Raw genomic sequence first — 144,179 nt, forward strand, 5'->3', positions numbered from 1 at the left:
AGACAAATTAAGAAACTATGATTGGTTCCTGAGGTGTGACATGGAAGAGCCAATGAGTGGAGAAAAATGTTTATAAAGGTGAGCATGAAGGGTCTCTGATTTGCACTCACACTCTGGAGGCACTGGAATTTGGGCTTGAGTGCTGACTGAAGGAGCTCTCCCTTGGGCTGAGAATCCTTGCTGAAAGGACTCTCAGACTTGAATTTGAATTCCTGCATTGTCAAGTATGCTGAAGGGAGACATGCTTACTCTCAGAACTTTTGCTGAAGAAACTCTTGAACTCTTCTGACTGGAGATTGAGCTTTTTGTTAGGGGTGAGCTGGATTCCATCAGATCATCAGTTAGGGTAGGCTAGGCAACTCCTTACCTCTTTCCAATATTTGCTTCTTGTTACTATCTCTGCTATGATTAAACTAAATTGTTAAAGCTACTAACAGTCTCATAATTTTAATTGTAATTATTACAACTGATGACCATCCTTTTTAATTATTACATCCTATGAACATTTAAGCACAGAAATTATAGATTTGTAGAAAAAGAAAAATTGAAAGATTTCTTAAAATTATTTAAACAATTATTTCCCATCCAGAGAAGTAGAATCACAACTTTTGGACCCTAAGCAACCACTCAACTCTCTTAACAAGATATGCTATTTTCTGTTTAATTCTTAATTAACTAACAAATATTCTGCTACACAATGCCAACAAAAAGTTACCAAAAGAAAATCAATAACTATGAAACTGAATTCCTATTCTATTCTCTTATCTATGCAAAATAATTTTTCAGATCTTAAATTTTATTCCCTTCCATTGACCTATTTGATGTTTTTAGCCAATCTTCTGGCCCCATTAATTTTCCATTCATTGTTCTCCAAACCCAATATGTTTTCCTTCCTCTTCTTTTCCTACTGGTTTTCTTGTCATCCTTCAAGTTATATCTTAAATCCCATACTATTTGGCGTTTGTTTTCTATTCTTCTATATACCCTTTGGCAGCTAGGTGGTGCAATTAATTGAGTGTTAGTTCTGTAGTTAGGAAGATCAGCATTCAAATTCAGCCTCTTATACTTATTAGCTATGTGATACTGTGCATGTCACTGAACTTCTACCTAAAAAAATATCTTTACTGTAAAATAATCATAATAACAACATCTTTCCCACAGGATTTTTGTAATGATGAAAAGTCTTTGCAAAGCACTTAGCATAGTGCATGGAACAAAATAGCTACTTAATAATTGCTTGTTTCCTTACCTCCTCTGTCCCCCACCTTATTGCAAAGACTGCTTATGCTTTCCATCTGAGATAACCTTATTTTTGTACTTTATATATTTAGTTAACTGTATATTATTTTTCCCATTCAAATTTGAGCCCTCTGATGGCTTGGACTCTCTTTGTATTCTCTGTGCTCAGAACAGTGACTGACTTGCTTATTATAAAGTTGTTGACTGAAGAGAATAGAAATAAACTTATTTAGATTATTTAAAGCATAGCTGTCTAAATCATTGTTTTTTATGCTTAATGTTTCTCTTCAAATATATAGAAGATCCTCTAGAATTTGATTAAAGTTAACTTGTAAACTAATTCTGTTAAATGACACGTATAAATAAATGCATAAATGAGCAAGCTAATGCAAAATTCATTTTCCTGGTCATTCTTCAAAAAAAGAGAAAAGTCAAATAAGACGTAATATATTCTTAGGCATAATCTAAACAACTACTTGCCTAACAAATGCTTCCACAATAGGAAAACACATTTATTTCATTTTTAAAAATTGAATCAAACCATCTATTCACAACAGATGTAGTAAAAGGCCAACATAAAAATGAGATCCTATTATAAAATAGAATACACAGAAAAATATATACATACACATATATCAAATATGAATACAGAAAAGAATGTTTAGGTAAAAGTGTAGGTATTACATTCATGTCCTTAGCTAGAGAAGAGATATATTCTTCATAGTTCTATGAATGATCTTTTTGACTGAAACTGTTTCTTTACTCATTTCACATTATCAATTTGTTGATAAATGATGACTACTCTCTTTGGCTAGGAGAAGTTTTTTTTTGGTCATTAAAAACCATATGATTGACTGTCTTCAACACATGCTCAGTTCCAAGTGCCATGTTCCTTCTGTTTTTAATAGGTCATCTGGTATCATTTATCTCCTACTGGAGCTTTTCAGCTTTGACCTGCCACACCAGCTGTCTCCACTGTTGTTCTTGAGAGATTCAGTTCTATTTGTTGTTGCCAAGTTCCACGTTGTTGATGCTTGTTTTGCATGCTAGTCAGGCCAGATGGTACAGCATCTTGAAGGATCCACCCCTTCATGTCATCTGGCTATTTAAAGAGACTCTCAAAAGCAACAGATTGTGCTATCTGATAGATCTTTCACAGTAGAAAAAATCATAAATCCTATTCAAAATGACATTAATTAATTAGTCTGTCTAGAATTTATTTAGGTATTTAGGTAGCATAATCATTCCAACCTTGGTTTCCTCTCTCAAGATCCATAAGAGATCATAAAGATGTTCTTCTTTAGCTCTTTATACTGAAGTTCTAAGTTACCTCTTCATTAATTATCTACTGTGATCAGAACACTGCCTCTAGACACAAGGAAGGGAAATAGAATATGAAAAAAGTTAAATAAAAGTTTCTTCTCTCATGGAGCTCAGACTGAAATCTACCAGCATATTTTTAAATTTTTAACAGACCCTAACTCTAACCCTAACCCTCCCCAATCCATTAATTCTGACCACAAGCTGTCATCATTCAAATTCTGTTGTTTACATTCTTCAACACCTCCCTTTACCATTCAATCTTTATTCTGATTCTCCTCAATCATACCTTCCTTCCAATGTCCCAGTCTAAAAATACTCAATGCTTCAGCTACAGTCATTGAAATATCAAACTTATTTTCTTCTTAAAACTTTTCATTTTCCACTCTTTCTATTTTATGGATCTCACTAATGCCTGACTCCCACCTTATGACACAACCTCACTGATCTCTCTTTCAAATATTTGCTACATATTCATTCATTCCGTCTTACTCACTGGTTGAAGCAGGGAAGTTAGAATTGACCTTCTTTCTTGTTTCTACACCATCTATCTCTTTTGATCACCATAAGTAAATAACTTATTTCCCTTTGAGGTTCACTCAACTCATGACTACCATTCATTCAAAAATTCAGCTTTTGTATACAAACTTTCAAGATATTTTTTCTCCTTCTTGAATTCAATTCCTGGCTCACTGTCATCCTCTTCTACACAACTCCTGCCCTCATACTAGAGGACTTCAACATGTATACTAGAATTCCCTCAAACACTCTAATATGATATCTCCTCATTTATGAATTTCTTTTTTTGTCTATTTTTATTTATTTATTTATTTTTATTTAAATATTTTACAATGGTTACATGATTCATGATCCCACCACCAAACACCTCCCCACTCTTTGCTCTCCCAACTCAATTCTGACAAGCAGTTCCACTGGTTTATACATGTATCATGGTTCAAAGCCTATTTCCATGTTATTCATATCTGCAGTAGTGTGATGCTTTAACACCAAAACCCCAATTATATCCCTATCATATTATGTGATTGATTACACATTTTTCTAAAGAATTTCTGTTTCCATAGGTCTTTCTCTGTATGTGGACAGCATTTTTTTCACAAGTTCCTCTGAATTGTCCTGGACCATTGAATGACTGCTAGTCATTCTTGTCATGCTAGTCAATGACTGCTAGAAAAGTCCATTACTTTCAATTGTTCTATAATGTATCAGTGTCTCTTTACAACATTCTCCTGGTACTGCTCCTTTCAATCTGCATCAATTCCTGGAGGTCATTCCAGTTCACATGGAATTCCTCCAGTTCATTATTCTTTTGAGCACAATAGCATTCCATCATCAACAGATGACACAATTTGTTCATCCATTCCCAAATCAATAGACACCCCCCCATTTTCCATTTTTTTTTTGCAACCACAAAGAGCATGGCTATAAATTATTTTGTACAAATTGTTTTTACTTATTATCTCTTTGGGGAACAAACCCAGCAGTGGTATGTCATTCTTTAAAAAAGCCCTTTGATCATAGTTCCAAATTGTCCTCCAGAATGATTGGACCAATTCACAACTCCATCAGCAGTGTATTAGTGGTCCAAATTTGCTACATTCCCTCCAACAGTTAGCACTTTCTTTTGCTGCCCACTTTACTAATTTCATATGACCCAGTTCTCCATCCCACCTCAAGTATTAAAAAATATAGAAAGAGGGACTTCTGAGTAAGCATGGTGGCAATCTAGATGCTGGACACTTCTCATTTGCACCCACCAACTGATATAGACTACCTCAAAAGACAAAAAAAAAACAAATTCATGAGAACAAAGAGAGTCTACAGTAGGGCTCAGCATTGAAGGTACATGGGATTTGGGCAATTCCACAATATAGGGGGGTGAAAAAGCTCCCACCAAAATGTGAGCTGATCCACCCTCCCCCACCCCATGTGTGGAGCCAGAGTCAGAGCCAGCGAGCACAAGAATCAGCAAGGGAGTGAGGGGCACATCTAGGTCCTTTGTAGCTGACTAAGACCACCAAAGACCTACCTCTGAGAGTAGATACACCTGAAACCCTGACAGGCTGGGGAGCACAGACCATTGGCTCTCGCAGGAAGGTAGTGCAGAGAAGGGCAGTGAAGAGTGGAGGCTGTGGAGATACAAAAGCAGATTTTCCTCAGGCAAAATCTTTGCTCCTTAACTCCATACACACAGAGCCTGACCATCTAACCCAGATTTCCGACTAAAAAGGGAAGGAAAAACCTCCACAGTGATGGCAAATTGTGCACAGGAGCAACAAACACCCTGCAAGAAAAACAAAAAGAAGGCATTGACCTTCAAAAATTTTTATGGAGGAAAAACCCAGGCTACAGAGGAAATACTGGAGGAAATTCAAATAAACCCCAAACCTCCCCAAAATGGAAATTGTCCACAAACTCTGGAATAATTTTAATTGGAGCTTATCAAAAAGATGGAAGCCTTCTGGCAAGAAAAGTGGGAAATAGTTCAAAGAGAAAATCAAAAGATTATAGCAAAAAATAAAAAAAATTAAAACAAACAACCAAAAGATGATGATACAAAACCAGTCCTTAAGGACCAGAATTGGGCAACTGGAAACCAATGATCTTTCAAAAGATCAAGAATTAATAAAGCAAAGTCAAAAGACTGACAAAAAAGAAGAAAACATAAAATATCTCACTGACAAGATGACAGATCAGGAAAAGAGATCACAGAGAGACCATTTGAGAATCATTGGTCTACCTGAAAGGCCATAAATAAATAGAAATCTTGACTTCATACTACAAGAAGTCATCCAAGGAAATTTCCCTGATATTCTTGAACAAGGGGGCAAAATAGATATTGAAAGAGTTCATAGAACATCCTCTACGCTAAATGCTTAAAATACAACTCCCAGGAAGGTGACTGCCAAATTCCAGAGCTTTCAAGCTAAGGAGAAAATTCTACAAGAAGCCAAAAAAAGAAAATTCAGATACCAAGGATCACTAATCAGGATCACACAAGACCTGGCAGCTTCCACAATAAAAGACCACAAGGCCTGGAACATGATATTCAGAAAGGCAAAATAATTGAATCTTCAACCAAGAATCACCTATCCATCAAAACTGACTATATACTTCTAGGGGAAAGTATGGGTATTCAACAAAATAGAAGATTTCCAAATATTTGTAAAGTAGAAACCAGAGCTAAGTGGAAAGTTTGATATCCAAACACAAAGATCAAGAGAAACATGAAAAGGTAAATAAGAAAGAGAGGGGAAAGGGGAAAATGTTTTTTTATTCAAACTCTCGTCTTTATGGGGTACAATTAGATCAAATTATATATATATATATATATATATATATATATATATGTATATTATATACACATATATAAATATATGGGGGAAATGTTATTTGTAACTCTCAAAAATTATATTAATTATTATAGTAATTAGAAGAATCACTCACAGAAAGAGACTGGGGCATTAAGGGCTATAAGATGATATGCAAAAGAAGGAAAAAAAAAGAAAAAGCGTGGGGGGAATCAAGGATGGCACCAAGAGGTACTTGAAGAAATAAAATAAATAAGATAATCTTTATCACACAAAGATAGCATGGGAAGGGGAGAGGAAGAATGCTCTTATAAGGAGGAGAGGAAGAGAATGCTAATAGGTAATACTTAAACCTTACTCTCAGTGAAATCAATTCTGAGAGGGAAGAGCATCTATATCCATTGGGGTCTTGAATTCTATCTTATCCTACAGGGTGTGTGAGAAGGGAAAACTAAAGGAGGGTAGGGAGAGTGAGTACACAAAAGGAGGGAAAGAGGGGGAGGAACTGAATAGACTCTAAAAAAAACAAGAAGAGACTAAAAAAGGAGGGGCCAGACATGGAAACATATTAAGGGGGGTAATTAGGTGGATTGATTAAAAGTAAACCACTGGTTTAAAAGGATATAGCAAAAGAAAGGACAGAACTAGGAGAGGATATCAAAATGCTAGGGAATTCACAATTGACAATTATAACTTTGAACGTGAATGGGATAAACTTACCCATAAAATATAAACCAATAGGAGAGTGTATTAAAATCCCAAATCCTACCATATACTGTCTACAAGAAACACTCCTGAGGTGGGTAGATACTCACAATGTTAAAATTAAAGGTTGGAACTACACCTATTGGGCCTCAACTGATAGAAAGAAGGCAGGAGTTGCAATCATGATATCTGACAAAGCCAAAGTAAAAATAAATCTGATTAAAAGGGATAGGAAAAGTAAATACATCCTGATAAAAGGGAGTATAGACATTGAGGAAATATCAGTAATCAACATGTATGTGACAAATAGTATAGCATCGAAATCTCTAAAGGAGAAACTAGTGGAATTGAAGGAGGAAATAGATTGTAAAAAAAACACTGAACCTATCAGTATCAAATTTAGATAAATCAAGTCAAAAAATAAATAAGAAAGAGGAAAAAATGTAAATGAAATATTAGAAAAATTAGAGGTAATAGGTATATGGAGAAAAATAAATAGGGACAAAAAGGAATACACTTTCTTTTCAGCAGCACATGGTACATTCACAAAGATTGACCATATACTAGATCATAAAGTCATGGCAAACAAATGCAGAATAGAAGAAATAATAAATACAACCTTTTAAGATCACAATGCAATAAAAAATAATGATCAGTGAGGGTACATGGAGAACCAAATAAAAATTAATTGGAAATTAAATAATATGATCCTCCAAAATCGGTTAGAGAACAAATAATAGAAAAAAATAAGAATTTCATTGAAGACAATGACAAAGATGAGTCCATTAAAGAACTCCCTAAGAAAAAAATCACCAGAGCCTAATGGATTCACAAGTGAATTCTATCAAACATTTAAAGAACAGCTAATTTCAACACTATTCAAACTATTTGACATAATAAGCAGAGGGAGTTCTACCAAAATTCCTTTTATGACACAAATATGGTACTGATTCCAAAGCCAGACAGGTCAAAAACGGAGAAAGAAAACTACAGACCAATCTCCCTAATGAACATAGATGCAAAAATCTTAAATAGGATACTAGCAAAAATACTCCAGCAATACATCCTGAGGATTATTCACTATGATCAAGTAGGATTTATAGCAGGAATGCAAGGATGGTTCAATATTAGGAAAACCTTCCACATAATTGACTATATTTTTAAGCAAACCGACAAAAATACCTCACCTCTGTCCCAGGATATTGTGCTTGCACTAGCTATGCATCACTCTCTTGTCCATTTTGACCCCTTGCTGAACTTTTTCAACTCTACATTATTCTCTTCTGAGTTCCTTGCTCTCTTGTCCATTGCCAAAACTGTCCTTCCAAACCTCAGCCATGTATCATCCCCATCATCTTTCACTCCTTCAAAAATATTGCTTAATGAAGCTGTAGAAATCCATCATTAAGTGAAATTGTTTTTCTTTAAAATTATAAACATTCTCTTAATTGCAAAATCTAATAGTCTATTTTTAACCCACAACCATCTTGATCTCTCTGCAACCTGAAACTCAGCCATCTTCTCTTTTATACTCTCATGTCACTGGTTGCTTCTAGCTTTCCTATAATCTTACAGAATTCTCCTCATTTTCTTTTTCTAGATCATTCTAGAAGGTGTTACTTACTATCTAACCAAGATAGCTGTGTCCTAGGTCCTCTTCTCTACATATACTATTTCACATGATGTTCTCTTCAACTTCCATAGATTCAATGATTATCTCTAGGTTGATGATTCTGAAATCTAATGGCTAATCCTTAACCTCACTGCTGACATCCAGGCTCATATATTTAGATGATTTTTTAAGATCTCAAACTGTTTGTGTGATAGAAGGCTTAAATATATCATGTTGAAAACTGAATTTCCATAAAACTACTCATCCTATTCTTCCTATGTTCTCCTGGCTCTGCTCATATCACTTTGCATAAGTACATGTAGGTCCTTCCCAGGGCATCCTACTTGTCATTTTATTTAACAGAATATTGTTCCATTATCACCATATACCACAACTTGTTTGTCTACTCCCCTAATGATGGACATTACTACAATTTCCAATTTATTGATACCAAAATAGCTGCTATAAATATTTTTGTACCATGGAGTCCCTTCCCCTTCTTCTTTTTTTTTTAAACCCTTACCTTCCATCTTGGAGTCAATACTGTGTATTGGCTCCAAGGCAGAAGAGTGGTTAGGGCTAGGCAATGGGGGTCAAGTGACTTGCCCAGGGTCACACAGCTGGGAAGTGTCTGAGGCCAGATTTGAACCTAGGACCTCCCATCTCTAGAACTGGCTCCCCCTTCTTTTTATCTCTTCATAATACTAGTAGTGTTATTCTTTGATCAATATATATATATATAATTTTATATCCCTTTAGGCACGTTCCAAATTGTTCTTCAGAATGGTCGTTTTAGTTCACAACTCTACGAGAAGTACATTTGCATCCCAATTTCCCCACCTCTCCTTTAACATTTATAACTTTTCTTTTATATTCCTGTTATATTACCCAAACTTATTGGTATGAGATTATACTTCAGAGTTGCTTTACTTTTAATTTCTCTAATCAATATTATTTACAACATTTTATATGGCTATAAATAAATTTGATTTCTTCATCTAAAAATTGCCTAAAGATATTCTTTGATCTCTTTTCAATTGGGGAAGGCTTTATATTCTTATAATTTTGACTCAGTTCTCTACATATTTGAGAAATTAAGCCCTCATCAGATAAACTTGCTGTAAAAATTTCCCCAGCTTTCTGTTTCCCTTCTAATATTCATTTCATTATGGTGGTTTTGTACAAAATCTTTTGGATTTAAAACAAAGTTATCCATTTCATAACTTTTAATGATCTCTATCTCTTGTTTGCTCATAAATTCTTTTCTTATTCATAGGTCTGACAGGTAAATTTTTCCATGTTCCCCTAATATGTTTATAGTATCAACCTTTATGTCTAAATCATATAAGTATTTTGACCTTATCTTGATGGTGTAACATGTAAGTCTATATCTAGTATCTCCCATATTGTTTTCCAATTTTCCCAGTTTTTGTCAAATAGTTCTTGTCTCAACACTGAGATTTTTGGGTTATCAAATACAATATTACCATTGTTATTTATTATTGTCTATTTTTTACCTAATCTTTTCAATTGATCTACCTTTCTGTTTCTTAGTCAATGTCAGATTATTTGAATAACTATTACCTTATAATACAGTTTTGGAACTTCAAGCAGCGAAGACAGGGTGGGTAATTTACTATAAGATTGCAAAGAGACTCATTGTTTTGGCTTCACTATGGGCTAAATCTTCTTTCATTGCAGTGAAATAGACCTTTCCTGCTGACATTCCACACATCCTTTAGTTAGATGATTGCTTCATATTTCTTAGATTGTTCTGACACTCAAAAGTTAATTTTGAAACATTATTTTAATGATCTTTGGAGAGGATTTTTGGAGAAGTAAAAACTGCCCTGCCTCTACTCTGCCACCTTGACTCTGGGCATTTTGGCTGGGTTTTCCCAATGGCTAATATTCTCTCCCTTTTCATATCTACTTCATAACTTCCTTTATGTCCCTAATAAAATCTATCCTTTTAAATGTCCTTTTTATACTAGTGCCTTCCCTCTGTTGATTATTTCCTGTGCATTGTGTTTATAGCTTGTTGTACATTTTGCATATTGTCTCCTCTAGGCTATGAGATCCTTAAGAACAAGTTCTTTTTTTCACCTTTCTTTCTATCCTCAGTACTTAGCATGGTGAAATGTAGTAGGCATTTAATATATTTACCACATGACAGGGTAGTGGCAGAATTAAAATATGTTCACAAATAATTTTAACATGAAATAACATAATATAAATACTTAAAAAGATTCATTTAGAGTGCTTTCTCAGAATAAAGTCATGGAACATTATTTATTATATTAATTGGAGAAAACTTTATGGAATATTATTGCCATTCAATCTAGATATTTTAAAAAAAGGCCTTTGTACACAATACCAACAATACTGGACAATGATTTTCTGTAAAAATTTGGCTATTTTCAACAGTATAATAATCTGGGACAGTCCTGAATGATTTATGATGGGGAATGCTATCCACCTCTAGAGAAAGAATTGTTGGGGTCTTCTTTCACAACCATAGTATATCTTTGGCTTTATTTTGGGATTTTGGTTATATAATGATTATGCTCTTACAATTACCAATATGGAAGTGTGTATTGCATGACAATAAAAAATGATAAAAGGCCATATTTTAAAGGGGGAAAATAAGATTAGGATTTTAAGCAATAACAAATTTGTAAATAAACACACAAAAGGAGACATGAAACAATGTGAGTGATGATGAATATTTCAGTATGGTACACCATAATCCATATATCAGGTTAAAGTATGTGATGAGAATGAGAGAGTAATTCACAGATATCAGAGTTCCTCAAACGTCAGCCAATATTTTATATTTCACTTTGAAGTCCTTAGGAAACTATTGAAATGTTATAGTGAGAAAGGTAACACATTTATCCATCAGCAAACATTTATGGAGTGTCATGTATATGCCAGACATATATGCTGAGGATGGAATGAAACAATATCTACTGTCAGATAATTTATGTTCTAACAGAGGTCTAATCAATATATTATAAAAGTTAATATAGCAACAATATGATTAAAGTAGGAAAATAGTTAAGGCAAGTCACTCAGAACCAGGCCAATACTACCACCAAGAAAAAAGTCAGTAAGGTAGTACTGAGGGCTAATGCTAGAGTGAAGACCATGGGAATGCAGAGGAGGTGATATCTATGGCAGACAATAAAGAACTTTGAGATTTTAATTATTAAATGAGACAACTAATAGCCACAGAAAAGAATATTATAATACCTTGCTTGAAAACTAAGATAACTTGAGTTAATGGTACAATTTGTAACAATAGAAATATCAAAAAGCGAACTAGGTATTGAGGGAATGATTAGAAATTGTGTTTTAGATATACTAAGTTTGCTATATTTAGTTTCCATATGCTAAGTAAGGTGCTGGTACAGCACTCAAGTGGAAAAATCAACAACTAGAAAAGAAGTTATGGAGAATTAGGGATCAAAACCTGGAAGGTCCATGTATAAACAGAAATATATGCTCACATATAGTCACAAACAAAACCTGATGTGTCTATATGTACATATACATGTATAGCCATATATGTTTTATATATGTATATATATGTGCTTATGCATATATGCACCATCTTTTTAATTGATGTAGTAAGGAATGATGACTAAGGAAGAAAACATAGAAATAGAAATGAACATTTATTACAGAACATTTCTCTTTTGTTTTGAGTGTGTACTGAATTATCCCACTGGGGCTGAGAGTTCAGTAACAAATTATCTTTATATAAACTTTAATATACTCCATTTTTTTCTGACCAGGGAAGATTTGTCCCTCCTTAGGAAGTCTTAAACCCTTCTTGGTTTCTGAGGATTATTGTAGCTCGTAACTCTGGACATCAAGCAATTCCCTTGCCTCAGGTTCCCCCACCAGCAAGAATTATAAACATTTGTCACCATATTCATCTAATTATGGTAGAATACCAATGCTATTTTAAATGGAATAAAAAGATGGACCACTGATATAATTGTTAGAAAGGTAGGAGGAGAGGCAGGTGAGATAAGTGTTGAGCAATAAGAAAACTGTTCTCAAGTATTTCTTATATTATTTTAACATTCTGAATTATAATGTCAATTTGAAGGAAGGATTCATATTGCTTGTCTAGAGCCACATTTCATTTTGCTTTCCTAGACAGCCTCAGTGCCTTTATTCATTAAACTTTATTTAATGATGTAATTCTACAGTGTTAACACCTTTATTTGGACTTTTATAGTCCTTAAAATCCTGGTCAGCACTTAATTATTCTCTAAACATTTCATGTGTTTTTATAATGTTTATCATTTAGATCATCATTTTTTAAAAGGTAGGCATTATATATTTATGATTCTTATCTCCAATATAGTGCCTGGATTAGAATTAGATATGTGATATATTGACTTCAATAATTTTTAATTAATAAAGAGTGGGGAAAATGTTTGAAAAAATAAAGACTGCTGAGGAAACATTCAATTTCTAATATACAAAAAATACATTGATACAAAATTATCTCTTTTCCAAAATACACTCAAGGCCAAAATTTTTTGGTATGGAACTTTTTTATACATTAGGAAGCATTTCCTGACTATTTAGCATTTGGAACTGGAAATGAATGTTAAAGGAAATTGTGGAATTGAGAAAATATTAAAATTTCCTTGAGCTCATATATATATATATATTATTTATTAGAGTTGTTTGGAAAGAATAGATGATTTTGGAAGTTGCTTTTTTTCCCTTGTACAATAACTATGAATTCAATTACCTTTTTTCTGGGGGACAATTCTCATAAAGACAGAGTTTTCTTACAACCACTGTTATTTTTCCTATTCTAATATCATTATCAGTATTTACATCCTTTCTTGAAAACACAAAAATATAAATTGGCTCACAGTTATTAATAAAACTTAGATGAATATTCAAATGAAGAGAAGAAAGCAAGACAAAATTGCAACTTCTTGCATATGTAAAGAAAGCCTATATAACTTGTTCTTGTTTTGTATTCTGTTAGTGAAAAATTCTGAATTTAATCATTGTATTTTATTTTTATTTTTTAGTTCCAAATTATATCGCTCGTTCCATGTTTTTACATCTGACCTATTAAGAAGACAAGAGATAAAATACTCACTATAGATATGAAGTTATGAAACACATTTCACTTTACCCATGTTCTTAGGGGGAAAGCAAAAAGACTTAAAAAAGGAAATGTATGTATACACATTTCAGTTTGTGCTCCCTAATTCTCCATTGATTCAATCTGGTTGTTATTATGATACTATTAAATCTAATTATCTTGGTTTAAAAACTTGGTTTTATAATTCACTCTTTGGTCTCTATCATCTGTCACATGAAATCAAATATATGTAACAGAGAGAGCAACTATGGGGAAGGTATATTTATTGAACTGAGCAATACATGTGTATAAATGGGCTCTCATATTAAAAAATGCAGTATATGCTCCACCTGCAATATTCAGAATCATATAAAAAGTGTCATATAAAATAATGATAGTCTTTGATTTCTAGTGCCATAAATTTTTCTTCCTTAGTTGATCAACTATGGTAAGCCAAAGTCAAAAGGCCTCAGTGACAGACTGCAGTTGTAGCCCCTCATTCCATATGAAGTCTTTACATTACCCACATTTACTTTATTGTTGCCTCTAAATTGTTTTCAGGTGTGAAGATATTACCCACACATTTCTTTCATAAGATCTTGCTATCTCACTTCAGCTCCTGTTCAATAGGAATAGTTTCCTGTCTTTTGAAGGACAAAACTTTTCCTTCCTCCCAGTATCAATCCACAATAGAACATAAAACAAACTGGGCCATTTTAATTTCAATGTTCACTAGTGTTATGTCTGTGAAATTAAAAGGTATAATATTTCAAAGGGAGTTACAATTAGGGACCAAAGTCTAGATTCTTACCCCTTTTTACTAGCAGGCAATAGGAGATAAATTGCTTTTCTCCCTTCCAATCTCTCCTCCTTCCAAGCATATTGAAAGAGAAGTTAATTGTTCTATGATTCATCTGGTGATAGTTCCTAAAGTAGAACTAAATTCCTTTAGCGCAATGTAGGAAAGAAGCAAAGAGTCCATTCTGTCTCTAGAAGTTCAATATTGCCTAACACACTCAGCTGCCAATAGCATCTCCCTTATCCCCTTATATCCAGCTCTCCATCTTCAACAATTGTAATATACATAGAATTGTGGAAGAGTAGAATGCCCAGGGGCATAAAGTCGCAATCAGTTACTTAGAAAGTATTTACTAAATATCTACTATAGATCAATCAATATGGTAAATAGGTTGAACAGTGAATTAAGCAGCAGGCTTGGAGTCAGGAAGACTAATTTTCCTGAGTTAAATATGGCCTCAGAAACATAAGCTGAATGACTTGGGAAAGTCATTTAACCCTTATTTGCCTCATTTCTTCATCTGTAAAAAGGCAACACATTTCAGAAGGAAATGGAAAATCACTCCAGTATCTATACCGAGAAAACACCATGGACAAAATCCATTGGTTCACATAGAGTCAGACATGACTGAATAACTGAACAACAGCACTGTCAGCTCATCATTTTGCTCTCCTCCATTATTCAGCCAAGATGGCTCCTCTGCTTTTTACTTCTTCCCAACTTTCTTAAAATGTCTTTGGTATACTAATATAAGCTTAAAATTGGTACATGACTTAAAAATCAATTATTATATCATGAGCAAATTAGGGGAGCGTGGAAGAAATCAAAAGGATATGGACATTTTTATACTCAGATCATGACTAAGCAAGAAATAGAAGGTTCACAGGACAAAATGGATAATTTTGAGCAAATTAGATTAAGAAGATTTGTGCAAAGAAAACCAATGCACTAAAATATTAGAAGGAAAAAAAAAAGAAACTAGGGAATTCTAACAAGTTGCTTTGCTTAAAGTCCCATTTCTCAAATAAAAAGGAGGCTGAACCAAATTTAAAAAAGATAATTTCATAAAAAGAAATTTCCCTAAGAATACATTGCAGGAAGTATAGTTTAAAAAGCTTGGAAAGATGAGAGGGAGGCAGATTATAAAGAATTGTGAATGCCAAACAGTATTTTATATTTAGTCCATAAATCATATTGCTTTTAACACAGGGGTCAAGAAAGAATTCTGGATTCAGTAAGGAATGGATATTTTAGCAGAAAATGTGCAGTGTAAGTGCAATGGACAGTTCAATGCCTCTGGACTCAGAGGATTTGGGTTCAAATACCTCTGGCTATTATTATCTGTGGGACCTAAATCAAGTCACTAATTCCTTTGGCCTCAGAAACCTCATCTGTTAATTGAATGAGTTGAAAAGGGTGAACTCTGAGATACTTTCAAGCTCCAAATCTATGCTATTACATATGTCCAGCAGTTTGTAAAAATGTGAGACTCATGCTTGATGTGCGCAAATAAAAGTATCACCAACTGCTGTGACATATTTGCATAGTATAAAGACAAACAAATCTTTGAAATATGTCTGCGCTGATTTTTCATCTTTGGAAGGAGAAAATATTATATGATTTATACATCAATATATTGAGTTGTATCTTAGTAGTAATACCCTGTTATAAGCCTTCACATCATATCCGGCCTTTTTCAACAGCCTTCTGTTTGATCTCCATACCACATCTCTCTCTGTAGTAATCCTCTGCTCTGCTGACAAAGGGACTTTTCTAAATCACAGCTTTAAACATGCTTCTATTACCCTCACCCCACCCCCCTGGCCACTCCAGTGAGACCTAATGTCTATGACTTGTGGAACCCTGACATCTACACTCTTGTAATCCTTTTGGTCTTCTTCAAGTGAACCTGGAAACTTCTCCTACTGTTCTAGGTCCTTTTAGGTTAACTTTCTCCTTATATTGCCAAGAATCAAAACTTCTTGTCATTTTCTGGCCAGTTCCAAAACTGCTCCTGTACAGTTACCTCTTCCTTCCACCTACTTTCTAGCTCCCTTTTATGTGTTTTCTTCTTCCAAGAGAATATAAGATCAATGAGAGTAAAGACTATATTGCTCATTTTATTGTTATCCCTCACACATAGTGCAGGTATTTCCTTATAGTAATTGTTTAAATCATGATTTTTCATCTATTTATCCATCTTTCCATTCACCCACATATTCTGGGAAGCAACTACTACTTTCTATAACTATGTAAGGGATCAATAATTGCTTGGTACAGTATTCCTTTGAAAAATATTTTATCTATACACTAATGTCTTCAAATGAAAGGAAACTGAGTCTTTTGGAATTACTTCATTGAATATTAAAATAATTTCTTTCCTTTATTCATACATCTGTTTTCATTCGAAGACAAGAGAGACAAAAAAAAAGGATCGATTCAATTGTCCATAAATTTTTTCTGGCTTTCTATCTGGTGATAGTACCATGTTTTAAGGGGAGTTTCTACTTAATTGTTGCCCAAATCCCTGAGGGTGACAATAGACTTTTATCGTTTACTAGGTATCATCATACTTTTAATTTTAAATGGCCTAAATGACAGAGTGTCTGCATTCTCATTAGTTTTTCATAACTGGTAAGGGGTCCTGAATTCATAATAGCTGACTAAATCTGGCAAAATACATTTAATGCACTGATCACAATATGTAAGTGGATTTCATATCAGTCACATTTGGAAACTGGTTTTGTGAAGATTTTTTTTTTAATTTATGGTGACTCAAAACCAGTTTATGTGAGATGGTGGGGCTTACTGTCATTAATTCTTTTTGTGATAAATAAAACTGACTTTTGGCGATCATTACTGTCTTGGCCAAAAATATTTCTATTTAGTATGTAAAAGGTTTGCACAAATCTGAAAGGTCCAACTATGGCACATGTGTGAAAGTTGATGAAGTCTTTGAAAGTCTGTTCACGTTTGTCTGTCCATTAATGTCCAAATGGATTTGGAGGTTTTGGAGAAGCTTGACTTTACTTTACTTTCTTGCTCTCATTCTCTTAAACCATAAAGCTATTAATGATATTATCCAATGATTTAGCAACAGCAAGATAAGTATTTTGAAAATTTGTGATAATAACTGTCAAACTCTAGAGAAGTTTAATCCTAAAGATTTTTTTAATGTGGTCAATTCAGAAACACTTCTATCTTCTCTGGACTGTTGGTGATATACTATAAACATGGATTTGACAGAAGATCTGTAGTACTACCATATGAATAGCCAGTTTCAGATCAGCTTTCTCTAGCTGATCAAGCAATTTCAATTATCTTCTCATGTTCTGTAAGTATGTTTCCAAAGAAAAATTAAATCATCTAAATCCAACAAAACTTCCAATAATTTATATGTTAAACTTCTTTCTCTGCTGCCTATTAGAAAATGAGCAATGCATCCAAGTTGCTTTGGGACTTCAGCTAGAAAAGAAAAGCAGCATTCCATGTCTTCATTGATAAAATTAATATGCTTGCATCCCATGTGTGAATTCAATAATAAGAACCAGTTTGTCAAAAAGACAATCCAGGGGACCTTGAGCCATTGGTATAGTGAAGTATTCTGCCTGTTTTTTAAAAACCCTGGTAATCTAAATACATTAATGAATTTTAATTCTTCTGTACCATTACATTTAGAGATGGCATAGAAGAGGTACACCACTGATAGTGTTCATATACATAAATAATAATTGGTATGCATATATATACACATAAATTTTAATATATAATATATAAATATATAAAATTGACACCAATTCTCTGAGTTGTTCTGGCATATACCATATTCCACCAATGAAATACAAACACAATTTTACTCTTATTGAAATTCTGATCAACAAAAAATTCTATTCTCCTGGTACTAAAGATTCACTAAAGTAAAATTTCTTAGGTTCTACTTTTCAGTCTGAAAAAAACAGTAATTTCATAAAGATCAATGCTAGCATTTGTATACTTGACTTCTACTAAAATAATCCCATTTTCCCCCTTTTGAGATATAGTGTTATATTGAGAAGAAACATAATGTGGATCTATGAAATATCTCTGATATAAGACATTTTATTTCAGACTTTCTTATAGAGGAAGTATCATTTTTGGATTTACACATAACTTCATTTTTCCCACTTACTATGTTTAACCAATTCCTTTTCAATGCTATTGAATGGAAATTTCCTATTACTTTTCAATGTTTTAATACTGTCTCAAGTTATATTTTACATTTACTCCTGTAATACCAGGAGAATTCTATGAGTTTCAACACCTGCAACATAATAGTCCTTTCCAAACAACTAAGTTTTCCAGTGATTGTGCAATATTTATTTGTTCAGAAAACCAATTAAACAAAGAACTAAGCCCACTGATCTGGCAAAACTACTCTAGCCTAATAAAAAGGAAGGAAGATCATCTACAAAAAAGTGACAAATTAAAAAGTAAGTATTCAAAATACTAGCAATGCAAGAGGTAAAATCATCACATCAACAGAGAATCCTTAAAAAAAAAAAAGACTAAATGCCATCCAACAAATTAGGTTTTTTTAAATTCCACATTAAAAAAAAAACAAATAAAGCAAGCATTTCCATTTACAAAGAAAAAGATGATACATGAATAAAATAACAGATCTCATATATTTAGCTTACTTTTCTTTATATATATATATATATATATATATATGTATATATATATATATATATATATATATGCTAAATTCCAACCATAAGTGTCCCAACCCTTCCCACCTTCTTTGCATCACTGAATTATCATCCAGGAGACCTACTTCTTCATGGAAATAATGTGCTTCATGTTTTCCTTTGAATTCATTCTCTGGAGATAATATTCACAATTTATTTTGTGTATAATTTTCTCTTGATCTACTCATTTCACTGCTCATTATCACATGTACTTCTTTCTGAAGTTGTTGTTTTTTTACTTAAGATTATTCATTGCTTCATTACAATCATTATCACAATTTGTTAAGCTATTCACCATTTGATGAGTATTCACTCAGTTTCCATTTCTTTGCCACTTCAGACAGAGGTATTATAAATATTTTGGGAAAAGTTCTTTTTTTTCCCCTGATGTCCCTGGGAAGCAGACAAGCAATACTATTGCTGTTTCTAAGGCTATGTTAAGTTTTATAACTCTGGGCATAATTCCAAATTACTCTCCAAAGTAGTTAATTAGTTAACAACTCCACAACATCTATTCCAACTTTTGTAATTTTTCTTTTTTTCTCAGTTTAGCCAGTCTAATAGATATGAGATGATGTCTCAAAAGTGATTTAGAGTATTTTTTTAATCTACATGCATATATGTTTGATTTCTTCATCTGAAATTTTTTCAGATTTTTTTGCCCATTTATCAATTGGGGGAAGGATATTATTATTATAAATATGATGAAGTTCTCTATATATTTTAGACATGAGACCTTTATCTGAAAGGACATCTTTAATTTTTATGCAATTTTCTACTTTCCTTCTAATCTTGGCAACATTTGTTTTATTTGTATAACAATTTTTTTTTCCTTTTAGTATACTTAAAATTATCCATTTGATATTTCCAATGCTTTCCATCACTTAACTCATAAACATCTCTCCCATACATAAATCTGATATGTAATATATTCCCTGTTCTAATGTATTCATGATCTCTTTTTAGATCTTGTTCATGTGTCTATTTTGATCTTAAATTAATGAATGTTGTAATGCATTGGACTATAAGTTTCTGGTAAGCTAGCTTCCAGTTAATCCAGCAATTTTATCAAATAGGGATTTTTATCCCCAAAAGCTAGATGTATGCTTTTGTTAAAAATAAGGTAATTATAATTTTTTATTGCTATTTGTGGTATGTCTATTCTGTTCCACTAATTTGCCTCTCTATTTCTTAGCCAGTACCAGATTATATAAATAATTACTGTTTGATAACACAATTTAAAATCTGGTACTGGAATTCCTTTACATTAAAAAAAATAATTCTTTTGATATTCTTGATCTTTTCTTATTTCAAGAAAATTTTGTTTTTTTTTTTAGCTAACAATGAAAAAAACTTTTTTGTAATTTAATTTGGATTGATTGAATAAATAGATAAATTCAGGTAGAATTGTCATTTTAATTATATTGACTTCATCAATGAACAATTAATATTTTTCTAGTTATTTAGGTCTGACTTTATATAAAAAGTATTTTACAATCATATTCATGTATTTCAGGCCTTTGTTAGTAATATATTAAAATACTAATGATTTATGTTGGTTTATTTTGTATACTGCTAATTTGCTAAAATTATTGATAGCTTCAACTAACTTTTTATTTGAATCACAAAGATTTTGCATGTATACCATCATAACATTTGCCAACAGAGCTAGTTTTAATACCTCTGCTCATTTTGAATCTTTCAATTTCTTTTTCTTCTCTTATTAATATTACTAACACTTTAAATATTATGTTAAATAATATTGATGTCCTTGTTTCACTCCTAATAATATTGGGAAGACCTCTAGGTTCTTCCCATTACAAAAAATACCTGATGGTGGTTTTAAGCAGATGTTTCATATTATTTTAAGAAAAACAAATTCATACCTATGCTTTACAGTAACTTTATTTATTAATTTAGAATATTTTCCCTGGTTATATGATTCATGATTTTTTCCTTTTCTCCCAGAGCTGAAAAGCAATTCCACTGATTTATACACGTATCATTGTTCAAAACCTATTTCCATGTTATTCATATTTTCAAGAGAATAATCTTTTAAGATCAAAATCCTAAACATATCCCTATCAAACCATGTGATAAATCATGTTTTTCTTCTCTGTTTATGTTCCCACAGTTCTTTCTTTTGATTTGGACAGTGTTCTTTCTTATAAGTGTCTCTGGATTATCCTGGATCATTGCATTGCTGCTAGTACAAAAGTCTATTACATTTGAATGTGCTACAGTGTATCAATTTTGGTCTATAATGTTCTCCTGTTCTACTTATTTCTCTCTGCATTAATTCCTGGAGGTCTTTCCAGTTCACATAAAAATCTTCTAGTTCATTATTCCTTTCAGCACAATACTATTCCATCACCATAAGATACCACAATTTGTTCAGCCATTCCCCAATCTAGGGACAACCCTCATTTTCCATTTTTTTTGCCACTACAAAGAGTGTGGCTATAAATATTTTTCTACAAGTCTTTTTCCTTATTATCTCTTTGGGGTACAAACCCAACAGCACTGTGGCTAGATGAAGAGCAAACATTCTTACATTCTATCAAAGTCCTTTGTGCATAATTCCAAAAACTGCTGTCCAGAATGTTTGGACAACTCTACCAGCTGTGTATTAGTGTCCCAAATTTGCCACATCCCTGCCAACATTTATCACTTTCCTTTGCTACCATATTGGCCAGACTACAGGTATGAGGTGGTACCTCAGCATTGTTTTAATTTGCATTTCTGTAATCAGGAGGGATGTATAACACTTTTTCATGCTCTTATTGATATTTCTTCATGTGAAAACTGGCTGTGCATGTTCTTGACCATCTTCAGTTTGCGAATGACAATGTTTTGGAACCACTGGACTTGGATCCCAGACTTCTCCACAGGTTTGAAATTTCAAAGGATGTGGGTTGGCTTGTATCACTCTTTATCCAGGCAGAATCTTAGGATCTGAATGTTATCTTGAATTTATGTTCTGAACTTACAGCTTCTTGCTTGCTCTGCTCTCCTCTCATAACAAAACCCCAGATGTTCTTGATCTATCTTTTGGGTTTTTCTATTCTTGAAAGTTGTTTCACTCTGTCTCTTTATTGGTTCTTTCACTCCTGTATTAATTTTTGTAATGACATTTTAATCTTGGTTGAAGAGGAATCTCATGGTGGCATAAAGCTGCTCTGTATTACTCTGCCATCTTGGCTCCAACCCTAGAAGTTTCTTCGAGTTATTCTAATAAGATTGAGTGCTGTATTTTATCAAACCTTTTTTTGCATCTATTGATATAATCATATGATTATTCTTGTTTTTATCAAATACTATTAATTATGATGATATTTTGCCTTATATTAAACCATCCCTGGATTCTTGGTATAAAACCTGTGGGATCACAATATTTTAGTATTGTGTATTTAATATTGTATTTAATTTAATAATTTCAATAATTTAATTTAATAATTTCAATAATTTAATTTAATAATTTCAATATTTAAATCTAATAACAAATTTAATCATTTAAAACATATTTCTTTAAAAAACAAATTGTCAGGTTTTAGTTTTTGACCACTATGCTATCCAATTTCATTAAATGGATGAATTTATCTCATTCAAATTCAGAATCATAATAACTACTCATGTATTTCCCTCCATTCTCTTTTTCCCTCACTGTTTGTCCTTCTGTTCCTCATTTTGTGCTGTATCTCTCCTCAGTTATTCAATTTGTTCTGTCCATTAATTCTTGTATTTTTATTCCTTCTTAGAAAGGTTCTCTTAAAATTAAGGCAATCATTAAAAACTATGTTGCCCAATTATATGGCAATAAATATGGCAATCTAGGTAATATAGATTAATATTTACAAAAAATATAAGTTGCCCAGATTAACAGAAGAAGAAAGATAATATTTGAACAATCCCATATCAGAAAAAGAAATTGAACAAGGTATTAAAGAACTCCCTAAGAAAAAATTCCGAGGACCAGATGTATTCACAAGTGAATTCTGTTAAACATTCAAAAAACAACTAATCACAATATTATACAAACTATTTCAAAAAATTATCAAAGAAGGAGTTCTACAAAATTCCTTCTATGACACAAATATGATACTGATTCCAAAGCAAGCAGATCAAAGACAGAGGAAGAAAACTAGAGGCAAATCTCCTTAATGAACATAGATGCAAAAATCTTAAATAGAATACTAGCAAAAAGACTCCAGCAAGTGATCACAGGGTTATTCATTATGATCAGGTGGGATTTATACCAGTAATGCAAGGATGGTTCAATACTAGGAACACCATCCATATAATTGACCATATTAGCAAGAAAATCAGCTAAAATCACATGATCATCTCAATAGATTCTGAACAAACCTTTGACAAAATACAACACTAATTCCTATTGAAAACACTAGAAAGTATAGGAAAAGTATAGGCCTTTCCTAAAAATAATAAACAGTATATATTTAAAACCATCAGTAAACATAATCGGCAATGGGAATGAATTAGAAGCCTTCCCAATAAGATCAAGAGTGAAAAAAGGATGCCCATTATCACCTTTATTATTGAATATGGCACTAAAAACACTAGCAAGTAGAGAAGAAAAAGAAATTCAAGGTATTAAAATAGGCAATGAGGAGACCGAATTATTACTCTTTGTAGATGATATGATGATCTACTTAAAGAATCCTAGAGAATCAACTAAAAAGCTAGTGGTAATAATCAACAACTTTAACAAAGTAGCCAGATACAAAATAAACCCACATAAATTATCAGCAATTTTATATATTTCCCACACATCACAGCAGCAAGAGTTAGAAAGAGAAATTCTATTTAAAATCACCCTAGATAATATAAAATACTTAGGAATCTACTTGCCAAGACAAACATAGGAATTATGTGAATACAAATACAAAACACTTTCCACAGGATTAACACTAGATGTAAACAATTGGAAAGATATTAATTGCTCATGGGCATGATGAGCTAACATAATAAAAATGACAATCCTACTTAAATTAATTTACTTATTTAGTGCCATACCCATCAAACTACTAAGAAACTTTTTTACTGAATTTGAAAAAAAAACCCAATAACAAACTTTATTTGGGAAGAACAAAAGATTCAGAATATCAAGGGAAATAATGAAAAATAAAAGGTGAAGGAGTAGATCCTTGCAGTACCAGATATTTAACTGTACTATAAATACATGATCATCAAAACAATATGGTACAGGTTAAGTGCCAGATGGGAGGATCAGTGGAATAGATTTGGGGTAAATTACTTCAGCAAGGCAATCTATAATGAACACAAAGAATCCAGATTTTGGAACAAAAATGCACTATTTGACAAAAACTGCTGGGAAAATTGGAAAACAGTATAGGATATATTAGGTTTAGATCAACATCTCACATCGTACCCCAAGATAAACTCAGAATAGATGAATGACTTGAATATAAAAAAGGAAACTATAAACAAATTAGGTGAACACAGAATAGTATACATTTTAGATCATTGGAAAAATAAAGACTTTAAAACCAAGCAAGAGCTAGAAAAAATCACAAAATGCAAAATAGATAATTTTTATTACAATAAATTAAAAAGGTTTTGCAAGAACAAACTCAATGCAGTCAAAATTAGAAGGGAATCAACAAATTGGGAAAGAGTCTTTATAACAAAAACTTCTGACAAAGGTCTAATCATTCAAATTTATAAGGAATTAAATCAATTGTAAAAAAAAAGATCAGGCCATTCCCCAGTTGATAAATGGACAAGGGACATGAATAGGCAATTTTCAGATAAAGAAATCAAAACTATTAATAAGCATATGAATAAATGTTCTAAATCTCTTATAAAATCAGAGAAATGCTAATCAAAACAACTCTAAGGTATCGCCTCATGCCTAGCAGATTGGCCAGCTTGACAGCAAAGAAAAGTAATGAATGGTGGAGGAAATATGGCAAAGTAGGGTCATTAATTCATTGCTGGTTGAGTTGTGAATTGATCCAACCATTATGGAAGGCAATTTGGAACTATTCCCAAGGGGCACTAAAAGACTCTCTGCCCTTTGATCCAGCCATAGCACTGCTAAGTTTGTACCCCAAAGATATAATAAGGAAAATACTAATACAAGAATATTCATAGCCACACAGATTGTTTTGGCAATTAATTGGTAATGAGGGGATGCCCTCCAATTGGAGAATGGCTGAACAAATTGTGGTATCTATTGGTGATGTAATACTATTGTGCTCAAAGGAAAAATAAACTGGAAGAATTCCATAAGAACTGGAATGACCTCCAGGAATTGATGTAGTGAGAGGAGCAGAAGCAGGAGTACATTGTACACAGAGACCAATATACTGTGAAAAATTCAAATGTAATGTCCATCTCTACTAGTAGCAATGCAATAACCCAGAACTATTTGGAGGGACATATGAGAAAGAACAGATTCCACATCCAGAGGAAGAAATGTGGGAAAATACACAAAGAAAAAAAATAGCTACTTTATCACATGGGTCAGTGGGCCTATGACTGGGAAAGTGGACTCTAAAAAGATCACCCCAGTGCAAATACTGATAATAAGGAAATGGGTCTTGATCGACTACAAATGTTAAACCCAGTGGAATTGTAAGTCATACATGGGAGGGGTTGAAGGGAAGGGGAGGGAAGGAACCTGTGTCTTGTAACCATGGAAAATTATTCTAAATCATCTAATTAAATAAAATTAAACATTAAAAAATATAAATATAACAAAATAAAATAAAATATATGAAACATTAAAAAAAAGAATACAATGATCTAGAGCTGTCCCACAAACATAATCTTGCTTATTTAAGAAAAGCAAGAGAAGATCTAATCAAAAGTAAGAAATCTTAAACTAAAAGACCTGATTCCTGTGGTAAATTTAAGAAGTTGAGGCAGAAAGTCACTGAGTATCCATCTCTATTCCCTGATACGGTCATTGAAGCTAGCAAAACAATCCTGGGGTTCCCTGAACTAAGTGAGCAATGCCTACAACACATCTTAGGTAATTCATAAAGGGTTTCATCTTTCCCATTAGGAATTATTTTAAGCAATTTTATCCTAAGTGGGACTCACTTATGTATAAATGGAGATTTTGAGCCTTTGGACTTCATCCCCCAAAGTCCCTTAGTATTTCCCAAAATTCCCTTTTCCTGTGTCCACTTATTTTGCATGATTGTATTTAAGTGGCTGTAACTCCTCCCTCTTCCTCTTTTTGGACCTGTGACCAGGCTGAATACAGGCAGTTCTTTTGCCCTAGGTATTATTAATAAAATTTTTAAAGTATAATACTTATTTATTGTATGTTAATTTTAAAACCCACACTTAGTCTGGAGGATCTTAGGGAAACTGCAACCTATTTATTTAATGCCAAACATGAACAGAGGAGAGAGAAAGATGAATTAATAAAGGAAATCAAACAATAATTAGAAGAGGAAAATCCAATGATAAAACAGGAAATAGAGGAAGTAAAAAAATCTACCAACCCTGAAAGCATTACAAACCAAAAGTTCAGTACCAACAGAATAGGCAGCCAAGAAATGCCAAAAGGTGATTCTTGTGTAGAAAATTTGGCCATATTGTCAGTTTCTGCAATATGAAACCCAGATAGACCAGAAAACAACAGACCATATTATAATAGCAATAATAATTATAGAAAGAATGCAACACACAATAGCCAAAACCAATGTTGTGACCACAACTGCAAAGGAGGAGCACATGCCAAGGTTCCTGACTTGGGACCAATGCAAAATCTCATTGCCCAAGGTGCTAGACCAACATTCTCTTGAGTAGTTTCAGGATCTAACAGGAATAATAGCCTATGAAGCCAGGAAATAGCTTTAACACAACAGGGAAAAGCCAGAAGGTGAAGAAATGGCTCCAGGAAAGAGAAACAAAACAGCAACCACATAGTCACAGAAATAAACTTTTGGGATGGTAAAGCAATGATCAAAACCAAAGAACAATTAGAGGAGGAGGAGCAAATGCAAAAGGATGTCATTGAAATTAAAAAAGGATCTATGTGACAAAGGAAATTCAGATTGGTGCACAAGACAGTAAGATATCACATAACACTATTTTTTTTTATCTTGGTCATATCTTCTTTACTTTTGTTGCCATATAATTGGGAATAAGAGTCTTTAATGATTGCCTTAATTTTCTTTCCATTAGAGGTGAGGTCTCCCTTTTCATCTTGGATACTGTCAATTTGGTTTTCTTCTTTCCTTTTTTAAATTAGATTGTCAAGTACGTTGTCTATTTAATTGTTTTTTCAAAGTGCCAGCTTCTAGTCTTATTTATTAAATAAAAAGTTTTTTGATGTTCAATTTTATAAACTTCTCCTTTGATTTTTTAGGATATCTAATTTAGTCTTCATCTGAGGATTTTTAATTTGTTCACTTTCTTGTTTTTTAATTTGCATGCTCAATTCTTTGACTTTTCTATATTTGTTAATATATTAATTCCAGGATATAAATATTCCCCTGAGTACTGCTTTGGTTGCATCTCACATGTTTTAAAAGGATTTCTCATCATCATGATTTTCTTCAATGAAGTTATTAATTATTTCTATGATTTGTTCTTTAACCCATTTTGGAGAATTGTATTTTTTAATATCCAATTAATTTTTGATTTACCTCTCCATGTACCCTTACTAATTATTATTTTCATTGCATTATGATATGAGGTTACATTAATTATTTCTGCTCTTTTGCACCTGTTTGCAATATTTTTATGCCCTAATACATGGTCCATTTTTGTGAATAAACCATGTGCTATTGAAAATTAGATGTATTCCTTTTTGTTTTTATTTGTTTTTCTCCACATATATACTAACTCTATTTTTCTAAGATTTCATTCACTTATCTTACGTCTTTTTTATTCATTTTTTGGATTGACTTATCTAGTTTGGGTAGAGGAAGTTTCCGTTCTCCCACTAGTATAGTTTTTCTATCTATTTCCTCCTTGATCTCCACTAGTTTCTCCTTTAGAAATTTGGATTCTATGCCATTTGGTGCATGCATGTTGAGTACTGATATTTCCCCATTGACTTTACTGCCTTTTATCAGTATGTAATTACCTTCTCTATCTCTTTTAACTAGATTTATTTTTACTTTGGCTTTGTCAAATATCATGATTGCAACTCCTGCCTTCATTTTATCACTTGATGCCCAAAAGATTTGGCTCCATCCTTTTACTTTAACCCTATGTGTATCTATCTTCCTCATGTATACTTCTAGTAGACAATACATGGTAGGGTTTTGGATTCTAATCCACTTTGCTATTCACTTGCATTTTATGAGTTATTTCATTCCATTCACATTCTGAGTTATTTTTACCAATTGTTTATTCCCTAGCATTTTCATTTTTACTTAGTTTTGCCTTTTCTTCTTTCACTATTTCCTTCTATACCAATGTTTGTTTTTAATCAGTCCCCTTAGTTCCCAACCTTATTTATTTCCCTTCCTACCCCCTCCCTTCTTATTCCCCCCTTATTTTCTTTACAGTCTTTTTAAAACTCTCCCCCACCCTCTCCCTCCCTTGTACTGCTTCCCTTCCCACCAGGCCTTTTGTGACCCTTCTACTCCCCTATAGGGTGTAAATCTATTCTCTGTCCCAATGGATTGGATTTTTCTTACCACTTTGGGTTAATTTCAATGCACGTAAGAATTGAGAATTTCCTATCTCCAACCTCTTTACTCTTGCAGTGTATTGATGTTCTCACCCCTCCTGCCATGAGCTGCTTTGTGACATATACATTTACCCCCTTTAATTCTTTTCCCATTTTTTCAGTATTAACTTCTCTTTTTACCTCTATTTGTATATATATATATATATATATATATATATATATATATATATATACAAACACACACACACATATATATACAGATATATACACATATATGTATTTATGCATGCATATGTCTATATACATATTTTTGTCTTGTCATTTCATCTTACACAGTTTGTCACTCTTCCCTCTAAGTGTAATTCTTCTAGATGCCCAGGTGATAACTATTTTTAAGAGTTACCCATGACGAATTTTCTTATAGGCATACATATTATTTTAACTGATTGGATCTCTTACAATAAGGTTTTTGTTTTGTTTTATTTTGTTTTTCTTTTTTCCCTCTTTTTAATTACCTTTTGATGATTCTCTTGAGTTCTATGCTTGGACATCAAACTTTCTGTTCAGGACTGGTCTTTTCTTTACAAATTCTTGTAATTCTTCTATTTTATTGAATGATCATACTTTCTCCTTTAAGAATATAGTCAGTTTTTCTGGATAGTTGATTCTTCATTGTATACCTAGTTCCTTCACTTTTTGGAATATCATATTCCATGCCTTTTGGTCCTTAAGTGTAGATGCAGCCAGATTCTCTGTTATATTCACTGTGGTTCCATGGTATCTGAATGACATCTTTTTCGCAGCTTGTAATATTTTTTTTTCCTTTGTCTGATAGTTCTTGAATTTGGCTATAACATTCCTGGGTATTGTTAGTTTGGGTTATGTACAGGAGGTGATCTGTGGATTCTTTCAATCTCCACTTTTCCCTCTTGTTCTAGAATATCAGGGCAGTTTTCTTCAATAATTTCCTGTAGTATGATGTCCAGGTTTTTTCTTTTGGCATGGTCTACCAGTGGGCCAATGATTATTAAGTTGTCTCTCCTGGAACGATATTCTAAATCTTCTATTTTGTGAATGAGTTGCTTCATATTTTCCTCAAAATTTTCCTTCTTTTGCCTTTGTTTTATATTGTCCTGCTGCCTTGTGAAGTCACTTGATTCTAGTTGTTGTATTCTGGTTCTTAAAGACTGGATTTCATCCCCGGATTTTTGGTCATCCTCCCTCTGGCCTGATTTTCTTTGGAAGTCACTTTTCATTCTCTTTACCTCATCTCTCATCTCCTTTGCCTCATCTTTAGTCTTCTTTGCCTCGTTTTTCATCTCCTTTGCCTCATTTTCAAGCTGGTTGATTATGTCTTTCAAAACACTATTTTCTGTTTCCAGGTGACTTATCTTAGCTTTTAGTTTCTTTTCCCAATTGCCTTCAACCTCTCTTACTTGTGTTTTGAATTTTATTTTGAATTCTTCCAAAGCCTGTATTCAATTCGCTAGGATTTCTGTTTTAATGCTTGATCATCCCTCCTCCACTGTTCCATTTGTTCTTTTCTCATTGCCTGTACAGACACTGTTGATTGTAATTTTTTTTGTTGTTTGCTCATATTTACCCCCTTATTTTCTCCCTGCAGTTGTCTGTTCTCTTGCTTCTCTCATTTTTTTGGTTTTTTGGTTTTCTGTCAGTCTCCCCTCTTGGAGCTTTGTTAGAAAATCTCTCAATGCAGTCTCTGGGGAAAGGGTTTTGGATTTTGAGCTTCCTTGTCCTCTAGAGACTTTTGATTAGATTAAAGTCCAGCAGTCTTTGGAGGAGGGGTGTCTGAGCTTGAGCTTCCCTGACCTCCGAAGACTTTTGATGGGATTAAGTTCAGCTGGGTTGGGCTGGATGTGCTGTGAGACCAAAACCTCCTGGAAGGCTGGAGCAATATGGAGGGTCTCTGCCTCTGTCACCATGATGCCTGCTCTGTGCTCCCTCTGCAGCTCCTTCCCCACTGTCTGTTTTCAATGTTCTGATTCTGGCACAGCCCTACTTGCATGGTACACTCCCCAGACCTGCACCTTTGGCCACCTAGAGGTTCCTGCTGCTGCTGGAGGCTTAGGGCTCTAGCTGTGAGTGGGATGGGTCCTGGGGCCTTCCTTCTTCCTTCCCCTTAAACCCAAGTGTTCTCAAATTCAGGCTGGGGGGGTTACATTTTAAGTTGAGTCGAGCAAGAGGGTTCCTTGGCTCTGTCTTATTGTTAGGTTTGATTTTCAATTCCCTAGAATTATTTTGTTTGTGATTGGTGAGGAAGGGTATTCAGAGGTCTGAACTTTTGTTGCCTCAACACTGCCATCTTGACTCCATACATCCACAGAACACTTTAAAACACACATGAAGGATGCATTAGCATACAGTTACACAGGAACCAAAGAATACGAAATGTTAGCAGTTAGACATAATTTTGCAAATGTCATCAGCACAAAGCCAAAATGATGATATAGAAGTCTAAAACCATTATATAGCAGAAGAAACCTAGTTACTAGGGTTTTTAAAGGGTTTAAAACACATACTACCGATAGAAACCATGAAAGCAAAGACAAACTTGCAACAGATTGTGGCTAGGTTCCATGAAAGAGGTGACAGGAAATGGAGCCTGATAAAAGGTATACATTAAACAAGGAGGAGGAAAATTTAGGCATAGGAAAATTTGTGAAAGCAAAACGTCAGATCCCTTTATCTTTACAATCCATTTTACACTTAAAAATATTTCTATGTAGCGTACTAATAAATATTATTTATTTAGATTCTCCAAGTCAGACATTGATTTCTAACCACATTCTTTAATTCTCAGTAAAAATTTATCTGAGCAACTCATTGTCTGTTTAAAATTCATGAAAATTATTTGAAACACTTAAGAACTCTGATCAATGCAACAACCAACCAAAATTCTATGACTGACAAGTAAGCATTCTACCCACTTTGTGGTAGAGAATTGAAAGAATGAAGGTGCAAAATGTGATAGATATTGTTGTACAAAGCTGGCAGAGATCTGAATTTGTTTTGCTTGGTGAATATGTTTCAATTTTTTTGTCCATTAGGTTTTTTTCTTTCTCTACTTCCTATGGATACTTATTGTTTATGAAAATCAGGGGTTGGGGTGGGAGGAGAATAAAAGAGTTAGTTGTTCAGTTATTAGAAGAAAAAGAAAAATAAAGGAAATGATGTCATTGAACCATTTTACTTTAAATGCAACAAAGACAGATGAAGGAAGTTCATAAAGAAAAAAGGTAAAACAGGACAGGTTTGAAAGATACATGTTTCATTTATTAGATTCTTTGAAGAAATGAAAGGCAAACACTGCATACTATTCATATTTTTACATATAGTTCTCTTTTTCTGTCCTTTGAAAATGGAAATGTTCTTTTATATATTAAATTGAAGAAACAATATTTTTAATATTTTTAATATTGTAATTTATATTTTAAATTTATTTAAATTAATTTATTAATTTCATTTAAATTTAAATATTTTAAAATAAAACAACTTGCCATATTAGTGAGCATCAACATTCCTCAACCTGCTGATGTCAGAGATTTAAAGAATTCTATCAATGATTTTTAATCTGATAAATAAATACACATACCTTTTCAAATACTTAGTCAATGCTGTTTTTTACATTTTAAATATTTTTTTTATTTTAGTGAGATTTTCTTAAGTTTTAGTTGAAAAAGTTTCCAAAGATATTGAGTATGAAAAATAGGAAGAGTATTGGGACTTTGAAACAAAGAGTACAATTTAATTAGTATGATTTCAAAGGCCTATTACAGTGACACTATATAAAAATAACACCCAGACTTTTAAAAATCTTAATTTTTTTTTACTTTCTTCTTTTGGAAGATGGATTCCACACTAAATTATCTCAATTTTTTATCAATGTTTTAAAATCCTGTCACTTCATAAATGTTTTTAGCAAAAAATGCATCCATTTTTTCTGTGCAATAGGCATTGTTGTATATTGTTTTCTTGAAAAGAAAAAGTACCCATTTATTTTTATTTTCTCTATCAAGTAGTCAGCATCATTATTGATTAGCTACTTCCTTCAGGAATACCTGTGGGAGTGACAACCACTGTCCTTAAGTCTTGGTATTAACTACCAGTCCAACAAAGCCTGAGAAAAATATATTTCTTTATACTAGGTTTTAGTGAAGGGAAGATGGATAGGGATGGAAATTAGTAGAACAACATAGATGAAATTTTGTACATTCATATTTCATGTTTTTTCTATTAAATTGGCAAATTTTGCTCTCAGCATGCTTCTAGGTGTAACATATTATAGTTTCAGCTTTCATAGTTCCTGACTTTCTGAAAATGAAAACATGAGAGTAGACTCACAGGACAAAGAGTTTTGAAGTCAGATTGTGTAGATAACATTAAAGAAGTCATTTAAATACCCTAGTCTTTAATTTCTTTATTTGTCAAATGAGGATAGTGGACTAGCTCTTTAGAGTACCATGTTGAATATACTTTGAATACAGTTAATACTTTAGTGTATTGATTTGGGTTTATAATAAAATATATCAATTCATTTTAAGATATATAAATATAGATTTTTATTTTAATGAAACAGTATATGTAATTATTTCATCATTGACAATGGCAATCTACCCATGCCTTCTAAATCCATTCAATTCTTGCTCTTGTTCTTCCATAAATACTTGATACGGGATGTAACCAATATGCTAAAGACCTTGCTTTAAGTATTTCACTTGTGACTATCTATCCAGCACATAAGTTGGGCATTATTTATCTCTTGCTCTTATTTAATGATTGACCTACTATATTTCTCATCATATAGTGATTTTTGAATCTTTAATTGAAGATATTATTGATAATGAACTTATGCTATGAGCTCTATAGTTTTCTAAGTACTTTTTGGATGTACTTTTGTTCCTCTGTGACTATCTGGTATTGGGCTTCATAATGATAAAGTATTACCAAAAAATATTAATAATCAAAGGATTTGCCTTGGCAATGTAATGATTGAGTATTTTGTTAACATATATTCCTAAATATTCTAAATTAAATTATTTTCTTCCATTCCTTTTTTGTTCCATGTATAGTTTTTATCCAAGGTTAATGTCCTGATTACAATCCAATTCAATAGCCTGCTTTCTTTTCCTAATCCAAATAATGTACATTCTTTATCCATTTTATTTTCTTTTGTGTTGAATTTCTGATGATTATGACAATGAATCCACAAGCTTCATCTGATTGCTAAATGAGTCTATGACAGCACACTCACAAAATTTTAAAAAAAATTTGCCTAAATGCTTCTTAAAGATTCTGTCCAAATTTATTAGTAAATTATGGAATTATAATTCTCCTTTTCCACTCTTCATTGCAATCTTACTCTGATGCCTCATTGTAACATAACAATCACTACTGATATTCAAAGGCTAAATCAGCAAAACATAGAAATTGAATAATCTTATCAAACTAGTACCTAGCTAGTTATAAAAGGTTATCCTCAGAAGGTTGACAATAAAGTTATAATACATTAGAATGGGTTTGTTTGTTTTGTCTTATCATAATAAGTCTTGAAAAAATGTGATTCACAGTATTTGACTAAGTGCTCAGAATAACAAAAACATATGTTTTGAGAGGTATACCCAATTTATGTCTTATTTTCTTTACTCTTCCTATCACAGTATCCATTTTGTTTAGCACATATTAAATATTTTACTTCCTACATTTACATATCTTTATAATTATTTCTTATTTATTGTATTTCTTTAAAGAAATAAACTCTAATTCCACTTGCCCTTGTCACATTTATCCTGAGTCTCTTTTTTATGAAATGAGTGGGTACTTTCATCAGGAACAGGAAAAAAAAACCTAAGTAAATTTTTAATGTTTAATCAATTTAATATAAGTATATATGTAATTCAGTAAATCATACTGAAGAATTCTTAAATTGTTAAGGCAGTCTAATTTATAAATAATTGTCTCATAAAAATGAACAAATTATATTTATTAACATTAAAATATTCTGCTTACACAAATGATCACCATTTTTCTTTAACACTGTATATCTTCTTAGCTGTTGACATTTCTCCATACCCATTATTTTCAAGTGTCTTCTTTATCTTAATTTAATTTCTTTTTATGTTGCATACAATTATGAGAAATTTTCAAAAACATATTTTTTAAGTTAAGTAGATGGAGTTAACTATTGTAGAGTATTTGGTTGGCTGGATTGAAAGAGTAGTTCTTTTTTTTTCATCTTTTAGTGGGAAATGATCAATTGTTTGTTTTTTTAACATTATTTTATTTAGTCATTTCCATTCCATTCCATTTCCATTATTTGTTGGAAACAAAGATCGTTTTCATACCCCCTCCCTCCTACCACCTCTCCCTTAGCCAACATGCAATTCCACTAGGTATCACATGTGTTCTTGATTTGAACCCATTTCCATGTTGTTGGTATTTGCATTAGAGTGTTCAGAAAGAGTAGTTCTTAATGTTTCAAAATCAGCTTTGAAAGAGGCTTCCTTTGGAGCATCCTTTGGATCTGTTCTTGGCTCACTACTGTATAACTATTTTTTATCAATGACTTGGATAAAAGCCTAAATGACATATTCTGATCAAATCTGCAGATAATATAAAGGTAAAATAAATAGATAAAACAATATATAATAAAGTCAGGATCCAAAAATCTTAAGTGACTGAATCTAATCATATGAAGTTTAATAGTAATAAATCTATGGATGGGATCAGGCATCTGTTGATATCCCTCAATCTCTTTAATTTGTTATTCTCTGAATCTCATTTTGAGACACCTTTGAGAATTCTTATGATTTTTTCTGTTAGTAGAGGTACTCTGATGTGGCTCATAGGGTTAAGGAACAATTCTGTGAAGTGGTTTTTCTACTCTGGACCTATGAATGAATGAATGAATGAATGAATGGACAAGTAAATGAATGGAAAGGTGTGTTAGCTACCTTAACACTAATTCACTAATGTGCTTAAATATGAGAAATATGCTTAAACCTGCTAAAATAAATCCTAAAATAAATTGAAAAACAATAGCATTTCTTGACATCAGCAAACTTGTATTCTAATAAGGACATGTGGCAGTCTAGTAAACATCATTAAAAAGATCCAAACTTGCAGATGGCACCAGTTCTATCTTTCCAGGAGTCACTGAGAGCAGAGATATATGTTAGTGAACCATGATTTGCCCAGAATTGTAAAATGATAAAAAACTTTGAAAGTCAGACCCTGGGGTATAGGGAGGGGGCAATATATTACATCAGCTGAGAGGGTTCCAGAAAGAGAACACTAGAAGAAAGTAAAGAGAAAAAAAGTTTGTCAGGGAAAAGAAAAATATATATATATATAGGAGAATGAAATAGGGAAGATTTTAATAACAGAAGAGAATATGACCTCTATATACAGAGAAAAAAATCAAGTGTGTATGAATAAATACTTCAAGACAGTAGAAAAAGATTCAACACCTGATGGACAGATTCTGAAGAAAGTATATTGTTTTGAAGTGGTTCAAAATAGAAATGAGAATTGTGAGTGTAGAATTAGTGGGCTGTAGAACAAAAATGATTGGAAGAATAGAAAGAAAAATAAAACAACTCAGGAGTGTTTCATGAGAAGTCTCTCCAAGCACACTAAACTTAGAATAACTTATTGGGAATGAAAATGTACAGAAGTAAAGGTTGTTATGGAAGAAAAGAAGAAAGAATGTATATTCAAACAAAGAATTCTTTACATATAGACAAAATATATCGATCTCCAAAAAAGTATCTAAATTGACATTTTAAGTGTTTCACAAATCTATAAGTAAAAAAAGCCTAAAAATAACACTGTTCTAGAAATAATATTGGAAAACTGTATACAAATTCTCAACACAGCACAATTGGCATTAAATGAATTCATAGATCATCTCCAAGAGGAAAAGAAGAAAAGCATAATTTCCAAGATATATATTGGTTAAATTTAGCATTTCTATTAGGGAAAAAAAACAGAAAATAAAATCTAACAGGAGTCATAATTTTCAAATGTAAAGCACTTAAATTTTTAATAATATACTACACACATAAGGAAATGAAGAAGGAAATTGAAAAAAAAATGTGTTCCAAATAGCAATGGAACTGAAGTTGCAGTTCAAAGTGACATCCTGTAAATCTGCATCTAATCACACGTGAAAAAAGATGGATGCTCAATGAAGAAGCTTTTCTAACATTCTTAGACGGAAAATCAAATATTTAGAGACTGTTTGGTTCTCAAACACTCTAGATACCAAAATATAAAAAAGTAAAAAATATAGCAATGATGAATAACAACTACAAATTAAGAACAAAGAGCCATTAAAGGGAATCTTGCCATATGTGGAGGAGAAAAGGGAAATAGTTGAAGTAAAACTAGAAGTAATAGTGATGGCTTTAAATAATACCCATTTGACAAATGAATTTGGGGGGTGCTAAATAACAAAATGGGAGATTATATAAAATGAAGTCAGAAAAGATGATAGACAGAAAAAAGGATTATATCTGATAAAATTAAATACTAACACTGAAGAGATTGTAACTCCTATAGTCCTTCAAGAATGAGAGTTACCCAAATAATGAGTGAAAAGGAAAAGAGAAAAGTGGTTAGAAAAGGAGAAAACCTTGTTTTTGTAGTGAAAGAGAATAAATGTTTTTATTGTAAAAACACATATATCAAGGGGAAATAGATACATAATTATGGGTGTTATCTGTAGAAATTACTACAGATATGCTAAAAGAGACCATTCTGTCTTGTTCAGAATGATTGAGGGATACAGACACTCAGGAAAATAGGTGGGGGCCCAGAAAAATACTTTGAGGCAAAGGAGAGGAAAATGACCAAAGAAAAGGGTGGAGGGATAAATGATGAAAGGCATGAAGATGAATGAAATGAAGAATCTCCTGTTCAAACTGTGAAATATCCTATCACATATGGATTTTTTCCTATAATTGTGAGGCACAATAGAAAAAAAAATAGAGCAGGGAGAAGGATAAAAAAAGAAACAACTTGTATGGAAAAGAGATGCAAAATTACTACCTCAATCCCTGAAGTTCATGAAGTAAAAGGAGTCTAAAAAAGGAATAAATAATTGTGATATCTATGTCAAAGAATAGGAATCTAAGATGGACAGAAAAGAAAGGAAAATGGCTTTTAAAAGTAGGGGGAAATCAGTTTTTAATGTGAAGAAAAAATATTAATTTTAGGAAAAGAGAATAGAGAGTTCTGGTTTAATTAACTGAGAGGGGAAAAGGGGGAAATTAAATAATTAGATAAAAGAAAGAAAAATAAGAAACTATTCAACTAGGAAAATAAATAATAAATGAAGATGCAGTAGTTAAGGGTGAGAAAAAGAGAGTGTGAGAATATGGTTACCTTAAAAAATAAATTTAAATAACTGAACATAAATAATACCATTTAATGGAAAATTAGAGAAAATATAATTTAGGAAATTATCAATAGTAGAAGAAAATATATTACCTAAACTCACAACTTTAAATGTGAATGGATTAAATGATACATTAAAATGAAAAATAGTAACAGATTAGCTAAAAAAATCTTTAGTTTACAAGAAACACCTTATAAAAACAAATACATACACAGAATAAAAATGAGGCACCAGAAAAAATTCCTATGCATCAAGTGAATCCCCTGAAAGCAGCAGTTGCAATCATGTTATTGACAACACAAAAACAAATGTTCAAATATAAAATGAGTAAACAAAGAAAATATATAACACTCAAAGGAAATACAAGCCAAAAAATCAATATTACGTTTGTATGCTGCAAAAGTCTAAGTGTTCATAAAGGAACAATCAAGAATATTAGTATTACAACAGTCATATGAGAAATCTTTGTCATTCTCACAGTTTTAGATGTCTAAGAGAAAGATAAATTAAATGGAAAACATGGAATTGAATAAATTACTAAAAAGCTACAGCTTCAAGATTTATTGCATTTTTAAATGGAACTGGAAAAGAATATATTTTTTTCTTATTGCCAAGTGAAACTGGTACAAACATATCCACATATTAGAGCACAGAAATATTGCAAGTAAATATGAAAAAGTCAGATGTAATTACAATATCCTTTATGGATCATAATTCAATAAATTAGAAATTAGATCAGGGACCACAAACAAAAGTTAGAGATACAAACATAGGTTCAAAAATGATGATGGATATATAAAAGGGCAAATCATAGAAACAATAAGTAATTATTTTTAAAATAATAATTATGAAACCACAGGCCAAAATTTGTAGAACAAGAATAAATCAGTACTTAGAGAAATAAATATAATCCCTACAATCATGCATTTAAAACATGGAAAATTATGAGACTAATTAAAAATCAGAAACCCAGCAATAAACCTAAAAGGAAAAACAAAAGATGTGATATTAAATATTAGAGAAGAAATACATAGACTGGAAAAAATTTTTTAAATATGATGTGATAACTAAATCCACAACTAGGAAGCTTAATGTGTAGAGTTTGTTTTAAGTATTTCAAATGGACTTTATATAAAATGTGAATCAATAAGATAAGAAATTTATTTCTACATGCAAAAGAAATGCTAACCGTAAAACCAACATGCATGCATAGATAATGAATAAATGCATAAACATTATATAGATAACATATTAATCTTAATCCAAGATCCAGGCACCTTTACTTATTATTATATTTAAACTTCAATAGAACATAAAGTGACTTGTGATGAGCATTCATTTCATCTTTGTTTTACATAGTACTATCAAATCCCTCTTCCTTTTTTCTTCTTGTTTTTTTGCTAATTGCCAAGCACCTAAGGATAGCTGAGGCAAAGAGAAATTGTTCAGTGCAGTAAGGTGCACATGAAAATAAAATGCTTTCTCCTAGAAACAGAAAACAATCTACTGTATTGTGATTTAATTTCAAACAATTTCTCTTTTTATCCTGAAAAAAGGATTCTCTTTAAGGCTATGACTCTAGCTTCTGGGTCCTGTGACCTGTTACTGAGGGTATCTTCATTGTTTATGATTTTCCTGGTCACCATTTCTACTCAAGTTGGTAGTGTCTAGGTTAGTGTTCATATATATCACATTGAATTGTTTTACATGACTCTTGGAATTTTGCTATTTAATAGAGATATAGAAATATATAGATATATAAATATACACATATATGTATACATCTATTTGCCTGTCTATCTGCCTGCCTACCTGTCTGTCTACCTGTCTGTCTGTCTCTCTGTTTATATATATATCTATTTAGCCATTGAACTTCCTATAGTAGCCAATTTTACAGGTAGAAATACAGTTTTGTGGAGAGAGTCATGTTACTGATTAATTCTTTACTGGATAAAGCCAGGCAAAATAGGTCAGCACTAGAACATGTGTTTAGTAGTGGGTAAAGTATTTAAAGGCTTATTTAAATTACTAATCAAAACAGTTAACAGATAAATGACTTTACTCTTACATTCTTTCTTAGAAACAATGTCAAGTATCACTTCCAAAGCAGAAAAGTGGTAGGACCTAGGCAATTAGGGTTAAATGACTTGCCCAGGATCACACATCTAGGAGAACATTTGAGGTCAGATTTGAAGCCAGGACCTCCTATCTAGAGGCCTGGCTTTCTATCCACTGAACCTCCTATCTGCCATCAAATAATTGACTTCAGAAAGTTTAGGTTAAACTAACCTTGCTTAGAATTCTTTTTCTAATTCTTTCTGTACATATTTTCTCTTGTGACATCATTGATTGGCTGGCAGTAACTATTTCAGTAATCTGAAATAGAGACACTGAATCATATGAATGTCTCAAATTCTTAAAATTTTCAGAGAGAGAAAAGATAGGCTCCGGCTACAGACTGAAATATATTTCTTTTTATTTTCCCCAAAACTTTCCTAATGTGAAAATATTTTACATAATGCAAAATATTTAGTATATTCCATATTTCTTGCCTTCTTCATGAATAAGTGAAAGAAGAAAATAAATTTGAACTAAATAAAAAATAAAGTAAAAAAATTTCTTAGTATCTGACTACTTCTTCTACCTTCACTATCTCACCGAAACTTCCTTTCTGAGATATTATATAGTCTATATATTTAGTAGTCTGACAAATCAATAATTGACAAATTATCTTTTTATAAAATTTTCTCTCATCTTTTCAATCTCTCAATATTTCTTTATGGTCTTCCCATGTCTTTCCAAAAATAATGATGTCATTCTAGAACACCAATATTTATATGATGTTAATGTCTTCCACTATTTTATTTATAATCATGTGAATTGGAGTATCCTTAAACTGGTAAAATTCAGCTGGCTAGAATGAAATTATCTTTGCTTTATTTTCTTCTGCCACAGAATCTGATAGTATCCAGTGTATTAGTCTTTTAATTTATTTTTTATTTAGAATATTTTCCACAATTACATAATTAATGTTTCCCACCCTCTTCCCTCCCCCTTCACTTTCACAAAAAACTTTTGATAAAATATAGCACCCATTCCTATTGAAAACACTAGAAAGTATAGAAATAGAAGGGACATTCCTCAAAATAACAAACAGTAATCATTTAAAACCATCAGAAAGTATCCCCTACAATGGGATAAGTGAGAAGCCTTCCCAATAAGATCAGGAGTGAAGCAAGGATGCCCATTATCACATTTATTATGCAATATTGTACTAGAAAGGCTAGCAGTAGCAATTAGAGGAGAAAAAGAAATGGAAAGGATTAAAGTAAGCAATGAGAAAAATAAACTATCATTCTTTGCAGATGATATAATGTCATAGTTAAAGAATTTTAGAAAAAAACAACTAGAAGACTATTGGAAATAATAAATAATTTTAGCAAAGTTCTAAGGTACAAGATACACCCACACAAATCATTTGAATTTCTATATATTTCCAACAAAATTCAGCAACAGAAACTAGAAAGAGAAATTCCATTTAACATCATTCTAGACAATATAAAATATTTAGTGAATTTTCTACCAAGACAAAAGAGTTATATGAATACACCTACAATATATTTTAACACAATTAAAACTAGATCTAAATAACTTGAAAACTTCAATTGCTCATGTGTAGGATAAGCTAACATAATAAAAATGGCAATCCTGCCCAAATTAATCTACTTATTCACTTCACCATACCTATTAAACTACCAAAATTATTTTTTATAGAATTTGGAAAAATCATAACAAAGTTCATCTGGAAGAACAGGAGATCAACAATATCAAAGAAAAGAATGAAAAAAAAATGTGAAGGATTGGGGCCTAGCAATACCAGATCTTAAACTATACTATAAAGCACTGCTCATCAAAACAATATGGTATTGACTAAGAGACAGAAGGGGGAATCAATGAAATTAAGTAAGGATAAATGACTTCAGCAAGCTAGTGTTTGATAAACCCAAATATCCCAATTTTGGGGACAAGAATTCACTATTTGACAAAAATTGCTGGGAAAATTAGAAAATAGTATAGGAAAAAATAGGTTTAGATCAACATCTTACACACTATACCAAGATAAATTCAAAATGGGTAAATTACTTAAATATGAAATGTTAAATCATAAATAAATTAGGGGAACATTGAATAGTATACCTATCAGATCTGTGGGAAAGGAAGGAATTTAAGACCAACCAAAAGTTAGAGAAAATTGCAAAATGTAAAATGAATAACTTGCATTCATAAAATTAAAATAGTTTTTCTACAAATAAAACCAATGCAACCAAAATTAGAAGGAAAACAACAACCTGAGAGAAAATTTTTATAACAAAACTTCTGACAAAGGTTTATTTTTCCCAAATATATTAGCAAATAAGTCAAATTTACCAAAAAATCAAGCCATTCCCCAACCGACAAATGGCCAGACAGTTTTTCACAGGATCAAATCAAAATCATTAATAAGCACATGAAAAACTATTCTAAATTCTTCCTGATTAGAGAAATACAAATTAAAACAACACTGGGGTTCTACCTCATACCTAGCAGACTGGCCAATATGGCAGCAAAGGAAAATTATAAATGTTGGAAGGGATGTGGCAAAATTGGGACACTGCTGGTGGAGTTGTGAATTGGTCCAATCATTATGGAGGGCAATTTGTGCAAAGGACTTAAAAAGAATGCCTATACTTTGATCTAGCCATAGCACTTCTGCGTTTGTAACCCAAAGAGATAATAAGGGAAAAGACTTGTACAAAAATATTCATAGCCATGTTCTTTGTGGTGTCAAAGAATTGGAAAATGAGGAGGTATCCATCAATAAGGGAATGGCTGAACAAACAGTGGTATCTGATGATGATGTAATACTTTTTTGCTGAAAGGAATAATTAACTGGAGGATTTCTATGTGAACTGGAATAATCTCCAAGAATTAATGCAGAGTGAAAAGAGCAGATCCAGAACATTGTACAGAGATTGATACATTATGGCACAATCAAATGTAATGGACTTATCTTCTAGCAGCAATGCAATGACCCAGAAAAATCCAGAGGAATTTATGAGAATGAACACAATGCACATCCAGAGAAAGAACTATGGTAACAGAAATACCAGGAAAAAATATATGTTCGATCAAGTAGTTTGATAGGGACATGATTAGGGTTTTGAGGTTAAAAGATCACTGTACTGCATATATGAATAACATGGATTTAGGTTTTCAACCATGATACATATATAAACCAGTTTAATTGCTTGTGAGCTCTGGGAGAGGAAAGGGGAAAAGGTGAGGAATCATAAATCATGTAGCCTTGGGAAAAGATTCTAAATGAAAAAATATGTATGAAATGAATATATCTATGAATGTATGAATGAAATGAAATATGTATGAAAATATTCATGGAAACTTTGCTGCTAATGACATTGTAATTGGAAATAGCATAAATGCAATAATTGGGGGATATGACTGAATAGATTATGATATTTGAATGTAATGGCTTGTATTGTGTTATTAGAAATGACAGTATTAAATATATATATATATATAAATAAGAGAAATATATAAAAAGATGAGAAGAAAAAGAGTAAGAATAGTACATACTATAAATGATAAAAAACAGCCACATCAATTCAAAATAACTCTCAAAATAAAATAAATTATAAAGGAAACCCAAAAGCAGATGATATTTATATTAGCATAAATATATAATTTGTATACTTTTAAACAAATCATAAACAATGTGACATTTAAGGTTTTGCATATTTTTCACTTTATTTAAATGTTTTCTTTTGTTGATGGTTATTAATTATATAATAACAAAGAGAAATTTTAAAAAATGAATTGCTGTGGTCTTCCATTTCCACAGTGTTATCGACTTATACCAATTCATTTTTTGTATTGATAGCTGTGATCAAAGGAAGATCATTTAGGCACTATTCAGGGTTAAACACACAGAGAAACACATGCACGCACACATACGCACATACATAAACATAATCTCTGAAGGTTTACTGTGGTCAATCCTTATCTTCTTATCAATAATCTAATAGAACTCTCATTATTTTCTGTATATAAGAATGCAGAAATTGATAAAAGAATAAAAAAGAAAGCATGTATGATATTAAAGAAATGACTGATCTAAAACTGATTTATTAAATGCATTATTTTCCCTCTGTGAAAAATAATAAATGAAAAATAAATAATTTATTGAGAATATCAAGATAAAAATAAGGATTTCTAACTCTAAGGGATTCTACCCAAATAAAACTCCCTAGTTCCAAAAGGAATTGCTTCTCCTATTTCCACAGACTACACTGATCCTTCCTGATCTGAATAACCCAAATTTTCCATATTTATACAATAAACTAAACACTATTATCATTATACAAAGCATATAATTATTAACTTTGTCTTCAACTTATAAAAATAACAAAGCCTAGCTAGCTGAGTCTCAGCAAGAACCAAGTTAGGACTCTGAACCTTAACAGACTCAAGAGTCCAAACCAAAGGATAAGTCCTTCTTTGGTCTTCTCAGATATAAAAAGAATTTATAAAACAATAATATATAGTCACTCGTATTTCCTGAGTTGGAAAAGAAAATCACTTAGCTCCTTCAGGTTTTTCCCTTCTTTGCTTTTTAAATCAGACATCGAGGAGAGAAAAATATGCCACCTTCTCCCAGAACTCTGAGAGAAATAGTAACTGCTCCCTACCTCAGTGTAACAGCCACACCCAGAGAGCCTAACTGCCACAGAAAAACTGTTAGACTGTCAAAATTTGAAACTGACACTGTATCAGATCTGCTTCAAACTCGAATTCTTTCTCAAACCAAATTTTCTACTTCTTATTGCTAAACTAAAATAACAAGACTTAATTTCTAATATCATCATTATAATTTCTCCCCTTCGAGCATATTGGGGAGGAAAAAAAAATCTCTCCTGCATATTCACTATTCTATGTAATTTTAAAGCCATACCTAGCCTTATATTTCCCCCCAAAAATAGTCTTAATCTTAAACTTATCCTATTCTTATTGATACACCTTATTTATACTAACTTGCATTAGGGATATAAATGAAAGAAAAGAAAATTTCAATGAAAACAAATTATCAATAAAAAGATACTTGCACAAATGCAAGTGTAAAACATACATTTACAGAATTTTAAAATGCAAAATAAAAAATACAAACTTTTGAAAAACATTTGAAACAATGAAAAACAGTTACAGAATCCATTGAACTCATTATTTAGTTTTTTTCAGAAGGGTTATTCTTTATATTTTGCATTTTGGAATACAATATTACAGATTTACACTCCTAGAGACTATTAGGGCTTCTCTTGTGTACTTATTGTTGCATCTTAGTACTTGGAATTCTTATTTTGGCTGCCTATACTATTTTTTCCCTTACCTTGGAAGCTCTCAATTTTGGCTACTATATTCTTGGTATTTCACTTTTAAAGTTAGTTGTTGTTTTTTTTTTCTTCTGTAATCAACTGTTTGATTCTTCCCATTGTTACGTTTACTTTAAATTACAGATTTTAACCAAATTCATCCTTCTTCTCACAATTATTTTGAATAGATCACATTTCTCCTTTCTCATCTAATGGCTGTGTGATTGTTATTAATTCGCCAACTTCTTAGGGTTTTAGGCTTCTCTCTAGGACTATAGGATGCAGAGGCGTGGCTTTTTAATTTATAGAAATAGTTTCAATATACCAAAGATTTTATTGATATCATTCTTATTATTTTCACTATTTCTAATATGTGGTATGAAGTGATTACCTTTAAGTGAAGTATTATTCTCAGACCCTTAAGAGGAAAATATACCATATTTATTCATATAGAATGGAAGAGTTTGATACTTTGAAGACTTATCCCTTCTCCACCATGCCTATTCCAAGGTGTCTAAGGAATACAAAGAAAGATTGCTTTTAACTAGAAAAATAACTGGGTATTTCATGGCCAAGGCAATATTTTTTGAGTCTTGGAAAGCTAAGAATTTTAACAATATTAAGTGCAGAGAAAAAACATCTGGGCAATAAGGGTAACGAAAAGGTAAAATGATGAACATAAAATTCATTATGATTTTTAGGTTTCTGTGAATAGCATTGGAATTGAATCTGTGGTTTCATTTGGTATTGGGAACTACTGAACCTCTTATTTCTTTGTTACAGAAAAATTGTTTATGAGGAAACTGACTAATAATTGAGATCATTACCATCTTAGCAACTTACAGTTGTAGTTTCTTGAGAACTGAGTTTACATGACTAACTCAACATCACAGTGCTGATATATAAAATATTAGAACCTAAGAGTTAGAATTCTGGTCCTCTTTGCTTTGAGAACTGCTTTTTATCTATTATTAAATATTGCTTTTTTCTCTAAATAGTGAACTGAAATTTATCCAATGTTTCTCATATTCTCTAATTTCATTCTGTTTATACCCATTTAGTTTTTTTAACTATTCATTTATTTCACACTACTTTCCCACTATCACAATTATACTGTTTCTCCTGACACTATTCTTCATGAGAACTGCTATTTGCTTGTTGCAAAATGTAGCCTGACTTTGCATTACACAATGGCTGCTTCATGGACTGATTTGATTCCTAATCGCATTTACTTCCCCCTACCTTTGAAAAAAAGCGAAGTTATGGGAAGAAAAATTTTAAAAACGAAAAAGAAAAGGAACTTCAGCCAAAAATACAAACGAAAGTTACCTGCATATATCATGAGAATATAAAATGAGTCGTGTGACCCCTTATTATGACATCACAGGAAAAACAATACCAGAGGCTCTAACTTTATGGAACTGAAGGTCAGCCCAAGGGGGAAAATGAATACATGGACCTCAGCAACTGACTAGCTAAGCTTCTATTCTTCTTCTGGTTAGTTGGATATTTTGGGTAGTTTCTTATATGCTGCTTTCCCATTAGACATCTTTTACCATTAAAAACCATAGTGGCCATCAGAAATATATTTTGTGAGACTTCTGAGTAAACATGGCATCAGTCTAGACTCAAGAGTCTACCTCTCCTCACCACCTTCCAACATAGACTACCTCAAAAGGCCAAAAAAAAATTCATATGAACGAAGGAACTTTACAGTACGGTGCAACATTGAAGGTAATTGGGATTTGTGCATTTCCACACTATAAGGGAATGAAAAAAATTTTAAACAAAATGCGAGCTGATGTACCCTCACCCACCCCACCTACAGAGTCTGAGCCAGCACAAGCTAAAATCAGAGAGTGAGTGAGGGGCACCTCCCGCTGCCACATGCTAGCAGCTACTGGGAGCCACAAGTGAGAGTTGGGTGTCAGATGGGGGTCAGAGGCTGGAGAGCTGCCCTAGGAGGGCACAACAAGCTCTCCACACCAGAGATACTACCCCTCTCTGAGCACCCCATACACCACAAGGAGTGTATGAGAAGGTAACATAATAGAAATGACCATCCTACCCCAACTTATTTACTTATTTAGTACTATACCCAACAAACTACCAAAAAACTTTTTTTTTTCCTGAATTAGAAAAAGAAAGCATTACAAAGTTCATTTGGAAGAAAAAATATCAAGGATATCAAGGGAAATCATGAAAAAAAAAGCAGAAGGAAGGGAACCTAGCAGTAGAAGATCTCAAAATATACTATAAAGCAATGGTCATCAAAACAATATGGTACTGGGTAAGAGACAGAAAGAAGCATTCATGGAATAGCCTTGGGGTAAGTGACCTCAGCAAGACAGTCTATGATAAATTCAAAAATCTCAGCTTTGGGGACCAAAATCTACTATTTGATAAAAACTGCTGGGGAAATTGGAAGAGAGAATGGGAGAGATTTGGTTTGGATCAGCATCACACACCCTACACCAAGATTATGTCAGAATAGGTGAATGACATGAATATTAAAAAAAACTATAAGTAAATTATGTGAACATAGAATAGCATACATGCAAAATCTTTGGGAAAAGAACGATTTTAAGATCACACAATTGTTAGAAAACATTCCAAAATGCAAAATAAATAATTTTATTTACATTGAATTAAAAAGTTTTTGTACAAATAAAACCAATGCAACCAAAATTAGAAGGGAAACATCAAATTGAGAAAAAATATTCATAACAAAAACCTCTGACAATTGTCTAATTACTAAAATATATAAAGAGCTAAATCAATTGTACAAAAAATCAAAACATTCTCCAAATGATGAATGGGCAGGGGACATGAATAGGCAATTTTCAGTTAAAGAAATCAAAATTATTAGTAAGCATATGAAAAAAGTATTCTAAATCTCTTCTAATCAGAGAGATGCAAATCAAAACATCTCTCAGGTATCACCTCACACCTAGCTAATTGGCTAACATGACAGCAAAGTAATGAATGCTGGAGGGGATGTGGCAAAGTAGGGACATTAATGCATTGCTGGTGTTGCAAATTGATCCAACCATTCTGGAGGGCAATTTGGAACTATGCCCAAAGGGCGCTAAAAGACTGTCTGCCCTTTGAGCCAGTCATAGCACTGCTGGGTTTGTACCCCAAAGAGATAATAAGGAAAAAAAAACATGTACAAGAATATTCATAGCTACGCTCTTTGTGGTGGCAAAAAATTGGAAACTGAGGGTATGTCCTCCAATTAGAGAATGGCTGAACAAATTGTGGTATATGTTGGTGATGGAATACTATTGTGCTCAAAGGAACAATGAACTGGAGGAATTCCATTTGAACTGGAATGACCTTCATGAATTGATGCAGAGTGAAATGATCAGAACCAGGAGAACACTATATACAGAGATGGATACACTGTGGTACCGTAGAATTTAATGGACTTCTCCATTAGTGCCATTGCAATGATCCTGAACAACTCCAAGGGATTCATGATAAAGGAAACTATCCACATTTAGAGGAAAAACTATGGGAGTAGGAACAAAGATGAAAAACAATTGCTGGATACATAGGTCAATGGAAATATGATTGGAAACATAGACTAAACGATCATCCTAGTGCAAACATCAACAACATGAAAATAGGTTCTGAACAAGGACATGTGTAAAATCCAGCGGAAATGCATGTAGTCTACAGGAAGGGGTGCTGGAGGGGAGGGAAAGAATATGATTTTGTAACCAAGGAACAATCTTCTAAATTGACTGATTAAATAAAAATTTCAGAAAAAAAAAAGAAAAAAGAAATACTATTTTGTGTATTTTATTTTATACTTACAAATAAAAAGTTATTATGAGAGAGAAAAGGAATGAGATGTTTTTATTTTTGTATTTGAAGGAGACAAAATTATTTAATTAGAAGAGACTGTGTAATTTGAAATCTGTTAATTTGAAATCTGTTACCTTAAAAACTACATTTCCCAGAAGTCCACTGAATTCCTGTAATTACATGCTAACTTAAACAGAGGGGTATTTTGGTTGGGGTTCCTGGTCTCAGTCTTTTTTGTTTCTTGTTTGCAACTGGAGTAGAGCACAGGGTTTTTAAACAGGTAGATTAGCCATGTGCACATGGTTTTATTTTGTTACCTTTTATTCTTTTCTTTCTAATTATCATTAATAAATGTCCAAAAATATAACATTTTATATTTTTGTATATTAATTTTAATTTTTACAATGATGGCAACTAATGAGGTTGAAAAAAAGAATTCTCAGTTCTTTTAGCCTTGTTTCTCCTGCCTTGGCTTTTTGCTGCCGCCTCCACACCCCCCCCCCAAAAAAAAAAAAAAACTCCAAGAGAACTCTAAACTCTCTTTGGACCTACTGCCCTGTTCCTGTTGGTCTTTTCTCTGTCCCATTTTTTGCTGACCACCCTGCCTTCCTGGCTGCTTTAATTTGAGTGACTTAGCAGGAAATTCTTGGTGTAGAAGAAATAAGCTGCTTCTCTTGTCCATTTGCTTGAGCCAGTATTCCTTACTTCTCCCTCTGATATTGCTGTGGCAGATCTAGCCTCCAGATCCTCCTGATCCTCCTCATTCTGCTCACTCTTACTCCTGTTGCTGTTCCTGTTGCTGATGCTGGTTACAGCTTTCATGTCTTTAGAACACACAAGCTGGGAGTCCTTGGAGCAAATCTTTGGGCAGCTGGTAAAATCCGGGTTTGTTTTCCTTAGGCAATAATTAGCCTCCTAACTCCCTGTCCATGTGGCAGAAAAAGCAAGCTATTCCCTAGGTTTTACCACAAGGGGGAAGGGGAAGGAAAGTTACTCTTGCAAACAGGAAATAAAATTGAAAGCATGATCACTCTATAAAAGAGGAGTGCATTACCTATCTTAAACAGCTCCAAGTTTTAGGATGCTTTTCCTTCTTAATATTTTATTATCTTGCCTGAGATTCAGGGGAGAAATTCATATCCCTACAACCCCTTGTCATTTGGGCCTGCCAAGTTTCTCAAATGTATCCAATTTGGCATTCCTCTGTACTATGCTCATTGAGGAATTCTCCCTCAATATGACAAATGGAAACTAAATGGATAAGGAAGGAAATTTAAAGAGTCTGGAGGTGAAATTTTTAAGCCTTATCAGAGTCCATTGTTTTATGAAAATCTCTGTAGCTTATTGTATTTTCCTAATTCTTTTCTGTAAGATTTAATTTTGTTGTTTTAAGTTCATATATAAATCTGATCAATAGCATTCTATTATGCTGAATAATTTTAATCTACTGTGTTTTGGCTATTAGATATATTCTTTTGCCTTTCCCCAATAGCTATACTGAACAAAATATCATAAATATCTTTGTAAAAGCCCATAAACAGCCTTTTCTTCCATTTTGCCTTTGTTAAATTGTCACTTACATGATGAATGGACTCCATCAACTTTTTATACAAGCTTTGGAGAATTTAGTAAGCTAAATATCTCAAATTTCTTTTAAGGGGCCTTCAGATATGATTTTTAGATTTTTTTTCAATAGCTTTGACTAATCATTTGCCTGCTTCTGGGTTATTTGTAACAAGAGGTAACAAGTCCATTTAGTAGCAGAAGTAAAGCACTCCACCTCCACATTTGTAAAAATGTAATGGATGAGACATAACAGTCACATATCAGTGGAGCTGGGTTTTTCCTAGGGTGTGGTATCCCTGGATGGCTCCCAAGAGGGATTATCTCCCATTTGTAACTCTTCAGCTTTCTCTACCCTTCAAGCAGAATGATTTAGATTCTTGGTGACAGTTTAGACTCAACATCAACAGTACAGAGTTTTTTGTCTTTTCTGGGCTCCTCTGCCAAATTTTGTAATAATGGCAGTAATATATTTAGTTAAAAATATCTTTCCCATGATTGAAAGATTTGCTATACCTGTAAAACTTGTGACAAATATCCATTAGCTTCTAAGGTTTTTTTTTATGTCATACAGCAGGTCCATGTGAATCCTAATGATAGTGGGTTTGTTTGCTATTGTCATTAAATGGGCTATTGTAATTTGGGTGATTTTGATACTTCTTGAATGTGCATTACCTATTGTACTACTATTCTTTATTAAAAAAAAAAAACTGTTACTTTGTGAAAATAATTTGCACCCACAGAATGATTCATGGCCAAGTTTGAAAAGAAAATAGATCTCATTTATTGGTGAGAAACCTTTGTATTCTTCGTCTCCTTTGCTGACAGTGTGTCACTGATTGTAAGCTATTAAGATTAAAAATAAAAATAAAAAAATTATCATTGTTTTTCCTTGCATGTGCAATATAATATTTGAGTTTTTTTCTCTCCTTTTTGTATTTGAAGCATGTCACCAGTATTGAGAAGATTTTCTTCAACTTTTTTGATTTTTCAGTGATATAAGTTTAAAATATATATTTGCAATAATATCAATGCATACCCAAAAGCTTTAGACCATGGAAACCTGCCATTGATTGTTTAAAAATTATGGAACTTTGCTTAATGATTCTGTCTGATTCCAGAAGAAGGGAATACAAAAAAAGCCATTATACAGTGCCAAGAAACATGAGGTTAAAAAGGACCAAACCAATTCAGGTAGGACTAAAGAACTTCTACACCAAGACAAGAGGACTTGAACTTGTTTGGGGTTTGATGTTGCAGCTGTTTGACATATGTCAGAAGCATGTCTTCCTTGTTCTACATTATAACAAACACCTTACTTTGGCTGCCCTTCTGGCTCCCATAATGTAGTCCCTTTTTTGTCTTTCATAGTGTGACAAACTTTTTTGTAGTCTTGGCTACTGATTGGATAAGTGAAAAATTACATGTCGCTTTAATTGGGCCCTGATTCAAGAGACCTGTTATAGGTTTATTTGTTTTTACTTAGAATTTTTACACATGAGACTGTGATTTCTATATTTCATGCAGAAGTTATTTTTTCTCTTTCATCTTGTTTTTTGATGTTTTTGATCTCTTTGATTATTGATACACCTCATAACTCAGCCATACATCCCTGAGTAATCCTTGTATTTTTCACTATCCTCATCAGGAGGGACTGTATTATTATTATTATTATTATTATTATTATTATTATTATTATTATAAAATGCAAAGTTAAACTCATTTTGAGAGTATAGGATAAGAAACATGCTACCTCTCTGAATCCAGAAAGTGAACTATTTGGAGAAGGTTCCATGAAGATGCCCACACAGACCATACATTATACCAGAAGATCCAGAGTGAACTTTGGGGTGTTGTGATTTGAAATGTGTGGGGTTGCATGCATTTGTTTTGTATGCATACTCTTATGCTGAAGGGGACTGCCCCTTAATTGACTTTTTGTCAATATGCCTAGCAATCATTGGTTTTGTTCTCTTTCCTTTTTATCCCCAAATAATTGCAATTTAAAAGTTGGTTATGTTTATAAGATCCATTGGAGAGACAAGTCTTCTACTAGATCTTGGCGGGGGGATATATAATTGAAAATCTGTTACCCTAAAAACTACATTTCCCAGGAAACCACTGATTTCCTGTTGTTATATGCTGATATAATCGGGGAATATATTGGATGGGATTCCTGTTATCTCCCTTTTTTTTTCCTTCGAGCAACTGGTAGAGTGCAGGGTTTTTGAATAGGTAGATTAGCCATGGGCACATGGTTTTATTATGTTATCTTTTAATTCCTTTATTTCTACTGAAATTAATAAATGTCTTAAAATATAGTATTTTAAATTATTTTTATTAATTTTAAATTTTACAGAGCAGACATGGAGTGTAAAATGAAACTTTGAAGCTATTAGGCAATGTGGTATGATATTTGAACAAATGCAACATATAGATTCAGAATTCAGATATCCTAGAAGGATATTTCCAGGTGATGAAAAAAAAAAACAACAGCTTACATCTAAACTTATATTCATTTTTGAACCAAGGGGGCCATTCTTGGTAAACTGAATATAAAATTAAAGACTCATTTAGGGAAGGTAGAGCTAAAAGAAAGCCATCCCTCACAAAAGGAGAGATTTGCCTTGACCAAAGAACTATTTCTGCCTCTCTTTGTATTCTCAAAACTTAGCACAGTGTTTGGCACCTAGAAAGCAAAAAATTAATGAATTTGGGTTGATAGACTAAAGAAAAAGAGGAAATATTCTGTTCTTAGCATATTGTTGCCTTGGTCTTCTTTATTTGCTCATACCACCTGTTCTTTTACATAGATTCATAATTTCTTTAAAATTATATTTATCATAGAACACTGAAGAAGTCCTTTTGAATTTCATGTCATATCCTGACACTAAGTTTAAAACCTCATGACAATGTTCTTTTCACAATATATGTTTAACAATTTTATGATAATCTCATTTTCTTCCTTTCCAGACATTATCAGAATTTTGTTAATTTCTTTATTATAAAAGTACCTTAATCCTAAAATTATATATGCATAATAAAAATATAGGTGTAATAACTAAAATAAGTTAGTAGTCTTTTGAATCTATCATAAATCATCTTATCAATGTGTTATTTCAACAATATTGATGTTGTATTCAGAAGGTCAATTTTTTTTTTTACTTCAGTCATTCATTAAGTTTATGACTCTTAATGTTTAATATTTTGCCTTCTTTGACCTTAAAATTAAGAATATTGACTCCTAGCTGAAGAACTGAGGCTAAATTAGTGTAAGAAGCAGCAGGATTTCCCAGATCATTCCTCTGTATTCATGGACAACCCTCTGAGATCCCTTTCTGATCTGTGTTCATAGAGGATGTTCTCTAGACCCAGGAAATCTTATCTGAAAAAAAAAATAACACTCTAAACTATAAATCTTTCTAAAGATAGATTTTCATTTCAATGTATTTGTTTTTAATATAATCCTTTCAGAAAGAAGGAACAAGGGAATCTTATTTTCTAAATGAGACTACTTTTAGACTTATATACTTCCCCCTCTCTCTTCTACTGCTATACACTTCCTTAATTATGCCAACTTTTGTCTAATCAAGGGAGAATTTCTCAGTTTTTGCCTGTCATGATATTATGAAGTCTTTCATCTTCTTTGGCCAATTGTAATGCCACAGTAAATTTATTGGGCACTAGGAATTTAACACAGATTTTTTTTTATAGTTACATTTCATTTTCTTAGCTTTTTTCACTCTGGAATAGCTTGGATGTGCAATTCTGACTCAAAGCAGTCATGGAATGAGTCATCCAAGTTGCTTCCCCAAATCCCACTGCTCCAGCAGGTGCTTAAGCACTGTGACATGCTGAGAAATATCCCCACCCTCCTTTGCCTAGTCTTCTTTAGGCTTCTGGAATCATTCTAGCTTCACCAGTGGCTCTGAAGACAACTAATGATACAGAGCCTGAACTAAACTCTCTGATGAAAAATAAAAAACAAAAATAACAACAATTTGGTCAGCTATATTGTCTGGAGTTATTTCCCATACTGCCTCTAAAAGGTAACTAACAGTCCTGGGATGAGGATCATTTCCATTATGCTATTACCCATGTTTTAACGGGAAATCTGAAATTTAGGAATAGAGTCAACAATAGAGCTGAATCTCAGTACAGATGTCCCAACTCATTCTTCTCCATTAAAATGCACTCTACCTATTTTCATCAGATAGTCAACTCACTTTGGTGACACTGCCAGGATCATCAAACCTGTATGCAATTTAGCGCCAAGAAGTTAAGAATGATAATAGACTACTGTGGTCATTTAAAGAAATGTGCATATAGTCTTTAAATTATAGGTCATTAGATATCATTAGCATAAACTACCTGTTTTTTGCACTGAATTCTTATGTTTCCTTCCTTCTTTTGTTCATTCCTTCCTTCATTCCTTTCTTCTTCTTTCTTTCCTTCCTTCCTCCCTCCCTTCTTTCCTTCTTTTGTCTCTCTATTCATCTCTACCTCTGTGTCTATCTGTCTTTATATCTCTTTTTGTCTGTCTGCCAGTCTTTCTCTTTCTGTGTATATCTCTGTTACTCTCTGTTTATACTTTGATTATGTTTATGCATATATGTTATATGTCTATGTGTGTGTAATATTTTCTTTAAAATTTCTTTAAATTAATATTAAGCCTCTGGGAGCCACTGAATCTAGTAAATTAGTATGTTTGGAATAAGTTGCTACAATACATATCTGTAACAAGAGAATACCATTAATATCCCATGATAACATTTTCATATCACTTTTATATATTATTAAAAACAAAAATAAGCTGAAATATAACTAATTGCCAATAATAGACATTTAACAAATTTGTAAGATTTCACTCAACTATTACTGGAACTATGTAAGAGTGTAACACCATAGAGTAGACAGAACTTCAGATTTGGAATGAGAATGCACAGTTTGATACTTGGTTGTACTAGATTCTAGATACAAGCAAATTGTTGGGTAAGTGATTTGACATTTCTGTCAGTGGCAATGTGGTATGGGCATATAGTAGTTAAAAATCTCACTTCAGACCCTAGCTGGCTAGATGACCCTGGATAAATCATTTCTTCTTTCTGCTTCTTGATTTCCTCATTTATAGGTTAGGATGTTGAACCAGATGACCTGTAAGGTCCCTCCTAGCTCTAAATATATGACCCTATGGCGTCCAATGGATCACAAATAATATTATTAAAAGATATCTCCAAGGCTTCTTTCATTTCTTGTTATAAGGCTAAACAGTTATATCACTTGTTCTACATACATATGTGATAGCAACAGCTATTTAAATGTGACTTCAAGGTTTAGACAGCAACTAGTATACTTTTCATATTTAAATATTTCTAAAATTATGCAGCTTTAGTAGATAGGTTTTGAGATTTAGAATAAGGAAGACATAAATAGTGTCTCGGAACAAGTGAAGGGTGATTCTAGGCAAGCCACTTCATTATTTTTTATCTCAGTTTGCTCATCTGTAAAAATATGTTTAATATCACCTATGTCACAGGGTTCTAATGAAAGTAAAATGAGAACACCTGCAAAACTCTTTACAAGGAAGATAGGAAGGAAATATGAACTTGTTATCTGCTAACTATGTGACAAGTACTGTGCTAAGTAGTTTACAATTTATTATCTCATTTGATTATCATAATATCACTGAGAGGTAGACTTTATTATCCCAATTTTACAGTTAAAAATTGAGATAAATAATGACACACACACACACACACACACACACACGCACACCCCTCATGATAATAATGGTGGCTGTGATTGTAATTTTATCACAAATAAAATGCCCTCTACTCCTATATAAATTGAAACCTCTCCATGCTTATTCATAAGTGGAATTTTCTTCTATATTTTTTGATATCTTCTTTCTATAGTTCTGTCAAATGTCCCTATCATTCTTCATTTATTGTGAACTTAAAAACTGAAGAATAGAGCATTTCCACATAGATAATACAATAAAAAGAGGATATTACACAGTATCATGAATTTTAATTTCATATCATTTTCTTTAAAAAGACTGCATGTTACTTTTAAAGCTGTCCATACCAACTAGCCTTCTTTCTATTCTCTTCTGTACATTTTCAAAATATTTTAGTGACTCTCTTTTTTCAAATCATTATTCATAAATTACCTTCATTTCCTATTGATACTCTCTTCACACTACTAAAAACTGAGAGAAAGTGGAAAAAAATCATTGTAACAAATAATCATAGTCAAGTAGATCAAATCCACATGGGGACCGTGTGTTAAAAAATGTGTCTCTTTCTGAAACTCCAGTCCATCAGCCTCTATCAGAATGTAACATGTTTCATCATAGCCTCTCTAGACATGATTAGCCATTGTGTCAATCAGAGTTCTTAAGTCTTGAAAACATGCTTTTTATTGATAATGGCTTCCTTGTATAAACTGTTCTGCTGATTCTGATACCTTCTCTTAATATTAATTTATACTACATGGGATTCTCTTCCATTCTCTTCCATAATTTCTCTTAGCATAATAATATCTTATTTTATTCATATAATAAATTTTGTTCAGTTATGCCCTCATTAATGAGGACTCACTTGGAACTAGGTTGTTAGCTTTCCTTTTTCCTTCTAATCTCTTCTGTTAAAAAATATTTTGTATGTATCAGTGACATCTTTGGGATGCACATCTCTAAGTCTTTATATATCACCAGAACACCTCTCTGTTTAGTTTGAGTGTCTTTGATAGTGTCTTTTATTTTTAAAAATTCCCACAGCCATAATTCATTTTATATATGTTCTAGACAACATAACAATGATTTTTTCCAAATGGGTTTTTGGTTCCCTATATTTGCTGGTTCTTTTTGTTTTAGAAGAAATTCCATAATTTTGAGGGATTTCATGACTTTTCAAGGTGTTAAAAAGATAAACTTCCTCAATAGTGAGTACCTTGAGAGCATTGAAAATTTTATATAATCTCCTTAAGTGAGTTCTAAAGTAATTTCTTCCTTTAGTTCATTGAATATCACTGACCTGTCCAAGTAATACAATTAAGAGTCATATTTATAAATGATTAGGAGCATTGTTCCACTGACAGAAAAACAAAAAACAAAAAAAAAAGTTTTAAAAATTGTATATTTTTGTTGTTTTTAGAGGTATTGATGAAAATTAATTTTAAAATATTATTTGACTATTAATATTGAACAATGTTTCCTTTTATGTCACCAGGCAATCCCTTGCACTAAATATAAAAGGTGTACTTTCCTAGGAAATCCTGTAAATGTCATTGAATTCTAAAACTAAAAGACTGACTCCTAACTAAATTGAACTATGAGCAATCCAACTTGAAATTTTAGTTCCATTCACTTTGTAAATGGGATATGGCCAAGAATAAATACCCCTTAGCTGATGAATTTCTGCCTGCATCCCCCCTCAGAGTTTTGGGGTGACTTGGCTCATGTAAGTGAAATATGAACAGAATGAAGTGACTTTTCTTGCCCATATCATGAAATTATATATCATATTAAAATATTGAGATAATGGGCCAGGGCCTACTGAAATCTCATGATCACGATACTTCCTCAGTCGACTTTTCCCCCACAATTATTTGATGATTAAGAAGGCCTGAGAATCCTTAACCCACCTCCTCATTTTACCTATCCAATTAGAGCTGCCTTTTTCTTTTTAATAGAGGTAATAATAATGAACTATCATAAAGTTAGGAGAAGCATTTAAGATAACCCAGAACCATGCCTCTTTGCTTTTCATTATTGAGAGAAACCACTCACTGTTAATTCATTGATATACGAAGCATAGTCAATAAATTGATCTTTCATATATGGTACCCTATCTCTTAGAATTTTAGTCATGATAGTATGATGAATTCAATTTCAGAGAAAAACAATTTGGACATTTGCAAAATAGCAAAGTACACAAACTGAAGTAAATGTTTATAGTTTGGAAAAGATCATATAATTCTTTTATTCAAAAATCAAGATTTTTCTCCCCATAATCTATGAAATAAATTTGAAATCCATTTGCTTGTCATCAAAAGGCAATATCTTCTAGTGCTGGTTCTCAACAAAATTAAAAAAAAAATTTCTCTCCCAATAATACCTTTTACAGCTTTTAATAGAACCAAATTAGAACATCTTTTGTTCTCCAAATAGATCCAAATGGATTTTCAACTGCATGCCTATATTAATTCTGACCTTTCTGACTGAAACAATAGTTCTTCCTACTTCAGTCTATGCCATTGGTAGCCATCCTTTGAGATTCAGTTTAAATGTCTTCCTAACTATAAACCCTTGTCTATTTTTTCCAGATAAAGATAATCTTCTCTTTCTCCCTGAACCAATTAAATCCATTAAACTTTTATTAAGCACATAATATGTTCAAAATATTGTATTAGGTACTAGATAATTTATATATGAATAAAAATGACACAGTTCATATCCTCAAAAAAACTTAAAATGTTGTAGGTCCATAAAACATGGACTTGTAAATAACTGCATTATACCTTAGAATTCAAATAAGTATATTGGAAGGTTTAAATACTGTGGCATGAAAATTCTGAAAGAAACCTATCATTTCAAATAGCATCTATTTTGTTGTAATTTCACTTAGTATCTTGCATTACAGATGTATATTTACATGTCCTATTACTTTTTAATATGCTAACCACCAGGAGAATAGGAATGATATTCTTTACACCTTCCATAAAAAACAGTATCTCTCAATATGTTTTTTGAAATAATATACACTTATAAATTAATTTAAAAATAAATATAAACAGATTGTTTTACTGATACAGAATAAATAACATCAGTAATTGCAAATTCTAAAAGGCATTAGTTATGTAATTGCAAATCTTTTGTCCTAAAAAAAGAACTACATTTCCCAGGAGCCCACTGATTTCCTGTCATTATGTACTTCTTGTAGAGAGAGGATATTAGTGAGTGGGGAGTCCTCTTTTCTTGGGCTTGCACCCAGCATAGTGCTGGTGGTAAGCTAAGCATGGGGACTTTAAATGGGTTAATCAGCCACAGGCACATGGTCTTTATTTTGTATCCTCTTTATTCCTTGAGTCTAATGATCATTTAATAAACCCCCTAAAATATAACATTTTTATTATTGAGATTTAATTTTAATTTTTACAGTGATGGCAACCACTTGGATAAAAGAATTCTCAAATTTTTTTAAAGATAGCCTAGATAAATTTTAAACCACATTTCTCCTGCCAAGGCTTTTTATCCACCCCACCCACCCACCAGGAGCTGCTGCCTTTTTCTTTCCCTACTTTTTGCCTGTTTGCCTTCCCTATTGGCCAGACTAATTTTAGTTGAGAGACTCTTGGCAAGGAAGAGATAAGATGCTTCTCTCAGCCATCTGCTTGAGCCCATGTTCCTCAGTTTCTCACCATTGCCTCTGGCATTGCTGTTGCTGATAGTGCCTGCTCCTACTCCTGATTCTTCCTCATGATCTCTGGCCCCAGCCCAGCCCCATTCACAGTCCTTTTGGGCTGCTGGTAGCTGTCCTGTGTCTTCAGAATCACAAACTAGCTTGTAAAAACTGGGGTGTATTGTCCTTAGGCAATGATTAGCATCCTAAATTCCTCTCCATGTGGCTGAGGAAACTAGTGTTTTACCTTAGTGTGGGGAGGGGAAGAAGGAAGTTACTCTTCCAAAAAGAAGTTACGAGCATGGAATACTCTATGAAAGAGCAGTACCTTGCCTATTTCAAACATCTTCTACCACTCATGAGTGCATTGATACTTTCATTTATCTTGCCTGAGATTCAGTGGTGAAATTCATCTCCCTACAACCTTTTGCCATTTTGGCCTGCGCAGTCTCTAAAATTCATACAATTTCGGATTCCTCCTCACCATGTTCAGTGAGGAATTCTCCCTCACTATGGGAGAGCCCCAAAAATCTGACAATAGAAATCTGAATGGATAGAAAAAGGAACTTTAAAGAGTCTAGAGGTTAAATTGTAAGCCCTTTCAGACTTCAATGTTTTATAAAAGTCTATATTTTAATGTATTTTGCTGACTGTTTTTTTAAATATTTGATTTGGTGGTTTTAAGTTAATGTATTAATGTATTTAATACTCTTCTATTACACTGAATCAGTTTAATTTACTGTGTTTTAACTACTGATATATTCTGTTACCTTTCCCCTATAACTATACTGAACAAATATTGAATAAGTCCATTAAAAAAGAGAAAGAGTTTTTTTTTTCCATATTGGATTTTTTAATGGTCACATAGATGATGGTTTAACTTCATCAAAACTAGTCACAATTGTATAACAACCTTTGAAAAAATTAATAAACTAAATATCTCAAATTGATTTTAAGGGGTTGTTAAACATGAATTTTAGATTATTTTCCAGTAACTCTGACTGATCATTTTGCCTTCCTCTGAGCAATTTGTAACAGGAGGTAAAGTGCTTGGAGACCTGTGTGTTAGGTAATATATCTATCAGTGTGCCAAGAAAATGGATATAAAAATAAACATCAAGCTTGGGGATGGTGGAGCAGCTATCAGATACAAAGCATTCCTTAGCTATTACAGTGTGCCAATGATTGTGAGCTATATATTTTTGATTTTTAAAACTCTTTTATTATTGTTTTTGCTTGCATGTGCAAATATATTATTTCCATTTTATTTTTTCTCTTCTTTACGTATTTGAAGCATATGTCACCCATATGGAGATTTTCTTTAACTTTTTTGGTATTTCAGTAAGATAAGTAATATATATTTATATATATATATATTTGCTATAATATTAATACATACCCTAAAGCTTTAGACTATGGAAACCTGCCATTTATTGATAACTATGGGACTTTGCTTAATGATTCTATATGATTCTAGGAGAAGGAAACACAAAAAGAGCCATTACACAGTGCCAAGGGATCACAAAGCTACTTGCATAGTGCCAATCAATCACAAGGTCAAAGAAACCAAACCAATATTATGTGGATTGATGACATTCTGTACAAAGAGCACAAACACTTGATTATGTGTGAGATTCAGGGTTGTTACTGTTTAATATGTGTTAAATGCAGGACTTCCTTGAACCATACACTCTATATCAAATACATGACATCAATTATTCTGGCTCCATCCTGGATCCCATTTGCTTCTATAATCTATTCCCTTTTCTCTTCTATAGTATGGCAACTTCCTGTAGTTTTGACTGCACATGCATAAGCAAAATATTACGGCATTTTGTACTACAATCTTGTGGGATAGAAATTACTTTAATTGGACCCAAATACAAGGGCCTGTTAGAAATTAATTAAATTGAATCTGAAATACAAGGGCCTTTTACGAATTTGTTCTTGTTTACTCAAAATTTTATGTACATAGATTTTTGATATTTTGATTCTGATTTTGAATTTTTTCTTGCTCCCAAAAAGTTTACTTTTTCTTCCATTTGTTTTTCTTTTGTGTTTTGGGATTTTTTTCTTTTGATAATTGATTCATATACCTAATACCTCAGCCATGCATCCCTAAGTTATCCCTGTGTTTTTTCAGCACCCTATTCAGAGGGGAATGTTTTATTATTCTAAAATGCAAAGTGTAAATTCTTTTTGTAAGTTATTTTAGGATAAGAAACATGCTGCCTCTCTGAATCCAGAAAGTGAACTTTTTGGAGTAATCACCATGAAGATGACTGCACAGACTGTACCAGAAGATCCAGAGTGAATTTTGGAATGTGGTGATTTGAATTGTGTGGGGATGAATGCATTTGTTTTGTATGTATACTCTTATGCCAAAGGGAACTTCCCACTAACTGGCTTTTTGTAAATGTGCCTAGCAATCATTGATTTTGTTATCTTTTCCTCTTATCCTCAAATTATTGTAATTTCAAAGTTGGTTATGTTTACAAGAGCCATTTGAGAGACTAATCTTCCGTGGATCTCAGAGGGGTATGTCTAATTGAAAATCTGTTACCCTAAAAAAGAACTACATTTCCTGGCAGCCCACTGACTTCCTGTCATTACGTACTTCCTGTAGACAGAGCATGTTAGTGAGTGAAAGGTCTTCTTGGGCCCTTTTTCTTGGGCTTGCAGTCAGCATGGTGGTGGTGGTAAGCTAAGAATAAGGATTTTAAATGCACTAATCAGCCACAGGCACATGATCTTTATTTCATATCCTCTTTATTCCTTGATTCTAATGATCATTTAATAAACCTCTTAAAATATAATATTTTTATTATTGAGATTTAATTTTAATTTTTATATAGTTGATTACAAACCAGAGATAGTCTATAGATGTACATATCATGGATCATACCACAAATATCCCCACACATGCTACCATATAATTAATGGCTAATACACTATATTTATAATCTTCTAACTAGAAGAATGAAACAAGGCAAAATGAAGTAAAATATGCATATCCTTTATATATTTTGGTTTTCGCTTAACATTTAGTTATCTTATTTTAAAATGGGTAGGTGCACTTGTGCATGTGTGTATGTTTTTGTGGGCAGTAGTTAGGAACAATAAAGAAAATGAAATATTTTTTCTTTGTTCTCCTCAGTACTTACATACAAATCAGAGTCCACTCTTCTTTCTGAAGAGAGACTAAGCACCATTGTCTGGGCCTGAATGCCTCCTGGCAAGATCCCTGAATGTTTTTGCTAGCTTGGAAGGTCGGAACTGCTTTTTCAAGCTTTTCCTGTGAAGAAAAGTGTTAGAAGTATATATCATTTGACATTTATAAAAGCCAATAAGCAATCAATGCCATTGTCTCATTAATATTATAGCAAATCATTGACAAGTCTCCTCTAGCTTTTATAGATCTTTCTGTATAAAACCAAAAAAGTTATTCTATACTAGCTGTGTTAAATGACCTCAGTTACATTTGCAAAAAAATGACTGTTGACTTTTGAAAGCTGTGAATTGAAAATATTTGGATGATCTATAGCTTACAGAAAGACTATTTCAGGAAACTAGATTGCAATATATTATGTCAAAAGAATGGAAAAGAATATTGTGATGAAACAATACCTTTTTAGTTAAAGAAAATCTAATCAAAGTTCTGATCACTACAGGAAAAGTAATTCTATTTTTGTATTGGAAAATTAACATGTACTATGGCTTTCATTCTTATTATACTTAAAATTTAGAGGCCTTGTCATTAACATATGTTTTCTCTGACCAATACTGTCTTATCTTTTGTTTCTTCTGTTCTAATATCATAGCAGAGGTAATCAGAGGAACCCTGATTTGGCTTGGCAGTGACTACTTCCATTTCCCTAGAACTAATGAGATACTGCTATATCATTCTATCAAGGTTCATATCCCACAATAAATGGCCAAATGTACAAATCCAGCTCCATGTATGGTACCCCAGTCTATTGAATCAGAGATTCCCCTGAATACTTTTCTATTTTGTATTTTTATATTCTTTTTCAGATAGTAACCTTTCCAAATAATCTCATACAATTAGAACCTTGCTTATGTTTTCTAATCAGTCATCCACAAGTACCTTTTGACGTGTGATTCTATAGATATCTTAACATTATTTTGAAATCAGAGGAGCATATAACTTATCAATTAGTAATCTGTCCTTCTTACCAGTCATTCTCCTTTTCTAATTTTATACATCTTTAGTAATAATGACTTTATGCTTTTTTCTGCATGATCCTTTACTAGTAATATAGTATACCCTTGTAAAAATGGAGACTTGAGCCCCAGACTTCAATCCCCAGAAGTCCTTGGTACTTTCCAGAATTCCCTATAATCTCACCTGAGTCCTCATCTGAATGCGAGAACACAATTTTTATTTAAAGGGCTCTCTGCCTCGCAGGAGTCTCTTCTTTCACTTCTAAGCACACGTGGCTCTCTTCCTGGCATGCAAGATGTAGAGTAAGTGTCTGTGAATGGGCTAATGTGCCCTAGGCATGTGCTTTTCTTATTTTGTATTTCTTATTTCCTTGATTTCTAATAATCTTAATAAACCTCGTAAAATATAATACTTTTATTATTAGAGACTAATTTAACTGTTACACCCTGTATGTGTATACCATGTGCCTCTTGAGGGCCATTTGTGTAAATTTTCTACATACTTTGTTGTTCTATGACGCATTGCATGTCTTTACCATCAATGTTCTGATTTTATGTATAGTCTTATTTTTTTCTTATCTCTTTTTGTGTATTATCTTTGCATTCCTCACCTAGAGAGAGTAACTATATATATAGTCCTAGAGGATTACGTAAGTATCCCTTTACTTATAAGTAAGCATTATGATTCTGTGGTTATTTGTTGAAGAGTGTTAAAATAGAATAAATTGAATTGAATTTTGCTACTGAAAGTTCCATATCTGTGCAGGGAATATATAAAGAGAAAATGTTTCAGCTATACACTGCCAATATGTCATCATCATTTGAACCAATTTTGAAGAACTGTGGAAAAAGGTGATAAACAAAATGAGATTGTAATTGATCAAATTGTTATAGGAACCACAAATAGCAGCTATAAATCTTATCACAGTAATCAATGCAAAACAGTCATGAGGCCACACAAATCTGTTACTCTAGTGAATCTTGAGACCATAAAAAATGTATACTCAGTAGTAGAAAGGACAATCTTTATTATAGATTTCTTAATCCCTTCACTAGGTTATAATATGCCTGAGATGAGAGATTATATTTTATAAATAATAGAAATATGACACACTTATAAGATCCTTTGAGGGTTACAATGTATTTCATTGCAATAACTCTGAAAAGAGTGGTACAGAAAATATTATCTTCATTTTATAGATAAGGAAAATAATGCTCAGTGACTTTAAAGGATTGTCCCATGGTCACATGAGTGATCTATAATTCCTTCTCTGGTGTAAGTAGCAGAAGATTATTTGGGAGAAGTTGATGGAGAATTTGAGTATAAAAAGAGAGACAAGGAATTGGAAAGAAGATTAGGATGTTTGAAAGCTGTGAATACCAGAATGAATTCAAAGAAGAGAAATTTGGAATTTGAAGGGAAAAGTGGAGCATGACACAGAAAACCAAGAAGTTTTGGGGGACAAATGAAGGTTTCACCTACAACAGAATGGCCAGAGAAGACCATCCTCGATGACCACTAATAAAGGGATAAAGATAGCAGGTATGTTTCACCTTCCTGAGATCTGCATGTTTCCTGATAAACAACTTTTTCAACCTTTAGCCCTTTCTCCCAGTCATCTCCCCTTGTCAATCACAATGTCAACCTCAGGCCCTCCCCTCCCCAAGATATGTTTCTCAAGGACATGTCACCCTCAAGCACCAAAGTCACATGTAAGTCTCACATCTTCTGTCTGCTAACTTGTCAAGTTCTCAATTCTCCCATAAAGTCAATAAAAACATCACTTTTTGTTACTTTAGTTAGTTATACTCCCACTGGATAGTTGCCTCCCAGCCAACAATCTCCCTAGTTAATCTTTTTAACTTTATTGAGAGAAGCTTCTGATTCTTTTCATGGGAAAATGCTGGTGAATCTGGACAGTTATCCCCATAGCAAAAGGGCAGAAGAAGAACTAGAACTGAAGAGGGGAAAAGATATCCAAGATGAAGAATTTTATGACATGAAAAGGATTCAAGGATGTGGCAAAGGAAATTAAAAAAAAAAAAGGAATTTAAACATAGCTTTAAATTTGTAAAGACTGAGATAGTGCTAAAGAAATCAGAAGGTTCTGCCCAGGTAAAGAGAGTTATCTAAGGAAACTGGACAAAATCTAATTGAAAGAACAGGAAAGACTGGGAATTTTGATTCTAGAAAGGTTGGAAAATTTTGGAAATTGTTTGATGATATTTACCAATTGCTTCATGATTGTCTTCCTGCAAAAGTCAAAAAACTTGTCTGTCTATATGGACAAAGGGAAATTTAGATTACCTCAAGGTTTGGAACTCCAAAGAAAGTTTCTCCATTCTCTGGATTATCAGTAAAAATTAAATGGTTATTTAAAAATAATATAAGGAGGGAGTCTTTCTTGTTTTTTACATTGAAGGAAGCAAAAATGATAAATTAATGTAAAGTACATTAATGTAAAATACACTGGGTTTTGAATCAAAGGACCTGTTTTAGAGACTTGATCTCTAAGATATCTTACTGCGATAAATCTGTTATTTATTGCTCACCAGTAACAATTAAAATTGTAAAAGACAGAGAGGAATTTTAGCCTGTTTGTGAAGTTTTAAGGCTTGGATAAGGTGACAAAGAGCCAGAAAAAAAATCATTCAGTATTTGGGAGAGCTTTAGATAAAATACTGGATTTGGACAAGTTGCCCTTTTTCAAGAATGTCAAACTCCAATAACTAGCTTGAAAACCAAAAGAGACATTTATTAGTTTGGTAGTAATGTCGAAAGGTTGGGAGACAGGCACAAGAGTGGAGACAGGGTATGGGGATTTTATGCCCCTTTGACTGCAGGGGTTGAAAGAGGGTTGGGGTAATCAGGAACGAGGTAATTTCATTTAGATTGGGGGGAAAGAGGATGGTCTATAGAATTCAAAAGATGATCAGATTAGATATAGTCCCGTGTTTATCAGAAGAGAACTTAGAGGTGCATACCTTTATTAATTGGAGATCTAGGGGAAAGTCCAAAGGGGGCGATGGATTCTCCTTTAGAAAGCAGAAAGGATTTTCAAAAGTCCTCTTTGACTTAGAAAATTTATGGAGTTTGGGGTGTTCAGAGGGAAACCCTGCATCCCATGCCACTTAGAGCTAAATAACCCATACACGACTCTTCTGAAACAATCTAGACATTTTGAAGAAGTAATTTCTTATAATTCATAGAGCACAGAAATATAAGCTCAAAGAAACAGAGATTTAAAGGTGGAAGGGACATTAGAAAATATCTAGTCCAACTCCTTCATTTTTACAGATGAGAAAATGGGGCCCAGAAAGGTTAAATGATTTTCTTAGTGAAATAGCTAGCTTAGGATTTGAACCTAGATCCTCTGATGATGAATACAGCATTCTTTCCACCACAACTATTGTCAGATAAGATATCATTAAATATGTTATTAAAAATAAGAGATGAATAAGAGTGGTTGGTTAATCCTTCTTGAGGAAATGGTCAGAAGCCTGAGAGCCACAAAGTGTGCTGTTTTCTGAGGATATAAATACGGAAAACAAGAAAGCTTCCCAATATGTTTTTAACACTGTGAATACTATATATTTCTGATAATTTATAAGGAAAGAATTAATACTGAGAAAAACTCATCTAGAAGACATTATTAAGAATTATAAAATAATATGATTTGGGATGTAGACTCTAAATGATCACTCTAATGCAAATAACAATATGGAAATAGGACTTGATCAATGATACATGTAAAACCCAGTGGAATTGCAAGTTGGCTATGGGAGGGGGTGGAAGGAGGGGAGAGAAAGAACATGAATCATGTAACTGTGGGAAAATATCATTAATTAATTAAATAAAAAATTTAAGACTAAGAAAAGAATTATAAAATATTGTTTAAGATTTTTTTAAAAATCCTTTAGAGAAACAATACTGTTGCTATGGCTGTTATTGATCAAACTAAAGTCTTTAGTTTATTACTCTATGATATTATGATTTTATGGAATGTAATGAAAAAAATATTTTAACCGAAAATGGAGAACTGTCTACATATGTCCACTGAGTTAGATGGCAGAAAAACATCCACTATGTAGGAAGAAAAATATAAGTGTAATATAAGCTATAGATATATTTTGCTAGAAAGATAAAGCTAAAGATATATATGTAAGTATATGTAATATATATATATTTTTTTTTCGGAAAGCCATCTATTCATGTTTCCATATCCCTTTTAGAAGGAGATCTCCAGTGTCCTGATTAACATGAATAAATAACAAGGATTACTTAATCATTTACTGTGTCAAGTGCTGTGCTAAGTAAAGAAAAGCCTTTCCCTAATCTCAGATAGGTTATATGCTAATGATGGCAACAACAAATGGGAAGGAATGAATAGTACGCCTGTAGAGGTTTTTTTGGTTTGTTTACTTCGTGGTGTATTCTACCTTGTGGAACTTCTCCAATTTCAGTTTATTGTTTTGCTTTTCTCATTATTTTATTTTATTTCTGAGAATTATCTTTCCTATAATTAGTATTTGTTGTGGAAAGACTAAACTGTTGAGTCTAAGCTAATAACTACTCTCTCCCATAAGAATGATCAGAGAAGTAGTTTTCCTTCTGAACCTAATCTCATATCAGTAGACCAGAGATATCTTTGGAGATACAGATATACATATGTAGATATAGATATACATAGATATAACCTGTGAGAATTTATTTTTCTCATACTTTATTAATTTCTATAAAATAAGAATAATTTCTGTGCATTCTTGCATTTTGAATCTGGTTCAGAGATACCTTCCAGCCATACTGGCAAAACAATGGCCCTTGTACTAGAGGGGGCCACTCCCCTCCCCATCTGGAGGGGCTCCTGAGGAAATTTCTCTCATCCCCTTCACCTCTGCCCAGTAGCCCAATAGGAAAGCTTCCTCCCTCCCCAGTCTGGGGTAAGGTGTGGGGTTAGAGGGTTGCAATTTGGACACTCATCTCTAAAAGGTTTGCCATTACTGCTGGAAGAATATAAAATTTATGTTTTATGTTAATTTGAAAGTTCTAAAGTAATACTGTTGTCACCGATTTAAAAATATTATAGCTTAAGTCAAAATGGCTTTTAGTAGTTTTATTTACAAAGAAATATAAAGAGTAAAAGTGGGAAATTGGAAGAAGGTAGAGAATTATCTAGCCCATCACCCTAAATGCTGCTCCAGTGTGGGACTCAGCCCCATCAGGGCTTCACCATGTCCCTTGTGCCCACAGGGATTTTCCTGTTATCCTAAGCCAGAGGTTTGATGGTGTCTTCAGCAAGAGTTCTGTGGAGATTAAATTAACTCTCTCTGCCTATTTTTAGATTTAATCAACAAAATTGTAAACACTCCACTCACAACTGAGTGGGGGAGGGCTGTGACTCACATGTGCAATAATGGGTGACACATCAGAATTGACTGACTGCCCCCTGGACAGTTCTAAGCAAAACTTTAGCCATAATTGTAGACATAAAAGTGGAGGAAGGCACAGGAAGTGACACAAAAGAAGTATCTTTTAAAAGGAGTTCAACTTCCTGTGAGGACTTCTTCTGGAGTTCTTTGTGCTTGGGACTTCTGAGTGCTCTCATTCTTCAGAGTTCTGAGTTAAAGTTGGAGGCTGATGAACAATCTGCTGACTAGACCCGAGACCTTAGACTTGGTGAGACTGTCCTTGAATCACTCCCTTTGCACTGACATGTCGTGAGTGAAAGAACTGACTAATTTCCCAGATTTTCTGAAGAGATTAGCCTCAGGAGAGACCTATCCTCTTGAGAGAGGCTCCCTGCATCCCCACATCCTCAGCTATGTGAATCTTAAAATTTCTCAGACTCTACCTTGGAACATTTGGTTAAGACTATTCCCCATTTTAAACAATGGAGGTACTTAGTCAGGAATGAATGTGAGAACTTTACATTACTCCATACTTTTGGGGAAGATAAAGTTGTAAACTCCTGATGGAACAATGAAAAAATGTCCCCAACCCATACTTACAGTTTGACTAACAGGATAGTTCTGCAATGATACTTTTCCAGCAAACCAGCAAATCTTCCCCTGCCAATTTAAGGAAGAGCTGAGGGTTAAATAGACCACAACTTTTTTATTTTAAACTCTAACCTACCATATTAGAATCAGTTCTAAATACTGGTTCAAGGGTAGAAGACTGTAAGGGCTAGGCAAGATGAGGATTAAGTACTTGTCCAGGACTATACAACTAGGATGTGTCTGAGGCCAAATTTGAACCCAGGACTTCCCATCTCTAGGACTGGTTTTCAATTCACTGATCCATCTCAGTGACTGTCACCAATTAAAGATGTCTTGGAATGGTCAAGGGATGGGCTGAATAATGAACTCCTAAAAATCCATTTATTAAGCTGCCAGACACAGTTTGGGTCAATTCTAATCCTAAGAGAGCCATGGAGGCCTATAACATTTTATTCATTATGATGTTGTCCTAAACAATAAATCTGATACAATTAATAAACTTTTATCCTTAACAAAAAAATAAGTCCCTTGACACAATTTTAATCATAACAAATCCTAGACTACTACTCCTCTTAGAGACTTGAAAACTGATTGTCCCAGAGCTTTACCTGCCCCTAAAAGCAGTTACAGGGCTCCCAAACATAGTCTCTGAAAAAGGAGTATAAATCTTAGATCATAGCTTCTTACATCCTACATGAATAGTTTTATATATTTTAGACCACTCATGTGTATCTTACATATATATGTATATATATATATATATATTCAGTAATTTCTCTCTACTAACCACTCTGATCTTTCATTATTAACTACTTGTTTAATATTTCATATTATATATTCCATGTCCATCTCAACCTCTACATTTCCAATAGAATACATGATATTTTTCTTTAAATCCAAATCATCAGGAGACTTCTCTACTAATACTGAGGGTGCCTACTAGACACAGAGTTTTGGAACCTCATGCTATACTCTTCTCTCTCAATCACCCCACATATTCTTTGAATTATTCGATGGTTTGCTTTATCATGACTCCCCTGAATTCCCTTTTCTCACTCACAAAACACCATAATTTAAGCCCTAATCACTTCTCAACTCAACCATACTAGACTAAAACTTCCTACCTCTTTTCTCCCTACTACAAATGATCCTCCACACCATTGCCAAAGTGATTTCCCTAGTGTTTGCGTGATTATGTCATTTCTATCAACTTGAAAAATAATTATAACTGTCAGAGAAGTTATTTACTAACAGGACTTTAATCAGGGCAAAAGAGACTATATTCAAATATACCACACAGAATCATTGCCCTGGAACTATAACAGTCTAATGAAAGATATACAGTAATACCATTAATGTGAATTTCCCCTGAACTAAAGAACAACATGAAGTACTTAACTCATTTTTAGAGAGAAGAGGGAATGATGAGTTAAAAAATGCTTGGGAAAGAGGTATAAGCCACAGTTCAAGGTGTTTGACAAATTGAGATGTGATTGTAGGTATTTAAGGATTCATTGTTTGCTTTAAACTCACTTCCTAGGGAATTTTGTGTTAACATGGCTGAAGTGTAGAGGCAGGACTCTTCCTCTCCTTATCACCTACCAATATAGACTACCTTGAAAGGCCAAAGAAAACAAATTCATATGAATGAAGGGACTCCAAAGTAGGGCACAGCATTGAAGGTCAGTGGGATTTGGGCATTTCCACAATATAAGGGTATGAAATAACTTCCACCAAAACAAGAGCAGATCAACACTCCCCCACCCCACCTATGGAGCCACAGTCAGAGCCAGTCCCTGCTAGAATCAGCGAGCAAGTGAGGGGCTTCTCTACATCCTTGGCAGTTGAATAAGACCACCAAAGACCTACCCCTGAGAGCAGCTAGACTTGATACCCCAGCAGGCTGAAGAGTGTGGACCTTGGGTGCAGAGATAGCACAGAGAAGGGAGGCACAAAGTACAAGTTGGGGAGACTAAAGAGGTGGCCTCAATCAAAAACCTCACTCTTTAGCTCCATACACAGAGAGCCTGCCTTCCTCACTCAGTATTCTGACTGGAAAGGGAAGGAAAGACCAGCATAGTGATAGCAAACAATGCCCAGGAAAAATAACTTCCAAACACTAAGAAGAACAAAAAGAAGGCATTGACCCTGGATAATTTTTATGGAGAAAAAATCCAGACTACGGAGATGGGCAAGGGACATGAATAGGCAATTTTCAAATAAAGAAATCAAAACTATCAAAAAACACACGAAAAAGTGTTCTAAATCTCTTATAATCACAGAAATGCAAATCAAAACAATTCTGAGGTACCACCTCACACCTAGCAGATTGGCTAACATGACAGCAAAGGAAAGTAATAAATTTTGGAGGGGATGTGGCAAAATTGGATATTAAATACATTGCTGATGGAATTGTGAATTGATCCAGCCATTTTGGAAGGCAATTTGGAACTACACCCTAAGGGTGCTAAAAGATTGCCTACCCTTTGATCCAGCCATAACACTGCTGGGTTTATACCCTAAAAAGATAATAAAGAAAAAGACTTGTAGCAAATTATTCATAGCTGCACTCTTTTTGGTGCCAAAAAACTGGAAAATGAGGGAATGCCCTTCAATTGGGGAATGGCTGAACAAATTGTGGTATATGTTGGTGATGGAACACTATTGTGCTCAAAGGAATAATGAACTGGAGGAATTCGATGTGAACTGGAACGACCTCCAGGAATTGATGCAGAGTGAGAGAAGCAGAACCAGGAGAACAATGTACCCAGAGACTGATACACTGTGGTACAATACAATGTAATAGATTTCTCTACTAGCAGCAATGCAATGAACCAGGACAATTCTGAGGCACTTATGAGAAAGAATACTATCTATATTCAGAGGAAGAACTGTGCAAATCAAAACACGGAAGAAAAACAACTGCTTGATCAAAAGGATTGATGGGGATATGATTGCAGATATAGACTCTAAATGATCACCCCAGTGCAAATATTAATGGTATGGAAATGGGGCTTGATCAATGACACATGTAAAACCCAGAGAATTTACATGTCAGCTATGAGTGGGGTTTGGGGGAGGACAGGGAGGGAACATGAATCTTGTAACCATGAAAAAATATTCTAAATTAATTAATTAAAAAAAATAAACTCAGTTCCTGGGAAAGAAGTAAACCATACTCATAGTCAATTCAAATATTTGTCCTTTAGAATGGATAGAATGACTGGTAATGGATCTCTAGTTCTTCACATTTGAGTGCTCCAGTTTCTGCGAACTATGCAAGACCAATTCATATCAGTCCAATCAACTGAGTTACTTGTTTCAGCCTCTAGAAGATTTAGGAATGAGATTAATAAAAATAACTTTGGCATCCCTATATTCAATGAACTCCAGTGTTCCCTAATTGCTTCTAGGAAAAACTACAATCTACTCTGTCAATTGAAACAAGACCACAACCTAGTTCCTTCCATTTAGTAGAGCACCTATTCTAGGGATAATTGTCCATATTGTGCCATAACCTCAGAAGGAAGCTACTTTACTTCTTTCCTTGCAGTTCTGGGCATATCCTTTGGGAGAATGAAATTTTTGGTTCTGTGGATTAAATATCCATTTTTATTGTACCATCCATTAATTATCTATTAGAGAGAGTTACTTAGCTTTTGGAACACACTGACATAGTTTAAGAACGATTGATACTGTCCTTCAATATCCTTCCAATCCAGTAGCACTCTCTACCCTTACATACATGATCTCCTTGGAGGGTGAGGCTAAAATTCAGAAAACACCCATGGTCAGAGGGTTAATTCATATCTCCTGGTTACTAGAAGTCAGTTTCTTCCTTTGTGGATGATCCCGTTTGGCTAAATTCTCTAAGAGACTCTGAAAATGTGTCCTTGTATGGTCCTGAAGCTGCTTTCTCCCTCTCTATCTAGTTTATCCTTGGTGAGTCTCTCAGGTCTCAATGCAGATGCTGCTATTGGAAACTGATGCTCTAGGGGGCACATTGCTAATGACTCCTACTTGTCTGTAGGAACTCTGATGGCTTTGATGGATTTCTCAAATGCTCATGTTTCCCTAAAGGCATGGAGAAGGAGAATCTATCCTCTATTCTTTCCTTCCTACCTACCAAACATATCTGTCTCAGGACTTGTCTAAAGTTTGTCTATCAACTGAAAACCCTGTTGCTAAAATACAAAATTCTGAATTATCTTGCTAAAGTATATGATATATTCAATATTATATCTGGCTTTTTTCAGGCAGTGACATAATATTTCCTAAATGGCATCACCTATATTTATCCAATGATCAAACCCATCTAAGTAGCCAGCTAAGTGGTGCAGGGGATAGAATGCTAGATTCAGAGTTGAGAAGAACTGAGTTAAAAAAATCACCTAAGACACTTAATATCTTTGTTATACTGGGCAAGTCACTTAACTTCAGTCTGACACAGATTTATCAATATAACCAGGCTACTAATAGCACCTACCACACAGATTTTCTGAAGGGCAAAGGATATGATAGCAAATAAATGGAAATTGCAGCAATGTCTATCAATTGATGAATGGCTGAACAAATTGTGATGTATGCTTATAATGGAATACTAAAAGATGATGAGCTATGAGAAACAAGATTATCACACACCCATACATGAAAAAAAACTGGAAAGAATTATATGAAATGAAATGAGTAGAATCAGAAGAATCTTGTTGACAGTGACAAAAAAATATGTATGATAATCAACTATGAATGACATAACTATTATCAACAAGGCAAGGATGTAGGATAGCTCCAAGGACCCATGTTGCAAAAAGATATCCACTACCATAGAAGGAACAGATGGAGTCTGAATGCAGATTGAAATATAACATTCCTCATTTTATTTTATTTATCAACTTTTTTCCTCTTGTTTAAGCAATTTGTATCTTATTTCACAACATGGCAGACTTGGAAATATGTATTATGAGATAAATGTGTACAATTTATGTCATATCATCTGCCTTCTTAGGGAGTAAAGGATTGGTTGGGAGGGAGGAAGTTTGAGAACATGGATCTCCAAAGTTTGGAAAATGAATACTAAAAGTTGTTTCAATATGTAATCTGGAAAAAAAGAATGTAAACTCAAAAATTATTTTAAGAAAGTTATAGGAGACAATGTTCACAAAGTGCTTAGCATAATGCCTGACAAGTGCTAGGTGCTTAATAAATGCCTGTACATTTCTCCATTTTGCTCTTAATTTCTTCAAAATTTATTTTCCTTTAGCTTTTACATTTGATTGATTGATACCATGCAGAATCCTGGGCTTTCTGTGTTTACCTTAACGGAGAATTTACCCTACAACTTATACTGCATTTACAATCTTTTAACATATTAATTCCCTCCTGTTATAGTTAAGTGTGTGCAGAGAGCATAGGCAGACTGACAATAGAATGAGAAACTCTAGAATTTTACTTGGGAAGATTTCAGAGAGCATATACTGGGATTCATTCTCTCCTTACCTGAAGAGGGACTGGGTCCCTTCCTTTGCTGGCTGTGAAATATCGGGACTTCTCCATCTTACCTGCTTCCCTGTACATGATTGAACCATCTGTTGTGATTCTTGAGTGATCCTATTCAGCTGAGTCATCCATGAGATTCTGGTTGAGATCCTGTTGGATACAAACCATCTCCTGGGCCTTGTCCTGCCTAGCTGCTTAATGACCTCCATTACCACCAAAAAGAGGGATTGTTTTGGGTTAGTGTGGGATATTTAAATTAGATATGGGTCCCTAAATAGATAGATAGGTGAGCTTAGTATAACTGATTCTAAGAAAATTCCCAGTGACAGGACATTTAGATATGGTGGAATTTAGATACTTTTAGCTTAAGGTTTCCAATTACCTCTTTACCTTTCCCTAGTTAAAATTAAACAACTTACAACTTTTATATATCATCTTAGTGGGTGTGTATCTTCTCAGGGTCTGCCTCTACGAGCTCTGTGCTTGCATGACCTTCCCAGAACCAAAGTGTTACTTCTGATACTGTCCTAAATACTATCATATCCCATCCTCAAAACTCCATCTATTTATTTCCCTACACAAACTCTACTATCTAGTCATATTTGATGACTTGATTTTTTTCCTACAAAATATTACATCTTTTATGTCTTTGCCTTTGTATTTTCTTTCCCACAGTTCAAAATGTCTTCTTTCTTTACGTCTTCTTTTTCTTAAAGATTTGATTTCCTTAAAGATTCAGCTCAAGTACTACTTCCAAAAGGGTGCATTTCTTTCTCTTTTTAAACCCTTACCTTCTGTCTTGGAACCAATTCTGTGTATATACCATATATACTATATTTTCTTTGTATAAAAATATGGACATGTTGTCTTTCCCATAAGAATGTAAATTTCTTGAAAACAACTGTATTTGCTTTTGTTTTTATTTTCCCAGTGCTTATTATAATTCTAGGCACTTAGTCAACAATACAGGCCTATTGTTCTTTTGGTTCACTCTGCTCTGCCCAAATCTGGAGTATTATTTTTACTTCTTTTTCTGCTTTGTAGTGTGATAAAGTGTGAATAAAAGCACATTAATTAAATCATCATTTTGTACCAAGAAATGTTATGTGTTAAGGACATCAATAGTAAAAAATGACTGCTCTAGATACCTCACACTTAGGGGAAATATTTGTTGTGGGAGAGCTTTGAGGTGAAAACCCCAGGTTCCAGACAGTTTACCCTATGCAAGAATGCAAGACTACAAAACTTAGCTTAAAAATAAATAGAAACTCATTAATTTGGAAGTCATGTTGAAAGGCCAGAAGACAGTGTGCAAGAATAGACACTGCCTCCCTGAGAAGATGGAGTATGGAGATTTTATACCCTTTGACAGCAGGGGTTACAGGGTAAAAAGTTGGGGTTGGGATAGATCAGGAATGAGGGAATTCATTGAGGTATTTGTTTTAAAATTTTTTCCCAATTATTTGCTTCCCTTCTAATTTTGGTTGAATTGGTTTCATTTGTACAAACCCTTTTTAATTTAATGTAATCAAAATTATTTGTTTACATTTTGTAATTTTTTCCTACTGATGCTTGGTCTTAAAATCTTTCCTTTCCCATAGATCTGACAAGTATACTATTCTGTATTCACCTAATTTACTTCTAGTTTCCTTCTTTATATCTAAGTTATTCATTCATTCTGAGTTTACTTTGGTATGGGGTGTGAGATGTTGATCTAAACCTAATCTCTCCCATATTATTTTCCTCTTTTCCCAACAGTTTTTTTTAACCCTTACCTTCCATCTTGGAATCAATACTGTGTACTGATTCCAAGGCAGAAGAGTGGTAAGGGCTAGACAATAGGGATTAAGTAACTTGCCCCTGGTCACACAGCTGGGAAGATTTGGACCTAGAACCTCCCTTCTCTAGACCTGGCTCTCTATCCACTGAGCTACCCAGCTGGTCCCTTTCCCAGCGGTTTTTGTCAAATACTGGATTTTTGGCCCCAGCTGGAGACAAAGCTGGATCTTTGGGTTTATCATACACTGCCTTGCTGAGGTCATTTACCCCAATTCTACTTCACTGATTCTCCCTTCTGTCTCTTAACCAGTACCATATTGTTTTGATGACCACAGATTTATAGTACAGTTTACAATCTGGTACTGCTAGGCCCCCCTACATAACATTTTTTTTTAATTGAGTCCCTTGATATTCGTGATCTTTTGTTATTCCAAATGAACTTCATTGTAGTTTTTTTTTTCTAATTCAGTAAAAAAAAGTTTCTTGGTAGTTTGATAGATATGGCACTAAATAAGTAAATTAATTTGGGTAGCATTGTCATTTTTATTATGTTAGCTCATCCTATCCATGAGCAATTCATGGTTTTTTTTTTCCGGTTTTTAGATGTAGTTTTAATTGTGTGGACAATGTTTTATAGTTTGTTTATATAATTCCTGTGTTTGTCTTGGCAGATAGAGTTCTAAGTATTTTATATAGTCTAGGGTGAATTGAAATGGAATTTCTCTTTCTAACTCTTGCTGGCAGGATGTGTTGGAAATATATAAAAATGCTGATGATTTATATGGGTTTATTTTGTATCTTTCCCCTTTGCTAAATTTGTTAATTATTTCGACTAACTTTTTAATTGGTTCTCTAGGATTCTTTAAGTAGATCATCATACCATTGGCAAAGAGTGATAGTTTGGTCTTCTCATTGGCTCTTTTAATACCTTCAGTTTCTTTTTCTTCTCTAATTGTTTCTGCTAGAATTTCTACTACAATGTTAAATCATAGAGGTGATAATGGGCATCCTTGTTTCACTCCTTATCTTATTGGAAAGGCTCCTAATTTATCCCCATTTTAGGTAATGCTTGATGATGGTTTTAAATATATACAGTTTATTATTTTTAGGAAAGGTTCTTCTATTCCTGTCCTTTCTATTGTTATGAATAGGAATGAACATTGTGTTTAGTCAAAGGTATTTTCTGCATCTATTGAGATAATTATATGTTTTTGTTGGTTTGAATATTGATATGGTCAATTATGTGAATGATTTTCCTAATATTTAACTATCCTCACATTCCTGGTGTAAATCCCACCTGATCATATTGAATAACCCTCATGATCACTTGCTGTGGTCTTTTTGCTACTAGTCTGTTTAAGATTTTTGCATCTATGTTCATTAGGGAGATTGGTCTTTAATATTCTTTCTCTTTTTTTTAATCTACCTGTCTTTGGAATCAGTAGCATGTTTGTGTCATGAAGGGAAATTGGTAGAACTACTTCTTTGCTTATTATGCCAAATAGTTTGTATAGTTTGGGATTAGTTCTTTGAATATTTGATAGATTTCACTGATGAATCCATCTGGTCCCGGGGATTTTTCTTAGGGAGTTCTTTGATGGCTTGTTCAAAATTTCTTTTTCTGATATAGGATTACTTAAGTATTCAATTTATTTTCTGTTAATATAGGAAATCTATATTTTTATAAATATTCATCCATATCACCTAGATTGCCATACTTATTGCCATATAATGGGGCATAATAGTTTTTAATGATTTCCATAATTTCCTCTTCATTAGAGGTGAGATCTCCCTTTTCTTCTTAGATACTGTCAATTTGGTTTTCTTCTTTCCTTTTTATATTAGATTGACCAGTACTTTGTCTATTTTATTCTTTTTTCAAAGTACCAGCTCCTAGTCTTATTTATTAAATCAATAGTTCTTTGATTTTCAATTTTATTAATTTCTCCTTTGAATTTTAGGATCTCTAATTTATTCTTCATCTGAGGATTTTTAATTTGTTCACTTTTCTGCCCTCCCAAATTTGTTAATATATGAACTCAAGGATAAAAATTTTCCTCTGACTACTGCCTTGACTGCATCTCATAGATTTTGGTGTGACATCATCATTGTCATTCTCTTCAATGAAAATATTAATTGTTTCCTTTATTTGTTCTTTAGCTAGCTGATTTTGGAGAATCATATTATCTAATTTCCTTTTAAATTTTGTTTTGCCTCTCCTTGTACTCTTACTAATTATTATTTATAATGCATTATCATCTAAAATGGTTGCATTTATTATTTGTTTTTTGCATTTGTTTGTCATGTTTTTTTTTTGCCCTAGTACATGCTCAATCTTTGTGAATGTACCATGTGCTACTGAAATGATGGTGTATTCCTTTTTGTAACTATTTATTTTTCTCTACATATCTATTAACTCTAACTTTTCTGAGATTTTATGCACATCTCTTACCTCTTTCTCATGTATTTTTTGGTCTGATTTTTATAGAACTGATACAGGTAGGTTCAGGTCTCCCACTAGTATAATTTTACTCTCTATTTTCTCCTTAAGCTCCAATATTTCTCCTTTAAAAAAGTTTGTGTGCTATATCATTTGTTGCATACCTATTGAGTACCGATATTTTCCTCATAATGCCTTTTATCAGGATTTAATTACCTTCCCTATCTCTTTTAATCAGATCTATTTTTACTTTGATTTGTCAGATATCATGACTCCAGCATTCTTTTTTTTTTCAGTTGATGTCCAATAGATTTTGCTCTAGCCTTTTACCTTTACCTTGTGTGTTTCTACCTGCCTCAGATGTGTTTCTTGTAGGCAACATCTTGGATAATTTCTTGTAGAATGTTATCAAGGTTTCTATTTGTTTCTGGTTTTTCAGGTAGACCTATGATTCTCAAGTTGTCTCTTCTAAACCGGTTTTCCAGATCAATCATCTTCTCAGTTTGATATTTCATGTTTCTTTCTAATTTGTCATTCTTTTGACTTTGCTTTATTATTTCTTGCTGTCTTGTGAGATCACTAGTTTCTACTTGCCAATTTTGATTTTCCGTTTTGGTTTGGTCTAGCATGCTTTTCATGTGGGTGTCTCTGTTTTTTAAAAGTTATTTTCTTTTTGAAGTATTTCCTACTTTTCTTTCCAAGTGTCTTCTATCTTTTTAATTTGTTTCACCTCAAATCTGAGTTCCTGAAGAGCTTGTTACCAATTTCCATTTTGGGGGGAAGATTTAGATTTGGATTATTTGTTTGTTGTCTTCTGTTTTCTCCTCTGTAGTCTGGAGTTTTTCCGCATAAAAGTTATCTAGTACCAAAGTTTTTCTTGTTTTTTGGTTTTGTTTTTTGGGGGGAGTTTTTGGTAGTTGTATATTGTAGTTCTTGAGTATTGGTGGACATTGTTTTGTTCCTTCCAGGTCAAGAGTCTGAGTGAGGAAGGTAGGTGATCTTTGTATTGAGCTGCAGAGTGGTTTTTGCCCCGAGGCTATTTTCTAATCTCCTAGAAGTTGTCTGCTATGTGTTTCCCTGTCCTGTCTCTGTCCCCAATCTCCATGTTCTTCAGCCCCCTGGTATCACAAGTCTCACTGCTCTTAGTGGTATGTCTCTTCAGCCAACCTCTGAGAACCTAGAGATTGCCCTGCAGAAGTCTGTATGAGGAGTGTAGGCATGTCTTTGTATTGAGCTCCAGAGAGGTTTTTGCCCTGGGGCTATTTCTTGAGTCTCCACAGTGATTCTACTATATGCAGCACTGCCCTGTATCTGTGCCCAAGCTCCATGTTTCTCAGCCTCCTGTGGTATCAAGTCTTATTGCTCTCAGGGGTAAGTCTGTGGTTTCCTCAGTCAGGCCCCCCAAGAACCTAGAGGTTGCCCTACATGCTCTGACAATGGTGGGGTGATGAGATTGAGCTTTAGTGGGAGATATTTTGCCCCTGTTTAGTTAGCATTGATATGCCCTAATGCTGCCTACCTTATATGCTGCACCATACAGTGGAGCCCCTTCACTCATCTGATTTTGGTTTTGTCCTTTTGATGCACTTCATATCGGTTGGTGGAGAGGAGAGGATGGACCTTGTTTCTACTCTGGGGCCATCTTAACCTGGAAGTTCAGTTGTCAAATTGTTCAGTGAGGACATAGACATTCTACCATCATTACTCAGATTCCCATTCCTTGAGCTGTCTCAAAAGAACATGTGGTGTCACTTCTAAAAACAGGACCTTTTAATAAAAAGGTGTGTAAGTTCCTCTTTTTGGTCTTTAAAGACCTGTCACATTTTATTGCTCAGGGTCTCAGACTATGCTGGATATGTCTGAAGACCATCGACTTATTTGATTTGCTTGCAGTCATATTAAATTCAATTTGCTTCAAAGACTTTTTTTAGATATTTTCTTAAGATATGTCATCACAAGGAACTAAGGATTTGGATTCCAGTTTCCATTTGCCCTTCCAGAGAAACTGTTCAAATTCACTGAGTGCTCATCCTTGGACACTTCCCCTTGAAAATATATACATGCTATATAAACATGCAGGCACATACTCCTTGAAACTTACATTCCATACCAAATAAAATAAATGAAATGGGATAGATTTCCTCAGTTATAACTTTCAGCTTTAGATATATGAATGTATAAAACCCTAAAGAAAAAAATTTATATTTTATAGAGAGAAAAACTTTCTAACAATATTTTCTAAATTTCTAATCAGATGTGGAATAGGTTTCACAAAAGAATTGTAAATTTCCTCTAATGAGAAATCTTCAAGCAAATATTGGATAGTCCTCTTTTCATACATTTTTAGAAGAGTTATTTTTCAGAAATGAAGTTCTCTAAAATCAAATGTGTAATCACGTGTAGTTCTGAAATCTGTCTCTAAAGTGTGAATCATGATTCTAATCTAGGATTTTTGACACAGAATTTACTATATCATGATGCCTTTCAAATTGCCCTTTAATGAGAATATTATAATGAGAATTACTGATGCATTAGAACTGCAAAAGAAACAAACCTTTTTTCTCTTGAGAAGGATGTACTATAGATGTCGAATTTCAGGTATACCTTATTGTTTGTGGTAGTTTTGTTTTCTTGCTTTAAGAAAGGGTCTGATTGTGGTGAGAATAATGTAAGTTAGAATAGAAATTTCTATGCCATAAATTCAAAAGGCAACATTTTTTTTCTAAAAAAATTTCTGAAGACAAATATGTATATATATATATATATACATATATTAGAAGCATTGCTACAAATACATTTTAACAGATATTAAGGACTACCTTCAAAGAGGAAGTTGGACAAATCTATATGATGTCAAATTATCACTCATTCTAGACAATCACTGCCAATATCAACAACCCTACAATTTTAATGGAAAATTAAAAGCCAAAGCTCCTTGTTTTCACTAGTGTCTGAACTCCATACCAATGTAGATTTCAAATATTCTATAAATTAAATTTTAAATAAATTACTTGCCTTTTTTCTTCTAGATAGGGAATACCAAATAGTTGGTCTGAGGTCTTTCTAGCTTCCAGTTCACTACTCCATACACTACTCCATGAGTAGTGTATAATGATAAATATATATACATATATATATATATATACACAATTTTACCTATAAGTAACTGAGAAAATCCCAGTGTCTTCTGTCAGTGACCCAGGCAGGAAATCTAGAATATACTTAAACAAATATAAAAATAATTTCTTTCTAGTTTCCAACAACTTTCCATTTTCAAGCACCAAAGTCCCTAACTCCCTTTGTTTCTCTTGATATTTTAGTGAACATAAGTTCAGCACTTCATGGACAATGAAAGAAAAAGATGGAGAGTATGTATTGATAACAGAGAAATTATACCAGATAAAAATGTTCTTGAAAACAAGAACACCTGGATTCAAATTCTACCGTTGATATATATAGGCCTTAAAACCCTAAGTAAGTGAGTTAACCTTTAAATTCTCTAGATATTTTGAGACTCTAAGTTTCAATGAAGATGCCAAGATACATTGATTGGTAGAGTAAATTTATTCACCTAGGAGCTCTCTAAGCAAGGAGAAATCAAAAGACTAATTTCCAAATATTTATGATGATAGTCATGGTTTTGTCTTTGTTAGTTATTTATCCAAAAATCACTTATAACAAGCCATGAAAGTCAAATATATGAAGAAAGAAATAGTTACATATGCTTGGATTTTTAGAATGTAACCTATTATGATATTCACATAGAGAATAAATCATTTCACAGAAGAGAAAATATTATTTCTTAAAATGAAAGTCAATGAACATTTGCTTATTCTTTGGAGATCAACAGTCACTCAAAGATTTTTCTTTCTACTACAAATAGAAAATTGGAGAGAACATCTGTATTACTGTATGAAACATGTTAATATACCATTTGTTTCATTCTCCTGTCCCTGGCCAGTCAGCATAGCTTTTATTTTCCTTTAACTATTAGGCATAATTTATCCCTGCCCACAGGTGGTGGTCAGCTCGTTCTACTAAAGTAAATGGACTGATATTCTTTGACATGATCTACTAGATAATTTAAGTTTACCAGTTATTCATATACTTATACTTGTCTGAAAGTCTAATGATTTTTGCATCCATATAAAAGGCTCAATTAAGAATGTGTTTTTAATTTTTGATTCTTTCTCTAAAAACTCTCACAAACTTCATGAAAATAAGGCCAAACCTTACTCTGGTGGCGTGCTCTTTTCTTTCAGAAGCAGTGGAGTATTTACAAAACATCCTTCTTTTTCAGAGAATGTGTATTTTATGGTGCCAAAAAGTCCCCTATGCCCACATACAGGTCACATTGTTGCCATGCACATCCATCAGTACTTGAGGGAAATGATGTTAAGGGAAACACTCAATATGCTGGATGTATTGTTTGTAATACCCTGACCACTCAACCAAAGACAACTGAGAAATGGAGCATGAAGCTCTGAGACACTTACTGGATGCCAGATTTGTTACAGAAGAGAACTAGGAATACTGGGATAATCCTTTAAGGTGGGCAGTTTTTTGTGTTTGGAAAATAAAGGAATGGGAACATTTATAAGAACTGAGGCAGAATAAGTAAATCTGGAAAAACAATAGAGATTAGTTAAAAGCACTGTAAGTAGAAAGATTTTAAAAAAATAACTAAACACCTTATAATTATAAAGTCCAAGCTTGGTCCCAGAGGAGGGTTCAGAAAACAAATCTCCTTTTATTCTTTACTGATGTGTAGAACTATGGGTATGAAATATTGCATATAACATATGGTTGGGTTGCTTTTTTTTACCCTCCTTTTAAAAAATTGTTCACAAGAAATACTTTACTGGGTGAGTCCATGTATTTGGAAATGAAGGTGAAATAAAAACAATAAATTGATAAATTTCATTAAAAGGACCAGGGCAGCTCATGGAGGTAGAAAAAAGAGATGAAATATATTCCTCCACCACTTAAATCTACATAAGTAAGCAAGAACTACAAGTATAATTATTCTCCAACAAAATAATAGACTCTTTTTGATTGGTTTAATTTGTAATTCAATTTTTTTCTCTTTACCTTGCCAATCAAGTATGAGTCTTGTCTCAGATCTGTATGGTTTTATCAGTGTCAGAAAACTTACAACAAAATCTACTATTTTGAAAAGTTCCCTTTCCCCTCCTCTCCATTTCTCCTTTAACTATTTCTCTTATTATCTTGTGATAATCTGAGAGATTGAATATATTGTCAGAAAATTGGAAAAGAAAATTCTTGTCCTTCATCCATTTTAAATGCAATTTAATTTCCTGATATTTTCTATTCTGATTTTTCCTCCCTTCAAAAGAATTGGAAAACAAAGCTTTATAGTCTTCTAAATACTTAAAAAATTTTAAAAATTTAACTTGCAAAGAATTTCCAAAGAAAATGTACTCTATTATACAGAAAAAATAACACTCACTCAAATCATGATACACAACACAAATGTAACTCATAATTCCTATGACCAGGGCAAGCATAAAAGATATTTTCAAATCACCTTTTTAAATAATGCTTCTTTTGAATGGGTGGTTGTCTAGCTAGTTCTTAGTCAGTGGAATCAAAGGCACCAAGAAAATATGGTATTTAAAGAATAGCTAACAGAGAGACTACTACTGAGTAGAATGTTGCTTGGGTAAGAGTGAGGCTTGGATAAAAAGTCTATTTTAGGTGTGAAGGTAATACCACATGAAGCTTCACATTCATCATTAATGGCTTTTGTAAGAGCCACAAATAAACATGCTAGACCTCTTTGCTATATTGTTTTCCATGCTTTGCATGCACAATTAACATCACTGATGACCTTCAATTTTCTCAATGATTGGTTTGATGTGTATCCTTGTGCCCAGGCAAAACGCAGGACAGCTGAGGTACATTGAGAGGAGCCTGCATTGAGGAGGTCCAGTTTTGCCAAGTATCAATTCCCCATTATCTGAACAATTCCATTTTAATAACCCTTGCCTTCTGTCTTAGAATCAATACTGTGTATTGGTTCTAGGGAAGAACAACAGTAAGAGATAGGCAATGGGGATTAAGTGACTTGTCCAGGGTCACATAGCTAGTGAACCCAGGACATCTTGTCTCTGGGCCTCAGCCACCTGGCTGCCCCCTATTTTTATTTCTTTTAGAAGGCAAGTATGTAGGTCTAGCAGAAGAGTGTGGAATGTAATAATACAGGCTGGAATACCACTGAAAGGAAAATATTCTATCTGTGATGAATATTTTTGGCCAGGTTGAAACAAAACAGAGGTAAAACTCCAAGCCAATAACAGATTTAGATAGAGAGAGAGACTGGGATCTCTCAGCAAAGCTGGGCCGTTAGGCTTCCTCTCACCTAAGACAGTTTAATGAGAGTCTCTCCTTCTTATACACCCTAATTCTCAGAAAACTGTGTGTCTCTCAAGAATTAGATCAAGATATCTTTCTGGTCTAAAGATCTCTGTGTGCCATATGTGGTGTAGCTTTCCACTTAGAGGGCATGACCTGGGAGAAATATTGCTACAAGACATCTTTCTGGTGAGAATATCTTTGTTGTGCCATAAATGGTCAAGCCTTCTGCGCAGAAGGCACAATCTATAGATCTTCTGCATAGAAAGCACAGGCCTTCTGACTCATATCGTATTGCATAATGCTGGCGTAAAAAGTTACAGTAAAAGAGAAAAATAGCTAAATATATTATTTTAGTTTAGCTTAATAATGCTTTAGTTTTGTTTAATAACCTTAGACAATGCATTTGCTATAATTCTATTAATCATCAATCAATCACTATCCCAGATTTAAAACATTGACTAAATGCTGATTAATTCTATCATCTGTGGTGTTATTTAAAGGGCTTAGGGCATATCATTCTCTTCACAGCCCAGTGGATGTGATCAGTAGTATTTGTAAATATACTGTCTTTTAAAATGTTTCAAGAAGAGGCAGAGTCAAGATGGCAGCTTAGAGGCAGTGAAAGTTCAGACCTCTGAAAAAAACATCCTCACCAATTAAAAATCAAATGTTCTTCAGGACTGAAAACCAAATCTAACAACAGGACAGAGCTAAGGAACCCTTCTGCTGGACTCAGTTTAAAAAGTATGCCCCCCCAAAAGCCTGAATTCGAGAACACTCAGGTTTAAGGGGGAGGAAGAGGGAAAGGACCAGGACCCCTCCCCACCCATAATACTGAGCCTCCAACAGTGGCTGGAATCTCTGGGCAGGCCAAGGGCATTAGTCTGGAGGGAGTACATTGTGGGCTGTGGAAGAGGCATGAAGAGAGAAAGGTTTTGAAGGACAAGCCAAGATGCAAGGGTCTAAGCTGGGGACCTCTCTTGTTAATCAAGATGAAGATTCTAAAACTGATTGTTCCCAGGAGTGGCAGTTGAGTGGACAAGGGGGAGGAGAAGGGGACTGAGAGTCTCTCTCTCTCTCTCTCTCTCTCTCTCTCTCTCTCTCTCTCTCTCTCTCTCTCTCTCTCTCTCTCTGTCTGTCTCTGTCTCTCTCTCTCTCTCTCTCTCTCTCTCTCTCTCTCTGTCTCTCTCTGGCAGTTGAGGCTGGCAGTTGAGGCTGACTGAAGACCCTGATGTGCTGGCTTGTTTTTTTTTTTGGGGGGGGGGCTTTATGATCAAGGGGAGACACCTGTACTCTGTGAGATTTTGACTGACCAAGAGTTGGGATTTTTCTGGCCACAGATAGAGGAGAAGAAGAAGAAACTTGGCTTTTGAGTTGGTTGTTTCTCTCTGAGAGTTTAAGCTGGTCAGGAGAAACTGAGAGACCTTGATGGTGTTGTAAAAGAAGAAAGAAGATCTTAGCTGTTGTCCTCCATTAATCTAAGTGTTCCTCTTCTCACCTCTGTTACTGGACTATTTCCATAACCCTCTCAAATTCCCTTATAGATTAGGGAAACCCTCATCCCACTTTCCTCAGTTTCCCATCCTGTTATCCCAATAAACCCCTACTTGAAAAAGAAAAGAAAAGAATATCTTTATAGTTCACTTAGGGGAGAGGGAAGAATCCAAAGGCTTCAAGAAGAATTGGGAGGTGAAGGGGGGCAGGGAGCAGAGGGATGGAGAAGGGAGGGAGTGAAAGGGAGGAGGAGGTTAAAAAGATATACTGATCCATCAGGCATCAGTAGGGATCAGTGGGCAAACACCAGAGCATTCCCCAGAGCAGTTCCCCTGTGTAGCAGTTCCCTTGTGTGGCAGCATCAGGTTCTCCTGTAGCAGCTGCTCTCTAGTCCAAGCCAGAGCATTCAGTCATTGCAACAAGTAATAGTGTCAGTCATATTTACTCTTTTATTTCATGGCAAAGCTCTACCAGGCTCAGGGCTCTAAATATGGGTGGCTGGGAGGCAGCTCAAGGCGAAGCACAAAGGACCCAACCTAGTCACAGCAGCAGAGACACACCATATTACCCCCCCCCCAAGGCTTTGGCCTCAGGGCACATCCAGCTCTGCAAGTTCAATTCAGATGGGCTTAATATCATCAAGCCTTCTGAGGGCAGGGAAGCTCAAGCTCCAACACCCCTCCCCCACAGACTGTCCTGAGTACCTTGCTAAGCTCCAAGGGTGAAAACTGACCAAAAAGTCTAAATCCACAGATTCAGCACACAATGAGAGAAGCAAGAGTGCAGGAAACTACAGGGTGGAAAGGAAGGGGCAAATATGAGCAAATAACAGAAAAAGAAAAAAGAAATTACAATAACAGCTTATATCCAGGCAATGAACAAAGAGCAAATGTAACAGAGGAAGATCAAGGAACCTCAAGTAAAAACACAGAAAAACACAGTAAGTTGAACATAGCCTTTGGAAGAACTCAAAATAGAATTCAAAGCACAATTAAGAGAAGCTGAATGCAAATGGGAAAAGAATTTAAAAAGTAAGATAAGTCATCTGGAAAGAGGCACTTGAACTAAAACAAGAAAATAGTACCTTGAAAGTCAAAAGTAATCAGCTTGAAAATGAGGCAAAGGAGATGAAAGATGAGGCAAAGAAGATGAAAGATGACCTCCAAAAAAAATCAGACTAGAAGGCGGATGACCAAAAAGCCAGGGATGAAATTCAGTCTTTAAAAACCAGAATACAACAATTAGAAGCAAGCAACTTCACAAGGCATCAGGAAACTATAAAACAAAACCAAAAAAATGAAAAAAAATTGAGGGAAATATGAAGTATCTCATTCACAAAACAGAAGATTTAGAAAATTGTTCCAGGAGAGACAACTTAAGAATCATTGGTCTACCAGAAGACCATGACAAAAGAAATAACCTAGACATCATCATACATGAAATTAACCAAGGAAACTGCCCCAACATTCTAGAAGAAAAGGGAAAAGTGCAGATTGAAAGAATCCACAGATCACCTCCTGTACTTAATCCCTAACTGACAATATCCCTCAGAATGTTATAACCAAATTCAAGAACTATCAGACCAATGAAAAATATTATAAGCTGCTAAGAAGAAGTCATTCAGATACCATGGAACTACAGTGAGGAAAATACAGGATCTGGCTGCATCTACACTGAAGGACTGAAAGACATGGAATATGATATTCATGAAAGCAAGAAAACTAGGTCTACAACCAAGAATCAACTACCCACCCAAACTGACTATATTCTTACAAGGGAAAGTATGGTCATTTAATAAAATAAAAGCATTCCAAGCATTTGTAAAGAAAAGACCAGACCTGAACAGAAAATTTGATGGCCAAACACAGAACTCAAGAGAATCATTAAAAGGTAATTAATAAAGGGGAAAAATAAAAACAAAACACAAACAAAATTTTCTTAATAATAATTTAAGTTAAAATAATATATATATAATAAGTTAAAATGATATATATATATCCCTACAAGTAAAGAGGATATTGAAAACTCTTAAAAATTATTAATATCACCTGGGTAGCTAGAAGAATGATACTTAGAGGGAACAGTAATAGGATGAAATGCCAAGCCATAAGTATGTATATAGAGTTATATGTATGTATAAGGGATGCCTGAGGTGCTCAGGGAGGGGTAGTATCTCTGGTATAGAGGGCTTGTTGAGCCCTCCTAGGGCAGCTCTCCAGCCTCTGACCCCTACCTGACACCCATCTCTCACTTGTGGCTCCTAGTAGCTGCTAGCATGCAGCAGCGGCCATACCCCAGGCAATGGCTTCAACAGGCCAGATAAACATTGTGAGGGTAGCCAGTGGGTCATCAACCCCTGGTGAACCAGGGCTTTGCTCACCCAGCATGTGAAGACTGCTTCAGTGGAACAGGCGGAATAAACCAACAAGAAGGTTCAATGGCTGAGATGGCGACGCAGGAAAGCACTGCAGAGTGCTTAGGGCTTGTTGGAGCACAAAAGACAACATGGCCACCCAATGCAGCTGAGGAAGTCTCCAGGGGTAATGACTTTTCTTGCCACTGGACCCAGGCTTCCAAGGCTGAGAGTGGGACTGTCTCTGTGCATCAACCTTTCCACTTAAATCTTCATGCACAAGTGTCTTTGTCCACAAAAACCCATAAAGTCAATCGTCATTCTCGGTTACCGAGAGACTAAGACAAAAAAACCAAAAACAGTATTTTCTCCTTGGGTTGGGAGCTCTTGAACTTGGCAATAATATTCCTGTCAGTTGTCCTTTGGGAATTTATAGCATGAGGTGATATCTGGATTCTTTACATTACTATTTAACATTCTTGTTTAAGAATATCAGGGAAGGTTTTTCTATAATTTCTTCTAATATAATGTCTAGTCATTTTTTTGTCATGACTTTTATGTAGTCCAATAATTTTTTAATTCTCTCTCCTAGATTGATTTTCTAGGTTAGTTGTTTTTCAATGAGTTTTCTTATATTCTATTCTATTTTTTTCTTACTTTTGACTGTTTCATTGTTTCTTGATGTCTCATGAAGTCATTAGCTTTTATTTGCCAAATTTTAATTTTTAGAGACTTATTTCTTCCATGAACTTTTTATCTTTCTTTTGTAATTTTATCCATTCTAGTTTTCATGGTATTCTTTTCTGTAAAAGCCCCTTGTGTAGAGGGTGGGGGGCAGGACTGGGACCAGAGTTTCCCAGGTAAGGGAGAGGGGAAAAGATAAAAAGATAAGAATCAAGAGACAATGTATGAGGTCAGAAGGGTCTCACCAGCTGATAGCAAGTGAGTACAAGTTCATTGCAAGCTGATTACATTTTTAAGGGTAAAAACTACTGAAAGTAAAAACAATTGTGAGAAAAATCCATGGGAAAGTGTAACAAAAATGTAGATATGACACTTGGGGTAGAAGATAATGAGTCCAAGTTTCATCCAGGTTCATGGAATGGTCAGCAATATTGTTATGAGAAGCCAAAAGAAGGTGAAAGAGAGGGCACTTGAACCCATTCTCAGACAGACTCTAAGTTATTTACCTATTGATGAGGGCATTCAGATCTTTGTCTTAGATAGGCTCCAAGGTATCAAACTCTGACACTTTTCTTCATTGTATATTTGTACCTCATTATACAATTGACCAGTTGTGCTTTTTAAGGTATTGTTTTTGCATTACATTCCTTTCTTTTTCCCATTTTCTTCAATCTATCTTATTTGATTTTTTAATAATATTTTATTTGATCATTTCCAAGCATTATTCATTAAAGACAAAGATAATTTTCTTTTCCTCCCACCCCCACCCCCATAGCTGACCCATGATTCCACTGGGTGTCACATGTGTTCTTGATTCAAACTCTTTGCCATATTGTTAGTATTTGCATTAGAGTGTTCTTTTAGAGTCTCTTCTCTGTCATGTCCCCTCAACCGCTATAGTCAGGCAGTTGCTTTTCCTCGGTGTTTCTACTCCCACAGTTTGTCCTCTGCTTATGGATAGAGTTTTTTCTCCTAGATCCCTACAGATTGTTCAGGGACATTGCACCACCACTAATGGAGAAGTCCATTATATTCGATTATACCACAGTGTATTAGTCTCTGTGTACAATGTTCTCCTGGTTCTGCTCCTCTCGCTCTGCATCACTTCCTGGAGGTTGTTCCAGTCTCTGTGGAATTCCTCCACTTTGTTATTCCTTTTTGCACAATAGTATTCCATCACCAACATATACCACAATTTGTTCAGCCATTCCCCAATTGATGGGCATCCCCTCTTTTTCCAATTTTTGGCTACCATAAAGAGCGCAGCTATGAATATTCTTGTAGACATCTTTTTCCCCATTATCTCTTTGGGGTACAGAGCCAGCAGTGCTATGGCTGAATCAAAGGGTAGACATTCTTTTATCACCCTTTGGGCATAGTTCCAATTTGCCCTCCAGAATGTTTGGATCAATTCACAACTCCACCAGCAATGAATTAATGTCCCTACTTTGCCACATCCCCTCCAGCATTCATTACTTCCCTTTGCTATGATGTTAGCCAATCTGCTAGGTGTGAGGTGATACCTCAGAGTTGTTTTGATTTGCATTTCTCTGATTATAAGAGATTTAGAACACTTCTTCTTGTGCTTATTAATAGTTTTGATTTCTTTATTTGAGAACTGCCTATCCATGTCCCTTGCCCATTTATCAATTGGAGAATGGCTTGATTTTTTGTACAATTGATTTAGCTCTTTATAAAATTGAGTAATTAAACCTTTGTCAGAGGTTTCTATGAAGATTTATTCCCCAATTTGTTGTTTCCTTCTGATTTTAGTTACATTTGTTTTGTTTGTACAAAAGCTTTTTAATTTGATGTAGTCAAAATTATTTCTTACATTTTGTGATTCTTTCTATGTTTTGCTTAGTTTTAAAGTCTTTCCCCTCCCAAAGGTCTGACATGTATACTATTCAGTGTTGACCCAATTTACTTATGGTTTCCTTCCTTATGTTTAAGTCATTCACCCATTTTGAATTTATCTTGGTGCAGGGTGTGAGGTGTTGATCAATTCCTAATCTCTCCCACACTGTCTTCCAATTTTCCCAGCAGTTTTTATCAAATAGTGGATTTTTGTCCCAAAAGCTGGGATCTTTGGGTTTATCATATACTGTCTAGCTGAGGTCACTTGCCCCCAGTCTATTCCACTGATCCTCCTTTCTGTCTCTTAGCCAGTACCAAATTGTTTTGATGACTGCTCCTTTGTAATTTATTTTGAGGTCTGGGACTGGAAGGCCTCCATCATTTTTTTTTCATTATTTCCCTGGATATCCTTGATCTTTTGTTATTCCAAATGAACTTTATTATGGTTTTTTTTCCAAATCAGTAAAGAACATTTTTGGGAGTTCAATGGGTAAGGCACTAAATAGATAAATAAGTTTGGGTAGGATATTCATTTTTATTATATTGGCTCATCCTATCCATGAGCAGTTAATGTTTTTCCAATTGCTCAAGTCTAGTTTTAGTTGTGTGGAGAGCGTTTTGTAGTTGTGTTCATATAGATCCTGTGTTTGTCTCTGGAGATAGATTCCTAGGTATTTTATTTTGTCTAAGGTGATTTTGAATGGGATTTCTCTTTCTAGTTCTTCCTGCTGAGCTATGTTGGAGATATATAGAAATGCTGATGACTTATGCTGGTTTGTTTTGTATCCTGCAATGTTGCTAAAGTTGTTGATTATTTCAATTAGCTTTTTGGTTGAATCTCTAGGATTCTTTAAGTAGACCGTCATGTCATCTGCAAAGAGTGATAACTTGGTCTCCTCTTTGCCTATTTTGATGCCTTCAATTTCTTTTTCTTCTCTAATTGCTACTGCTAGTGTTTCTAGTACAATGTCAAATAGTAGAGGTGATAATGGGCATCCTTGTTTCACTCCTGATCTTATTGGGAATGCATGGGAATGCATTGCAGATGATATTGGCTGATGGTTTTAGATATATACTGTTTATTATTTTTAGGAACGATCCTTCTATTCCTATGCTTTCTAGTCTTTTTAGTAGGAATGGGTATTATATTTTATCAAAGGCTTTTTCTGCATCTATTGAGATAATCATGTGGTTCTTGTTGGTTTGCTTGTTGATGTGGTCAATTATATGGATAGTTTTCCTAATATTGAAACAACCCTGCATCCCTGGTATAAATGCTACTTGGTCATATTGGATGACCCTTCTGATCACTTGCTGGAGTCTTTTTCCTAGTATCCTATTTAAGATTTTTGCATCTATATTCATTAGGGAGATTAGTCTATAGTTTTCTTTCTCTGTTTTTGACCTGCCTGGTTTTGGAATCAGTACCATGTTTGTGTCATAAAAGGAGTTTGGTAGAACTCCCTCTTTCCTTATTATGTCAAATAGTTTGTATAGTATTGGGATTAACTGTTCTCTGAATGTTTGATATAATTCACTGGTGAATCCTTCGGGCTCTGGGGATTTTTTCTTAGGAAGTTCTTTGATGACCTGTTGGATTTCATTTTCTGATATGGGATTATTTAAGAATTCTATTTCTTCTTCTGTTAGTCTAGGCAGTTTGTATTTTTGTATATATTCATCCATATCCCCTAAATTGGTGTATTTATTGCCATATAATTGGCCAAAGTAATTTTTAATGATTGCCTTAATTTCTTCTTCATCAGAGGAGATGTCCCCCTTTTTATCTTTAATGCTGTTACTTTGCTTTCCTTCTTTCCTTTTTTTTAATTAGATTGACCAGTACTTTGTCTATTTTGTTTGTTTTTTCAAAGTACCAGCTTCTTGTCTTGTTTATTAAAACAATAGTTCTATCACTTTTGATTTTATTAATTTCTCCCTTAATTTTTAGGATATCTAGTTTGGTTTTCTGCTGGGGTTTTTTAATTTGATCACTTTTGAGTTTTTTTATTTGCATTTCCAATTGATTGATCTCTGTTGTCCCTAGTTTGTTAATATATGCACTCAGGGATATGAATTTACCTCTGATTACTGCTTTGGCTGCATCCTAAAAGGTTTGAAAGGATGTTTCACCATTGTCAATTTCCTCAATGAAATTATTAATTGTTTCTATGATTTCTTCTCTAACTAAATAATTTTGGAGTATCATATTGTTTAATTTCCAATTAGTTTTTGATTTGGTTTTCCATGTACCATTACTGATCATTATTTTTATTGCCTTGTGATCTGAAAAGGCTGCATTTATTATTTCTGCTTTTCTGTATTTGTATGCCATGTCTCTGTGACCTAATGTCTGGTCAATCTTTGTGAATATGCCATGTGGTGCTGAGAAGAAGGTGTATTCCTTTTTGTCCCTATTTATTTTTCTCCATATGTCTATTAACTCTTAATTTTTCTAAGATTTCATTCACTTCTTTTACCTCTTTCTTATTTATTTTTTGATTTGATTTATCTAAATTTGATAATGGTTGGTTCAAGTCTCCCACTAATATGGTTTTACTGTCTATTTCTTCCTTCAATTCTCCTAGTTTCTCCATTAGAAATTTGGGTGGTATATTATTTGGTGCATACATGTTGAATAGTGATATTTCCTCATTGTCTAGAGTCCCTTTTAACAAAATATAATTACCTTCCCTATCCCTTTTGATCAGGTCTATTTTTGCTTTGGCTTTATCAGATATCATGATTACAACTCCTGCCTTCTTTCTGTCAGTTGAGGCCCAGAAGGTCTTACTCCATCCTTTAATTTGTCTACCCACCTCATGTGTGTTTCTTGAAGATAACATATGGTAGGGTTTTGGATTCTAATCCATTCTGGTATTCGTCCACATTTTATGGGTGAGTTCATCCCATTCACGTTCAAAGTTATGATTGTCATTTGTGGACTCCCTGGCATTTTGATATCCTTTCCCAATTCTAACCTTTCTTCTTCAGGTCTACCGTTTAATCCAGTGATTTACTTTAAATCAGTCCCCCTTGTCCCCTCCCTTGATATGTTTCCCTTTCTAGTCCCTCCCTTTTTGTTCCCTCCCCCTCTCCCCTCTTCTTCCCTCCCATTTTTGTGTTCCCTCCCCCCCTAACCCCCTTGTTTTTCCCTTCTCCCTACCCTTGTTGGGTAAGATAGAATTCAAGATTCCAATGGATCTGGATGTTCTTCCCTCTCAGAGTTGATTTCCCTGAGAGTAAGGTTTAAGTAAAAACTCTCTTCCTCTCCTTCTTATAGGAGTTTTCTTCCCCTTCCCTTCCCGTGTGAATATTTGTGTGAGAAAGATTATTCTGTTTGGTTTTTCTTTTCCCCCTATTTACACATTATGCTTTCCCCACTTATTAATATACATAGATTGATATAAATGTAGTCCTTATAGAAGAGAGTTTGAGTAAAAGAAAATGGTAACATTTTTCACCATTTCCCTTTCCTTCATATTTACCTTTTCAGGTATTCCATGCTCTTTGTTTTTCGATATCGATCTTTCCACAGAGCCCTGGTCTTTTCTTATCAAAAACTTGGAAATCTTCTATTTTGTTGAATGCCCATAATTTCCCTTGGAAGTATATAGTCAGTTTTGATGGGTAGCTGATTCTTGGTTGAAGGCCCAGCTCTCTTGCCTTTCTGAAGATCATGTTCCATGCCTTATGGTCATTCAGAGTGGAACTTGCAAGGTCTTGTGTGACCCTGATTGGCATTCCTTTATATCTAAATTGTCTCTTTCTGGATTCTTGTAAGTTTTTTTCTTTTGCTTGAAAGCTTTGGAATTTGGCAATTACATTCCTGGGAGTTGTCTTTTGGGGATTTAGTGTAGAGGGTGTTCTGTGAACTCTTTCAGTGTCTGTATTGCACTCTTATTCTAGGATCTCTGGGCAATTTTCTTTGATTATATCTTATATTAAGATGTCGAGTTTGCTGTTTATTTCTGGCTTTTCTGGTAGTCCAATTATTCTTAAATTGTCTCTTCTCCCTCTACTTTCCAAGTCTATGACCTTCTAGGTGAGTTATTTTATGTTCTCTTCTAATTTCTTGGTCTTTTGGCTTTGCTTTATTAATTCTTGCTTGTCTTCTAGTTGCCTAATTCTGACGTTTAAAGCCTGGTTTTCCTTTTCAGTTTGGTCAAACCAGTTTTGTAGATTCGTGAATTTCTTTTGCATTATTTCCCACTTTTCTTCCCAGAAGGCTTCCATCTTTTTGATCATTTCCAATTCAAATTCTTCATGGAATTGTGGAGATTTTCCATTTTCTTTGGGAGGTTTCGAAACATTTGCTTGTGTTTCCTCTTCTATCTCCTCCGTATTTTGTATTTTTGCTCCATATAATGTGTCCAACGTCACCCCCTACTTCTTGTTTTTCTTGGAGTTTTGAGGCTTTTGTGCTTCTATGCTGTTTGCCATCTCTATCTGAGTGGGGAGGTCTAGCTTTTCTTATCTCTGTCTGGTGTTCAGAGACTTTAGCCCTAGGCTAATTGTCCATTCTATTCAGTTGTTGTTCTGTCTTCCTGGGGAAGCCAGGAATTGCTGGTGTTTCGGTGTTACTGCCCTCCTCAGTTCCCTCCTGATGCTTCTCTGTTGCCTTACTTCCATGCTCTGAGGCTGGCTTGGTACTCTCCTCGAGGTGTTTCTATGCCTTTGCCGGCCAGAAGAGCCTGCACTCTGAGGGGAAATGAGGGGGGAGGGCCGCAGCTTCCCGGAGCTCCCAGGGTTCCTGTTAGGATTAACTTCCACTGGGTTGAACTGAGTATGCCCTGAGGCAGGGACCTTCTGTCAGACTCGGATGGAAGGATTCATCCAGGGGGCTATAGGCTCCCCCCATCTGTCTCTGTTTCCCTGCTGTCTGTGTTGGGTGCCCCCACGACTGAGTCAGGTTGTTTTCAGGAAGAGGCCTTCAGAATAGCTGGCCCTGAGGCTCTGAGGTTTCCTCTGCTGCCTTGGACTTAGCTCTCTGTGTTGGGGGGGATGGTTCCTGGGACCTTCATTCTGCCTACCCCTTAGATCCGAGTGATCTCAGGTTCTGGCTTTTGGGGGGCCGTACCTTTTGATCCAGGTCCAGGTCCTGGAGGAGGAGGGTTCCTGGGGTCTATTCTGTTGTTTGTTTTGAATTTCGGTGCCCTAGGAGTATATAGTTTGAGATCAGTAAGGAAGGGTTTCTGGAGGTCTAAACTTTAGCTTTCTCTAAGCCACCATCTTGACAGGAAGTACCTTATTTGATTTTTGAAGTTCTCCCAGACCTTGAGACCAATACTTATTTTTTAAGATTTGCATGTGGTTGCTTGAATCTTACCATCACCTATTGATTCTGTTCTTTGCTCTTTTCCTCATTGAAATTATCAAGTGTTAAAATTTTTAACTTCCTATTTATTCATTTTTTTTTTGCCTATGAACTAGGAATCTGTACCAGTCTAAAAGCTGCTTTCTGATTCTGGCTCCTCTGCTGGATTAGCACTGTGAATTATTTCGCCCTGGTTCTACATCTTCACTAAAGTAGTGCTTACTTGAAAGGGCCCAGCACTATGAATTTCTGGGCCTCACTGCAGGCTGGTGGTAGGGCCTGAACCTTCAAAGGTTGGATCTGAAGTACTCTTTTGTTGGTGTAGCCTGCCTCCCAAGATCCCTAATTTAGTCTATTTCCAGTCATGGAATCTGGAATAGTAGGTGGGCAGCCAACATTCCTCTGTGTGCAGCTTTGCTTCTGGTACCCCTTGTCAAAATCAACTCTCTCTCTGCTTACCTCTCAAGTTGTATTCAGTGGGAGAGCCCTTTCTACATCTTGCTATTGCTTTTTGATTCCTTGTTATTTTGAGGCACTTTTAAAGATTTGTTCAGAAGGATTATCAGAGTGGTTTCAGCTTTTGCTGCTTCTAAGCTGCCATCTTGATCCACCCCCAAATAGTGCTTTTAAAACATATATTTTAAATTTGGCATTGTAGTTCCAGCCTTGCTTTGCTTTTCTGGGTCCTATTCTGCATTTTCTTTTACTCTTTTAGTTGTATTTGTAAGTGATTCATCAATGTTCTTTTCCTTCTTTCTTTTTTAATATGATTATCATTAATCTTTCCTCTTTTTAAAACTGTCTTATTCAACAAGAAACTAATAAACCTATCTGCACCCCCATCCCTCACCTCTCTCAAAGAAGGCAGGCAATATGATATAGATTGTATATATGTATATATACATATATAATCACATAATACACATTTCTTTGTTCATCATATTTTGAAAGAGGACACAAACTGTTTACACTAGAGAACATTTAATAGAAAGAAATATAGAATGGTATGTTTAAATCTGCATTCAGATTCCATCTGCTCCTTCTTTGGTAGTAGATATGGTTTTTCATCATGAGTCCTTCGGAATTTTCCTTCATCTTTTCCTTATTGATAATAGTTGACATTTATAGTTGATTATCATATATTGTTGTGATTGTATATAAAATTCTTTTGGTTGTGCTCATTTTATTTTATTTTACTTCTTATAAGTCTTTCCATGTATTTCTGTGATACTGAAATCATCTTTTTTTATTTTGTTATTTTCTCTATCCTTTAAGAGGAATCTCATTTTGTATTCAGATTGGAGAGTACATAGTGATTAATAATTTATAAAATTATTGAAAAAGAAAGAGAAGACTTGGTCATGAAGGGCTTTGAATGATAGAGGATTTTAGTTTGAGTCTAAAAGTGATAGTTTTAATTACTTTATTGGTTTTCTGAATTTTTCTAAGTAAATTATGATGTGGGGATCATTTTGACTATGTCTTGTTAATGATTATATCTTTATGATTTTTTTCCTTGTGTTCTATTAGTATGACTAATATTTGCAAAAACCATAAAAAACATTATTGAGGAGAGAGAGTACTGGGTTAGATATCAGAAAAATGTTCATTTTCCAGAGTCCAAATCTAACCTCAGATACTTACCTTACTGGCTGTGTGATCCCACACAAGTTGATTAATCCTGTTCACCTAAATTCCCTCACCTATAATGTGAATTAGAGAAGGAAATAACAAAATACTTAAAGATCTTTGCCAAGAAAACCTCAAATGGTAAATCTGAAAAGAGTGAAATATTATATATAGATATGTGTGTGTGTGCGTATGTTTGTGTGTGAGTGTATGTGTGTATTCTTTAATGTCTCCATTCATAATATAATTTTGCTCATCTTATAAATTTCCCTATTTCCATATTTATTTCTTCTATTCATATATCTTACTTTTATTTCATTCATGTTTCATCTAATAGAATAAATGGCTCACTTTCTAATAATTTTAAAGTAAAATATTTTCTTTTGATATATATTTATATTTTGGGTATGGTTCTTTCATCAAGAAAATAGTTGGGGCTTTTTTTCTTATCTATCACCTGATTTTCTTTTTTGGTTGGGCTTATTCATAAACCTTTAATTTTAAGGTTTTTATTTCACTAAATTTCTTTCTTTGTTTTGATAGTCACCCCAGTCCAGGTTTGTCAGTATTTTCCCAGTATTTTTCATTGTACTACTGTGACAAAAACATATTTCCACAATTCTACTACTATTACAATTTTAATCCCTGATTTCTTAAATACCTGTAATTTTTTTACAATCATTCTTTTTTCTTTGTTTATTTCCTTCTTTTTCTCTCAACTCATTTTCTTCCTCCACTAAGCTATGAATGCAGTCCAAAACCTTTCTATTCCTAACAAAAATTAGTTTAACTATCATAATTTCATAGTACTTTTCAAAAATTTTTCCTCTGATTTGTTAGCCTATTTTGAATTATGTTCTCCAATTCATGGACTATAATCTCATTTATCATCTTTTTCCCTCCACTTAATTCATATTTTCATTTCTTTATTTTAGTCTAATAAGTGTATATTGATTTTAAAAAATAAGAATGGGTGCAATTAATAAGCTTTAGAAAATATCTCTGAATACAGAGGTAAGTAAAGGACACTGTCCTCAATATTGTTTCTACAATCTCTGCGATTATTTGTCATAGGAATAAGACATGAGGGAAAAATCTATAAAGATATTATATTTAACAGAGTCAGGAATTTAAAAAAGACTCATTCTTACGAGTACACATCTGGCTTGAGATAATTACTAGCTGTGGAATCCTAGAAAAGTCTGATAATCCTGTTTACCTAAGTTTTCTCACCTGTAAAATGAATTAAAGAAGGAAATTAAAAAAAACACTTCAGTATCTTTTAAAATTATGTTTTCTGTGGAATCAAATTTGAACTTCTATTTCCATTCCATTTTTATTACATTTTATTTACAATTATGGTCACATTTTTATTTCATTGTTCCTCACTTTTTATGAATATTAATTTGTGAAAAAATCCAAACCATTCAAACCACTAATACTAAAGGGAAGTAGTGTCTTATTATATGAATTATCTATCAAATTTAAAAATATATGTTCTCCCTAAAAAATTAATGGTGGTTACTACTGTGAACCAATCTATTTCTTATCCTTTAGCAAGATGTAATCATGAAGAGTAGAAATATTTACCTAGAAATGTTGTCAAATTTGTCAATTTCCATAAAGGAAACTTATGTTAACACCATTGCCCCTTCCATTGGTATATAGTCTGTCTTAGAATGGTTCTTTATTCTTTTCATATTTAGGGAGAAAACATTCCTTCTGATTCCCCATTCAAGACCTTCCCTCATTTCCATCATACATTTAAGTAAATTACATTTGTAGAGAGACTGAAAAAATAATCGCATTTCTTTGCTTAACCTATGTGCTGATTGGGGATGTAGTTCCAATTCTCCTCTGGCTATTACATACCCTCTTATTATTCACAAAAGTTCTCTGATATACTTATTGAAAAAAAATATTAATTGACTTACAGATATTGCATGATTTGATTAAAGGGGTATTAATACATATCTCACATTATTTTTTTCTAAAACCCTTACATTCTGCATTAGAATTAATACCATGTGTTGTTTCCAAGGCAGAAGAGTGATAAGGGCTAGGCAATGGGAGTTCAGTGACTTGTCCAGGGTCACATAGCTAGGAAGTGTCTGAGGCCAGATTTGAATCTAGGACTTCTCTCTAGTCCTGGTTCTCAATCCACTGTGATGCCCAGCTGCCCCCAATGACATTCTTTTCTAATACTTTAAGTTCTTTAAACTAGTAAATCTTAAGTTCTTTCATTCATTATGATCTGAATATGTTTCTTTTTTATTCTATAATTCAGTTCCATATTGGTCAAATTGTGAGAATATTTCTGTGAAACCAAAACCTAAAAAAAAATACTCAAAATAAAGTTAAAAATACTATACTGCATTGTTCCTTCAAACTTCATCAGTTTTTTTCTCTGGAGATGGATAGCATTTTTTTTTGGCATAAGCCCTTCAGAATTGCCTTGGAATGTTGTATTACTGGGAATCAATAAGTGTTTTCCAGAAGATCATTCTATTTCATTACTGTTACAGTGTACAGTATTCTGGTTCTTTTCACATCACTGGATCAGTTTATATAGGTCTTAGGAGCTTTCCTGAAATCATCCTGTTCAGCATTTATTATAGCACTATAGTATTCCATCACAATCATATAACATAACTTCTTCAATGATTTCCCAATTTATGGACATTCCCTCAATTTCAATTTTTTTCTACCAAAAAAAGAGTTCCTATAATTATTTTAGTACAAATAATCCTTTCTCCTTTTAAAACTATTTTTAGGATACAGATCTAATATTGGTATTACTAGATAGAATGTTATGCAGTTTTGTAGCACTTTTGACATATTTCCAATTTACCATGCAGAGTGACTGATTAAGTTCATAAATCTAATGTATTAGTGTCCTAATTTTCCTACATTCCCTCCATCACTTTATTTTAATGTCATATTAGCCAATTTGATAGCTTGAAGTAATATCTCAGAGTTATTTTTTCACATTTCCATTATGATATTTAACAATGTACAAAGGAATTTCTAATCTCATTTTTGATCTTTCCCAACATGTTTTTATATATAATTTTATTGTTTTCAAAATAATGCCAATAACATTTCTTAATATTTGTTTTTTGATATTTTGTAATACATATTTCATTTCTTCTTCCCACCCTCTCTTCCCCAAGAAGGCAGGTGATATGATAATTTGTACATGTATTATCACATAATACATATTTCCATGTATATCACATTGTAAAAGAAGCCACATATTGCTTTCATTAAAGAAAAATCATAAAAAATAAAGTAAAGAATTATATGCTTCAATTTCCATTTAAAATTAATCTGTTCCTTCTATGTAAGTGAATATCTTTTTTATTGTGTCATTGTATGTGTGTGATAATCATATTTGTTATTTCTTATGACATAACAGTATTCTATTACAAGCATATACCATATCTTGTTCAGTCTTGTTCAGGGAACTTGGATGGTTTGCTTAAAGAGAGAGGGGTCTGAGGACTGAGGGTGGTTGGTTGGAGAGGTTTTTGGTCTGAGAGGTGGTGCTTTGAGAGTCGGCTCTGAAGGAAGCTGGAGGTGGAGGCCCCTGAGACTGTTTCTCCATTTTGGTGAGTAATAGGGACTGATCTCCTTTCTTTGCCCCAGCTATCTAAGGGCTTGGGCCTTTTGGCCCAGCCTAAACAGAAGGGGTATTTAAGCCCTATTCCCTTCGCTCCCCTTTCTCTCTCCCTCTATCTCTAATACCTTTCTTCATCCTGTTTGTAATTAAACTCCATAAAAGGTTGACTGCTGACTTGAGTTTTCATTTAGGAATTATATAGCTGAATTCCTTGGTGACCTTAATTTAATATATACCAGTCTTTTAAAGTGATTTCCTTGAGAGAGAGAAAGGGAGAGAGAAAGGGGAGAGAAGGGAATAGGGCTTAAATACCCCTTCTGTTTAGGCTGGGCCAAAAGGCCCAAGCCCTTAGATAGCTGGGGCAAAGAAAGGAGATCAGTCCCTATTACTCACGTGACCAAAATGGAGAAACAGTCTCAGGGGCCTCCACCTCCAGCTCCTTCAGAGCAAGCTTCTCAGAGCACCTCTCCAACCACTCAGAGCCAAAACTCTCCAACCAACCCCCTCAGTCCTCAGACCCCTCTCTCTTTAAGCAAACCATCCAAGTTCCCTCCCCTCAGTTCTCACATCTACCAATCACTGTCCATGTCTTCCCTGTGCCAATGGTGGCTCTAGCTTAACCCAGGACCGCCCAGAGGTCTGTGGCTTTGCACATGTCTGTTGAAGGTCATATTCTCAATAATTAAATCTTGATCCTTTGCTGCAGCCCTTCCTAAATCCTGTTAGGACTGAGTGGGGTGGAAATTGTATTTTCCAAGACCTGGTTCTGTCATTCCAAGTATCTCTATTGTATCAATTCTAAAATCAATCATGACTCAAAGAAATTCCTGTTCTATGCTTAAGCATAGGTCAAAGCCCTTTCCATTGTTCAGCAAAAGGTTTCTGTCCTAAAGTAATCTTAAGAAGGGAGGAGGAGGAACCTCCCATGCCAATGGGGTTCACATTCCAATAGAGTTCCCACTATCAATAGGAAATTTTTCAAGTATGAAATTTCCCAATGGTGAAATTTCCAACATTTATAAGTCTAAGAAATTTTAAGGTTTACAGCAGGAAGTGAGGAAGGAGATAGGTATAAAAAGTATAGCTTTTATAAATTGTTTCACAAGGAGGGAACAAAGTTATTTGCCTTTTGATGAAAAGTAAAGGAAATAAATGGGATTAAGTTAGGAATATAAAAGGATCTTCAAATTTACCTGTTTTAGTTCTAAGCACATATGTTCTAATACAGCTGTGTTCAATGAGATGTTGCACTTTGAAAATGCTTGTGTAATCATAGACACAATTTATAATGTAGATTCCACTGATATGTTATTTGTGGTAGTTCAAGATTAGATCTTTGTTTTGTTTTGTTTTCTAATGAAAAAGTATGCAAAATCTAATATTGAATGAGGTTCAGCTCATTTTATAGTAAAAGCAGTATTGGTGAAATTATGTAAGCCTAGAACCTGAGTTTCAATTAGTTCATTCTAAAGATAATAATTTTATCCTTATTTTAAGGAAATTAGTCTTTTCTGAATAAAACCATTGAATTCTCTTACTTTTTAAAATTCAAACAAAGAAGCAATATAGCTTCATTAAGAACAGATCACATCAGAATAACTCATTCCCTTCTTTGTCAGCTCTCTAATTGTGAATGCCCTTCAAGCTCTATCAAGTGTCCTCTTCTTTTCTTCCTCCAAACTAACTCTGATGATCTTCATAACTTTCACGAATTCCATTTTTGCCTCAGATATATTTATCCAGTCCTTATAGCTCCCCTGCCATCCAAGTTTTCATCTCTAAGTCCAATGGACACTTCAGACTGGATGATCCACAGACATATCAAATTCACAATGTCCCAAACTGAGCTTAGTATATTTTCCCAAAATTCTTCCCTTTTTCCTAAATTGTTTATCATTGTAGAGGGCACTATCAATTTTCGACTTGCTCAGACTAACAACCAAAGGGAAATCCTGGACTTCTCTCTTTCACTCCTTCATATCTAATTTCTTACTAGTTTATATTAATTCAATCTTTATATATCTTGAATGAAGCTCTTTTTTTCTTTAACACTGTCACAACCCTTTGGCGCCTGCCATCATTGCTCAATGTCTAGACTATTTTTTTAACTTTCTATTTGCTCTCCTATTCTCATTTCTCTTAACTGCTATCCGTCCTCTACTCACTATCAAAGCAATCTTCTAAAATAAAAGTCTCATCATTCTCATTTTCTCTTCTATAACCTATAGTGATGCTCATCTTCAAGATCAAATGTAAAAGCTTCTATGCAGCTTTTAAAGCACTTTATAATGTGATATCTTCCTACTTTTCCAATCTTCTAAACATTCCCTTCAAGCTCCCATACTTAAGTATCCAGGAACACTGGCTCCATTGCACAATATACTAAATCTCTGGAGTTTGGACATTTTCACTAGCTACCTGCTATGTCCAGAATCCCTTTCCTCCTCACCTCTACCACTTAGATCTTTCCAAATTCCAAATAAAATTTCAAGAAGAAGACTTATTTAACTATTCTTAATGCTAATGCCTTCTGTCCAAGAATATGTACAATTTATCTTGTATAGTTCTTGTTTGTACATAATTTCTAGCATTCTGTTTCCCCCATTAGACTATAACTCCCTCCAGAGTAGGGACTGTTTTTGCCTTTCTTTGTATCCACAGCATATATAGTAGGTTCTTGAAAACAAACAAAAAAACAAACCAAAAAGTTAAAGACTTGAATCATTTAATTTATTATACTTGCAGATGAGAAGAATCCTATAAATCTAGTGTGCCTATATTTTAGCAAGAACTTGAAAAAGTAACTCATGTTATTTTTGTTGGTAAGATGAGGATATCTGGAGTAGAAGATATTACAGTTATGTATGTTCAGAACTAATTCAATTACCAGACCCAAAGAATAGTCATCAATGTTATGACATCAGTCTCTTATAAAATATATTGCTAGTGCCTTAGATAGACATAGATAGCATATTTATCAAATTTAAATTGTATACTAAAATAGAAATGATAGCTGACAAATTTGATTTAGGAACATCTTAAACTAGAAAACTGGTTAAATCAAATTAAGGGAAATTTAATAGGCATAAAGGTTGAGTTGTAGTTAGGTAAAAAATATCTACTTTACCAAGTACTGAATATGTCTACAAAATAATTCATTTGAAAAAGATCTGAATTCTTATGATATTTACATAGCATTTCAAGGTTTGAAAGTAATTAACCTATTTCTTTGGAAATTTCTTATTTTAAAAATGTTTTATTTTCCTCAATTACTTGTAAAACTATTTCAAACACTTTGAGTCTTAAAATCTCTCCTTCCCTCCCTGCCTTGCCCCACAATGAGATGTTAAACAATCTGACATAGATAATTTACAAGTGTAATCTTGTAAAACATTTTTCCAAGTTAATATTTTTGTGAAATTAAACTTAGACAAAAAAAAGATAAAGGTAGTAAAAACAAAAGTTTGCTTCAGCCTTTATTCAGATTAGATCTTTCTCTCAAAGTAGATGACATTTTCTTTAAAATAATGAGTCCTTTAAAATTGTTTTGGACTATTATATTGCTGACAATAGCTAAATTATTCACTGCTCATTAGTTGTGAACTGATTCAACCATTTAAGAGAGAAATTTGGACCTATACCTAAAGGACTATAAAAGAGTAAGTACATTCTCTTTGACTCAAGAATACTATTTCTAGGATTGTTCTCCAAAGAGATAAAAAAGTGAGGAGGAGGAAAGAATTAAATAAAAATTATTTAAATCAGCTCCTTTTGTGGAAATAAGTAATTGGAAAGTGAAAGGATTCTCATCAATTATGGAATGGCTGAGTAAGTTATAGAATATGATTGTTATAGAATACTACTGAACTATAAGAATTGATGAGCAGAAAGGACTGAGAAAAACCTTGAAAGACATGCACAAATTGATGCAGAGTGAAATAAGCAGAAACAAGGTACAAAGCAAAATCCATATTATATGAAATACCCCTGTGGCTAAGTCCAAGAACTTAAGGCATGATGTAAATGTTGAAAGTTTTCCATAATCTGTGTCATTTTTACTCTTTGGGTTTTAAGGTTGGTGGGAAGCTTCTATGAGCAGCTCAGCTCTTCAGAGGCTACATGTTACTCATTGTAGAAAGTATGGTACCATATCTTCTCCATGTCATCCTGGATGGCATTCCCACTTTCAATGGTGGACTTTAGGATCATAATATGTCTCTCACTCTGGGACTTATGTTCCACTTAACTATCTTTCTGACTCATACTTACTGTCATGCACTAATCTTTGGAGTACTCCAAAATGGAAGGAAAAACAAGCCTCAAGTATATCATCTCATTCAAATATAACTTTGTACATTCAGTACCATTTATCAATAGTAAGTGCATCAATATTATCATCCACGGAGAACTTTGACATGACAAGTTTAAACCCTTAGGAAAGAGAAGTAGATAACATCTGAAGGTAAAGAAGAGGCAAGTGCTCTCTGGATGGAAGAACTCTAAGCTATTACACCTAGATATATCCAAGCTACTTTCTTGAAGTGTCTGCCTGACTCCCAAAACCCTGATCAAGACACCTATTTACAATCTCTTCCCTCTGTGGCATAACTGAAATACTGCAAGAAGATTCTCTTTCTTCAGGAGGAGTCCATTTTGCACTCTTCTTTTGTTACCTGACCTTTAATGCTTTATGTCCCATACATTTTTAGCCTCTTTTTTCTATATTTTGTTTCCCTATTAGAATGAAAGCTCCTCAAAGGCAGGGAATCTATTTTTTTCTGACTTGTATTCCAAGAACTTTTATTCCCAATATTTAGCACAATGCCTGCAACATAATAAAATTGAAAAAGAAAACAATAAATTGAAATGAATTACTGCCTCACATTATTCCTTAATGATAGGGAGAAATAAGAAAACATCTATCTTTTCTTTAAATACTTACCAATCATTCCCAGGAAATATTTTGTGACATAGTCTCCTTTTCTGAGAAGCATTCTTATTTATTATTTTAACATCACAGTAAAAGTTAATTTATTAATGAGGAAATTGGGTGTTTTGTCTCTGAATTATATTAATTAACTTGTTCTTCCTATTTCTCCAATTACCTCATGATTTTTGGCTTCATTTTTATTCATATGCAAAGTTATACACACACAATACCTCTATGTATAAAAACATGCAAGTATTTTGTAAAGAATTTTGAAAATTAAGTAAAATTCCCTCCTCATATACTCCTAGCTTTGTCTATCTTTAGATATATAAAAACATGCTTTTTTCATTATTGCATTCCTAGATAAATATGTTTAACTTCTCTCTGATTTCAGTGTTAAATAACTTGGTCATTTTTGAGTTATTTCAAAAGTATAACTAATTTGTTTTCTCATTCTGTTCTATATTTAATCATCTTTGATTAATTTCAGCATCACAAATCAAAATATTTTGTATTGGAAATTAATTTTCTTTCTTTTTGGAATACCCATTTCTTGATGTCTTAAAGATGGTTAGAAAATCCTATATTAGTATTAATAGACTTTCCTTGCAATAAGAAAATTATTTGTTTTTTTGTTTGTTTTGCTTTGTTTCAATTTTTGTTTAATGTTATAATGTTTAAATCTTAATATTATGAATTTAGTGACATTAACTTAGAGTTTTTACCTCTCAGTGTTCTGTATCATCTGTTTCTACTGCTACATAGCAATTTTACTCTATGATTTTCTGTAGTGTCATTATCTGGAAGTTGTATAATTCTTATTATCTCTTCTCAGGCTATCAATATGCTCACTATTTTTATGTGTAGGCACTCATTTTATATTCCAATTTTATTATCTCTTGATTTTTTCAAATAGTTCTCCTTCTGTTCCTATTAATTTTTCATGTTGTAAATCTGTGATTGTTCTTTTCAGAAAAAATTACTATTATTAGAGAGTATGTCTATGTTGGTACTAAATTCTCCATAGTTTCCTTTAAGTGCTAATTTCTGCATTTATTTAATATTTTGACTTAATTATTTTATTACATTTTTAAAGCATGAATAAATTGTTTCAAAGGAGATTCATAGAATTTGTTATATTTTTCACATTCCTTGGCAAATTTTTATTCAATGAATGTTGTTTCAATTTGTTTACTTATATAGTTGCCTCTTTTCTTGATAGGTTATTTATCCTATTTAGCTACTCTTGTCCTGACTTTATTTATAATTCTAATTATTCTATATTATCTTTGCAGTAACAATTTATTTAATTATTTATTTTTGTTTGTACTGACATGAGATTTCTGCAGCAGGTTGAGCTATAGTGTGACTTTTTCCCAATCCAGAATAGTTACCATTATAGAAACTAATAGCAATTATTTCTTTTCTTATTTAACCGAATACAATAATAATTGTGGACTTAAAGGCTGAAAGTAAATATTTTGAGACATTTCAAGGAGATTCTGAGAATAAATGGAGAATAGATTTACTCTTCACATTAACAGCTTTTCCTTTTCTGAGTTGTCTTTTCTGAAGCTGACATCACAATCCTTAGATCCCAGAATAAGACTTGTCACAATAACATTGAGGGAAAGTTCTCCTGAATACTGCTAAAGGGAAATGCTGTGAAGCATTGGTTGTTGGGTCTCTTCTCTACTTTTCTCTTACTCCTATGATTATTTTTGTCCTATCACACATCAGATATTTAGAAGTTTTTCCTCCCCACTCCTAGGTCCTACTTTGTTCTATACCTCTCATCTTACCTTCTCTAGCATTTTAGTTTGATCAAATGCTTCATTTCCCCCTAGGAATCAGCATACTTTAGGCCACAGATAATGAGATGATACCAAAAGTCAATACTTAAAAATGAAGTTCCATTGAAATTTATGAAGGACTCAATACAAGAATACATGATGAACAATGGATCATCTAACTAATTGGTTTACAGTTATTTTTTCTATAATAATTATATTCTAGTATTTCCTCTTCCTATGACTATTTCCTGAATTTTAAAACATTGACTCAACATTGTGAGAGGAAAATTATGCTCTATTTTTTTTTAATTTTCTATTTATTTTTAATATTTTAAGGTATTTTTCCAGGTTTACATGATTCATTTTATTTCCCTTCCCTCTTCTCTCTCCTCTCCCAGAGTGGACAAACAATTCCACTGGGTTGTACAAATGTTGTCACTTGATACCTATTTCCATATTATTCATTTTTGCTATAGAGCAATTTTAAGGACTAAACCCTGTATCACATACTCATATATACATGTGATCAGTGATGTCATATGTTTTGCTTTTGCATTTCTACTCCCATAGTTCTTTCACTAAAAGTGGATAGAATGCTACATAAAAGAATGCTTTTATGGAAGTCCTTCAGGAGTGTCCTGGCTTGTTGCATCACAACTACTACCAAAGCCCATTATATTGGATTGTTCCACAACATTTTATTTTCTGTGTACAATGTTATTCTGGCTCTGCTCATTTCACTCTGCGTCAATTCATTGAGATTCTCCCAATTCATATGGAAAGCTTCCAGATCATCAACCCTTAAAGCACAATAGTATTCTGTCACCATCATATACCACAATTTGTTCAGTCAATCCCCAATCAAGGGACATCCTCTCATTTTCCATTTTTTTTTTGCCACCAGAAAGAGCTCAGCTATGAATATTTTTGTACAGGTCTTTTTCTCTAAATTATTTCTTTATAACAATTTTTTTCTAACTTTTTATACAGTTCTGTTTGTAATTTCTAGATTAAACTGTAAACAGTAGAAAGTTTATCCTGCTATTTGATTCAGTGGAAATACATTAAATATTGATATTGACTCACTTTCTATGCTGCTTTTAAGCATATTTTTCTTCCTGTTTCAACATATCATATGTTCATTTGTGGAGGAGATATGACTGAACCTGTGATTTCTTTGGTATTGTTGATGAAAATATTCCATTAATTAATTCAGGCTACTGCCAATGTATCCATAATATATAATATATAATTATTATATATTAATATAATGTCTCAGCTTATATACTGAGAAAGTTCCCTTTACCACTGAGATGTAAAGTGACTTGTTCAGAGTCAAAAAGATAATATAGGTCAGTAGAAAGATTTCAACAAAAATCTTATTGACTATGGAGTGGGTTATTGGATCCACTGCCACATTCATTAACCTGCCTCTCTTTTGTTTTTTATTGTTGAATTTTTTGATACCTTAATTACTGTATTTAAAAAAAAATTGAACAAAATCTAAAATATTCAATCATATTTATTTTAATGATGTATGAAACTATTTTAAGTGATTTTATATGAAGAAATTATTCAGTTTTTCTTTTTCATCCATTGTGTAATATTCTCTTATATTACTAAAATGTTCATATCTTCACATTCATAGCTTTGAATGTTGTTCATTCTTTTGTTTATTAGATCTAATTAATTTTTTTTTATTTTTTACCTTTCCTTCCTCTCTTCTTTGCTCCTCCTATACCTTACTTCCTCCCCTTTCCACCTTCCTCCCTCCATCACTTTCTTCCTTCATTTCTTCCCTCATTCTCTCCCAACCTCCCTTTCTTTATTCTTTATTCCTAGTTTTCCTTCTTCATTCCTTCCTTCCTTTCCCACTACTCCCCTCAATTCCTTTTTTCAGTTGTTTCCTCATTTTTCCTTTATTCCTTCCTCTTCCTCCCAATTCTTTTATCACACCTTGCAAATGATCTTAGAGTTCTCTTGTACATATTCTTTTTTTTTTTCATTTTAGGGTTCTAGTTTTAAATATTTGAAATTATTCTCTCCTGGATATTTTTTTTTTCTTGGCACTACCTAATCTAAGATTTTTTTTTTATATTTACATTAGAAGTTTTTTTTTTCTTTCCTTGGTCTCTTCTCTGAGTATTTCTATAGTATCTATGCCATCCTATAAAACACACCTCTCCACAACATAGCAATACCATTCCTTTCTCCTAATCTTTCCCTACTTCAGATTATTTTACAAACTTCTTGTGATGAATAGAAAAAGCATGGACTTCTCTCAGGGAAGTACATCTGCTGATGAGATAAGTGACAGATAAGAAGTAACATGTAGAAACTGAAACTTAAGAGCAGTATATAACCTTCTCCTCTTCTGATTGGTTGAAGAAACACATGAGGCAAATAAGTACATTTGAAAATGTGCTCTACTCTGATTGACTAGAACCAAATGAATAGTTAGTATAATTAGGTATTTCTGGTCTGCATGTATAGATTGTATTACTCTAGTGACCAACCAACGGTGAATGAGAGAAGGGGACATCTTTGAATCAGGGACCAGGATTAAAGGGAGGCCTTTGGCTCCTATACTCTTGCATTGTTGTTGACTATAACACTTGTAATACTGGCCCATGAGTGACCGTTCTTGATACCAAGTTCAAGATTCTTTTTAGTAGGTGGTTGTTCCTCTCACTTCTAGATGTTTTTAAATGTTGTTATTGGAGGGACTAGAGCAACATACTGGCATCTAATTAAATGATTATTCACTGTATTTTTCAGAGTTTGTTTATTCTATCTTCCCCAATTTATCTCAGTCTAAGATAATTTATAATAAATCTATAAAATTGCCACATTCCCTAAGAAATAGTAACAGAATAGGGAAATTAAATAGTATTTATACTTCCTTTTATGCAATTAAGTGTATTGTTAGACTTTAAATCAATTTTTATCCCAGGCCATTTCATTCATCCTAGCCCTCAACTTAGTTTAAAATCTCAACAACATTAAAAGAATGATGCAGGGTTTGCATACAATTATTACCATTTTATAATTAGAATTTGGCAATCTCATTTTTTACCAATTAGGCTCAAGCTATTGCAAACAGAATTTGAAACTTTAATTACTAATGAATAATTTAATCATTTTAAAACTATTCACATCATTTAGACACTATATCTTTGTCTTCATTAAATTTTTACTAAAGTTCATTTTTTTTAGAATCTGCTATTAGAAAATGAAATCCAGTCTAATTATTGGACTAAAGTGGAGAGAGAAAAAAGTTTTGTAGAAATTCTAAACTTTTAAAAGTCTGAAGCAACAAAAATTGCCTACTTCATACATGGCTTAAGTTTTTCATTTTCAATTCAATTTACAGATTCAAGTAATGACTAAATTATGACTATTTCTTATAGCATGCAGAAACCAGTAACATTTCCATCCTAGTAGTCACAACCATCATCCCATAAAATGAGCCCTATGTAGCTATAGCCTGGAAATATTTTCTGAAGTTGTTACAGTCATATCTTTTAAAGCTGCATAAAAGAATGTTTTCACTAAAATCCTTGGCAGGACCAAATAATGCAGTTTCAGAATTTGGCATGTTATCAGAGAAAAATAAGATTTAAGAAGTTTTTTTATTTCTTTTGCCACTCTGCCTTTAAGTACAGTAGGACCTTTTCATATGACTTTTACAGCTGAAAGCTTGAAAGCTAATGTGTTAATTATCTAATTATTAGAATGATAGCTCCTTGATAGCAGGGACTATCTTACTTTTAAAATTTATATTCCTAATGCTTAACAGATAAGAGATTTTTGAATATAAGTGCTAAATAAATTTTCAATTCATTATCCATTCATTTTCAAATATTACTGATGTTATCTGTAAAATCATCTCTATACATGCTTGTTCTTTCTTTCAATCCTTATAAATGTCCATCTGACACAGACATATTCCTGCAGACAAAGTACTTAGCATCTTAAAGATACTGTTTCTTCATCCATAAAATGTCAATAATGGCACATATATGTCTCTAGTATGGATAAAATAAGAAGATATTTATATATATATTCAATTAACAATCAGTGTTTATTCTGTGTGATGGAGACACTATGTGAAGAGCTAAATGAAATAGAAAGGCAAAAGCATTTTATTAACCTTAAAGGTTAATATTAATATAATTCCAATATTCTCATCTTGATCACAGGATGTAATTCATGTAGGCCTGAAGAGGTAACTTCAATGTTTATCACTAGCTATTTTATTATTAGTTCCTATTGAATCTTTACTGTTAATTCATTTTATCTGTTTCTTTTCTACTCTATTTGGAAAATGTTCCTTGCTGGAAAATGATGTGTTTCTTGATACCAGTGACATGACTTTTATCCCAGATAATAATTTTCATGTAATCATTTATATAAAATAAATGTACCATGTTAAAATATGTATAATTATATGGTCACAGGATAAAAATATGGCTAATTAGTCAGTCTCTCCAGATTCCATTAATTCTAACAAACTATACTGAACAAATTTATGCAAGAAATATAGAAAACAAGTATAGTTGAATCTATAGGACAAAGAAAAAATCTTAAAATTTATAATCATCAAAAATTTAATCCAGAAAATTATAATTAAAATGCTTACTAAGCACCCATCCTCTATTAGCATTCAAGTACCCATGGAAAGAATACAAAATAATTCTTCTATTTCTCATTGGAACATATCTTGAGATCATCTCCCTCCAACTTTATTACAGAGGTTCTCAGAATACTTCCCAATTTTGTCCCTGACTACCTATATAAGAGGGTAAAAGAGCTTAATATATGGGCCCCAAATCTAGGAAAAAGATTCCCAAAGTTCTATAGACTCTTGAAAAATTCTTCCTACTCTCTCTGCACACCATAAAATACAGTAGCTACTCATTCATCTCAGCAAGAGAAAGAAAAGAGAAAAACCATGAAAAGAAATGGGGCAAGGAAGAATATGTGTGTTTTGTATGTGTGTGCTATATCTGAAGAAAAAGGGATTAAGACTGACTTTTTTCCAATTAAATGCCCCCAGAGGAAAAGACAATATGTGAATAAGTAATATTAAGACTACCTAGTATCAAAAACTATAGTGTACAAATAATCAAAGAGAAAAAAGACAAAATCTAAATTAAAGGAAATAAGAAAGAGGACCAAAATGGTCAATATTTCAAAATAGCACTTTTATAAAACAATTAAATTAATGAACAAAGAGAATACTTAATCAAAAAGAATGAAAAAAACACAAAGTTTTCTTCAGAGTAAATAATGCTTTTTGAAAAAATATTGAAGGTGAAAAGAAAAGAAATTAATTCTTGATGAAATATAAAACCCTAAGATTTCTAAGAAAGAGGAGGAACAAAAAAATCTTCAAAATTGTCTAATAGAGCAATTAACATTTACATAGCACTGAATATGTTCCAAGCACTATGCTAAGCATTTTATAATCATATTATTTGATCCTCACAACTCTGTAAAGTAGCTGAAATTATTGTTTCCATCTTACTAATAAGGAAAATGGGTTAAATGGCTTGTCTGGGATCTTTGAGCTAGTAAATGTATATATGAGACTGAATTTGAATGAAAATCTTCCTAACTCCAGACTTGATACTCTCTCTACTTCCCAATTAATTTAATATTCAATAAAATTAATTTAAAGCTCTCAGTTCAGAATTTAGAAACAATTAGAATTTTGGGGGAAACAATTCCAGAAAGGAGAGTCTTTGCAGAGAGGATGATTAAAAGTTTAAAATAGGAGGGAAAGTCTAGTAGAAGAGAATTGAAAGGAAACCAGTTTTTAAAAAACAAAAGAGAAAAAGTGATTAATTAAATTACAAGCAAACAAAGATAAAACCAATCCTTCATTAAAGATCATATCGAGACTTAGTCAAGATGGCATTGTAAAGGCTGCAAATGTCTGGAAAAAACTCTGAAAATCCTTCCTTAGCAATTTCAAACTGAATGCCCCTAGGGGACTGAAAATAAAACCTAACAATAAGACAAAGCAAAGAAACCATCCTGCTGGACTCAATTTAAAAGGTACACCCCCAAAAACTGGAATTCAAGAACACTCCAAATTAAGGAGAAGGAAGAAGGAAGGTCCCAGGACCCATCCCCCACCTAGAGTGCTAAGCCTCCAGAGGCAGTTGGAACCTCTGGGTTGGCAAAGGTGCTGGTCTGGAGGAAGTACCTTGAGAACAAAGCTGTGCCAGGCTCAGAGCATCCACACAGGCACTGGTGAAGCAGAGAGAGGAGAAATGCAGAGCCCAAAGCAGGAGGCACAGTTGCAACAGCAGAGAAACTCCATATTGCTCCACCCCTTCCTGAGGTTCTGACCCCAGAGCACATCCATCAACCCAGCCAGACTTAATCCCATCAAATCCTCAAGAGGACAGGGAATCTCAAACTCCAAAATACCCCCACACACAGACTGTGGGACTTAATTCCATCAAAGCTTCCAGAGGGCAGAGAAGGCCAAGCTCCAACACCCATTCCCCATAGACTTCACTGAGAGATTCACTGACAAATCTCCAAGGGTGAAGGCAGAAAGAAAAGCCCCAAACCACAAAAAAAAAAATGAGAGGAGCAAGAGCTCAGGCAACAGAAGGGAGTAAAGAAGGGGCAAATATGAGCAAACAACAGAAAAAGAAAAAAGAAACTACAATCAACAGTTTAGATACAGGCAATGAACAAAGAGTAAATGGAACAGAGAAGGATGAGGGAACTCCAAGCAAAAAAATAAACAAACAAAAAACAAACAACAACAACAACAGAAAAACCAGTGAATTATATACAGACTCTGGAAGAACTCAAAATGCAATTCAAAACACAATTAAGAGAGACTGAATACAACTTTAAAAACAAGATAAGCCATCTGGAAATAGAAAACGGTGTCTTGAAAGCCAAAATTAATCAGCATGAAAATGAGACAAAGGAGATGAAAGATGACCTCCAAAGAAAATCAGACCAGAAGTAGAAGGATGACCAAAAAGCCAGTGAAGAAATCCAGTTTTTAAGAACAAGAACACAACAATTAGAAGCTAGTGACTTTACAAGGCAGCAGGACATTATAAAACAAAATCAAAAGAATGAAAAAATTGAGGAAAATATGAAGCATCCCATTCACAAAACAGAAGATTTAGAATACTGTTCCAGGAGACACAACTTAAGAATCATTGGTCTACCAGAAGACCATGACAAAAGAAATCTAGAACAAGAGGGAAAAGTGGAGATTGAAAGAATCCACTGATCACTTCCTGCCCTTAATCCCCAAAGGACAACACCAAGGAATGTTAGAGCAGAATTCAAGAACTACCAGACCAAGGAAAAAATATTACAAGCTGCTAAGAAGAAGGTATTCAGATGCCATGGAACCATAATAAGGATAACACAGGATCTGGATGCATCTACACTGAAGGACCAAAAGGCATGGAATATGATATTCTGGAAAGAAATGGAACTAAGTCTACAACCAAGAATCAATTACCCAGAAAAACGGAGTATATTCTTAAGGGGAAAGAATGGTCATTTAACAAAATAAAAGAATTACAAACATTTTTAAATAAATGACTAGACCTGAACAGAAAATTTGATGCCCAAGCACAGAACTCAAGAGAATCATCAAAAGGTAATTTAAAAAAAGAGGGAAACAAGAAAAACAAAACAAAACAAAACTTTTTTAAGAGACCCAATAATTTCAAATGCTATGAATCCCTATAAGAAAAGAGGTCATTGGTAACTCTTAAAATTGTTATTATTAGCTGGGCAGATAGAACAATGCCAATATATAAGTATATATACAGATATATGTATATATATATATATATATATATATATATATATATATATATATATACAACTAGAGCTAAAAAAGAGGTTAATACTAAAAAAATGGGGAAAGAAACAAAAGGCAGTAAATTTATATGTCACAAAGAAGCTCATGGTGGGAGGGGGGAGAACATCAATACACCAAAAGGGTAGAGAGGTTGGAGATAGGAAATACTCAACTCTTAAGTGCATTGAAATTGACTCAAAGAAGGAAGAACAAACCAATCCCTTGGGGCAGAATTGATTTGTGCCCTATAGGGAAGTAGAAGGGTAACAAATGGACTGGTGGGGAGGGAAGCAGTACAAGGGAGGGAGATGGTAGTAGGTTGTTTAAAAAAAACTGTTAAGGAAATAAGGGGGGATAAGAATGGAGGGGGTAGAAAGAAAGGGAAGTAAAATGAGAGTGGGAATTAGGGGGACTGATTAAAAACAAAACATTGGTGTAGAAGGAAATAGTGAAAGAGGAAAAGGTAGGACTCGGAGTAGAAATCAAAATGCTGAGAAATACACAGCTGATAATCATAGCTCTGAATATGAAGGGAATAAACTCACCCATAAAAAGCAAGTGAATAACAGAGTAGATTAGAATAAAAAACCCTACCATATGCTGTCTACAAGAAACAAACATGAGGAAGGATAGATACATATAGGGTAAAAGTAAGAAGATGTGTTTAAATGGTCCAAATGTTTACTTTCTCAAAACAGTTTTCCACAAGCTACCACTTATGTCTAGAATGTTTTTCTCACTTTTATCATATAAGATGCATAAGTACTTTTTTTGAACCTTGCACTAATTGCTTCTACCTACATGAACATTCTTGATCAAGAAACTCTTCCCTTACAAAATAACCTTATGGTTTTTATACATTTTTGCATTTTAATTTTTGGATTTTTTTATTCTAAATTTGAAAAAGATTAGCAAACAAGATTATTTCCACATTTTAAAAATTATACTTATATATTTTAAATTTATATAACTTAAGCATATTACCTCCAAAGCTTTTCTGCTTATTAAAAGTTTTCCATTAATCAATATTTCTATATTTTAAATAATATCAAATAACTGATAATTACTGATTTGTAACTGACCTTTCTGACTGGAATTGGTAAGCCACCTTATATCAAAACTTTAGATAGATGAATACATACATATATACATGAATACATATGTATCTACATGCATACATAATAAAATACATAAATGTTATGCAACCCATTCAGTCAAACATTATTATCTTGTGCAATTCACATAGTTTGCAGTTGAAATCAGTGAAAAGATTTAAGATTAAATGTGGCTTATCAAGCATGAGCAATTAGTAGAATTTATAATGAATCAAAAGCATCTCTATCTATCATCTATATATCTACCTATGTGTCTACTATCTTTATTATTTCCCCTGAGATTTTGACATTTCTATTTTATTCTTTCTGATTCTTTTTTCATTCAGTCAGGTCTGACTCTGCATGACTACATTGATAGTCCATGATGCTTTCTTAGCAAGGATACTGAAATAGTTTGTCATTTCCTTCTCCAGGCCTCATTTTACATATGAGGAACTGAGGCAAATAGGAGCTCAGCAATTTTCCCAGGTTCCCACAACTATTAAGAGGCTAAAACCTGATTTGAAATCATGTTTTCCTTTCTCCAAGCCTTTTGCTCTATTTGCTTTACCAGTGATGGCAAAACTTTTAGAGATTTAGTGCTGGGTCGCACCCCCTAGACCCAATAGTGTGCCTTCCCCCAGAGTGACATGCCCTGCCCCTCATCCCCCACATTCTGGGTATGGCCCAGGAGCTCCACTCCCTTCTAGCTCTGCTGCTTGTGTGTGGCTCACATTAAACCCTGAATGCTCCAATTGGGCTGCTGGGTGAAGGAATGGATGATGTGAAAAAATGTTGTCAGGCATGGTGGAAAGGGTAAGGGGAGCAGCTCTGCCAAAGTCACTCTTCCTTTCTAGTAATCAACTCTGTGGGTGATGACTAGGGAGGGAGGGTGGTTCAGTACCCAAAGGGAGCTATCTGCATGCCATCTTTGGCAACCATGCCATAAGTTCATCAACATTGCGCTACACTACCTCATTGCTCCTTTTCTAGATATATTTTTTATTATTTTTAATTCTAAAAAGAAATCATCTGTTAGTTTTATTAAGAAGCTGAATAAGTAAGTTAATTTTGTCTCACTGAAAGGTATATTATATTGGCACATTCTCAGTCATTAGCAATTAGTAGCTCTTTATTTGTTAATTTGTGTTCCTTCAAATTCTTTTACAGTTATAATTTTTGTATGTGTTTTGATTGCTGGAGATATTTTCCACTCTCTCTTGCTATGTAAAATTTAATTGGTCTTTCTCTATGTTCTTGATACAATTTATTGATAATAAATAGAAAATTTTATTATTTTGAGGGTTTACTTTATAACTTAAAATTTTTCTGAACTTAACTATTTATGTCCACTGTAAAAATATAATTTAATTTCCTTTTTTCTGTGCTTATTCACTCACTTTCATTTTCTTGCCTTATTGATATAACATTTTGAGAAAAATGGACACAAAATGATCCAAATGGATATCTTGTTTTTATACACGATGTTATTAGAAATATTACTAATACCTTCTATTAGAGAAAATGTACATTTTCTTAGTTTTAGGTAGATAGTGTTTACCTTTTATTCAGGAAAATATTCATTTATTCCTTTGCTTACTAATTGTTAAAACAGATATTTAATTTTGCGAAAATATGTTACTGAATTATTTAATATTATAATATACTTTACTCATTTTGTTATTAATATTCTTTAAGTTTTTTATACTTTTACCAATAATGGACAAACTCTTTACTAGTATTAATCAAACATAGGCATCATAATAAACTCTTTATGTTATTATTGCTTTTGCTAATATTTTATTAGACATTTGCTTGAGTATTCAGTATTATATTGGTCAGTGGATCTCATTCTTTTTTCTCCATGTTTTAATTGTGGAGGCCTTTTTTATTTTTATCTCTTTTGTTATTTTCACAAATATATAAGATGTTGTTAGAATTATATATTACTTAAATGTTTAAGAAAATCTACCTTCAAATCCATTAGGTCCTAGTATATTTCAGTTTCTTTTCCTGAGATTGGGTCATTTAAATTATTTAATTTTCATTTTCTAATCTCAGAAAATATTCATCCATTTCAAGTTAATTAGTTTTCTTTTCATGTTGATTGGGTGAAATACATCAATAATTGCCTTTATTTCCTTTGTTTTAATTTTTTAATGTTTAATATTGGGAATCTCGGGTAAGAGTAAGGTTTGTGTGATACTTGTTTCTCCCATTGTTTCTTCAATCTTTGTATATGTATTTTTATTGTTCACTCTATTTTTGAAATAGTAAAATCCACTTTTATCTTCATCATTTATTATTTAATGTATTCTTTTTCTCAAATTTCTCTTTTCTCTCTAAGTATCATTTAAAATAACCATAAAACTTTCATTTTGACTTATTTATCTCCTGTCACTTTTTTTTAAGACACTGGGATTCAAAAGGAACATGTTCATATTAGATTTCTCCCTCTCAAGTTCTTTATATCTTCTTGTAGTAATTCAAATTTGATGCTCTCCAAAAGATACTGCATCACTGGCCAAAAGTACACTTACTAAATATACTTTTCTCACAAAATCCAGATACCCTAGGCCAAAAAGAGAAATCAACATTTTTGTTTTCCTTCATAAATATTGCCAGCTTTGTCCAATTAGAATGAAAACATATCATCATTGATAATTCCCTTCTAATTCCTGAAATGTTTTTTATATTTCTCTTGAGAAAGTTACATTAACATTATACAATTCCTTCTCAATTATAGACTATTTATTAGAAATGTATGAAAGTTCTCTATTCCATTAAAGTTATTTTTCCCTTTTAGGATTATATTTATTATTGCAAGATAAGTTTTTCTTTGCTATAAATTTATATGTTGGCTTTTAAAAGTACTATATTCCAAGATTCCCTGTTTCTTTAAGTTTTAGCTGGCAAGGCCTATAATTGTGGTGTAAAGATTAAAATTTGGGGGGACTGAGGCAGGTAGAAATTAGTTTCTCGCTGCAAGGAGTATTATATTTTATGAGGTTTATTGAAGATTAAAATATAAATAAAACTCAAGTAAGAAAAGCATGTGTCTAGGCCCAGAGAGCCTATTCATGACCACTCACATCTTGCCTGCTAGGTGGAGAGCAGTGTGTGCTCCGAAGTGGAAGTAGAAAAAAAGGGCAGAGCCTATTTACAACCAAGTTAAATACTCCATCTTGCTGTCAGTCCAGGTGAGAATTCAGTGATATTACAAAGCATTCTGGGGAAGTGGAGCAAGGACTTCTGGGGATTGAAGTCCTGGATTCAAGTCTCCATTTTTTACAGTGGATGCGTGTGAGTGTGTGTATGTGTGTGTGTGTGTGTGTGTGTGTGTGTGTGTGTTTTGGCACTCAAAACCTTTTTCTGATATTGTAGTAGAGGAGAAGATAGTAGGACATGATGTTGAGGAGATTTATAGTACAAAACTTAGAAAAAAACATTTAAAATATGATTAGATGACTTCCTTTTTCAGCAAAATATAGTGACATCATTTGCTTCAAGTAGGAAGAAGAATGGCTATGTAAGTGACTTGAAATAATTCATTTGTATGAATGCTTTAAGTTTTCAACACCCTTTAAGTATTAACTGATCCTCATATTAGTCTCTTCACTTTATATTGAAAAAACTGAAGCTAAGAAAAGATAACTGACTTGCACAAAGTCACATAGATCATGAATATTTGAGATAAGATTTGAACTCATATTTTCCCAACTACAAATCCATTTCAAAACTCCATCAATCCACTTTACCATATTTCCTCTTAGGTACCTAGAAAGAGAAAAAAAAGTGTTATGTAATAACTACCTTGGGGAGTGAAATAAAGAATGAGTTGGAGAAGAATTAAAACATTGTAATGACACTGAAATGGCAGCCATGATAAGTTTATCTGAACTTATGATCTCAGTGTACATTGTTAAATGGTTTACTCTTCTGGTACTTAATCACTATGTATAAATTAGAAATTAGATAAAGGAATTAATACATGACTGATTTGGATACAGATAATCAGTGATACACAAATGGGCATGGGACTCGAGATTACAGGATATGGTAATATCTTTGTTGCTGTAAACTAGAGATTTTGAAGGGAGGAAAGTAAAGTCAGAGTACAGATATATATCTGTCAAAGCATGGAAGAATAGAATGACTAGAGATCTCAGAAAGTAGATCTCAGGTTGAATGGAATGTTAAATCTTGGTTCAAGTGAATGAATAATGAAATATATTTCCTTTTTTTGGTAGAGAATTGCAAGACTTGGTATACAGGTTATTAGAAATAGTCTATTGGTTGTTTTTTTTTTAATAAACTTTTTTATTACTAGAACTGTTCCACTCATCATAACTGTGGTCCCTTTATTGAGGGATTCTGTTTCATGCTTAGGGTACTACTTTGTAATACTTTATGTATATTTTTATGAGTACTCTCTACAAAACATAAATTCAACAGAATCCTTAGTTTATATATGTCTTTCTTAATGAAGCCTTTCCTGAGCCACCCAACTTCCAGTGCCTTCATTCTCTAAATCATCATCTGCTTATTTGGATTTATTTTGAATATATTTACATGATTGTTACCTATATTTAGTTCTTTGAGAACAGGAACTGTTTCATTTGTCTCTGTATCACCAGAATTTCTCTTAATGTCTAGTTTTTAATTCATGCCTTTTGATTGTAAGATCCTTTTGAGAACCATGTTCATGTTTTCAACCCAGCAGGCCTATTTAATTTCTCAGAAACATTTATGATTTTTCTGTTGATATCAGTTCTTCTCTTTACATGTTAACCAGTTTTCTCTAGGGTCAAAATACTCAAAAAACTAAAAAAACACCACCAACAAAAATCACTTTCTCAAATATCTCTAGTATTTTCCCACCCCTGCTGATACCAATGTACTTTCTGAAGTCCTATTTTGATATTAAACATGAAGAAAAATAATCTACTCATATATTACAGAAATGTACCTGAAATATTCACTTGCATATATTTTTATCTATCTACCATGAAATAAACTTAGAATTTTAGTTCATAAAGCATTTAGCACCTCATTAAATAATTAAGAACTCCCTTGGGAAAATGACCAGGATAGATGAAGTGGGACGAAGTTCACTCCACTTCCAATATCAGAAAGTTCCCAGTTTGTTTCAAGACACCTTTTTAAATTATCCTGCAACAAGTAATGTAATTTTATTACTATACGACAAAGGAGACCAATAAGACAATGTTGTACTTTCCCTAGCCAGATTTTCATTAGCTCAATCCTGAAAAAAATAAGAAAGAATTTCAGGTGCTATCTTAGTGAAGTTCTACTTGCTTAAAGATGACAGCTTAACTGAAACTGTTCTCCTGGTTCTGCTCACTTCAGTTTGTATCAGTTCATAATAAGCCCTTTCAGGATTTTCTGAATTTATTCTGTTTCTCATTTCTTATGGTGCAAAAGGATGCCATTATAACCATATATCATACATTGCTCATCCATCCGTAGTTGATGGATATTCCCTGTTTCCAATTCTTTGCCACTACAAAAAGAACTGCTAAAAATATTTTTGTACAAAGAGGTCCTTATACTCTATCACTGATTTCTTTGAGATACAGACCTAGTAGGAGTATTATTGGATCAAAGAGTTTGTGTAGTTTTGTGTCTTTTGGGATATGGTTCTGTTGTGGGAGAGCTTTGAGGTAAAATCCCAGTTTTGGGACAGTTTACCTTTTGCAAGAATGCAGACTCCAAAACTTAGCTTAAATATAAAAATAAAAATCTATTAATTTTGAAGTCATGTTGAAAGGCCAGGAGCCAGTGCACAGGTGGAATACTGCCTCCATGAGGAGATGGGCCTGTAGATTTTATGCTCCTTTGACAACAGGGGTTACAGGATAAAAAATGGGCATGGGTTGAATCCAGAATGAGGTAATTTCATTGATATTGATGGCATAAGGGATGGCCTATGGAATTCAAAGGATGATTAGATTAGATTAGGTACCATTTGATGATTGTCAGATTGGAACTGAAGGTATATATGTATGTTAATTGAAGGCATAGGGGATAGTCCAATGTGGGGGATGGATGCTTTTAGAAAAGTATCTCTCATGTCTCCTTTGAACTACACACTTCTGGAGCTTGGGATGTCCAAAGGGAAACCTATATCCCCATATCAGTTCCATATTACTCTCCAGAATGGTTGTATCAGTTCACAGTTCTACAACTATGTGTCCCAACAATGTGTGTTCCAATTTCCCCACATGTACAGAAGTTATTTTCCTTTTTGGTTATATTATCCTATGTGATGGGTATGTTATCTAAACTTTTTTATGTTCAATTTCCCTCATCAACAGCTATTTGGAGCATTTTTTTCATATGACTATAGAGAGTTTTAATTTCTTCCTTTGAGAACTGTCTATTCATATCCTTTGACCATTTATCAGTTGGGTGATGCTTTGTAGTCTAATGACATTGTATCAGTTCTCTATATATTTGTGAAATGAGGCCTCTACCAAAGAAACTTGTTATAATATTTCCCCAATTAGTTGTTTCACTTATAATCTTGACTGAATTGGTTTTGTTTAGGCAAAAGTTTTTTAATTTAATGAAATCAAATAACTTTTTTGTTTATGTTCTTTATGTTTCATTTGGTGATAAATTCTTCCCTTATACGTATGTCTGACAAATAAACTTTTCCATGTTTCCTTAATTTCTCCCTTAGAATAAACTGTAAGTATTGGTTCCAAGGCAGAAAAGTGGATAGGACTAAGCAATTGGAGTTGTTTAGTCTAATTTATTGAGAATTATTTTGGCTTTGTCCAAGTGGTACTGAGTTCTAAATTTGTAATTTTTCTGTGTAAAGAAGGTATAGGAAATCATGTTGAAAGGGATTTTTATTTCAGCAAATTCAATGAATTGATCATTATAAAGGCATAGAATAAGCCCTTATTTTACAAAGAGTTAGTGCATTGGTGAGTTTCAAGTTTCAATTTAGCACTCTTGATGCAACTTTAAAAAGAGCTATAATTAGCAATTTTGTTGTCTGGAAAACTAGAATCATATGCATCTTCCAGTCCATTTTGTCATTCATGATTTGAAATAACATGGAAAGTAATTAAATAATTTTAAATTAGTGAAATACAATGATTTTTAACACTGTTGGGAAGGAGACTCATGAACTCAAATGCAATTCACATGTAAATGGTAAAAAAATGTAAATATTGAAACTTAAATTTCATTGAAAAAAGACCATCTATATTGTGGTGTTCTTGGGTGTCCAGTTTTCAAGGGTCAAAGGGTCATTCCTTGTTTCAAATCTTGCTTGTAACACATATGCCCCTGAGTAAGTGATTTAACCTTTAAGTGCTCCCACAAATTTTCTAAGAGAGTAATTATGATGTCATTTTTAGATAATCTCTTTACTGACTTTAACAGTGATAAAATAAATAAAAAGAATAATAATTGATCTTAATTAACCATAAATTGGTCTTGCCTAGTTTCTAGAAACTACAGTTCTGGATTTGAAAGAAGACAATCAAATCTGAAAAGCAAAAACTCAACAGAAATACATTAGCTATTTACCCTACCCTCTCATTTCAAATGACTATTTAAGTACCCCATTTCTGTAGTTCAATAGAAATCTCCATGGCTTCACATATTATAATCCCAGTGCTTGTTGTTGTTTTTTTCCTTTATAGTATTCTTGGCTCAATTAAGACCCATTGTAATCACTATCTTGGTAGTTATGTATTTTAATAAGTCAATAGTAAATTGCACTATAATTATTTATCTACTTTGGGAGAAGGAATTTTCTCACCCCAGTTTTCTTATGCCATTGAAATAGAAGATCTGAAACTATGATAACTATGTATAATCAAAAACCCAACAAACAACTTGAAGATATTGACTAACTGCAATTTATAGAAACATTTCTTGTGGAGAACAAAAGATTACATGAATTTTTGAATATTTTTGATGAAGGGTTATTTGGATATAATTTATATTTTTCATTGTTTAAAGGCAGGTAGTATTGGATTAAATTAAGTCAAAATTCTTAGGGAAGTAAAATTGGTTGGTTTTACTATATTTTCATATTATCAAATTCAATGATATTCATTATAATCTTTTATCTTCATAAAAATCTCATTTGTGAATTTTCAATATTTTCCCATGTCAAACTTCAAACCAAACAAGAAACATTTATATTGCTCTAATAAAATAATCTGGCACCCAGCTTTGTAGCAAATATGCTTATTTCCCTTGAGAGCACTTAAAAACACACATGTTTGAGGGCTTGGATTGACCAGTTTGGATAGATTGGATAGACTCTCCCACCCACCCATCTAAAGAGAGTGAAGGAGGGCACAAGCTTATATAGTGTTTCAAGGAAAAGGGAAAGAGGTGATTGGGCAATGCAGGAAACTTCTTTCCCACATAAGAAATATACTATCAATCTTTTGGAATGTACCAAGTTGCAACTTAAATAAGACAGGGGAAAGGCACTATTCAAGGCACATTGATCTTTTTGGGCAGGAACAGTGTACAGTCACTTTCAGGCACGTATTACTGTTACATAATCTTAAATATCACAAGTCATTAGAAAACTATTCATCTTTAATATTTTCTCCATTATTCTCCTGCCTCTGATGGCCAAAGAAGAATAAAAACTTTGTTAGACATCATTTGTGGTTATGGTCCAATGTGAGTTTCTTGACACAATGTCCACAAAAAAAATTAAGAAAAGGGAAAAAAAGAACTTAGTATATAAATAGTATAAAAACAAAAGGTCAAAGAAATATAATAATGAATGTGAACATTAACTAACATCAAGTCTTTTTGCATTTAAGTAGCCCTTTCCCAATGTCCACAAATTTCATTTCAGATGTCAGATGCCCTATGTGGCTTTTATATCTTCAAAAACATTGACTCTTGGACATCCCAGGACTGGTTTCCTCTCTCGTATATTTGTTTCTTTTGGTTTTGTAGAGATTCCTTAGATGTTCCTGATAAACATTTTTACCAAATCAGTATATATATATATATATATATATATATATATATATATATATATATATATATATATCTTACCTTCTATCTTGGAGTCAATACTATGTATTGGCTCCAAGGCAGAAGAGTGGTAAGGGCTAGTTAAGTAACTTGCCCAGGGCCACAGAGATGGGAAGTGTCTGAGGTCAAATTTGAACCTAGGACCTCCAGTCTCTAGACCTGGCTCTCAATCCACTAAGCTACCCAGCTGCCCCCCAAATTAGTATAATTAAAATTTTATTCCTTCAAAAACTACTTGAGATGATAAAATCCATCTAAAACCTTTTGGTTCTGATCTTATTGACAAAATAGCAATTCAATTACAATTAATGTATTTTAGGTTTTTACATCTTCATTAGCACTATTTACATTTAATATTCAGGATTATCTAATCAGTTATTTTGTTAAAGTTTTCTATTCCAGTTCCTTTAGTGGGAGCATATGCTATTAGAGAGTTAATCCCATATATATTGTGAATTAACTCTCTAATACCATATGCTTTGCAATGCTTTTTCACCCTATCCTCAGGTTCAAAGATTACACAAACAAATTAATTTATAAGAGACTGATTGTAGTCCATTTGAAACAAAAACTTGGGGTCGTGTGTAGATACATGTAAGTAAATGAATCCATATTGTATATAGAGAGCAGTATATACTGAATGAGTCACCTGTGGTAAAACATGTTCAATTCTTAATCATATTCAAATGGACTTAATACTATATATTAAAATGTAAGTTTTAACAGGGAGATGACAAGCCAAGTACTAATTTTTACTTTAGCCATCATTTGAGATGGGGAATGACTACATATTTAGAATGAAAACAGATCACATATTTGCATGATCCTTATATCTTCTATTAACTACTGGCTCTGGTTGGAGAAATTTCCCATAAAATGAGAAAACAAGGACAGGATTATAACAGCATTAAAACCTCTCCCTTTAAGCAGAAGCCTTAAAGGCACAGAGTGATTCATTACATGACAATAGCATCCTTAACTTTGAGTTCAAGAAAGAGTCAAAATTGACAGTCACTCAGGCAGTAACAATTCTACCTCACAACCAGACTCACTAATAATAAGGTAGGACATGCACATTCAAAAGGAAATAGCAAAATTGGGAACATAAATGAAAGGGATCACACCTCAGCTGTGCGGAGATTGTCCGCTTAACTATTTGGAGACAAAGACTTCCACCTAAAACAGTTCAAAATCACATTCCTTCTAAGTAACTTGTGACTTTTTTTCTTATGGCAGATTATTGAGTTAATGATTCATTAGATAATCATATCTGAATTAAAAAACTTGAAATAACAGTAGAGAAAGTTGCAAGAACTTTTCTCTCAAATGGCAAGTTTTGCTAGCCACAGTTTAGGGCTGAATATAACTAAGCTCACTCTGATGGATTAAATAACAAAATAATTAAAGTTTAGCAGTGTTCAAACACATAGAAGATATTTCACTTAATTCTTTTATTTTATTCTTAAACATAAAGCAATCCTGAGATAAAAATTAATTGTTAGAAATCATCTCTATATTATAAGCAGACTTGTACATTCTCGGTAATCCAATTTCATTGTTTAGAAATCTCATAACCCAAGCAAGCTCAATTCATAGTACCAATGACCTTGGTGACACAACAAATTGCTTCAGATTTGCAGAAAATAGAAAATCTGCAAGGTTATTCCTTTTAGCTTTTCTATACAGTGATTACAAATTTTTCTTTCTTTTTTCTTTTTCAAATACTTTTCAAGGCCTTATCAAGTTTAACCCTTTAATGATGGACATAACTGACCAGGATTGCCCCCATTCTGCTACAAATCATTTATTTGAGAATTCTTAAGAGGGCTCTGATGTGGCTCCTCTTTTTCACTCAAAATTTCTCTGTAAGTAGTGAGGAAACAACACAGTTCTTAAAAGCAAATTAAACAAATGACAAAATAGGTAGGAGTTTACAATTTAATCTTATCTTAAAAATTATTTTAGGATTTTAAAATATTTCTTCAGTATTTAAAATTATAACAGTATAACCAATAACTGATGGGGAATCCAGACTTTAAAAGAATATCCCATTTAAACACATTTCCAACACAGAGCATTCCAAATTCTCAATAGACATTATTTTTTTCCATAGTATAACTTGGTAATATGAAATAACTTCATAAGATGATGAGATCACTTAATTGAGAAAACTCCTGATTTTTAAAGTTTATACCAATCACATTGAAAACTTCATACAGAATTATCCAGTATGAGACTTTAAATCTAATTAATTAGGTACCAAGGCAGATAGACAAAGCTTATCATATTCCAGGTTCTATATTAAACAATTTACAATTGTAAAAATGGTGGTCATTTATTAAGTTTTAACCTACCTTACTTAGCCCATCTTTTAAGAGTATATAATTAAATTTAATTCAAATCATATTTTAATAAGGACCTCATTGCTTTCAGGGCAATCAAAATTCACTATAATTCCTACTTTATATTACCTTCAAATCAAACTGTGATTTTAGTACTATTGTTCTTAATAATATAAATATATTAAATTCCATACTTCCAAAATTTAAATTTTCTTTAAATCTTCACTTTTAAATAATATTTATTCCAATAGTTTTTTTTCCAAAACTGATAGGTTTACAATTTTTAGTTTTCTTATGTTCTTCCTAATAATATTAGGATATGATTAATTTTTTATTTTTCCCCAATTCCACTACTATGAGATAGGAGCATGATAAAATCATTTAAAATATCATTTTTAAGGAAATATAAAAATCCTCTAAAGAACAATTAAGTTCAGCAAATATTCCAATGTTAATAATAGAATTTCCTTAAGTAAGCCTCACATAATATTCCACTTGTTTATTTACAGGGTGATTAATACAGAAATGACTTCTATTTCCCTTCAAAGGTTGGAAAATATCCAATTAAGTATCCTAATAACTTATTAACACTAATTTTAAAATTACCAATTTATAGAAGTTTTTCTTGTATATTTCTCCTAAGTTCATTCCGCTTAATCAAAGGAATGATCTTAATTTCTCTTCTATTAAAACAAAAAAAGCTAGCATTCTGAGGAAGAGTTTTTATTTCTTCTATTAAGTTATTTTTGCTTAACTTAAAGTTTTAGGAATCAACTAAAATTTTACTTCCTCAGTAACTAGTTGAGGTGATAAAAATACTGTTTCTCCAATTTTATGAAAATAATTTAAAGGACAATTTAAGGAATTACAGTTTCACAATAAGTTTTTTAAAACCACTTATCTCACTCTTACTCTTTTTTCTACAAATATTTTCAAAATTCAAGAATATAATGAGGAAGAGACAGATAAAGAGTTCTAAAAAAGAGGTCACAAAACACACAGCGGCTTTCTAAGATGATAGCTAGTACGTACAGCCAAACCAAAAGAAAGCTTTTTAAAGACAGACATGAAAGAGTTAATACTTTCCTTTGACATACTTGCCTAATTTATCATAAAAAAAATCACTTTCTGTTTCCATGTTATAATAAACTTGCAGAGATGCAGCACAGGGACAAATAGAAGATATACAAAATTACAGTTTTTATCAAATTTTTTTAAAAATGTTATGAATTTTAAAAAATCAACTCAATTACTTCATTTTGAACCATTTATGTTTAAACAATTTCATCCTGATCAAAGAATCCCTCTTTTAATGGCCAATTGACATAAGGATTATTTGTTATCCATAATTAAAACTAAAAAGTATCATACAGAAAAGTAACAGAGAGTTTTCTTGCCTGCTGAGACCTCCTGAATGACTATTTCTGGAGGTTTATAAACTAATGCATATGTCCTGCCACCATATTACTTCAGTGGCTTCTCATTGCTATACAAGTTCCCCATAACCAAAAGGAATAATCTGAAGCAATAAGAAAATAGACCTCCTCTAAGAAGAGAAAGGCAAATTCCTATTCAGCTGCAAAACCAAGAATTTACTCTCACAAAAGAAAAAGTGACTGGACTAAAGAAAGAAGTTTAGTAACAAAAATTAGAAAAAGGATAAGTCACTTACTCTTTCCTGCAGGAGCCTAGATTGAATTGAGGCAACGGCTTCTGTAGATACGATTCCTTAGCCAGATCCTATAAGGCAGGAAAGACATCCTCTTTCTGATCCCACAAGCTTGCCCCTATTATTGTCAACCTTCAATCAAACTAGAAATATCTATTTTGCTGTCATAAACCAATTGGGTATACAACTCTGTTGCAAATATGTTTATTTCCATTGAGAGAGTCGAAAAACACAAATGTGGTAAGGGTTGGATAGACCCAAGGCCTCTCTGAAAAGATTGGAGTAGTCTTATATAGTGTTTCAAGAAAAAGGGAAGGGAGTGATTGAGCAATGGAAGAAACTTCTGTCTAGCACACTAAATTTATCATCAATCTTACAATGTCCCAAGATGCAAACTCAATAAGATAATAGAAGGCATGGGTATTGTTTAGGTTACAGTTGCCTTTTTCATTTGGAATATTGCAAAGTTACTTTCAGGCATACATCACCATTCCATCTTCTTCAACATCACAAAAGCCATTAGAAATATGTTAACCCTTTATATCCTTTTAGGTATTTCTATATTACTTTTTCAGGCCAAATTTATGAATATTAAACATTCAGTAAACTTTTTCAATAAACTGTTTACTGTGTCTTCAGGGCTTATTAGTGCCTGCACCATGTAGGCTCTTAATAACTGTGTAGTGAGATAGTGACTACTAATTTTAACTTCTCTAATTCCTTTTTTACATAAGTTAAAGCAAAGCAACAAACATTTATTTTATAAATGTCAAGTCTTGGGAATACAAATACAAACTAGAAGAAAAATAAAATAAAACGTGCCCTCAAGGAGTTTAGATAGAAATGGAAGATATCAGTGGAACTGCAAATGGGGAGTGGAGAACTATGCCAGATATCTAAAAGGCAGAAAGTCAGAAGATGAGGGAGAAGGGAAATGAAGCCTGGATACTCTGAGGTCTTGCTCCCAAAGTAGGCTTTTGAAAAAATTACCAGTGGGAGAAGGAGATTGGTCACATTGCTAAAGAATATATCAGGATGAAAAGTTTCCTAGTGCTGAGGGAAGGTACAGGGTCAGATAGCAATTAATGCAATGTGACAAATGCCAGAAAATAAAAACCAGAAGAAATGGGAAAATGTTTCAGTAAAGAAAATTTACTTTAAAATTTAGCTGAAATTTTATTTGATGATCATCTTTCTGCATTCTGATCCTGTACACTTTTGGTTGCTCCCTTTGCAGTGGCCTGGAGTGTATCTGGCCTGGAGTCAAGAAGATTTGAGTCCAAATCTGGCCTCAGACACTAGCTGTGTGTCCCTGAGCAAGTCACTTAACTGTTCTTGCCTCATTTTCCTCATCTATAAAATAAAATGGAGAAGGAAATAGCAAACCCCTTCAGTGTCTTTTCCAAGAAAACTCCAAATGGGTTAGAGTCAGATAAGTCTGAAATGATTGTACCACAACAATAGAGGAACTGAATAAAATTCAGCCAGTTACAATCTCTTGCATTTTGATTCAGTCTAAAATGACCCTCCTGTTTGATTCAATTGTATCCAAAATTCCTTACAATTAAATATTTCTAATATAGTTAGTATACTCAAGGCATTGTGCAAAGTTCTGATGATAGATACAAATTCAGAATTAAAACATAAAAAATTTTACTTGTGGTAGAATGGTTACTTATGGAACGTGACAAAAATAAATATATAGCCCAGTATAATCAATTTCATATTTGAGAGATTTAGTTGGTAGAAAAGCCATAAAAATAATGTTTGTGCAAATAAATCTGCAAATCAACTGAAGAAACATAGAAAAAATTCTGAAGAGAGACACAAATTTACCAGAGCAGATTAGATATAAAACTGACATGAAAATGAATGCAAGGAGAGAACCTATTTGAAGACAGCACAGCTCACTTTAAAGCATTGTGATCAATTAGCATTTGTATGTGACTTTTTTTACAGTATTGAATTTTATAACTGAGACATTGTAAATCTTATAATTGTTCTGAGACTGTAAAAAGATTAGATCAGGGCTTCTGGGATTAAACAGAAAGGGAGAAATGTTAAATTTCACATCATAAATTAGAGAGGGGCATTAGTTTGAAGGCATTACAAAAATGATTGAAACAAATAGATGATCACTCAGATGTCAATCTGTAAGCATTCATTAGATGCTTATTTACCAGGCACAGGAAGAGTCACAAAAGCTGGGGAAAAATAAAGACATTAAAAGGAACTAAGAGAAGTTTGCTCCAGGATGAGCCAACTGATTCTGAAAGATCAACAGCTTTGCTGGGAGCTTGCTAATTCAGAAGAGAGTCATTGCTTTATTGATTTGTGGAAGAAAGGCTGGATTAGATGAGAGAGCACTTCAGCTTCTGTGATGATTGGAGAGAGAAGAAATCTTCCTGGTGTATAAAGAGAAATCTGGTTTATTCGTCTCCACTGATATTTACAACATTCAAGGGTAAATCTCAAGATGGTGCCTGTTTGCCCCCTACTGACCTCTATTATTTGAGAGGAAAAAAAGAAAGGGGGGAATGCTAGCTTTGAATCTGTTTTATTATGAAGCTATGATGACTAGAGAAGATTTATTTTGGAAAAAGCAGAACTTGTTTGAATATAGAGCTGGCTGGGCTTGTCGGTATTAGTAAGGAAAGCAAACCTGAGGAGGCACATAAATTATTGCCTTTTCAAATATTTACAAGACTCCAGGTGTCCATCTCTAGATTTCTATTTTGAGTTGAGGACTATAGAGATGATTAACTCTATAGTCCCATAAAGTAAGACATTTCTAAGTCTTCCTGGAATCTTTGGGGAAATATGAGATCCTTTGTGGCCTGTCTTCTTACCTAAATGCAATCATCTTCTCACCTAGAGAAATTTACATACATTAGTATTCAGTGTATTACAAGAAAAGTGTTTTGGATTTAATGTCAGAGAACTTAAATTTGAATTCTTTTTTTTTTTTTTTGCTACTTATTACCTGCAGCACCTGCGGAAAGTCATTGAACTTCACTTAATATAATTTTTTTCATCAGTAAAATTAGAGAAACCAAATTAAATAACATCTCCTGTCCCTTCAATTCCTAAATATATGTTGTATGTCTATGTCCAAGAGATGGTTGGTGATGAAGTCCTTGAACTTAGAAAGGCAGTAAAGTAAAAAAAAAAGATATGGAGTAATCTTCATATAGATATTTAATTCAAGAAAGGACATGTGGAGAGAGAAAAGATGAGCACGTTGGGGAATGTCCACACAGATGGTCAGCAAAGGAGATTAAGAAAAAGCCTTCAAACATGTAAAAAGAACAGTATTCTAAAACTTAGAGAGGCAAGAACATCTGTGAGGAGACATAAGGAAGAAGTACAGAGGTTTTTCTTTTGGACAATATTTTTTAGTAGAAACATCTACTAATATGGCAATGGTGAGTTAGCATCTAATTTTTAGGAAAGAAGTTATTGTGATTTCCCAACCTGAACACTAGCCACCACTTCCCTTAAATTACCTATTCTTTATTAGATTGTAAAACTTTGAGCCAGAAATATGTATCAAGAAAGATGCCTGATGGTAATGGGATTTTAGTAGATCAAGGAATGATTGTTTAGGACCAGTATCAGAAGGACACAGGGTTTGGGAAGGCCAATAGGATAAATCTTACAGGATACCAAATGCTATTAAATAGGGTTTATTTAAGATAAGGGAAGGAAGGAAAGAGAATTGGGATGATATACCTAAAGAATATAAATAAATATCCTACCAAATCTAGTTGGTATCTTCAGAGGGATGGTATCTGCACTGTCAGTTACCTCTCTACCTAAAAGTCCCAGTTCCTATAAAATATATATATTTCACTATCCCAAATCCCCCCTTAAATGGTAATAGAAGTAGTAAGGTTGGAAGGTAAGCAGGAACAGAGCTCAAAAGAAAAGCCTCACTGACAGATGGCATTAGGTGTCTCAAGCAGCTTTGTAGGAATATCTCTCAGTCAGCATCAACAGGATACACAGGAAGAGGTAGTTGGTAAGATGGATCACAAGGAAAGCCACAAATGAGAGAGAGAGAACAACTAGTTCACTAGATTCGCCCTAGGAGACTATACAAACTCAATTACCAGCTTAACTGTCTGTTAAAAGAAGACAGTCCTGTCACTTCTTGAGAATTCCAGAACTTTCTTGCTTCTGCCTTTTCAGCAGCTCCTGTTTCTGTTCATTTCCTTATAACAGTTCTGCCCTTTGCACAAAGCCAAAACAGTGTCAAAAATAATATTTTGATAATTGTGCACCAAAAAAAAGATGCCCCACCTAAACTAAAATTCTTACCCAAAATAATAAACAACTTCATCATATCTATTGGGCCTAAACTGAGAAAAAGAAGGCAGGAGTTGCAATCATAATATCTGACAAAACCAAAGTAAAAATAGACCTGATTAAAAGAGATAGGGAAGGTTATTACATCCTGATAAAAGGCAGTATACACAATGAAGACATATAAATAATCAAAATGTTTGCACAAAATGGTACAGCATCCAAATTTCCAAGGGAGAAATTAGCAGATTTGAAAGAAGAAATAGTAAAACTATACTAGTAGGAGACTTGAACTTTCCTTTATCAGATCTAGATAAAAAACCCAACAAATAAATAAGAAAAAGGTAAGAGATATGAATGAAATCTTAGAAAAATATATTTAATAGACATGTGGAGAAAAATAAACAGGGACAAAAAGGAATATACTTTCTCTTCAACAGCACATGGTACATTAAAAAAGACTGATCATGTACAATGGCATAAAAATATGGCAAATAAATGTAAAAGAATAAATGCAAACTTTTCCGATCATAATGCAATAAAAATAATAATTAGTAAGGGTACATGGAGATGAAAATAAAAAATTAATGGGAAATTAAATAATATGATTCTCCAAAATCAGTTAGTTAAAGAACAAATTATAGAAACAATTAGTAATTTCATTGAAGAAAATGACAATGATGAGACATCCTTTCAAAATCTATGGGATGCAGCCAAAGCATTACTCAGGGAGAAATTTATATCCTTGAGTTCATTTATTAACAGATTAGGGAGGGCAGAGGTCACTGAATTGGGCATGCAAATTAAAAAACTTGAAATGGAACAAATTAAAAATCCTCAGATGAAATCTAAATTAGAGATCCTGAAAATTAAAGGAGAAATTAATGAAATTGAAAGTAAATTAACTATTTAATTAATAAATAACACTAGAATCTAGTACTTTGAAAAAACAAATAAAATAATCAAAGTACTGTTCAATCTAATAAAAAAGAAAAGAAAAAAACCAAATTAACAGTATCAAAGATAATAAGGGGGTTCTCACCTCTAATGAAGAGGAAATTAAGGCAATCATTGAAAGCTATTTTGCCCAATTATATGGCAATAAATATGGCAATCTGGGTGATATGGATGAATATTTACAAAAATATAAATTGCCTAGATTAAGAAGAATAAATAGAATATATAATAATTTGGTATCAGAAAAAGAAATTGAACAAGCCATCAAAGAACTCCCTAAGGAAAAATCCCCAGGTACAGATGGATTCACAAGTGAATTCTTAAAAAAAAAAAAAAAAAACCTTGCCTTCTGTCTTGGAACTAATACTGGTTCCAAGGCAGAAGAGTGGTAAGGGCTATGCAATGGGGATTGCAACATGCCTAGGATTACAAAGCTGTTAAGTGTCTCATGCCAGATTTGAACCTAGGACCTCCCATCTCTAGACCTGGCTCTCAATCCACTCAGCTATCCAGCTGCCCCCTCACAAGTGAATTCTAACAACATTCAAAAAACAACTAATCTCAATACAATACAAAACTATTTGATATAATAAGCAAAGAAGGAGTTCTACCAAATTCCTTTTATGACACAAATATGGTACTGATTTGAAAGCCAGGCAGGTCAAAAATAGAGAAAGAAAACTATAGACAAATCTCCTTAATGAACATAGATGCAAAAAAATTTAAATAGAATATTAGTAAAAAGATTCCAGCAAGTGATCACAAGGGTTATTCATTATGATCAAGTGGGATTTATACACATTGAAATATCTTGCCTGGCTTTGAATAGAAGAAATTATTGCAGCTGGACTTAGTACAACAGGATGAGTTTTGATTACATAATCATTGACAGCTCTTGAATCTTGGATAAAATTATATGCAGGTTTTCCATTCTCATCCAATTTTGGTTTTTTAATAGGAAGTATAGGAGTATTAAATTCTGAGAAGCAAGGTTGGATTAGTAATTCTATGATTGGTCTTATTCCTTCAATTGCTTCTTTAGTCAAGGGACTGTTGAACAAGGAACTGGTCCTCCCTTAGTCCTCACCCTGACTGGAGTAGCTGATTTCAATAAACCCACATCTATAGATATTTTTGATCAAAGATCCTTAGGTATATCCTCAGGTATTGATTAATTTGAACTTTAGTCACCCTCTGTACTTATTAAATCTAAGAAAAGCAATGAAAAGGCTTTCAGAGATTCTTTTGGTAGATGTAAGGAAATGTCACCAGTTTCAGTACAATGGATTATCATCCTCAGTTTATACAATAAATCTCTACCCAAGAGATTCATTGTGCATTCTGGCTTACAAAAAAATTCATATTCCATAGATAGTGAACCTAAAGTAATCATGTTTGGTTGTAATTTTGCTAGTCTTTGGGTAGCACCTAGCACTTCGAGTAGCACCTATTACTTCCATTGTACCAACAGTCCTACAATTCTCAGGAAAACTTTGCAAAACTGATTTATTTGTTCCAGTATCAACCAGAAGATCATAAATCTGGTCTCCAATAGTCACAGGCACATGTGGTTCCATGCTATTTGGTGGTTGGAAAGTCTCCAATACCAGAGCTAAAACAGTAACATCAGTACAAATCTCAGTCATTTCCTGTCTATCCAATCACACATCTGCTTGAATTGCATGATATTCCCAGGATTTTACATCTTTATCACCTTCATCAGATTTACCACTAATTCCTTTGGTCTCACTGGTCCCTTTAACCTCTACTTTAGTTTCGTTGTTGTCATTTACAATAACTATTTCCTTATCCATGTCACATTCTCCATAGTGCTCTGGCCATGGGGTTAATGGAAGATTTTCCCTAACTTCCTGCATGAACTAGTTCATCTCACACTTTGTTGGTAATTCCTGCTTCAGGAGAAAAAAGTCAGCATAATCCAGATCATATATTCTGACTGCTCTTTTAAATTTTTGGATGAGCTTGTTTGGCTCTTTGAAAAATCTGGGACTTTTACATTTTATGGCAAATAATTCTGCTACAGAAAATTGCTAATGGTATTTTAGATGTAATAGATTTAATAGAGAAATAAATGGTATATCCCTCAATGGAAACAAAGTAGCAGGATTTTTATTCAATTCCTCATTTTCCCTTTCTAGCCTACTTGGTACTTTAGCCTTTAAATCTCTTCCCTCTCCATTTGTACCACCAAGCATAGTTACATTCATTAAATCAAAACCATTAATTTTACCATTAACCAGATTTTCTTGAAAACACTTCTTCATTAAATCTATCTTTAACTGAATCATTGCCATCATCTGCTTTAACTCTGAATCTTTAAACATCCACTTAATAACAGCTTTGATTTTATACAGAGTTACAATAATTAGCCACCTACATTTATACACAATTGCTAAACACATTAATATACCTGGGAAATAAGAGCAAACTCACTGCATATGTAGCTCCATAAAAGGTTTTAACACATTCCAATCCAATAAAATATAACGCCAATCTGTAATTATTGTAAATATTAAATAGGATATCCATAAAACACACTTGTAAATCATTTCCATTATTTCCTGTATCATGGTTATAGTAATACAGGAATAATGGGTAAATAACAATGTATATATAATAGGTTGATTGAAATTAGCTGCCACTTTGAAAAGAGAAAAAAAAATTTTTCAACCAAAGATGTTACTTGGTTTCAGCATTTGGACAGAAATGACCCTTTAACTCACAGGTGTCAATCAACCTCACTGGTGGACTTCAGAACCTTTGACAGCTTCTTAATGTAATACAAGCTAAGTAGAACCTTCTGACTTTGACAGACAAGTCAATAGAATTCTAAGGCTGCCAACTGCCAGCGAACCCACTGATACCAAGTTTATACTAAAAATCCCTTTTTAGCCTTGCTCAAACCCATCAAGATTTGATCTGCCTGCCTCAAGCAACTGAAATATGTATCTATAAAGATACCTGATGGGATTTTATCAGAAGGAAACAGAGTTTGGGAAGGCCAAGAGGATAAATTTTTCAGGATACCAAATGCTATTAAATAGGGTTTATTTAAGATAAGGAAGGAAGGAGAGAGAATTGGGATGATCTATCTAAAGAATATAAATAAACCTCCCACCAAATCTAGTTGGTATCTTCAGAGAGATGGTATCTGCACTGTCAGTTGTGAATATGGAAATTTGAACCCTGGACTTCAATCCCCAGAAGTCCTTGCTCTAGATCCCAAGATGTTCTCTAATCTCACTGAGATCCCCACCTGGGCACATCAAAATATCCATTTAAACTGGCTGTAAAGCCTACTGAGGGCTCTCTTCCTGCTTCTGTTTCTAAAGACACACTTCTCTCAAGATGTAGGGTAAGTGAATAGGCCTTTAGACCCTCCTAGGCACGTGCTTTCTTATTTTGTATTTACTTTATTTTTAATCTTTAATAAACCTTGTAAAAACATAATACTTTTAGCAGAGAAACTAATTATAACTGTTACAGTTTTTGGCAACCACAAAGGGATAAAGAACTTCTCAAATATTTTTTTAAAAGAAAGATACCCTAGATAATGATTTCTAAGCCACATTTCTCAAAGATGCTTTTTTAGAAAACTGTCTTGATCACCTCTGACCTGCAGCCATCCTCTTCAGACTTTCTTGATCACCTGCCTACCCTCCCCGCCCAGCTGGCTCAGCTCCTGTTCCCAGTGTCTGGACCTGTTTGACCCAGATCTCGATCACCTGGTGACCTGCTCACCAATCCCAGCAGACTCTAGCCTCTCAGCAGACCGCTAATCACCCTAGGATCCACTTCCACCTGGTAAAAAGAAATGGGGGTAATTTTTCCTTAGGCTAAGATTAGCCTCCATGTGGACTGGGGGCAGGGAATCACAGGGAGGGAGACATAAAGAAAAGAAGGAAGAGGCCTTTCCAAACAGGAACTTAAACCATGGCTACTTTAAAAGGATATATTTTGACTGCACTGATAATTTCATTTACTTCACATGAGTGCCAGGGGAAAAATTTAACTCCTTGCAACTCTTTAGCCAAATTTGGGGAGGCAGTTCAGCAGCTCAGTGAATTGAGAGCCAGGCCTAGAAACAGGAGGTCTTTGGTTGAAATCTGGCCTCAGACACTTCCTGGTGGTGTGGCCCTGGATAGGTCCCCTAATCCCCATTGCCTACCACTTACCAATCTTCTGCCTTCTGACAATAGGCATCTAAATGGATAAAAACCCAAGGAACTTTAAAGAGACTGGAGGTTATATTTTTAAGACATTTCAGACTCCAATGTTTTATAAAAATCTCTGTATTCTATTGCATTTTACTGATTGCTTTGTTTAAGTTTTAACTTTGTGATTTAAGTTCAGATTTTAAGTGCATATATTACTGCATTCAATACTATTGTTATACTGAATCATTTAATGTACTGGGTTTTAACTACTGTTATATTATGTTTTTCCCCTATAACTATAATGAACAAACATTATTGAGTAAGCCCATATAAAAACAACTTTTCTATTTTTGACCTTGTAAATTGTCACATAGAGAATAGATGGACTCCATCAGAAAATTGCTATAACAACCTTTGGAAAATTTAAAGAGCTAATTATCTCAAACTTATTTTAAGGGTTATTTAGACATGACTTTTATAATTTTTCTTAACAATCTCTGGTCATTTTTGCCTGACCCAACATGAGGTAAGGACCATTTTAGTAGCTGAAGTGAAATACAATTATAACCCCCAACCTCACACATTTCTAAAAATGTGAATGGAAGCTGGGCAGTTAATCCCAGGGCATGTACCTCTAGAAGTCTCCAAAAAATAAAATAAAATAAAATAAAAAGGAGTATCTCTCATTTATACTCTTCAGCTCATTTTACTTCTACCAGAATGATATCTAGAATTCTTGATGCTCAAAACCCAAAGAAATAAGTTTTACTTTGTTGAAAATATGTTTACCAAGGTTGAAAGATTTGGTATGTTTGTAAAAAATGTGATAAATATCCCTCAGTTCATAGGCTTTTAAAATGCCATACAGCAACTCATGTAAATATGATAGTGTGTTTGTTTGCTATTGTACTTAATTAGGCTATTGAGAATTTTGGGGATACTGATATCTAAATATTTATACTACTGTTCTTTATTAAAAAATGTTACCTTGTGAAATTCACAGTGGATAATGGCCAGATATGAAGAAGAAACGGATCTCAATTTTGGTAAGAAACCTTGTATTCTATATTTCCTTAGCTGACACAGAGTGTCAATGATTATAAGCTATATTTTTATTTTTAAAACTCTTTCATTATATTTTTCTTGCATGTGCAATATACTATTTCAGTATTTTATTTTTTTCTCTCCTTATTATATTTGAAGCACATGTCACCAGTATTAAGATTTTCTTTAACTTTTTGATGTAATATAAGTTTAAAATACATTTGCTATAATGTCAATACATGCCCCAGAATCTTGAGACTATAAAAATGATGCCACTAGTTGTTTTAAAAAATTATGGGGCTTTACTTAATAATTCTGTCTGATTCCAGGACAAAATATACACAAAAGAGCCATTCCATAGGGCCAAAGATAAGCCAATCCAGGACAGATTGATGCACTTCCAAGCCAATACAAAGGACTTGAACCTAGTGTGAAGACTCAAGGTTTCTATATTTAAGATACATTATGACATAGGCCTTCCTTGTATCCACATTCACTCTTTAGAAAAATACTTACAGACAAGTATCCCAAACTTGGCTCCAAACCTGGTTCCTATAATCTAGTCCCTTTTTTGTCTTTCATAGTGTGTCAAACTTTCTGTAGTCCTGGCTATTGACTGGGTAAATGCATCATTACTTAGATCATTTTAATTGGGCCTTGATTCAAGGACCTGTTATAGATTTACTTTTACTTTACTTGGAATTTTTAAACATAAGACTTTGATAGTCTATATTTTCATCCAGAAATTTTCTTTTTTATTTGGATTTTTCTGATGTCTTTTTAATTTCTCTTATCATTTGATTCATATACCTCATAACTCAGCCATGCATCCCTATGTGATCCTGTGTTTTTCAATCACCCTCCTCATGCGGAAATGTAAAAAATATTATTATTTTAAATTGCAAAATTTAACTTTTAAGATTAAGTTAACTTTTTAAGAAGAATATTATGTAAAGAAAGATGATACCCCTCTGAATCCAGAAACTGATTTGTTTAGAGAAGACACCATGAAGAAGTCTCAGGACCACAAGCTGCACAAGGAGATCTCAAGAGTGAACTTTGGATGTGGTTGATTGAACATTTATTTGTATCTATAATTTCATGCCAAAGGGGACTGCCCCCTAACTGGCCTTTTGTCAATGTGTCTAGCAATTATTGGATTTGTTATTTTTTTCCTCTTATCCTCAAATTATTATAATCTTTAAGTTGATTATATTTTCATGATCCTTTGGGGGAAAATCTTTCCCAACAAGGATCATATGGTGAAATGGAAAAATGGAGATTTGAACCCCGGACTTCAATCCCCAGAAGACCTTGCTCTAGTTCCCAAGATTCCCTCTAATCTCACTGAGATCCCCACCTGGGTGAGATCAAAATTTCTATTTAAACTGGCTGTAAACCCTACTGAGGGCTCTCTTTCTGCTTCTGCTTCTAAAGACACACATCTCTCAAGATGTAGTGTAAGTGAATGGGCTTTTAGGCCCTCTTAGGCACATGCTTTCTTATTTTGTTTTTACTTTATTTTTTAATCTTTAATAAACCTCATAAAATATAATACTTTTAGCAGAGAAACTAATTTTAACTATTACACAGTTACCTCTCT

This window comes from Monodelphis domestica, chromosome 7 (assembly GCF_027887165.1).
Source record: "Monodelphis domestica isolate mMonDom1 chromosome 7, mMonDom1.pri, whole genome shotgun sequence".
In the NCBI taxonomy this organism is placed as follows: domain Eukaryota; kingdom Metazoa; phylum Chordata; class Mammalia; order Didelphimorphia; family Didelphidae; genus Monodelphis; species Monodelphis domestica.